Source organism: Simochromis diagramma, unplaced genomic scaffold (genome assembly GCF_900408965.1).
Source record: "Simochromis diagramma unplaced genomic scaffold, fSimDia1.1 OVJJ01000822.1, whole genome shotgun sequence".
NCBI classification, from domain to species: Eukaryota; Metazoa; Chordata; class Actinopteri; order Cichliformes; family Cichlidae; genus Simochromis; species Simochromis diagramma.
The window spans coordinates 8,564,487-8,708,665 of record NW_024387520.1 but is presented as its reverse complement, the minus strand read 5'-3'; the positions used below and the strand labels follow the sequence as shown (position 1 = coordinate 8,708,665).

The 144,179-nt window shown below is 41.3% G+C and overlaps 2 protein-coding genes across 5 annotated transcripts; one reads left to right on the top strand and one right to left on the bottom strand.

Moving 5' to 3' along the window:
• The first annotated feature begins 33,129 nt into the window (after positions 1-33,129).
• rflna (refilin A) lies at positions 33,130-41,461 on the top strand. The gene is made up of 4 exons (XM_040019430.1): positions 33,130-33,510; positions 33,622-33,968; positions 38,096-38,205; positions 38,309-41,461. Exons 2-4 carry the CDS (start codon positions 33,750-33,752, stop codon positions 38,640-38,642), a joined length of 663 nt encoding a protein of 220 aa, XP_039875364.1. The 5' UTR covers positions 33,130-33,510; positions 33,622-33,749; the 3' UTR covers positions 38,643-41,461.
• A 2,945-nt stretch (positions 41,462-44,406) lies between these two features.
• Positions 44,407-139,781, bottom strand: ncor2 (nuclear receptor corepressor 2). 4 transcript variants are annotated; one of them, XM_040019534.1, is made up of 46 exons: positions 139,518-139,781; positions 119,303-119,498; positions 118,480-118,595; positions 110,656-110,833; positions 104,337-104,519; positions 99,650-99,763; positions 93,845-93,901; positions 91,324-91,376; positions 87,441-87,507; positions 86,240-86,412; positions 85,947-86,040; positions 82,717-82,895; positions 81,995-82,049; positions 81,806-81,904; positions 80,022-80,167; positions 77,359-77,519; positions 76,057-76,119; positions 70,823-70,965; positions 70,554-70,692; positions 69,540-69,966; positions 66,763-66,883; positions 65,922-66,186; positions 64,704-64,868; positions 64,115-64,242; positions 63,888-63,987; positions 63,597-63,707; positions 63,049-63,152; positions 59,512-59,662; positions 59,226-59,375; positions 59,035-59,127; positions 58,295-58,500; positions 57,865-58,201; positions 57,497-57,688; positions 57,098-57,346; positions 56,305-56,439; positions 55,934-56,206; positions 55,662-55,842; positions 55,151-55,533; positions 53,178-53,296; positions 52,797-52,966; positions 52,529-52,663; positions 51,514-51,659; positions 51,358-51,411; positions 48,464-48,652; positions 47,550-47,729; positions 44,407-47,459 (listed from the first exon to the last, which is right to left on the bottom strand). In XM_040019534.1, exons 2-46 carry the CDS (start codon positions 119,405-119,407, stop codon positions 47,257-47,259), a joined length of 7,092 nt encoding a protein of 2,363 aa, XP_039875468.1. In that variant the 5' UTR covers positions 119,408-119,498; positions 139,518-139,781; the 3' UTR covers positions 44,407-47,256. The 4 variants fall into 4 exon arrangements, with proteins under 4 accessions (XP_039875468.1, XP_039875470.1, XP_039875471.1 ...); XM_040019536.1 differs by having other exon boundaries at positions 63,597-63,704; XM_040019537.1 differs by having other exon boundaries at positions 57,098-57,343; positions 63,597-63,704.
• Between the last annotated feature and the right edge of the window lie 4,398 nt (positions 139,782-144,179).

The window sequence follows — 144,179 nt, the reverse complement described above, 5'->3', positions numbered from 1 at the left end:
CATAAGAAATTAAGTGAGTTACAAATAAAAACCAGTGGGGTAATATAGAGGTAATGGGATAATAGATTTGTCACCTGTTTCCAAAGTAAGGTGGTTAATGAGGTGAGTTCAAAACACACAGCAGTGGTTTGGAGGCTCACTTGCGCCTGCTTCCATTCAGCCAGTTATGAAGGGAACGTGTAAGTAGATGAATTCTTTAGAGGTGATTGGGAAGTTGTCCTAATCAGATGTCACACAGAGTTTATGCCTGTGCCTTTGTCAGGAAGGGAAAAAAAATCACAGGGTGCGCCACATCACTCCAGTGTAATCAGACTCTAAGGAAATGAACGGACACAGTGTGACTTTGGGAGAGACTTGTTTTGGCAGGATTAAAGCTGCAGTTGTTTTGCTTCAGGTTAGGACCACAGCTCAGTCAGCCATGCATGACAAATCCTATAGATGTAGCTGATAGAAAGGATTTAGCCGCATGGGGACCGAAGGTCTGGTAGTTGGTTAAAGCAGGAAAGCCTTGGCGATTTCAGTCACCGTGCTCTCTGATGCTAATCAGGAAAATTTTGATTTATTTACACAGCACCACATCACAACAACAGTAGCCTCAAGGCACTTTATTGTAAGGGAAAGACCCTACAGTTTTCTGGAGGTAACCCCACCAATCAAGCAACACTCTGTGAGCAAGCAGTTTGAAGCAGTGGGAAAGAAAAATTCCTTTTTAACAGGAAGAAACCTCCAAAGAACCAGGCTCAGGGAAGGCCAGCCATTTGCCACGACTGGTTGAGTGTGAGGAGTAAGAGAAAAAAGAGTGCACACAGGGAGACTGGATAAAACCCACACTAATGGAGAGAGAAGACAAAAATGTAATGACATGCTGCAGTGGTATATAAACACATGTGGAGTGAAAAGAGGTGAGTGGAGAGCTCTCAGTGCATCACAAGTCCCGGAGCAGTCGGAGCCTATTGCAGCGCAACTGAGAGATAGTTCAGGGTCACCTGCTACAGCCACAGCTAGAAGTTTTATCAGGATGGAAAGTTTAATTTCTCCCCAAAGTAGAGAAATTAAGAAAAGAAAACACAAAATGTTTGAATGGCTTGACTCCACAGTGAGAGCTGCTGTAAGGTAAGATATGGCAAACTGCCCCGAGCTTAATCTTGAAAGCAGAAACGGTTATGAGGGAGTGCCTGAGATAAAGGCGCTGATTATTGTAAATATAGGCTCCGGTGTCTGATGAATCAGCCCGTCTGGCTTTCAAAACACATTTCTACGCCTGGGAAAAAGAAAAATCTGGTGGTGGAGGTGGTGGTGGAGAACAATAACTCAGGACCTTTAAGCATGTGTGGTTCTGTAACTTTTCCCTCAGCTCTCCTACCATTTTCAAATCCCTGGGAGTCCTGGCCTTTGGGTTGAACTGGCGAGAGCATGCTTTAAAACTGCAGCTTGGGAGCTTGAGTCGAGGCATTAAAACAATTCAAGGCATGATTCTAATTTATTTAAACTCATCTGTTTCCCATAAGGGAAAGCTAATTAATGAGCACGGCTGGTGGAAATGCTAGGCTGCACAAATGAGAGGCAGAGAGAGAAAGAGGGGAAAAGAAATGATTGTGTGGCTTGGGGAATTAGAGGACACGGAGATGCTATACATTACTCACTGTCCCATGTGTCAAATAGGATTACTTCTTAAGTTAGACAAGACGGCTGCATTCAAAAACCATTTGCACTTTCACAATGTTTTGATTTAGACCAATTTGGCGCCTTTGTTTGGCGACTGGGAAAGCAAGGTAAACAAAAAGAGGCCGAGCTTCACTTGTGTTTACTTTAACGTTGCGGCGAACAGCGTGTGTCTGCGTACCACTCATGACAGCAATTTTCTCAATCCCTGCAAGACGCATGGAAATGATTAAAGGAGAAATTTGCACTGTGGTGGAAACAGTTATTCTGGCAACAAGCACTTGGCGAAAGCCTCAGCTGGTTGTTCTTGACTTTTTTCTTGCACCTGCACGGATCCTGTTTAATAAAGAGACGCTGAAGATTTTCCCTTTCTTTGTTCTTATTTCAATAATCACATCCAAGTGGAAAGAAATGCAAAATCCATCAGCTTCACATGAAAGCATAGAGTACCTGGAGATTTCCCATTCAGACAACCATCAGCCTGTTCTCATATCATGACAGGAGGAAGTCTTCTTGATCCCATGTAAGATTAAATTTGCAGCTAAAGTCTGCAGAAGGACAGAGTCAGCAGTGCAAAGAAATTCAGGTAGTGAAAAAGACTCACACCCCACCTGCTGCAGGCTGCTCGAATTCTTGTTTGCACAGCTGCAGCTTTTAGACTTTCTCATACTAAACTATTTCATGCACTCCTATTGCATAAGAAGAGCATTACAGAAGCCTTCCCGCAAGTAACCGAGCTCCTGGATGACCATAGCCTGACCGACCCACCGGACGTCCGCTCTCACATTTGCACCGGACAGGCTGGTGTTGACAAAGAAATATGAGGACATCTTAACTGGAAATGTGGTTGTTTTTTTCCACCAATCTAATAAAAGGCTCAGATTCCTAGAAAAGCACTAAGTCTTGGTTGACTACACAGCTGTCAGCACTTGATTTCTTACCACCCACCAGCTGAAGCATTATATATATAAAACCTCTACAAATAGACAGTTTTTGGTAGATGTGATGTACTGCATGAGATAAGACAGGATTTTAAATAGAGAAGATTTTAAATAGAGAAGAAGTTAGTTAAGTAGAAATCCATTTAGATTAACCCGTGTTTGATTACCTGCCTGTGCAAGTCTCTGAGGATGAAGTTCTTTTAATTGAGTACCATGAGGTTTCAGTTTAAATATGCTGGACCCCATCCCAGCTGTCAGTTTTGGTCTCCATCCATTCATCCATTTCCTTCTCTTATCCAATTCAGGGTAGAGGCTAACAGCTAGGCTATCGTAGTGGTTAGTTTGGATCTGTCTATAGCTAATTTCCCAGTTAGATTATTTTTATAAGTCAAAATGTACAAAGGAATGAAGTTCGAGCATGTGTAGTGTGAATGACAGTTAGGCGTTTGTAATCATCAACTCGCTGAACTGGATCTTTCAACCTCATTTGCTGTGTCGGTGCTTTTTTAAAGCATTTGTATTGCAGTTATTTTTCCAAAAATCATGACTTTACGTGTGGAAGCTTACATCTACTAACAGCATATAGAAGAAGTCTGTTCTCTGCGGGTGAAGTTTGTTGACCATGAGGGTCTTTTTGATGTTAACATGTAATTATGTAAAAATCCAAACGCTGAGTTGGCTCAGACGCATCAAGTTGGAATCCTGTACACAAACACACTGGATAAGAGTGGGAGTGATCTGAACCCATTAAGATCATGCTTTTTCCATTAGATAGGTCATCTGCTGCAGGGTGAGATGGTAATGCCGAAGATAAGACATATTGACATAACATGTGCCAAATCTGATTTAAGGGTGTGTTTGTTGACTCTGGGTTTTTTTTAACACGGCTGTGCCACACCAGTTCAAGGTCATGGTGAGGTTAGGTTTCCTCTCAGTCAACACTGTTGATAAGCCTGGGATATATAAACACAGTTTCACTCCCACCCTCACTTTTGTCTTTCTCAAACAAAAGAACGCGGATGCTATTGCAACAGACACAAAGGGCAAATATACGAATACAAAAAACACAAAATGTGGCAGTGTTTTGTAGCGCTGTTGAAATCTATGTTTGATTTATCTGTGCGAGATTTCCACATTTTACCAGGAAAAAATAGTTTTGGCAGTTTTACTGAACCTGTTAATAAACTAGAAGTAATCACATACCCACCCAAACATCAGCCGCATATTGTGCACTATGTATTTTTGGACAGTGCCACTGTTCCTATAGTTGGTGGTGTCTCAGGATATTTTCAGGGCAAGTCCCTTTAAGTATTTTTTTCTATCTCATATTCACCGGGTGTGTCCCATTGCCTTTTTTTTTTTTTTTTTTTGCCTCACTAGCAGTCAGTTACAGTCTACAGTAAAAGGCGGCAACACTAGCTATTACAGCCGTAATAAAGGTCCAAACTTCAGAATTGGCAGTGAGCTAATTTTAGCCCACATGTGCTAGCAACAACCAGGGAGGCCCAGCAACAAACATATAGAGGGAAATGAATGTGACAGGGCGAGCCAGAAAATGTCTCTGTGTGAGAGTCAGAGACGTAGATTTGTCATCTAATCTGTCACCAGCCGACAGCAGTGCTGTGCCACACTATCACGTCTCAGTTTCTTTCTTTGCTGTTTAAAAGTGGTACATGTGACTAATATGCACTTCTGTCACTGTCTAGACACATTAGAGTACAATGTTCTGTGTCTGCGAGTGAAAACTGAGCCTGTGTTTTATTTTAGTTCAGTGCAAACACATTTCAAATGGCACAAGAGAGCGTGCAGCCTGTGAAGTATGGTTTCAGTTCAAGTACATGCAGTTCATATGTTATTCTGCCATTTCTAGCCCACTGTAGTTCACTCAGTCACTCTGTCTGTCAACCCACCACTAAGATATTATCTCAGCACTGTACTGTGTACTGTCTTACACAGCTAATCTAAGTTTGCACATTTTTATTTTTGCCAGTATTTAGTTGGATTGCTGCTTTGTTTGGGGCAGATATTTATAGAGCCTGGTGTCGGTAACATGTCTGAGATTATTTATGAAGCGCACGACTCTATGTCTTATACGTGTCCTCACTGTTCTTCTAGTGTAAAGTTGACATTTGTGGTTTTGACTGGTTATCACATACAGCACTCACATTCACACCTAAGACCAATTTAGATTCATCAATTAACCCAACCACATCTTACTCGGACAGAACCCACGCAAACGCATTGAGATGCAAACTCCACACAGAAAGACCCTGACAAGGTGGTGAAGTCAAAGTCAGGACCTTCTTGCTGTGAGGCAACAGTGCAACTGTGCTGTCCTCTCACCCTATCGGTCTTTAAGTGATGACGTGATAAACCCTGCTTCTAGGTCCAAAATACTCTGTGTTTATTGAGGCTGTTGTGTTTTTAACACGTTTTAATGCTTTGTAACTTGTTTTTTAAAATCTGAACAAGCCCCTAAAAAACAGTCAGTGGTCACTTTCGATCTCTCTCGGTTTTTATTACCACTGTCATTTTAAATCTCAGTTTTTAAAACCTTACAATGTAACTACAGCCCAGCCCATGCAGCAGTATATTAATGCCTAACCTCGTATCGTGGATAGATTATCTCAGGTGTTTTCCTGACTGAAGTTTGGTCCGTTTACAGCAACCTGCCATGCAACTACATGTTCTCCTAACCTTCAGGAACCCTCGGGTTAACTTTTATCAAGTGGAAAAAGGTTAGCATTCATCCTTGCGCTTTGTGTGTTTATATTATGCTAACCATAGCTGTGTAGCTAGCCACCACATAGCACATCATTATATACCAGCTAGCCCAACATCAGTAACCCTACAAACATCACTACTGTTTAGTTTTCTGTCTTTGTTTATGTCAGAAGCGATGGCAGAGCTGTACATTTCAATTTTTTCAGAAATCCCTCAGTCATAACATGCTATATTATGTTTAGGTGGAAACTAGCGAGCTAACTTCCTGCTAACTTCTAACTGTGTTAAATTTCATAAATTCTGTTTTCATGGATGCCTGGATGTTAAACTTAATTGTTACACCTGGTAGAGCAGCAGCACTGATCATCATTTTATTAAACATGAAAGAATTTAGACAGTTTTTAACTCTCAGTGATGCCACAGTGTTACTTTGAATTTGGGACCTGAAGCAGAGGTTGGAACCAGAAACGACTAATGACGTCAGACTTAAAGACAGTAACGGACAAGGTCTAGCACCCTCCCCTCCCCCCAGCCACCCTTGACCCTGATAAGGATAAGTGGAAGAGATTGGATGTATGGTAGGAACACATACAGTTTGCCATGATCCTTGTTCCAAACATTCATATCAGCCTTGTGATAACTTGGAATAATTTTCGTGATCCTCTAACAACTTTATCCTCGTGCCAATAGAGAAGTTTATCTGTGGTGGACTCATTTCATGTTTTTGTGTCAAACTTTTGCATCTGGCACCAGACAGTGTGTGTTCTACGCTGTAGGTTGGACTTCTATCCATCATCCACATTTTATTTGCACAGACCAACCATCTGGGATCCTGAGTCACATTTACAGCCTCAGTCAGAGAGATACCGGTGTTATGGAAAATATCCTGGACAGTTCCTGTACTGAATAAGTCGATGCCATCAGAGCTTAATGACTTAATGACCAGTTACCCTCACGTCACATGTGATGAGGTGCTGGAGAGAATAATTTCTTGACCATCTCATCCAATGTGTACATAAACCAAATCTGGAAGTGGATGATGCCATAACCTCGAGATTGCACATAGTTTGCTCCCATCTAGATAGCAACACCTTAACCATGAGGTCCATCCAAAGCAGAAAGTCAATACATTTCTTTAATAATGCAAAAGTAAGAAAATTCAAGCCTGAGTAGCACTAAACGACATTTTATCTGATTCTGGAGTCCTTCCTGGCCTGCACTGTTTTGTTAGGTATCCTCCTCAAAACATCCACCTCCTCCTCCGAGTTTGTCTTCAGTCTTTTCACCTTCTCCTCCTTGCCAAACTCAGACATGCCAGGAATAAAAGAAAGCATTTATCGAAGCAGCACTCAGAGCAATGGATGAATGAAAAATATCACACAGAAATAAATCACTGGCTCAAAAATGTGGAAAAGAATTAAAAACTTTGACTAATAGCCCAACTCTATCCTTACATGCAACTGTAATGAAAGTTTGTCAAGCTTTAAATGCATTAGTCATTAAAGATAAGAGTAAAAATGATTGTCTGTAACAAGACTATTTAGATGAAATGCTCATTTTGGTTGCTTTAACCCTTTCATGCATGGTGTTCCCTAAACTTCAAGTAAAACCACATTATTTAAAATAACGTCTCTAAATTAGCAGAAAATGTGATCCCAAAGGTTCTCTGAGATTTTTCTAAAGGGTGTTGTTTTACTCATTACATCATTTTCACAGATGTCTAATTTTAAAATAGGAAAACTTCACATAAATTAGTTCTTGAGAATCTCTAGTTTTACAACCAGGATCCAAAAACATTCCAGCTGTATCTTATCAGTTTGTGTTGTAAAAATGTTACTCACACCCAATAAGTGATTCACTAGAATTGTGCTGTCAGTGTTGGTGGGGACGGTGAGATGTTATGAAGGTGCGGTTTCTCTTTCTTAAATTTTCTATTTCAATCTCTTTGTCACTCTGCTTCTCTCCCTACATCCCGCTGTCTGGCCCGAGAGCAGCAGTGCATGGTCTCCGCTTCCAACTTTGCGGGTCGAATCTGAAACCCAACACTGGCACCAGGAGTCACCTTCCACATGGCTCAAACGCCCACCACCATCTTTGTGCCCCGCAGTCACAAGACTGAGGTGGAACAGGAGGTCACACACACACACACACCCAACCACCCCACCACCCTTGTGGCGCTTGCATAACTTTAGAACTTGTTGGAGGTCGCTGGATGGGGGACCACCTCAAGGCATATGATCAAAGTACACCACGTTTGCATGTGTGATCAGTGCTGGGCCCGACCGTTAGGTGAGATCTGCTGTGACCTTCCATAAACCTGCATGACCTCCCTCAAGCAGTCTGCTCAGTCTCCCACTCCCATTCTGAGGATTCAGTTTCAGCACAACCATGCTTCAGATTCCTGCTATCCACACAGGGGCAAACTGGAGAAGCAGTGGGTTTTAGAAAGGGAATGGATGCAGTGACGAAGTGACTGAGTAAGTCTGAGAGAGCAGAGGTAAAAAGGTGTAAATAGGCGGATGAAGTGGCAGCAAAGACATCACACGAGCTGGTGCTTTTCCTGGAAGTCAGTGCTCCCAATTAAGTTACTGGTGCTCACAAGGGGCTGTCTTTAGGTAATGTGGTGTCAGTGTGGGCAGAGGGTGTTGGGCTTGCTGACTTTGCAAGAGGACATTAGAACCTGAGCCTTGTCAGACCACCCACACTACCTCCAGCCTGTCAAAATGCTGGCCTTTAACAGAGTTGTGCTGCTACAGGTGGTCCCTTGAGCATTTCCAACCATGCCATACTTGCCCTAAAACGGTTTCTTTGTAACTGGGATTTATAATAAATTCCTTATTACCAATGTTTATGAGTGTACTTAACAAAATAGCTGCTGACATAAGAACTTGCTACAGTAAGGCCTGACCATGGAGGAAAAACAAATGTCACATTATCGGATAACTGCAAAAAGCAGTTTACTTTATATTACCTAAATAACCTAATTTGGAGGTCCACCTGCAACTACACCAAATTACTAAATGAGTAAGTAATTCTATCATCTTTATGCTTGAGTTTACACCAGAAAGTCTGATCCAAATATCAGCAGTTTTGATACGAACCCTGGTATTGGATTGATACTAGCACGATTTGTTGCTATCAGTATGCAACCCACTGAACTGTGTTATATATATATATATATATATATATATATATATATATATATATATATATATATATATATATATATATATATATATATATATATAACACAGTTCAGTGGGTTACATATATCTTATCTTATATATTTGTAAATGTAACAACCTAAATATTGCAGTATGAAAAATGTCTGAACCTTTTTGTGTCGAATGTCATATCTACTTTATATTTTTAGTCTTTACCACAAAGCTGACCCAAAGTGCTTTAAAGGTCAGGTCTCCAAAATTCCCAGCTACAAAATACATGAAAAATTAAAAGTTGTGTTGTAAAAGTTAAAAAAAATAAATAAATCACAGTGATGTAGTGGTCCTTAGAAGTGTTCAGAATTTGCAAATTGATAATGATTCATGTCATAAATCATGACACACTGCTCTCCCCTAAATAAGCTGCCTTTACAGGTTAAATGTATCTGTATCAGCACTGGGCCTGTATTTACCTGGTATTAGATAAACACCAAAATTTGCAGTATAAGCACAGCACTAATAATCATACGGTTCACTTTCCCTTTGAGTTTGGTTAGGCTTTCTTTAAAGTGTGTGTGCTCATCTAACTACTTGGCCTTCTTATCTGTTAGCTACATTTTGTCAAATTAGCCTTTAACATGGTGAAAGCTGTTCCAAATTGCAAAACACCTCAAAACAAATATGTATAAACTGGAAACTTGCCGTTATCATGTAGATGGTCACAAACACAAGTTACTGACCACACACAGCATACAGCTGAATAAATACCGTATTACACATTTAGAATGGAGCAAGTTGCTCTTTGTAATGTAAAAGTTATGATGTAATAAATTATCTTATTATAAATGTTATAATTTTATATACTACAGGAAACCAAAATACATTTACCACATCGACTCTTTATGTCACTTTATTGTGTGAACACCTCGCTGTGTCTACATCATGTTGCAAACCTCTATTTACACACTCCAGTCACACACAAGCAAACAGTAACAATATATTTTTTTAAACTAATTTCCTCTATAAACCTGACAGTAACTCACTTTTCATATATGGCTCACATAAACTGCTTTTATGCATGCACCCTAAACCTGCACCCTCTGTGACCTTGCAGCCAGTAAAGGTGACACACGCTGTCACAACATGAGATTGCACTCAGTCACAAACTCGAGCGAGTGGCCTCTGATGTAAGCTCGCGCACATTAAATTCTTGGTAACCAAATGCCTTGGGCAGCCATGTAGGAGTCAGCCTCCGTGAACCCGCAGAGAGTTATAAAAAGAGCAGAGTGCAAGCAACAGGGCACGCCCTCTTTGCTTTGTTTGTTTGTTTGTTTGTTTGTTTGTTTTCATTGTTTCATCTCATGTTTGTCTGTTTTGTTTTGTTGGGTGGGTGGGTGTGTTTGTGGGAGTGGGGGTACGTTTGTTTCTTTCCTGGGCACATCAGCTTCCTCCACTCAGTTAATTATGATAACTGCTTACACATCTGTTTAAATAAATGTGTCATATCACATTACAGTACATGTATGTTTGAAAAGTTATCATTAACACTGTATCGCCATGTGTGCAGGAATAATTCGCAACAAAAAATATAATTTTGGGTTCAAGCTATATTTTTAATCTAGCTGAATAAATAATTGGAGCCACCCATCTTTTGCCCTTGGATCATCTTCCTCTGGTACACTGTAACACCTCTTTTTGGTCCCTTTGTATACATGAACATGACGCTTATTGTCTCAGTTATAATGGTTATTTTCTGAGAGTGCACAGATTTAACCTGCACTCTTTGTAATGGCCAGCAGGGGAAGACACTGTAGTTTCAAAAAGAAGTCAGGTTGCATAGATGTCCAACAGAAAATAACCCTTTTTCTTACTTGATCCATGATCTGAGTGAACACTTTTCCGATATGTTTATGGTCTCAGTCGCTGGTTTCAAGGCTTGTATTATAGAGCAACTGTGTTTATGTGACATATGTGTATCCATCCCTCACCAAAACATTCAGCTGAAAGGTGAGAAAATGTTTAGGGTTTTTATGCAGTTTATAAAACATAGATTTACTATCTAAGCTTTTGGTTTCTTGACAACAAATTTCCTTTTTAAAAAACAACAACAACTATTTTCTTGTACTGAATGCACAAAATCATCATGTGTTACACTCAGCTTTTAACCAGACCTGATCAAACATAAACAGCTGTACTTCAAAACACAGGGTAAAAGAATGTATGCGCAGCTTTAGCGAGGTGTTAGCAGTCCTGTTGGGATAGAGTGTCGAGGTGCTGAAACGGCCCATTGAGCCAGAATGTCAGCTATACAGAGCCGATAGGATGGAGCACTAGTCTGTCAACAGCTTAGAGCTGCTGCACTGCTCTGCACCCCCTTCCACCCGCTGACAAATCAGGGTCAGTGGAAAATTTTGCAGTGCGCGTACGAAATGCACATACATGCAACAATTCTGCAAAGAGGAAGGAAACAGATAAGTATTTAGTTAAAAGCTTGTAAAGAAGATCAGTATACGTATACTGTTTAACTGAGTTTTGAGCATGTTATACCTTCGAAGGCCCATTTTGCAAACAACCCACACTTTGAAACACAAAAATCCACTGCCATTGTGACACATTCAAAGGAATCTGTTTCTCTGAAATGCCACGTCCCTAACAGAAAACTCATGGAAACCCTTCACAAAGCCAACATTGTTTCTCAGGCCTGTTAGAAATGCACATGGAGACAATGCTGAAGGAAAAGCACCCCCGATGCAGCGCTCTGGGTAAAAGTACGGGCCACTGACTGATCACTGGAAGTGGGTGCACAACGATCCACTTTTATGTATGAGTTATAGTATTAGCACATACTTTAACAAAGTGACACTGTTGTATGTTGTTTGTAAAATAAATACAAATAAACTACTAAATAAAAATTACCTGAATAATCACTGGCGTAATATAAAAACTTTGTAAGTTATAAAACAAACCAGTTGACAGAGGATTTAACAGGAAAAAAATTACTTAAGATAAGATGATAAGACAGAGCAGCACACACACACTGACACATTACTCAACCTAACACAAAGGGTTGTGTAACAAGTAAAGCCAGATATGAATGCTCTACTTAGCATTCCCCAATCATAGGTTGTGACATGATTTCTGGGTAAACAGAGATAACACGTAAAGACAAAAGAGCTATCTGAGAGCTATCAACAGAGCAGCTATCTCTCAATCAGTGAGTGAATGCATCACCTAAGCTCATCATTAGGTCCTGTGGGTCCCTTAAGGCAGCAAGAAAAAAACTTTGGGCAAAGCCTGGGTCCTGACTGTAAAGAAATGTAGCCAGTGCTTCAGAAAGACGATAACAGCTCCTCCCATGCTGGTTGTGTTTGTGGTGTGTCAGACCCCCACGGGTGTGAGCCCCCCACCCCCACCGGCACCATCCTCCCATCGGGAGACACGGACACGTCGACAGAGTTCACCTCCCTTTCAGTGCATTGGCAGAACAAACACAGGAACCATATCAAAGCAGCTGAGCCAGGCCACAGTGCCCCTGTGGACTGGTTTGTTATTCTCCTCCAAAGGTTAATTACAGTGGGGGATTCAAAGGCCTGGCTTGGCCATCTGTAAGGGATCTGAAAGTTAAAGTATGAAATTCCTGTCAGGCAAAATGAAAAAATAAACAGACCGATCAATCAGCACAGTGCTTACTCACACCCTCTTCCACTGTGGTCAGTGGTGGTGGTAATGATAAGTTAATGTCTTACTGAGAAAATAGCTTGCAACTATTAGGGGGAGCTCTGACACCTTTACCATCCAATCTGTAGAGAGGTTCACGTGTCAGAGTTACATAAGACCAAATCAGTGTGCACAAGCACCGGAAGAAGCAAAACACTGATGGAAAGCATCTTTGTCTAAGTGAAAACCCCTTTCTTATTCAGGTTGTGGCACTGATGGCCGGAGCAAAGTTTGTGTGAGGGGAAATTACAGGGTGGAGGAACAAAACAGAGTGTTTCTCTGTGCTTCTCTTTGTGAAAAGAGAAGCAAATACCTTTAAAAAAAAAAAGAAGAAGAGGAAGAAGAAGAAGAAGAAGAAGGGGAGACAAAAACTAAAACTCAATGGAAAGGAGAAGTTGTAAACAAATGCCTTTGTTTACCTAGCACTTCAGGCAGCCTCAGTTCCTACCCTGTCATAACTCCACAAGTGGCGATAGTGCATTTCAAGGCCCTCTGGTGTCCCTGGAAGCTCTCATTGGGGCTATGAATAGTCAGCTATTTGTGTTTATGCAACTGAATCCTGGGTTATTTTATGACTGTTTACCATGGAGGGAGTCATCCGCGCTGTTGGTTGTCACAAATAAATGATACCCGCTGCCAGGAATGAGTGAGACTGTTGTTCAAATAAGCGTTTGTTTTACCCCCTCTAAAGAAGACCACATTGGTGGGGTGGGGGTTGTTATTGTATTGGCACTTTTAAAATAGAGGCTGGTCAATCACAGGCGAGCAAACCAAAGTCAATTTAAAATGCACCAAACTTTCTCACGCTGATTGTACCGCCAGGCACACTCACACTGTACAAACTGCTCCTGTGGTCAGCTTAAACAACCCACGAGATGTATGTGAGCTCGCCTTCAACCCTTTGGTCTGTTTGCCACTCGTCAACTTTTTGCCAAACCTGCACGCCACTTCTGTTTATTCTAATAAGGTACGGAGGGCTAAAAGAGATGCATTAACTGGGTATAGTGGGGCAGTACCCCTCAGTCTGTATTTATTATTCCAACATGGAGAACAGGCGTGCCTAATTGCTTGAACAGCTATGTGTGTGTGTGTGTGTGTGTGTGTGTGTGTGTGTCCCTTTTTTGGGCTGGGAGCACACAGGCTGAATTGAGAAGTGGGTCCCTTGCAGAGCGAGCGAAGCCAGGCTCACATGGTTTTAATGCTTCCTGCTTGTTGTTTTATGTGTCTGCATTAAATGGAGCCACATGCTATCAATAAACTTATACACATGTGGAAGAAATATTCATCCTTAAAAAAAGAAGAAAAAAAAAGGTGGGCCCATTTATTTCAACACATTTCTCAGGGTAATCAATAGATGAATCAATGGAAACTTGCTGGTGCAGCCATAAAATTACATTTAAAAAAACAAAACAAAACTCGTAGGCCTACAAGGTCTTTCTGTGCCTCGAGGGGCGGACAGGCAGGATTCATTTTCATTCATTTTCATTTGCCTCGTTTGCGTCAGAAGCTGAGTTTTTTTTTGCGCAAGCAGGGTGTGTCTCGGTGACATGCGATGGCCCGGACAGTGCGGGTGTCATGTTCACGGTGTGAGTCACAGTCTGCATCCCTTACTGCACAGTCACTCTAACCCAGCGGCTCAGGTGTGTGTAGGTGTGTGCGCGTGTGTTTGTGTCTGTGTGGCTCAGCACCCGCTAATAATATCAGACCTGCTCGGCCCGCCACAGTCCCTCCGTGCCTGTGCGAGCACGTTCAAATACGCATACTCACACGCCATCAGTGAGCAACCACAAAAGATGACTGTTACACAGTGTTTGTGTGTTTTCCGTTGAATAATGTGTCATATTTTGAAATAACCAGACAACAAAAACGACTGTGCACATGCTGTGGTGTCAAAGGATCAAATTATATGTTATTACTTCCTGCTGGATAGAAGCCTGTGCCTGCTAAAACATACTGTATATGATCAGTTTTTCTTTATAGCCAGCAATGATTTGTTAACAAGACAAATGTCTCCTTGTAGTTAAGAAAGCACTGATAAATGTTCTATAAATGTTCGATCTGAGGAAGCAGAGATGTCACCTTCTTTTATAGACCTCCAAATACTAGTGACACCTATTTTTATAAGATAGAAAGAATGAAAGTATCCTATTTTTCTTCTGATCTCAACCTGATATATGTATATTTAACATGTGGATTCTCAGTGAAGGTGCAGAAAGAATCACACAAGGAATAGGTTGTAGCCAAGCTCTTATCAGCACAGCCTGTTCATACAGGTGAGTATGTAACGATGCCATTTACACATGAAGAGCCAGGAGTGATGGAGCCTCAGTATGAACAGGAACACCATATGTGCACACAGTGCTATACAGTAATATTTTGACTCACTATTTTCCCTTCTGCACGGCTTTGAAAATGGTTAAAGTGCTTTTGCAAAACATTATGATATCCAACTGAAAATGACCTTTGACCTTTCAGATGTAAAAATGCCTTCACTTCCTGCTTGAATCCTTTGAGACATTTGTGTGAAATTTTGCAATAATCATTGCATGGATTTGTGAGTTACAGCTAAAGATGTGTTTTGTGTGGTCATCCCAAGTTCCTCCCAATTTTTAAAAAAAAAGTTACCTCAGGGTGGATTTAAGAAACAAAAAGAAAAATAAACTGAATGGATAAAGGGCAATCTAAAAGCACGATGCCTCCAGCTACACCCGTCACCCGTGTGGCGTAAAATCCCTCTGCTCTCTGCTAGACTTCCTATCAGTTATCACATCATCAGCTGAGTTTAGATAAATCCCTGTATGACATCCAACCCAAACATCATGTCACTCAGCCCATGGAAGAACCTTCACGATGAGTTGGCAATGAAAGAGTGATGGTTTTAAATATATCTGTCAGCGGCGTTGGTGGCAAATCTTCTTCATCGTGGATTTTTGCCTCCCAGTGCTGAGAGAGTAAAGAAGGAGTGTTTTGGGGAAACTGTAACGTGACGGATCAGATGCAGAAGTTCATTCTGTAAAAACTAAAAACAACACATGTAGTCTGAGAGCCAACTGCCCCCAAAGCTATTTTTTACTTGACTATATAGGATATGTACAGCAATAAAGTTGTGGCAGTCAAAAATTTCAGCATTGTGGCAAATTTTATATATGTATAGCTCTAAGTGCAATATCTATGGCAAGGGTCCACATCAGGCAACAGTAATAATCGGCACACTCAGGGCAGTAACCACCAATATGGGATCCCAGGAACAACACCTGAGATCTCTGACCAGAAGATTGCAGTCCTAGGAACAGCAAAGATACTGCAGTGGACCCTCAAGCTCCCAGGCCTCCGGTCAAGCACCAGAGCCTAAATGATAAAGTAAAATAAGAGCAACAAGCTTTACAATACATATAAAGATCTGAGGTTGAGGTGGGACCACCTCTGATGATAAGTGGCACCACTTTCCTTACAGCTGTCCACAAAAATGTTCACAAAGACTCAAAATTACAAAGCGGATGCAAATGACGTGCTCCAAAAGTAAAAAAGGTGCCATTTTCAGTGAATAGTAAATAATTACATGCAGCAGGCAGGTTGAACCTTTCCAACCAGCAGCTCGGCTGTTAGTTGACTAACAGGACCAAGCTGCAGACTTTTAGACTCACATTAGCAGAAACGTGTGTTTAAATCTTCCTTCTTAGTCTTCATGTAACTCCCTTTGAACTTGATGCATTTTTTTAAGCTGAGGAACATTTCTCTAAAAGAAAACTGCCAAATAATTGGAAATAAAATGAACTCCACAGACCTCTCATCTTAAACCTTATGCACTATACAATGATAGCTCTCAGTCTATCAGCCTGAAATTACAACTGAAGAGCAATATTTCCCTACCAGCCCGTATGTAAAATGGTAAACACAGTCTGATGCAGTGGTGACGCAGACAAGGGAAACTAAAAAAGCGTAATAAGACGCCCGCAGGACCAAACAACCCAGAGTTCCCCTGCAGCTATAAATCACTCGTATGTTTTAATCAGCCAAAAAAGCAAAATGAACATCCTATGCCAAAAACTGCACATTAAATTCATTAGCGGAGTCCTTACAGTAGGGCAGCACATACAGAGTGGCATTTAAAAAGTCATTTCTAATTCGTCTCAACATAAAACTTTTGAGCTGTCGTTTGAATTCCGCCCCGTCCCATTTTCCTTGCGGTATTTGGGCTTTGTGAAGGATAAAAGCAGCCTGTGAAAGTGGATCGGGGAAAATGGACCAGTTGGCTCAGAGCTCAGAGCAACGAATAGAAACACATCTCTCCAAATCCCTCCTATCCAACGCAAATACTGCTCCTGGTTTAGAGGCAGGCAGAGCTGCACTTGCCCCACCACTCACTGCTCTTTATAGCTTACATATGCACAAATCGCAGATCCCTGTTTTGGATGCTCAGGGGCTAATGGATGCCGTCAATGTGAAAATAAACCATTGTGGAGGGAAATGGTCCGTGACTGTCTGACTGAACAAAAATAAATAAACCTTTGTCACGTTTGTCTGACCTGCTGTTCCTGCTTGACGGCCTTGCAGGTCAGCTTAGGGAAGCCCGAGAGGCAGCTGCATGCTGTGCTGCTGTTGGCTGCATGTTGGTCGGTTAGGGTGAACGTGGACTGGTGGGACAAGCGAGTCTTCAGTCCAGCCCCGCACAGCTGAACAAACTCACTGCCAAAACCAGGCTGAAGCTCAAGTTTGAACCATCGTATCCTGTGTAAAAATGGGTCACGTAAAAACAGAGAAGCATCTCCAAGTTTTAATCACTGCAGGTGGAGTTCTAGGAAACTAAATTGCAGCGGCCTGTCTAGACAGGACACCAGAATATTTTGGGCTTTTCTTAAATCGGTGTACCAAATGATTTGACATTGTTTGTGCACAATATACTGTACTACAGCAAAGGGCGTACATTTGCATGAATGCTTGTGTAGAATATGTCTGACACTTGTTGAAACCACCTGTTTCCAGCAGGTTAAAAAAATGCATTGTTTCTACACTGAATCACAGTATCAGGGGTTGTGCTTAGACCATATCAGAAACTTTGAGTGGCTCCTTTTAGGAAATAACATCGTGGAATGTGGCCCGCCTCTCTGACTGATCACGTCCTCCTGACAAAGTGTAGACACTTACAGGAAAGAAGCCGCCATGTTCTGTAATTGTATCAACCAGAACTGAGTGGAAAGTGATTACAGTGATAAAGGAAGATATTTTGAGGTGGCAGCATAGTGCTACATGTGTTCAGGAAACTTGTTCAGTTTTGCAGGGAGTTCCTTTCTTTGTTTTTTCTACTTCACCTACTGACTTCCATTGTGTTACCCTGTTTTTGCTGGAAATACATTGTGATGATGTACTGAATTATGTCTGGATGGACGCGGCAGTAGTTATAATTCCCTCGAAGCACAGGCAGACGCAAGTGGTTTTCTGTCACTGGTTTATTTGAAGACTTCATACAATATCATCATGCCAACAGTTACAGTAGTGGTGTGCGATACTACATATTTTGGTATCGATCCAATACCAAGTAAATAGGGGCCAGTATTGCCGATACCGATACTTTTCAATACATACGGTGGATGCCTCATTGAATTGCTAAATCTCAATTTTCATGACCTTAATTATTTTTTGTGATGTTTCCTTTTTTATTATTAAATAGCTGAAACTCAGGACACTAAATACAAAATGCATATAGAAAATGAATGTTATCAATATTTTTAGAAAAATCTTAAATAAAAAGTGCACGCAAACTAGTTAACAAATTAAAAACAAACAAGTACTGTTGAGAAACTATTATACAAAAATTACAATTAAAATTCTCAACAACAAAAACAACAACTGGTGAAAATATAAATAATATGTAAACATATTACATAAATAATATGTAAACAACTAAACACAAGAGGGGGGGGGGGGGGTAGCAAAGTATGGGATACACTCCAGGGACATCCTGAGCTAGATGAGTAGTTAAGAAGGTGGATGGATGTATTTTCACCTCCCCAATAATGAGTCAAAAAACAATATTTGCTCCAGTTTAAGTTTTTAATAGCTGCTTGTTAATCTTCAGTGTGATATCAGCCTATCATGTGAGTAATGACAGAGTCACTGACTGTGATTACAGCTGTCTGTAGGTAACATACTCAGTTGTGGTCTGTGAATATGATGGTCGATGTTAATATGTTACCATTTTAATTTGGTTTTAATTTTCCTTTAAAACACCTTGTTTTAAAGGAAAATTTTGATATTTTGATTTAATAGGAGGTCACTGTAAAGCTTTTTCAGATATGCTAATTATCTTTAATGCAATTATTTTTACAGACTGTTCTGCAATGGCACAGTTTCTGTAAAAGTATGAAACACACATTTCTTTTCCCCCTGTGTACAGTATTGCCTTTCAGTGAGTTATCCCCCACAAAAACGTCCTTAAATGATGTTTACCTTTTCCACTTTCTGACAATAAGCTCTTTTAGCGAAACCGGCTTCAGATTACATACCACTCAGGATTAAACGCTGTTACTTTCCCTGCTTAGAAGCCTTACATCTCTCTGCAGTGTGCAAAAGATGCGTGCATGTTATGCTCTATGGGTGTGCAAGAGTACAATTTCATTCAGTCTAACAAGTTGTGGCAAGAGTTTTTGGTGTGGCACTTCGAGCACACCCACTCTGTATCGGTTTGTGCGCCTCTGCGTCCTCGCGTGTCTACAGGTTGAGACACGGGCATCTAAACACAGCCTGTTTACCCACAGCTGTGTTAAGCAACAGCTCAGAGATGTACCCTCCCTGAGGCCAGAAGCCAGACAGGGGCTGCAGAAAAAAACAACCTCAGTCAGCATGTGTCACTATAGACAAGTCTGATTCCAGTCTACCATTAACCAGAGCCTTGAGGCACTTCCAGCTTTGATCAATTATCTAATAATTTTACAGCCTGCGTCTGGTTTTTCTAAAGAATTCCATTTAACGATGAAGCGTTGTTATTGGACTGGATGGTAAGTTGACCATTTGGCTCTTTGGCAGGGTAAATTCTCCCAGGTGTTCAAATGGTTTTTACTTTGGATCTCGGTGCTGAAAATGTAACGGGGGGGAAATATGAGGAATTTGCTTCTCTTTCATGTTGGCAAGGCTTTTCCAGATACCTCCAGCCCCGCATGCAACTGTAAACCATCTCCGCACTCTGCCACTGTCAGACAACAAAGGAGAATTTCAACACGTGCTGTAAACCACAGGCTGACATATGAACAGTAATTCACAAGACTATCTCCAAACACAGCCGCACACTTCTCAAGTCATGACCTGGCCAGGAAGGTGGAGAGGGAAGGAAGAGGCAGGCAGTGGAATGAAATCAGAGAGTTCAAAGGTCAGCGCTTTGTTGACGAGGTAATGCCAGACTGGAGAGGGGAAAACAAAAAAGATGTGAGGGAGTTCAAGCATGCCAGAAAGAAAGTGCATGAGTAAGTGAGTGATTAACTGAATGGGTGAAACTGGGTGACTTTGAGTGAAGGAGAAAGAATGTAAGCAAAGGTAAAAGAAACTGACAGAGACGAGTGAGTAAGAGCAACAGACGCAGATTCAACTCACCCCTCTGTGTACAAATAGTGGCACATTAACATCCGTGTATGTCAGCAGTATGATGGTAGGAGCTTTCTTAATTCTGACTAAAATTTTCATCTAAAAAGCCTATTTGGATTTTTTTTTGTGCTTTTCTTACTGAAAGGTTGTCATTACTTTGAGAAGCTCTCTGAGTTACCTCTGCTATTCACTGAATGTTTATGCCCGTTGCTTCCAGTCCTAAATTACCACTTAACCTTGTGTTTAGATTTGTGTTCAATACATCATCATCGCTTATTTCCTGTTTTTCATCTTCATATCCATTTTAGTGCCAGTTTACCTGCCCAGTATTAATGTGGTCCAAAGTCCAGATGAATGTTCTACCTGTCCAAGTCTTATAAGACTCACCAGCTTTGTCAGCTACATCTTACCAGGACTGGGTTGGACACCACGTTTGCCTTCAGAACTGCTTTAATTCTTTATGGCACCGATTCAACAAGGTGCTGGAAACATTCGATCTGCGTCCAGCAGACATTTGGGTACTCGCTGTGCTGCAGTGTAAAGCAATCTAAGAAGGGCAGAGAAGGTTTTTAAAACCATCGCTATTAAACTGACAAGTGAGCATGATCTGATATCCTGTGTTGGCAGTGTTCCTATATCATCATAACAATGTTTGTCCAGGATCAAATTTGGGACCTTTTCTGAGCATTCAATTAACATTAGCTGACAAGTTAGCGAATGCCATTAGAGCATGAGTAACATAAACTTGTCAGCAATGAGTTTAGCTTGATTATATATTTAGGTTATTATACAAATTAATATATAAAACACTTGAAATGCTTGTGATTGGTTCCAGAAGAAAGTATAGAAACAAAGGCAATTTTCTTCCCCACGCTCCAAAGTTGTGACATCACAACAACATTATTGGTCAGTTGTGATGTTAATTCTGGACAAGACAACCTCATTTCTACTAAGAAAGGGAAGGTTTACAAGGTTTGCAGATGGTGGCAGTGACAAAAAGAGAGTGGGTGGTGTTGGAAACTTTGAGACTTTCATTGGGAGTGACCAGAATGTATAAGATGAGTACAAGAGAGGGGCAGCTCATATTGAGCATTTTGAAGACAAAGTTAAAGAGGCAGGGTGGAGATGGTTTGGACATGTGCAGAGGACGGATAGGACAAAGGATGCTGAAGATTGTGCAGCCAGGCAGGAGGAAAAGAAGAAGACCACAGCGAAGGTTCATGGATGTAGTGAAGGAGGACATGTGGAGGGTTGGTGTGACAGTGAAGGAATCCAACGAGGGGGTGAGATGGAGGTGTATGATCTGCTGTGGTGATCCATAAAGGGAGCAGCCAAAAGAAGAAGAAGACAATGCATATTGCTACTGAAAAGATTACAGTGTTCCCTAATAATAAACCATAGGTGACAAGAGAACACAGCCAAACCTTCGAGAAGAAAAAGAGTTTTCTTCTCTGGTTTACAAGCTGATAAAAAAGGAGAACAGAGAGGCCAGGCGTGCTTTAAGAAATCTGCCAAACATAAATGCAGCGATAAAGTGGAACAAAAATTTAAGAGCAGAATTCTTCGCTCTGCCTGACTGGGTTTGAAGAATTTGGCAGCTGTGAATACAACCTAGTCCTCCCACGAGTTTATTCAGGTTGAAGGCAGTAGTCCAGCATCAATTCTTAATGACCTTTCACATCAGATTTGAGCAAGACAGTAATTGCCACTAAAATGTTACCATCTCCCCACCTGGAGACGCAGCCCTTGCAATAACTACAGAAGCACTCAAGAAGACCTAAGATAACTCAGCACCTGGGCCAGATAACAAGAACTGTTTAAAGATTGTGCTGAGCAGCTAGGAGGAGGCGTTCCTGCTCTTGTTCCTGAATTCTATCAATGGCTCCACTGTACCATCGATGTATCAGCTATGGCAGCAATCCCTGATTATTCCCATTCCAAAGAAGAGCGCTGTCAGGGTCCTGAATGAGCTCAGGCTGGATGAAGGCTATGGAGAAGCGTATTAAAAATCACATCACCAAGGAAGAAGATTCTCAGCTGGACCCACTAAACTTTGCATATCGAGCAGGCAGAGGGGCTGAAGATTCTTCTGGATGGACACCATTCACAAGTCCCTGGAAACCTCTAACACAACAACCAGGCTCCTGTTTGCAGATCTGTCTTTTTTTCATTTAACACATGTAGCCACATATTCTTCCCCAGAAAGTCTTCATTCTGTTTCATCTATGTAACCAACAACTCAGCTTGTTCCCCACAGACTTGTGTTCTCTCACCCTTTCTTTTTATTCTAGTTATTGTAGGGCCAAATTCCTTAATGTGAACAAAGAGATGGTCTTGATGTTTTAAAAAAAAAAAAAAAAAAAAAAAAAAAAAAGAGGCAAGTGGCTGATATAATCATAAACACCATCCAAGGGGAACAGGTAGAACTGGTAAATAAGTAAAAGTATTTGGGGCCAAACTTTGAAAAACAACTAAAATTCAACACCAACACAGAGAAGACTCAGGAAATGCCAGCAATGGGAGTGTATCCTGAGAAAACTCTTTAAACAACATCCTTGCAATGCTCTACTATTCCTTCATAGAGCGCTTTATGAAGTTCTCTCCTATTATTGGATTCCCAGTTAGAGTCCTCTCTTTGTGAGCAGTAGATCAAAATAAAGCTGTCAGAATCACGCATGACCTCTCCCATGTGCTGTGGCCCGTTCATTGGATACTTTTAGACGCCGGCTTCGCTGCCCAGCCTGCAGGTCTCAGGGGACACCTCCATGCCCAGCTTTTTAAAGCATAATCATTCCTCACCCAGTCCTTCTGTGTGTTCACTCTGTCTGTGAGAGTTATGCATTATGCTAACACGTGAGTCTAAATTGACTATATGTGAATGTGAGTATGAATTGATGTCTTTCTCTATGTGTGAGTTCAGTCACAGACTGCCACCTGTCAAAGGGGTACCCTGCCTCTAGATAGATGAATGGATACTTAATAATCCTTTATAATAACTGAGCTCCACAGCATGTGAAAAGCATGTCACTATAAATGAGATTTCTTTACCCTCTTTCCAGGATGCTTGAAGCTAGAAACCCCATGTGAGTCATTCAGCAGACAGATACACATGGAGAACAGTTTGTACCCCGACAATGAAGCCAAGTCAAGATGTGTGTTTTTTTTGTCACCAGAGAGCAGCAAACCGTTCTGCACAGCAGGTCCTCTGACCTCTGGAGAATGGGCAGCTCATGAATAACTCTCTGCCCGAACTTTACAGGGAAGTCCTGTTACTGGTGCTCGGTTCTGGCCCTCCTTAAGGCTCAGAGAGAAAAGGAGAGAAAGAGTAATGGTAATGTTGATTGCATTTGACAGAGGCAATGAGAAATATTATACATTACAATGCAGCACACAGTGTTAAGTAGGAAAAATCTGGCAAGGGTCTGTCAAATCATGCTGTCCGCTCCAAGCCACGTGTTCAAAAAAGGGAACATTTAACTGTCACTTACAAACAGGTTATTGTTAAACTCGAGCAGTGCCGCATCATTTAAGCGAGCATTTTGTTCTCAAAATGCTCGCTTAAATGATGCGGCACAAGTAAACCGATGAAGCCAAAAACGATTGCCTCTAACTTTCCCAGAACAACAGCGTATTTACACCACCTGTCAAATAAGTGTTTGCTTTATGTAATGAAAAAGAAAAGAGTCAATTATCAGTTATTACGGTGTGATCTCTTTAAGTCTTCATGTCAGCCTTTCAAAATAAAGGGTCATGATGCTGCCCAGGGTGCAAGCATGCAAACATAAACGAGGGATTATGGTTTCAAAGACACATGCGCGCACGCACAAACTCAAACTGGGGAACAGTAAGGCAAAAGCACACATGGGTGGTCCTCGCTTGTCATTTCACTCCTGCAGGCTAGAAGGCAAACACAAAGCACCATGGGAAGCGCGGCCATGCTCTGATGGCAGAGGGGCTGTCAGCCTGCAGGAGACGAGTCATGAGAAGTGACTGGAGCACAAATCACTCTGAGATGAGAGTTTAAACTATCCCCCAAGGCAGCAGAGGAAAAGAAGCTCTCTGGAGAAAATGAACTGTAGAGAATAAATCCCTGCGTCACTGAAGAGGAAGTCCCAGATTGTTTCTTCTTCCTACAACCTGGGCTAAATTGCTTTGTTCTAATTGTGTGGTAATAAATATCATGTTACTGTGGTGAGCTGCTTGTCATTGACATCAGTCTCAAATTGTTGCGTTTGATTCGTTACTTATGCACAGCTTACGCTCGAACCCAAACCGCAGCCCTGTGCAAACATGTTGAGCAAATAGGCAAGGCTCCTGTCACGGCCTGGGAGTGGGGCTTGTTTATGCCTCCAGAGCACAGAGCGCAGGGCCGGGTGTAGAGATGAATGGAGATGAATGGGACAGGAAATATAAACAGCTGTTATCGCTCTGTCCTTTACACATGCCGTGACCTTTTCTTGTCTTCTTTGGCTCACTCACTTGGCTGTGTTTGCTCCCCCGCTGAGCCCAGCTCTCCCTGTGACCACTGCACACCTTGTTCGGTCAATAAATACCACTGAAAATCAATAGAGTGTCACAAAGCTCAGATTGTATCTCTGTTCGCATTTCTTTTTTCTGAGGGTGGATACCACTGACACTCCTGCTCCCTGCTATTTGTCTTACAGAGTTTTGTGACTCACGTGGACCATGTGCATGTCATATCTATAAGCCAGAGACTGACTATCGACTGTCTGCACACAATGTCAATTTTTTATGACGTTACACGTGTTTAAATTGTCACTATGCAATTACCTCAGCAGAACATAGATCCGCATGTGTGCTGATAAAAGACAATGCTCTAAGTCTGCATCATGGAGCATATCGATAAACACAGATAGCCGCTGTAACTGACACGTTAAACAAAAGTCAGCGCGCGTGTTTACCTACTTACTGTTCACACAAAGCAAAGATGTCAGAGGAAGAAGAGTGCAGGTGAATCACTGATTACAGTTGAGAGTGGATGAGCTGCTAACATGCAAGGCCAACAGCTGTGGAGCCCCGGGGAAGTCCAAGTAAGGGGGTAGCAGAATGTGCAAGACTACACAGAGCAACACAAACACTAATCAGCTCAGTCCAAGATCAAGTCAAGACATATTTATGTAGCTTCCTCTAAAACAAGACTCTCCAATGGACAGAGCTCAAGGCACAGGGAGTGCAGAATTATTAGGCAAATGAGTATTTTGTCCACATCATCCTCTTCATGCATGTTGTCTTACTCCAAGCTGTATAGGCTCGAAAGCCTACTACCAATTAAGCATATTAGGTGATGTGCATCTCTGTAATGAGAAGGGGTGTGGTCTAATGACATCAACACCCTATATCAGGTGTGCATAATTATTAGGCAACGTCCTTTCCTTTGGCAAAATGGGTCAAAAGAAGGACTTGACAGGCTCAGAAAAGTCAAAAATAGTGAGATATCTTGCAGAGGGATGCAGCAGTCTCAAAATTGCAAAGCTTCTGAAGCGTGATCATCGAACAATCAAGTGTTTCATTCAAAATAGTCAACAGCGTCGCAAGAAGCGTGTGGAAAAAACCAAGGCGCAAAATAACTGCCCATGAACTGAGAAAAGTCAAGCGTGCAGCTGCCAAGATGCCACTTGCCACCAGTTTGGCCATATTTCAGAGCTGCAACATCACTGGAGTGCCCAAAAGCACAAGGTGTGCAATACTCAGAGACATGGCCAAGGTAAGAAAGGCTGAAAGACGACCACCACTGAACAAGACACACAAGCTGAAACGTCAAGACTGGGCCAAGAAATATCTCAAGACTGATTTTTCTAAGGTTTTATGGACTGATGAAATGAGAGTGAGTCTTGATGGGCCAGATGGATGGGCCCGTGGCTGGATTGGTAAAGGGCAGAGAGCTCCAGTCCGACTCAGACGCCAGCAAGGTGGAGGTGGAGTACTGGTTTGGGCTGGTATCATCAAAGATGAGCTTGTGGGGCCTTTTCGGGTTGAGGATGGAGTCAAGCTCAACTCCCAGTCCTACTGCCAGTTTCTGGAAGACACCTTCTTCAAGCAGTGGTACAGGAAGAAGTCTGCATCCTTCAAGAAAAACATGATTTTCATGCAGGACAATGCTCCATCACACGCGTCCAAGTACTCCACAGCGTGGCTGGCAAGAAAGGGTATAAAAGAAGAAAAACTAATGACATGGCCACCTTGTTCACCTGATCTTAACCCCATTGAGAACCTGTGGTCCATCATCAAATGTGAGATTTACAAGGAGGGAAAACAGTACACCTCTCTGAACAGTGTCTGGGAGGCTGTGGTTGCTGCTGCACGCAATGTTGATGGTGAACAGATCAAAACACTGACAGAATCCATGGATGGCAGGCTTTTGAGTGTCCTTGCAAAGAAAGGTGGCTATATTGGTCGCTGATTTGTTTTTGTTTTGTTTTTGAATGTCAGAAATGTATATTTGTGAATGTGGAGATGTTATATTGGTTTCACTGGTAAAAATAAATAATTGAAATGGGTATATATTTGTTTTTTGTTAAGTTACCTAATAATTATACACAGTAATAGTCACCTGCACACACAGATATCCCCCTAAAATAGCTAAAACTAAAAACAAACTAAAAACTACTTTCAAAAACATTCAGCTTTGATATTAATGAGTTTTTTGGGTTCATTGAGAACATGGTTGTTGTTCAATAATAAAATTATTCCTCAAAAATACAACTTGCCTAATAATTCTGCACTCCCTGTATATGTATATATGGATAGATCGATACAATACATCAGGGTATGATTTAGGGTCCTGCGTACATTCATCATTTGTACCGGCAGCAGATTGATGAAAGCATCCTTTAGATTGAGGATGTCATACTCATTTTGCATTGTGGGCCTTACAGCTCACTTTGATGTGGGGATGTGAAATGGGTTGGACTCATGAATCCGCCCTCTCTCTCAATGTGAAATTTAATTACAACCCGAATACCTCAGATATCTGAATATAAGGAGAAGTGCAATTTCAACAGTAAGTCTGTAGTACATGAGACATCTGTCAGCACGACTCTTTGTGCTTCAATAGTAAGAAAAGGAGCTGATTGGCCACACTGTCCTGGAATTATACACAAGAAAGCTTTTGTTAGCTCACAAAAAAACTACAGTGGAAAAACAAGCATTTTTATAGTAACTACTCTGGTGTCGTATGATTGACCATGGGGGAGGTCATTATCAATAGGGAAAATGGTAAAACCTATAAAACATACAGTAAAAAGTCCAAAATGTATGTAAGATCTTTACATTTACCAAAGCCACCCAGTGGGCTGAACTGAAGTTTTTGCCAGGCCAATTCTGGCCCCACTGGCCTTGTGTTTGACACCCATGCTTTAGCTCAGGGGTAGGCAACTCCAGGGCTCAAGGGCTGGTGTCCTCCAGGTTTTAGATGTGTCCTTGATCTAACGGCTAATTTAAATGGCTAAATTACCTCAAAGTTCTCCAGAGACCTGGTAATGAACTAATTATTTGATCCAGGTGTGTTGACACAGGGTGAGATCTAAAACCTGGAGGACACCGGACTTTGAGGCCTGGAGTTCCCCACCTCTGCTCTAGCTGTTAATACAGTGACTCATAACTGCGGAACTGATAGCTTGCTTCTACATATTGAGCCATTGTGTTGAACTTTTGCTTCCTCCTTTTAGAGTTGACAGGAATTTTACACTAAATGCTTTTGCTTTAGACATGTTCCCTGGGGGTCCAGACACCATTTAAAGGTTCCGGGAGAGACCATGAGAGTGTGGTGAATCTTTTTGTGCTTGGGTTTTTGGGTTTTTATAAAATTGGGTTTGATGTAAAATTAAAGTGTGAAATATTTATTAATATAAAAATGTGAAATGTATTTATGTATTTATTTATTCAAATTGGTATATTGTATACTGTGGTGGAAGGCTGGCATTTAAGAATTTACCTGAGAGTGGAATAATAGTTTAGTGTGTGACAGCTGAACATATTTAAGGCTGCTGGTTGTCATTAGAGAAGGTTGATTGTGCTGTGAAGAAGCTCGACGAGTGAATTGTTTGTAAGGAGAACTGTATGGCAAATAAATGCTTTCTGTTCCACTACATTTGCCTTGGTCCATCTCACTGTGTTTCCAGCCGCTAAGGGCCACCCTGTTACATCAAGTCAACATGAAATTGTGGGGAAAAAATCCACACAGAGCTAGACTGACGCTCCAGATTTGAACCTCTTGTTTACATTTTTCTGTAGCTTTATGAGGTATCTTTGAGTTGACCCCTAGTAAAGAAATATTCCAATTTCAGACTGTCTATATAGAAAAAGAGTTTAGAAAGAATGGAAGGAGAAGAGATTTAGTGGAGATAGAGGAAGTCTCTGTACATTAATAAAACCAGATGCAGCCAGGCTCCTGAGAAGTGCATTTCACATTGAACTCTGTGGTTTGGATGGCACACTGAAAGTCAGCCAGGCTCATCAATCATCATGTCAAAAGCTGTTTCTTTTCGAACGGGCGGGGGTAAGGCTATCAGAGGAGAGGTGCAGCGGGGCCACATGAGTCTGCTGAACGAGCAGCCGCCGTTTACGTCTATACTGTGTGAAAGGCAAACTGGAGAATGGTCACCTATCTGCAACATGGAGAAGATTCACAGCTGAGTCTGTGTGTGGAAACAACTCTGACGTCCCCGTCAGCTCAAAATATTCGTCCTGCTGGGAACGGCCCCTCTGTGCCTTGTTGACACTGAGGGCTGCGCCGAAGCAGGCACACACCCCGTCGCGAACAGTGAGCTGCACACATTCAAGACAATATGCGTCTCAAAGGTGTCACAGTGAAAACGTAAAAAATTGGTCACGGGGGCTAAATGCCTGTTGCTCTGTTGTTGCATGCAAACAAACTCACACAGACACACCTGCACCAACCCCCCTCCTCGTCCTGCTGTTACTCTGGTGCAGTTCGTACAGCTGGCTTGGCAGGGTTGTGTGACTGCGGAGAGAATGCCAGAGATTTCTGCAGATCAGGAATGTGTAAGAGAGCGAGCCTCTGAATCTATGCAAACATGTTTGTGTTCTCCCATGTATATGTGTGTGTGTGGGGCAGGATGTGAGGAATGATTGCCCTGTGAGGGGGAAGGATGATGGAGTACTTAAAAAAATGAATCATCAGCCGACAGCTTGACTTTCCTCCCCCACTGTGTCTGTCTCAACGCCTCCTGGGATCTCCAAGCACTCAGAAACTCAGGAAGAATATTGATTGCAGAACTCTTCAATCAGCTCCAACAGAATTGGGTCAAAATGGTAAAGGTGCCTGTTAAATAACATTTACTGAATAAATTGAAAGGATAAAACAGGTATGCAAATTGCCGTCCCCAAACATAATAATGGAGTTAATCATCTCCCTGAACATGTGATGAAGGACATGGAAAATACATTCAGTTTGGTCATAAAGTAACCTCCTTCTTGTCAGCTGAACTAACTTCCTCTTTGTAAAACCTGTAAAACCAAACAATGGGCACTGAAATATGCCGGGGAAATGAGCTCTGATGTTGTGTTTGCGTGTTAGAAATGAAGCTAAACTGTGTCAAACTGTCTCAGATTTATTTGTAACATAGATACACAAAACAACATTAATGTAATAGTCATAAAAGTCTATAAGAACCTAATCAATATGTTTCTAAAGAGGATGTTTAATAACTTTGCAATCAGTTCATCCAAATAACAACAAGGTTTTCTGGTTGCTATTTAGTTATACTATTATTATCTCACAGTTTATGCCTTTGCAACGACTTACAAACTTGAATTTGAACAAACCACAAGACTTCTGTCTGACCATAAAACACCTTGTTATGCCATGCACAGCAAATTAGCATAAACACTTTATATCAACTGTCAAGCACGGTGGTGGAGGGATGATGATTTGGGCTTGTTTGCAGCCACAGAACCTGGACACCTTGTAGTCATTGACTTTACAATGAATTCCTCTGAATACAAAAGTATTATAATCAAAGATAAGGTCATCTGTCTGACAGCTAAAGATTTGCCAAGACTGTCATGCAACCAGCACTGCAGCAAATTTACAGCATTTACCCAAAGTCCATACCTCAACCTGAGAACCCAGTTCTCATGAAACTATTCGATTCCACATTTCTATATGTAAGACAGCTTCAGATATTCACTTGCAGACTAGAATTAGATAGGCTGATTGCGGGTTTGAACTGATCTATCAATGCGTCCACGTGCAGCATGGAGAAACCGACCCATGTGTAAAATACCAAGATAAAATTCCACCATGCTCACTCCTGTTATTTTCACAGCTCTCTGGGTTATCCTTCGCTGAGGATGCAATTGAGCAACTCCTCCTTTCGGCATGCTCACAGACATGCCTGCACCCACGAAAGTGCTCATCATCTGGGTCCCAGTGTTTTACGGCTAATCTGTACCAGATCTCCACACTAATCCTTGGAATGTCTGAGGATCAGCATCACTGGGCTCTTAAGGATGGACACCGATGATACAAAAACACACCTGATGCGGGGAATGCTAGTAAAAACCTCTCTCCACGGTTTCCTGCTGCGGCTTCCAAACAGAATACATGGAGGAGGGAAAACAGTTCTCAGCAAACAAGATTACAGCTGTGCAGGCTTAACAGGCATGCCATTAAATATATCTTCCAGACAACAAAGGCAAACACAGAGTTATCTCAGTTTTTATGAGAACTGAAAAAACAAGGAGGGAAAAAACACCCATCATGCATGATTTCCTGGAAATCTGTGGTAATCACCATGAAGAGCTGCTGGACCATCAAAGATACAATCAGCCACTTAAGAGTCTGTGCAGTTCTGCACTGGCTGTTATTTATGCTCTGATTTCCCTTTTGGCAGAGCTGCTGTTTGTAAGAGTATGAACAGAGAGTGCAGACGTTATTCGAGGGAATGATCAACAAGGATTCAATTCAGTCTCCTCTGTCTGACACAGTGACTGCTGCCTGTTCACTCAGGTCTGCTTTGTTTGTGTCTGTGTGTGTGTGTGAGAGCAACTCATTTGGTTGCTGCTGGATGGAGAGTTACCACCCGTCTCCACCCAGTCCTGAAATATACCAGGAAGGATAGCTACAGACACGCAGACACACAGATCTCCTGAAAAATAATGAATCACTCTTTTCCTCACTAAATGCTTTCCAAACAAAAGCAAACTGCTTAAACAAAGCAGCTGACTGAGCATTTCTTCACTTAACTAAACACGACTGGCACAAGGATGCTTCTCGACGGGACAGGATTATCTTTGAATATATCTGGGGAACTTTTGAATAGCTTTGTGTGAAAAGCTTTCCATATTTGGAGGTTTCAGGTCTTATCAGAGCATGTTTTCAAAACAGATTGTGTCAAAAACGATGGTAGATAACTCTATTTTGTTTAGCTGTCCGACTTCTTTCTTCTTCCTTTTTGCAAATGCATGCCTACACATGTCTACATCCACAAAATACTTTGTTAGATACATCGCTTGGACCCCCTGTTGATTTCAGAACTGCTGAAATTCTTCATGGCATAGATGTAGTAAAGTGCTGGAAACATACCTCAGAGATTTTGGTCCATAGTGATATGGTAGAGTCTCACAGTTGATGCAGATTTGTCAGCTGCACACCCACAACACAACTCTCGTATTCCACCTCGTCTCAAAGGTGCTCTATTGGCCGTTTGAGTACAGGGAGCTCATTTTTATGTTCAAGAAACCAGTTTGAGAGGATCTGAGTTTTGTGACATGGACTGTCATCCTGCAGTAAGTAGGTGGATGGGTACACTATCCTCATAAAGAGATAGACATGGTCAGCAACAATACTCAGGTAGAGTGTGGCTTTTAAATGGTCCTCAGTTATTAGTAAGGTTCCAAAGAGTTGCAAAAAAATATCCCACATTCTGACCCCACCATCATTCCTCTCTCCAAGGTTGTCTTTAAGATTGCACTGATGTGTTTCACATGAAGAGGGTTTTATTCATCTTCAACCTAACTGGGACTTAAAATTCAGAGAGGTCTTTCTTTTCTAAAGCTATAAAGGATACTAAACATTACATGCAAGTCTCAAAGGCTAAAAGTCGGCGTTGTGGTTGGTTTAAAAAGTTTATAAAGCTTTAGCATGAAAGTATTTAGAAAGTTTCACAGTGAAAAACAAGATTATGGGGAAAAATATTGTAACAATACCGGCATTGTGTGTTTGAAAAGGGTTGGAGTGAAAAAAAAAAGACTTTTGAAGTTATCTAAAATACACTTGGAAAAATATCTTTTCATATTGGTGAAATTGCAAGAAAATGTCAGCAATACAAGTTTCAACCTGATGAATCACAGCAGTAACACAAAAAATGGATAACACCCAGTATACTAACATTGCTAACAGCAAACTAAACTACAGTGCTGACTGCTCAGTGCACAGACAGGACTTACACCAGTTACTGTTTATGGGCCCTGCAGAGGCCTGTGACAAAATAAGCTGGCAATGGTGCAGATGATGAAGGAGAATTTCTAAACGCATTTTTATTTAACTTCAGTCATAAATCAGTGAGTGATTTATTGATTTGCAAAATATGAGTAGCATGTATTAATTGTAAATGACCAATTCACAAGTACATATTATGCAAATACAACTTAATCTCCAAAAAAAGATCTAAAATAGTGTTGAAATTTTATATATTTGTTCGTTTTTAATGACACTTTTGAACTTTTTTCATGACATGAATGCCCAGAGACAGGAAGCGAGGCCTCGTGGGGAAATGAATGGGAAAGAATTTACTGTCAGAAATTCTTCCATTTTATTCTTATGCTTACATTTTTTTCACTCTCTCTTTGGTTAGGGTGAGGCAACAAAACTATTTGGGTGAGGTCTCCAAAAAATACAAACATGCTTCCAACCGAAAGAGTCCTGCTGAATATCCATGCATCCTCATAGACGCACAAAATCGCATTTTGTGACTACTTCATGAATTGCCACGAAACGGTGCTAATAATTAATAAAAGGGTTGCTTTGCTGAAGTCGTATATCATTAACTTACAATTAATTATTAGCTATAACCAAGTGCAAACGCTAAACAAGTGCCAGAACAATTTGCTTATTATACTTATTTGTTTTTATTTTTTTTCTTCTTCGCCAACATTATAAAACGACTCCATCACAGCATCTGTTCTCGTTACTAGCGGATGATTAATTACTTGTCCCTACCTGCTAATTATAATATATCTAAGCAGATCGGCGACTGCAGCAGTCAGGAAATTAGATAATTTGCTTAAATGCGCGTCAGCAGGTTCGCAAAACACACCAGCCAAACTGTACGGGAGGAGCAGGGAGGATGTGCTCGCCCCTGTCGGTTGTACATGGAAGTGATCCAGATCATGAGGGCTGGACTAGATCCAGGTACGAAGGGGGGGCCGAAAAAAGCCAGGCAGGATCATTAAGAGGGAGCTCTCCAGTGAAGAGAGCGCACACACAGGGCGCACACATACTGGTCAGAGCAGAGGAGCTCTCATGCAGCTCGGTGCCAGACGCGCTGTCGACTCTTTGTTTTTTTGCGCGAGTTTTACTACATAGTTGTTGTTTTTTTGTTTATTTGGTTGTTTATTTTTAATTATAAATCACATAATATTTCACGTTGGAGCTGAGTCCGTGGCTACCGTGTGTTTGTTTCGGACTTCTTCGCGCATATTTGGAATATCTTTCCGGATTAAAGTGGATACTTGACACCGAGCAGGTACAGTAAAGTTTGAAGCTGAGCTGATATCAATCTGAGGGTTTTGTCCAAAGCCTGTGGCCAGTGGTTAAATGTCATTCCCTGATTTTTTTTTCTTTTCCTCACTTGCAGAAGTCTTCTTGAGAGAGTTCGCACAGGATTGTTTCTGCTCGACTCAGGAGCGCTTCAAGGAAAGAAAAAAGTATTGTGAGTGCGACTGGGCTTCCTTTTTTTTTTTAAATAACTGAGCCGTCCCAGAAATGGTGGGGCACCTACATTTACAAGCGATGGATGACAGCCTCAAAGGAAAGAACCGGGAAGGTCTGCTCGACAGTCCAGATTCGGGTTTGCCCCCGAGTCCAAGTCCGCCCTTCTGCTCACTTTCTCCGGCTCTGATCGAGTCGCGCTCGGGCAGCTGCACGACGCCCGTCGAAAGCCATCATGGATATTATAAGAAGGAAAGCAGAGAAGGGAAACTGGTAAGAAACAAACTGTTGCACTTTATTGTTTTAATACCGCCGTGTGAGCGGAGAGCGGACACTTATTCCTGCTCTTTGTGCCCAATTTTGCACTCAGATGCTTCAGTGATACAATGAATTAAAGGACAAAGGAGTTCATCCTCAGTAATGACGCTGAAGGAAGAGAAACTGAAAACCTGAAAGTCATTTTAGCTTTTGGCCAGGAACAGATTTCACATCAGTCCCCCTCACACAACATCTGGAAGCGCTCTCTCGCTTTCTCTATGAGTGCGTGTGTGTGTTTCTGGAATTCAGTTGCAAACTTATGAATTTGCACTCTTGCTACTGGGCCCTCCACAATACAGTAAAACGTTTTTATTTTTTCAGCCTCGTGCATCAGCTGGGCCCTGAGTCTAACCCTCTTACGAAATTAGGGCCCAGGGACTCCCAGGGGTCCTTTCCAGAATTCCCTCAGAACGATGACACTTATTAACACCGTTACTTCATCAGCATGGATGAAGGTGGCAGGCTGACCAGATCAGTAAATAGTCAAATGTGATCAAAATGATAATGGTATTTGAGGATTTGCAAATGAAAAACCTTGGATCAGGCTTTTACTCAGAGTCTGCTGTTGCTACAGGATCGCGACTGTGAACTTGTAGACAGAAAACCAGACTTTTAATCCTGTAAATTAACCATCAGCAGCAGGTCAGTGCCCTCTTTTTGAAACCTGCTGGTTCAAATTAGTTGATTTTTAGGGCGGTACTTCAACCTGTTTTGCTTGTTATCCTAAAGCTATGTGCAGTATTAGCCTTCACAGTCTGTCATGTTGCATTCTCATGGGGGGTGGGGGATTTAGAAAAGTCAGTAGCACAAATATATACAGACAGTCCCCTACAGGTGCAAAACTGTCCATTTCAAACACTCATTTATTTGGCTATTTTACTCTGACTTTGATCTCTTGCTTAATATTAATATTTTTGTCCATATCTTGCTAGTCCTGCTCAATCTCTGAACACTCACAAGCCCAGCTCCTTAAAAAGAATAGAATTAGAAGCATCAAAATGAAGTTGCAGGGTATCCAAGAACCTCAAAAATCACCAAAAAGATCACTGAAGTCTAAAAAAAAAACATCTGGACATCTGGAAGCCAGCATCTTTCTGCATTAAATGCTGTTCACAATGAGTTTAAATGTGGAAGTAATAAAAACTCTGTCTTTATATAGCCTTTTTGATCTTTGCTGTTTCTTGTCTTATCTGAAAATCCTAAATAGCTTCCTGCATTAGCAGCAGTCTTCCTGCCTATATGATAAACAAATGTGCAAAATGAGTCAGACATTGCAGTTTAAGGCAATACTTTGTTTTTTGTTTTATTTTTTTTGCTGGGTAAGCAACATAACATGAGACATTGTCCCTTCTTTCAAGGCAAACACTTTTCATTGGCACGTCCTGCAGTGAATCACATGACGAGGCTGATTTGATTGAAAATCATTTCCAGGTCACTCCCAGTTCCAAAAGTCTTAAGAACATGTCTGCACAGGCTGAGGTGGCTTTTAAAGTGTTTCAAAAGAGGCCTCAGAAATGCAGCGCTGCATCCTGGGAGGTGCACGACACTGGTGTGTGCTGGGACGTGAAGCAAAAAAACCCGATCATCTAATCCTCTGGAGGTTTGGATTAGAGTGACTCCTCCGCTTTGTGGTTTTTCCTCTTCTTTTTCTTTTTTTAAAGAAAGGAGCTGCTCCCGCTTCTGTCTGTGGGCCTGTTTGAATTAAAAGAGTCAAATATTTCTATCTAAAAAACAGTTTCCCCAAGTTTACCGAGTATAAATCTGCTGGCAGGATGAAGGGAGGTGTAACTATGCGCCGATTTTTGTTTGTTTGTTGTCTTTTTACTCCTTCCAAATCTATTTCTGTGTTGTTTTTGTATGCTACCTAAGAATAATCCTCTGGTTCTATTTCGGAGGTGCAGGGGGGGCTCATTAAAGCGACCTCAGGCCATTGCATAAGTGTTTGATGACCTCTCACTTCTCAAATTAAACACAGATAAATGCTCAGCCAGCTTCGTCCGTTTTCAAACGTGGTTCAAATTCATGCAGATGCAGGATAATTATTCTTATATCTGCATCTTTTTATGTGTGAAGAGATTTACAGGAGCGACAGGATGCATGAAAAGCACATGCGTAGTCGTGTAATCGCGTGTATTTCAGAGGCTGTGGATGTGTCCAGTTCAAGGGGGTGGCTCCAGCTGCTGGCGGATTAGACAGGAAGGAGACAGATGACTTTTTCTTATATTTGGCTTGCTGTGGGACACTGATGAGCCTGGCTCTGCTCTAATGCCTCTACTGCTGTGCAATTCAGCAAATTTTGGTATCGATCAGATAGCAAGTGAATACAGGGTCAGTGTCGATACTAATACCAATACTTCAAATCTATAAAGGTAGCTTATGTAAAGGAGAGCAGCGTGTCATGATTTTAGGACAATGCAGTTATTTACGTTTCATAATAATTAGTTTAGACAACATGCATTTTGAAACTGGATGTTTTTGGAGACTACTCGGCTGTCAGCTCTCCAGCTGTCCGTGTCTGTGTCTGCAGCCAAGTAGAATCTGGGCTTCAGAAGGTAGAAACAAAGTATCGATCCTACCGGGCTAGTATCAGTCCGATACCAATACCAGCACTGGTATCAATACTATTGATATTTGGATAACATCCACACAAACACAGACTTTGCTGCAACAAACAGCCTACAGTTGGAAGTCTGTGTTTGGGTTGGCGTTTCTCTCCATAGCTCGGCATTGTGTGGGTTACTCAGTTGCACACTATTTCTTCTTACGTGGATATGTGCTTCCAGTGGGGTGGTGGTGGGGGGGTGCTGTGCTGTGTGTACATGCTTGGGGATACGGCGCCTGGAGGAGGCCTCCCCTCCATTCACGACTGTTTGCTTTGCAGACATTGCCAGAGCGCACCGTCTGCGGCGAAATACCTGGAATGCTCTCCACGCTGGAGCAGCGGTGGAAAGACAATCAGACCCTCGCGCGCTGTTTCCAGGTCACAGAGCAGAAAAACGAACCAGGCTGAAGTTCGGCTTTTTGTTCGCTGCTGCGTGGCAGCTGTTGAAGCGCAGCGCCCTCGTACAGATAGCCCCGCGCGGCAATGATGGTAGGCTGTAGGTAAGACGAGCTTCTCGCGGTGATCTGCAGCGCCCTTGGCCTTCTCTCGCTCGTCCCCTGTAGCGGCATGTGCAGTCCAAACCGCAGCATGTGACAGCTTCTCCTGTGTAATGTGAGAGGGAGCAGAGCTGCGGTTGTGGAGTGGTTTGATTCAGACGGGGTTAGAGTTTTAATCGCACGTGTACAGAAAAGGGTTCGTTGCATTGTTGCTGTACCAGCTTTTGTGTCCACTGAAGGCTCCAGAGGGGGCCAGTCTTGTAGGTCAGAGGTCAAGTCACAATCAGAGCTTCAACAGACAAATTATACAACAAAACCAAATAATGGGGGTGTGCTTAAAACAATACTTCAAATTTGTATTGCGTGATATTTGGAAGAGAAGTGTTGTAATCCACATGTCATAACAACGTGAACAACCCTGTGTAGTAACATATAGCCAATAAACTGTACAGGTATTGATTGGAGCGTTTTTGACTTCAGTAAGAAGTCAGCTTTAGCTTCAGGAGGATATGGGGACAAATTTGTTAATGGATTAAAAGAAAATGTCTTCAATCAACATAATTAATGCATGCAAGGTAGTGCAGCTAACCTTTTGTAATCTAAACTCATTTTTTAAAAAGCACATTGAGTAACACGCTGCATCTCTACCAGCAGTGGTGTGGGTGTGTTAACCTCCTTAGAGCTGGGATGTTGGAACATAAGGGCAGGAAAAGGAGGGCTACGTTTTTGAACTTTTAAATGTATTTTAACACGTTTTACAGCTTTTCCTGTTGATAAAGACAGGCTGGAGAGTGAAAGTGTTGTTGTCTTTCTGGTCTAATTGTTGTAGTACTGGCCTGTACCTTTAAAAAGGCGAGTTGTTGCCAGGTTGAGAAGAAACAGCATGGGGACTCCAGTGATTTGAACTGGCTCTTTTGGGATTTCTTAACTGGGATGATTGTTTGCTTATATGTGAGATTGTAACCCGTGTTTTCTCTGCACAGCTGCCCTACCTGCTGCTGAACTCCACGGGAACCGACCCCAAGACTCGCATGCACCCCGTGTTCTTTGGAGAAAGCATCGAGGTCAACCCCAAACCAGAGAAGGAAATCAAGTAAGGGCGCATGTAAAGATGTGGCACTGTTTTTGCATCCTCTTTCATCTCTTTATTGATCCACTTCGCGTGAGTTTCTTAACAGCCACTTTGTCGTTTTCAGGTGTAACTCTGAGGTCAAGTACGACTCCGACAAGCACTACCGCGACCGGGTGTTTTGCACCCCCGTTCCCACGGCTACGTCCTTCAGCGAGACGGTGGTGGCGGTGCGGAACTGCACCTGGAGGAGCTACAAAACCCAGGTGTACCTGGAGCCCCGGCAGAGGCCTGTCAGCTACCAGAGCACCACCATAATCTACCCGAAACATGCCAAGAACACTTACCGCACCACGCTCAACTACAACGCCACAGGCTCCCGCCGTTGGTATGTCTCCACAGTGAAACTGGAGTCAAGTGAGGATACTAGTCCCTGCATCATCTACACAGAGGACCTGTAGGGTCTGGACTGCATCAGCCTGCACAGGAACAAAAGCTATTTGGTGATCGTCCTGGTTCTTTTCTCTTTTTCTTCTTTTTTTATTTCAAGGACAAAAAAAACTCACAAAGGCCCACACTGAGAGGGAAATACTTCAAGCAATATCTGGACTCCATGAAAACCCTGCTCTGTTCACCTTTACTGGCCATGGAAGAAACTGCAGTGGCATTTAATAACCTGATTATATTTAGATTTTCTACTGTTGCAGTCTCTAAAAAGAAGGGCGCTGGGTTTCTGGCAGCTCAAAGCTGCGCTTCGGTGGTTAATGTCTTATTTAATTACAACGCTGACAAGTGGCCTTCGCACTACTTCGGGTTCCTTTGCAACCTCAGTGATGGCAATGATCAGAATGTAGATATCTGTGTATATAGAGAAAAATCAAGAATGACTCGTGTTTTGGATTTCAGCCGAGCCTTTGAAAAATCAGTCACACACAATGTAAAGCTTTCTAAATAATGGCTTTATTGCACTTGTTTTCTATATATCACAGTTCTCTCCGAGGGCTTTTGGCACAGCACGGGGGAATTTCAGGACTGCGTATGAAAATTTGGACCAAAGAGCATTTTGAGTGAGACTGCACACTGAGGCAGCGCACTCGCTTATCATTGGACACTTTCAACTCAAGCTTGTGCAGTTTGATCGAGAGAGCTAAGGCTTTTATCAAAACAACACAGTTAGAGAGGATATATGAGGAGACATGGGATCTCTGTAAAAACTCTCTGTAGCATTATATTTAACTGTGTCGGACCACGACAGCTGTTCATTTAAAACGAACGCGTTGGTGAGTGCAGTCAACGATGCAGTTTTGGTGACTGGTCCTTGTTTGCTCTCTAGGAGGTGCTGAAGGGCTGCAAAACAAAAATGAATAAATAAATTAGCAATAAATTAAGAGTTTAATGCTTAAAAAGTGAATTAAAGTGTGGGTAAAGGACCACATCATCTGTAGTTCCAGTATAACTGAGATCAGGACCTTCAACAGTGATTTCCTTTTTTTCCCTGTCTTTTTCAAACAGTTCACTTTTAACAATCAGATTGAAGTATGCAACACTCCCTCGTCATAATTCTCAGTACAGAACAAACTGTACAGTGGCGCTCACTCATCTGCTTCTCTGTTAGGCCTACAAAACAAACACAAAACAAGAAACTTTTCCAAATTCACTCTGTGCGGTGATCTTACATCTGTTTTAACTGTTCCTCATGTTATTGCCAACACTGCTCCACATTCAGTGGCAGCGGACACTATGAAAGACAACTCGTTAAGTGATTTCATTTAAAGATTGAGGAATACCTTAGCGAGTAAAACCGTCCATACTTTTAAGTAATAATAAGAATAATAATCGATTTAATCTTTGATGTCGAATCACAACTTGTAGCATACCTTCCAAAAAGCCAGTCTTACACAACAAGCTAAACTAGAGTCCTGCCAATACTGTCAGCTGATATTAGCAGACTTATCTGTGATAAACACATTTGAAAAGCAAGGAAGAAACGGGAGAAACACTCTTAAGTTGAACTCATGTTGTGGGTGTTGTTGCACAGTCTGTCCACCAGAGGGCAAATTATGTCTGCAACTTCCCTCCAGGCAGGGCACTGGATCAAACTCCACAACCAGCTGATGTGAGCAGTCAGCAGACAAGTAAATAAATAACTACACAGGAAAAATGTGAAAAGTTGGGGGGAAAGGAAATCTGCGAATTTTCAGAAAGTTCTGTGTCTGAGAAGAAAAAAAATATTGGCCGATAAATCGGGATATCTGATATTTAAATCACCCGATATTGGTATCAGTCTTAAAAATCCGGTATCAGTCGGGCTCTAAGCTAAAGTAACATTTAATTAAGAAAACAGAGCCCTGTTTCTGTTTATCAGATATTTAGTAAAAACTAGCCTGTGTAATCCAACCTCTGTCACCGATGTGCAGACTTTATTTAATAAAATCTAATTAACTAGGCGAGTCTAGAATAAACTGAGCATTTCCTTTTTTCAGATCCATGGTAGCACAAAAACTCACAAAAGTGAAGCAGTGAACCCACGCCACATTTCTCCATTGAGGGTTTCATCTATTTCTTTATGTGTGTCTAATATAAATATATGTACATGTTTTAATTATTGAACATGGCAAATATTGAGACTTCAGACTTTACCTCAAATTTTCTTAGGTATCAATTTTAAGTCATTGCCAGTGTGTGTTGTTGATTGTCAGTTTAGGTTTTCTTGTATTTTCACAGTTTGAAATAGCCTCCGGGTTAAGTGTCAAACGGAAAAGTAAGGCGCGCACGAAGCCGAGGCAGTGCATCAGTACTGTAAGATGGGGGTATTTTTAGAGAGGAAGAAACAAATATAAAGAGCGAGAAGAGACGAGACAAGCAGATCTGCTCTTTTCAAAGTAAAAAAATAGAGAGCGGCTGAGGAAATTGTTCAGGAGACGGGTTTTTTTCTACAAAACAAAGCTCCTCGGGAAGATGTTACGAGTTTTGCAACGTGCAGATGGTGCGAGAAATGTCAGAGACGGCCTGTGAAATGTCAGAGGATGATGAGAGACAGTCGACCAGTGTCGAGTGTAATACTTTGGTGGCTTTATGTGAGATCCTTTGTGTGTTTTCTAACACTTGATTTTTGTTACTGTAAAATATTTTCCTGTTGTATATGTGGTATCGAGGCACTTCGCAATTCTCTTTCTATTTTTGTACGCCAATCATTGTTGTTATTCTGATCGAAGAAAGTAATTTAAAACAAAAGATGATTATCCTGATGGAATAAAAGACAAGCAGTTCCCAAACCTTACTTCTGTTGTTTTTGTTGCTCATCTGTGATCACGGGAAACAGAAACAGGTGTTTCTATTTGACAGACTGTACCCCATTAAAATAGAGTCGAGGCCTGTCCATCAGGCAGAGTGTAATGTTAATGTTTTTAAAGCGTTGTCCAAGAGCAGAGACTGTAAATCAAGGTGGCGATCGTTCCGCATGTTCATCCTCGGCTGGTTTTAAATATCAGACTGCAGCAAAAATAACATAAGCTGCTGCTGCTGCCAGTGTTGGTGCGGGTTTTTGGATGGGAGTCTGCTGCAGCCCACATCATCATTCGGCGCCTCATCCGTCTCTCCCGTGGCGAGGCAGAAAACGGGGCCTGACCGCACTTTCACATTTAGGACCTCATCTATAAAAAGCTTTTTCTTTTAGTGTGTTAATCCAAACTGTACATTTATTATTTTTAAACAAACCACCAAAAGGGAAGGCTCACCCCAAAATTAATGTTAGAATACAGTTTTTCCTCTATTTGTTTCTAGCAGGGTTTTAATAGTTTTGCAATTTTCATTAGTTTTTATTTTTATTTAGTTTTGACTTCAGATTTTTTAATTTTATATCAGTTTTAATTAGTTTTTACCAATTGTTTGCTAGTTTAGTTTAGTTTTTAGTTTTTTGAAAATCCTTAGTTTCAGTTTAGTTTTGATTAGTTTCAGTTATAGTTTTAGTTGTGTTTGCAATAATTAAGTGCAACAAAATCCCAGTTTCATCATATCAGTCATTCTCTTCTGCTTATCCTTGGGTATGTTGCTATTCCAGCTACCATACCCTGCACCCTGGACAGGTCGCCTGTCTGTCGCAGGGCTAACACGCAGAGACAGACAACTCACATTCCCACCTATGGGTTCTTTAAATAAATAAATAAATAAAGGCAGATGAACAACCATTGATACCAGGCAACTATAAAATGTATATCTTGGCCCCAGTGAGACTATTAATTCTTGCAGCACCGGGTGTTCATAATTTTTGGTTCAAGTGAATTGATGAACTTTTTGAAGGCAATTGACTCACACAGTTATGTAGATATCCCAGTCCTGTTGTCTCGGGATGCATCACGCTGCCTTGCCTGGGGTTAGCGTCTGTTTCTGGGGATGAGGGTTGAGTGTGCTCCCTTACCTTCTCAAGGTAAGCTAGTTTAGCCTTCTTTTGTGAGCTTTTCAAGTGCACTTTAAGGTTTGTGGGATTTTTTTTTCCCTTTAGAAATGTCCCTCATAATTTGTCTCTTTGCACTACAAGACACTTGCTTTATCCAAAACACAGTCATATTCAAAGTAATCCCAAATTGGATTCTGGCGCTTTCTCCCGACTTTTCCTGACATGATTCTGCGCGTGGACGGAGCAGCAACACAGACGACTCGACTAACGTACTGCCACCTGCTGGCATAATGAGACAACAAGAAAAAAAATCTGGAAACTAAACTTCATTTTCACCCTCGACTATTGTATGACACGTACACATCAATGAAAACTAAACACATTTTTGCTATAAATTCAGTTAATTTTAGTTAGTTTTGTGAACACTCATTACAGTTTTCCTTTTTTTGTTTTTATTTTTATTTCCGTTAACGAAAATGTTTTTTCACTTCTAGTTTTCGTTAACGATAATAACCTTGGTTTCTAGTGTGTGTTCTACTTTGGTAGACATCAATAGTTGTGGAAATGTCTGCTTCCTCTTGAATACAATGTAAGTGTATTATCAGCTGGCTTCATGGTGCTTACAACGTCAGAGATGTGAAAAATGGCTTAGATAACCTTTTAGTGTCAGCTTCCTGTAGGAACTACTTTGTAGCTGCACCTCAGTAAAAGAAAAACTATCATTGTGACTAGAGGCTTGTTGTAGTGAGAGCATGCCCCACCATATCTGAGCCATTTTGGACAGTTGACAAAATAGGAAAACCACAAGCAGGTAAATATACTCTCACTTTATTGTGAAACTTCAAACTTCACCTCAAATTTGATATGTTATCAATTTTAAGTCCCCCAATGAGGTGCTGGAAACATTCCTCAGAGATTTAGTTCATTTTGACATGACGGCATCACACAGTTGGAGATTTGTCGGCTGCACATCCACGATGAGAATCCCCTGCCCCACCCACATCCCAAAGGTGGGTTGAAATCTGATTGGAGAGGCCATTTCAGTAAAGTGAGCTTGTTCTCACATTCAAGAAACCAGTTTGAGATGATGTGAGCTTTGACAAAAGAAGATGTGCACACTGTGGTCATAAAGGGATGGGAACGGCCAGCAATGCTCAGGATGGCTGTGCTGTGTGGTGTAAAAGAAGTGATTTATCGCATCTTAACACCACCAGCAGCAGCACCAGCCTGAGCTGCAGATGCAAGGCAGAACGGATCCAGCCTTCAGAGATGCTCTTCTGCATACATTCTGGGTCTAACAGTGGTTATCGGAGTTACCGGTGCCTTCCTATCAGCTCAAAGTAGTCTGCCAGTTCTAACCTCAGACACCAACGATGCATTTCTGACCACAGTCTCTTCTCTCAGTCCTAATAATTATATAGCAGATTGAACTGGAACTGTGCTGCTGATGCTTACTGACTCTCAAATCTTATATATCATATGATTACAAAGTGAAATTGCATTCTACTGGTCGGTTGATTTTAGGTTTTATCGGGGTTTGTTGAATTCGGCAAAATCTCCGCAGAGCACATGAAGCAGCTTTACTTTGTAGCTGCAACATTAAATTTAAAATGCAGCTCGACCCATTTTCTTCAATTCTTCTGTTTAAGAAAGAAGAAGAAAAAAAACAAAACTCTCACACAAGACATTCAACATGCAACTGAAATATTTGCTTGTACCGCCCCCTGCTGTAAATCAACCGCCATTACTTTAGGCTCCAGTAATAAGTACAAATGGAAAATGGCAGCCCCTCAAAGCCCCTGCCAATAAATAACAAGACTGAGACCATGAATGGCAATAAGCTTTTTATTTAAACATTAAGGCAGTGTCTCTCTTGTTTTTCATTTTTACACTGCTATCCACAAAGCTTGCTGGTGGGCATGTAGAATTTAACCATGTGAATATGTCTTCTTTCTTTTCTTGTAATACCAACCTCGAAGCAAGCCACATAAATATTTACATCTCTTCAGTTGTATATACAATCCTTGCTATTATACAGTGGGTTATAATAAAAAAAAAAAAAATGCACAAAATGGTTGAACAATGTGTTGTTTGTCAATCCCCCACCCCTCCCTCTCCCACCCCCCCACCACTGGACAGTCCAGGGAACACCATCAGCAATCACCTTTGTCCTTTTAGGTTTGAATGATTAATCTGGTTTCCAAATGAAACAGGCGTGCACTGAACAAACAGTGAGAACAAAAAACAAACTGGATACATGTTAAAATTCATTTTTAGTATACTTAAAAAAAACAAAAACGTATTAGTCAGGGAACAGCTGGATATGGCTTAGTCTGTTTAGCGTCACATTCTTAAATTTCATCAGTGGATAAGTGATATACACGCAGAAACTGTGTTTCTGCCGTGCCTGATGAAATAAACCATCCATCAGTCTTGACAGAAAAAACAACAACTTTAAAATAAAAACTAAAAGAAAGAAAAGAAAGAGACCTCAAACACAGCTGAGATGAGCTTTTTGCAGGTAAGGCCAGCTAGATGCTTCACCGTCAACAGGTAGGATGAGGGAGGGAGAGGAGGTAGTCCTATAACAGTCATGTTTGTGTTGCGAGTATCACGAGCTTACTGCTGCTGTTTCCCAGTCCCAGGCAGGGAAGGAAAAACCGAAGCTTTTCACATCAATTTACAGAGTTAGGGTGACCTTTAAAACGCTGCACGAAAATGTGCTAAAATTGTGAGATATCGTCGTGTAAAAACTACCAGAATGCTTCTGAACGCCTCGCCCCTCCACCTCCTCTGACTCGTACAAACTCAGGAGCTGCAATGAAGTACACTTGAATTAATTTGTCATAGGTCTCTGTTGTTTAAGAAAGCGTCTGATGCAGGCCCAGGTAAGCAGTCATTTGACACAGTTTTGTCTTGTTTAGTGTACAAATCGAATGAGTGAAACATTTAAAAGCTAAGGCAGTGATGGATTGGGAAGGGAGGAAAAAAAGATGTTTCATTTGTTTATTTTTTTGTTTGTTTCTTGTTTTACATTTCCCTGTGTGGACAGTATAAATCCCGGCATGTGGGGGCTAAAAAGAAAAATTGTGCGTCACTTGATAACTTCAGTACTGTATATTGTAAAATAAATGGCACTTAACACTAAGAATATCTCATAACTGTACAAAATCTGCCTGGATGAGGAGTTGAGTCTCAGCGCCTCTTTTGGGCAGCAAAAGGTCAGAGGTCAGATCGTCACGACAGCTTCGAGACGGGATTCTAGCAGGCCAGAGGAACCCGACGCTGCCATGGACCAAGAGTCATAGAAGGATGGCTTCTTTTTTAATTCTTTAAAGTCACCTTTTTTAATGCAAGGAAACTCGAGTGATGCTGTGGAATTCGCCTTTAAGCAGCTTTAAGTTTGGTCTGCAAACTGGCTCGAAGCGGCTTAAGTCATCGATCACCGAAATGTGATTGTCGCTTTGAGTGCGGGGGAGCTACACAATAGAGGTGGCAAGACCAAAGAACAAAATGAGCAGATGTTGAAGGAGACCTCCACAGTGGGATTTTCTACGCAGTTCTTGGGTCCATTATTTTTTCCCACCTGACACAGGAAACAATTTCTTAAATGCCATTGTGAACAGATTGACAACTAAGTGCTTAATATCCAAAAAACTGTTTCAACAAACACAGACATGGTTAATATATATAAAAAACAAAACAAAACAAAAAACAGTGAGAGTGTCACTTGTCTCAGTGCCATCCATCTGGCAAATCATCTCTCCGCACATGGATTCCTGAAGTCAAACTAGGGCTTTGCCTTTTCTCCAGGGCCCTCCCCACTATGTGACGACATCAGCAATGAACAGCATGTTTACCCTGTAAACCAATGATATGACCCACCCACATAACAATCTCTGCCTGCCCCCCCGCAAAAAAGATACATCCTTACAACAAAATGACACCATCAAAAGTTCACCATCAAAATGTACTAAAGGTCTCAGCTCACCAAACACAGGACTGGACTGACAGAATTTAAAGTAAAAAAAACAAAACCAACAAAAAAGAAAAAAACCCAAGGAAAAAACAAACACGTCGATTCTCCTCCTGTCCACCCTCGCCTGTGTTCTTGTAGTGGTAGCAGTGCTCAAGCCACGTACACCTGGAGTTCACCATGAAGAAATACGAGAGGGTCATCCGTGTGCATGCCGCTGCTCTCAGGTCAAATCATCTGTCACTAGAGCAGCAGTCATCGGCCTCCTGACCGGACCAACGACACAATCTCAGTCCCTTCCACACAAGTGTAAAAACATTAGACCAGGATACCCGCAAAGGGTGGAGGTCCATGTGTGTATATCGATAAGGCCAGTGAGGAAAAGTAGTAAATTAAGAAGAAAAAAGAAAAAAAAGAAAAAAAAAGAAAAAGTGATTTGTCCTTTGGAGCAGTCCTGGAGTGAATGCATAACATGTAAGCGCAAACATACATACACGTGCGTGCACACATGCATGCACGGGGGGTGCAGCAGTGCTCCACTTCGTCGCTGTTTGGCATATCAGGTGCATGAGAGGAGGACGCGATCCATTCTCGATGACCGATGGAGGAAATACGTGTTGGAATGGTGTGGGAAGGTCTGCGGATGCCGTGTTTGTGGAGGTGAGTGACCGTACGCAGGTCCTGTTAAATCTGCCGTTTCCAGTCACTCGCTGTCGGACAGGGTCTCGTATTGAGACACAAGCAGAGGTTTGTGCTCCTCCTCCCCCCAGGAGGGGCGACCCTGTCCGGGTCCGGACCCTGGTCCCTGGCTCCCTTGTTGGCCAGAGGAGGGTGAATGAGCAGGCATCGGTCCGCTGGGGTAACGCATGATCAGCGGGTTGCATGGAAACGGAGTTGGTGTTGAACCTGCAGAGAGCAAAACCAAAGAGTTGTTAGCAAGTGTTCACACTGCACCTACAGGATCTCATATGAAATCAGTGTCACAAAGGTTTATACCTGCAGACAAAGGCCGGTCCTCCCAGACACGGTTGGTGAGCGGGGTTCGCCTGTTGCAGTCTCCCTCTGAGTGGACGGAGGACACTGAGGAAGGTCTCTCACCTCCTGAAAGCCCTGGTCCTGGAGACTTTGCCTTGCGCCCATTAGAGCGTCCACTACCCTTCGAGGACTTTGCGCCTCCTGCAAACAAAGGAGATCAAGCGCCGATTTGAGTCTACAGTATACTCCGTTTAAAGATGCTTATTCTGAGCCACCTTTGGCCACATAAACTATAGCTTCCAACATTAATGTTTACGTGTATGGTTCTGTTTGTCACTGCAACACATCAGTAACGCCTAACGTACTCAGGAGCAGGTTTAATCAATGTAAACAAGATTACAGACAGAGCTAAACTGTGTCATTTCAGGAAAATTACCAAGCACCGCTGCTCTATTCTTGGGTTGCAATCAGTGTATTGATAATGACAAGAGCATCGACATGTGTGATGTGTATGCTGAATCAGCCAGTTGATTTCGTAACTTTTAGGCAACAAATAGAGAACTCCATAGTGCTTCCTTTATGACTTAAAACTTGCTTTAACCCAAAAATACACTTCGGTACAGTTGCACAACAGATCATATAATTCAGCTAACTGATAATATTTATTACTATAGATGAGAAGCATGTTAGACCAATTGTTAAAATGGAGACATCTGTTTAAGTAGAAACACCACTCCATAAATAGAAATGCTGGCCACAGAGATTTCCATATATATGCCAAACATTAGGTAACATGATACAAGGACAGTGCAAGGTGCCATTGATCAGATGGCACGGATGCAAATTCTATAAAAATATAGTGTAGGTGTAAAATTTGAACCTTTGGATTCAAATCCAAACCAGATAACGTATGAAGGTTTCTTAAGTGTTGGCACCTTGTGACAAAGAGTCTTCAACTCGCCCCTCTGCAGACAAACCGGAGCTCAGCGGGGTAGCAGCGTTGGATGGAGAGCGCTCCTCAGATTGATCATAATTGCCCATCAAAGCCTTTCTTATAATGGCCTCCAGGCCTATTGAGTTTCCAGGCGTTTCTGGGGCTGGGTTATGGCGGATGTTTACAGGTCCTGTGAAAGAAGAGATCATTATAAAGGTTAATAGTTGGCTGAAAATCACAACAGTGAGATGCAAAATGGTCAGAAAAGTAAAAAAATATGTAAAAACGCTGTTAGGGAGGACGAAGAGCATCAGCAGTGAATAGAGTAAGATATCAAAAAATACAGGATTTCTACTTGTTGGTATACACCAGCCTGAGTGTTTCACACTTGTACTTAAATTCAGTTACAGATGTAGCGTTGAGTGAATAAATTAAAAAAAAAAAAAAAAAAAAAAAAAAATTGTTGAGCTGCAGCCTCTTCTTCACACACACACACACACACACACACACACACACACACACACACACACACACACACACACACACACACACACACACACACACACACACACACACAAGCAGAGGCAGTGAAACCAGGTTAAGTTAAAAATAAATGTTCTGGCAACAAGAACCTTCGTTACTGAAAGAGCAATCAAAGCCTTGGTGTAGGCCACTATGCAAAACACCTGTTAAATTTAAAACCACTGAGCAGCTTCAGTTCACACTTGTTAGCACCTGTATTAGAGCACAGAGGACTGTGGAGAAACCAGAAAACTCCACTCAGCGTTTACTAAAGCCAATTTCCAACTCTGTCCTGGTTTTAGATTTCTAATGGACTTAATCAAACTTGTTCTTTATCTTCAAGATTAAAAGACAAAAAAAAAACCCTTAAAAATGTATTTAGGAAATGGAAGGAGATGCACTGTTTGGAACCAAACCGACTTAGAGAACAAAATTAGTGCAAAAAATTACTCCAGAATCAAAGCATCCTTTTAAATTCGTGATAGATTTGCAAAATCTAGAAGACTGGCTGAGAGAGCGAGGAATGCACACAGAGTATAAGCGCAGATTTCAAGCATGTGTTCCTCTTCAGTAACAGCACGGCAATTTAGATCAGAGATCGACAGCCGAAGAAATATTTGCCCTGATATAAAAGCGTGCTCTTCTGTCACAACCTGACAGGTACTGTTTGGAGTTCAGCAAAATCTGAATATCCTATGACTGATTACTAGAGAGGAGTATATATACATGAAGGTATGCTGACTAAAGGTTTTCTTTATGCACTGAATTCTGTAGAAATATGACAAAACCTGAACTCTGTTACTGCTAAAAGTACCTTTGCTGCCTGTAATACATCTCTGTCATGTATACTTCTTGTATCAGGTAATGTTTTCCTCCTAACAGCTCACTTCAAGCTTGGCTCAGTTGCATTAAGATACCAGCCTTTTTACACAGCAGAAATGTGTGAGGATCAGGTCTAAACGTTCTGCAGGACCGAGCCAAAGCAAAGGCAACACACTCTTGAACAATCCACCTGTGCCTACAATACTGCCAACATCTCCCACTTGCATTCCAAATAAATTAGCACTCCTAGTGTCATATATCACAGCTATGTCAGGCACAAACTAAGACATGCTTTCCTCCCCTGGCGTTAAAGATTGATGCAGTAAAGTGTTTTGTGTGGTTAGTTTAAATCATCTCCTTCCTAAATATTGCGCTCTGAAAGGGAAACTACGGCAAATACATATTCATTCAGTCCACTACTGTTTCAGTTGCAAACTGCAGCTATGGCAAAAACAAGCAAACAAAACAAACCTCAGGATTTTTTTTGTTTGTTTTGTTAAACACTTTCAGAAACAGTAAACAGAGTCATAATTGTCAGCCCAGTTATATGAAAACGATGTGTTTAAATTCAAATTTAAGCAACAGAGGAATTCACAGGCTAGCATAAAACTGCAGAAGATGATTGTCTCACAGAGAAATGGAGCCCACCACCACCCACAATGCTCTCAGACATGTGCCCATTCCAACCACACCCATCTTTGACTGATTCTAGCGGTGCATTAAACTGCACGTCTTCAAACTTTCGTGACTGCCTCTTGCACGGTTGTGATGTGCCAAAGTACACAAAACTGACTTTGCGTAACAGTACAAGTCTCCAAGAGCACAGTTTGCTGATACAGTCTTAAGTACTGTGGTTGGTAATCAGCCAAAGCTAGCATTCAAATCAGAGCTTTGTGTCTGCACACAGAAATGGATTGTTAGCTAACGCTTCCTCACCGATGGTGAGACTGTAGGAGGAATTTAAACTGTAAAGGTAACATGTATAGATGCTCTCATACATTTTCTCATATCTAACAAGTAGGAGACCAAGTCAAGCCTACACTGCACCTGCAGCACACTTGAGCAGAACTTGAAAACATGCAGCTAGCACTGTTCCCCAGTGAGCAGCTGATAGCTGTGATCCATGACAGATTAAAGTCTGCCAAGGTGGTGGACATCAATCTTCTTAAACCTAAATCAAATGTGGTGTAGTTGTGTAAGTACAAAGACCGGTTTTTCAAACAAAACAGAGCTAAAATGAAATTTCTGCACTTGGTCAACAATATCAACATGACTGATTTCTTTCTACATTTATTTTACTTCACACTCATGTGGCATCTGCCTCTTGCAGACCCTGTATTAACCACACAAAGGAAGATCAAGCGCAAGTTGCATTTTGAATGTTTGACTTTATGAAAATGCAAAGTTATTTTTGTTTGTAGATGATGCCAGTTATGCAATTCTTAGGTAAAGCTGCCGATCCATTATTATCAAGAAGGCACGGGTATCTCGGCCTAAACGTTCGCTCATTGTTCTGCTGTTTATTAATAGCAATGTGGCTTAAATGATTACCTGCAGTTGTAGATGCTGGCATATTGAAGATTTCTGTTCCAGGCTGACCAGCATCTGAAAGTGTAAACAGGGTTTCTTATTTACGCTCCATTTAAATTAGAATAACATTGTTTACTACTGAGCACTCGCCAAGACCAGTCCTAATGTCAGACTTACTGAAATCAGTTTCACTTCCCACTACTGAAATCATCTTCTTGATGATTTCCTGTTTCTTTGATTTCACAATAGCCGAGTTGCTCTCAGTCAGTTTGCTGAAGAAGGCAGGAGGCTGGGAGGCATTTGGAGGAGAGTGGGAACCCATCCTGTAGAAGAGAAAGTACTATGATGTCAACATGCACACAGACACAAACTAACCCGACTCCTGTGACAAGACTATTTAATAAGCACACATGTAAATATAAGGGCTTCATCATTTTAAAATTGCAAAAAAAATCCAAAACAACAAAAAAAAACCACAACACTCATTTATCCAACTATCTACTGGTGTGCACTGCTGTGACGACAAGCCCACATTTTTTGTACTCAGCTGTGGTACCTGCCTTCTATACTGAGAATTTCCTAAACAGTTAAGGTGCTACATTCAAGGCATCAGGTCATGCCACCTTATCAAGGAGCAGATGCTCTTTATTGACGTTAAAGCTCCTCCTTTCTCCTACCTCAGAGATGAAACACAGCACAATCAGTTGTTAATAAATGCTGAAACCTGGCAATCACAATTTATGGCCCAGAGGATTACGTGACAATCATGCCACCCACTTCGGTTGTAAAAACTTTTCCAGTGCAACAAGGCTGCCAAACAGATACGCAATCATTAAAGTTTCCTATTTCTCTGACTGAAGAAAATAAAAAGTAGGTTTATTAACCCAGAAGCAACTCTGTTATCTGGAGCAGAAACTCCGGAAACCACAATCCAATGTCAGAGTCTGTCACTGTCCTTTAAACATGACTAAACTACACATACACATGTGACAGGTACAGTATATATGCAAGCATAAAACAGTGGGCTACTATTTCATGACCAGGACCTAAATTTTGACATTGTGTTACAGAATTTGCTCAGTGAAATAATCTAATTAGTGGTGCTAAATGTAAATAAACTGTGCTCATAATGGACTTTTTGGAGCGGACTCTTGATTTTCATGCTGCTGCTCCAACCCAAATCCAAACTTACCCTTGCTCTCCCTGCTCGCTGGGGTAGGAGGCTCCTCTCTGGACTTCAGGTTCAGAGTTGGCTCCAGCAGGAGACACCGGTTCGATGCCGTCAATAGAAACACTGACAGGTGATGTTTTAGGCTGAGGTGGAGATCTGGAAAACAGCATGAATATCATAACTTTGATTATCCATTACATATATTCTATGACATAAAAATCTTTTTATCACTTATTTAAGATAAGACAAAAGGTTAGATGCACTAATTGTACCCAACAGAGATTCCTACCGGTCTCTGTTGCGTTCTCCACCAGGTCCCTCGGCATAGCGGGTCCCCTGAGCAGACTCCTGTGAAGTGGGAGGGGGCTGGGAGGCACTGGGTGGACGGGTCAAGTCCAGGACAGGAGAACCGTGGTAGCTTTGCTGCTGGCTCTGCCTGTAGTCTTTAGTTATCACCTCCTGTTTGGGTGAAGATTATCAACATCAGACATTACACAACACTGTCTGAGATAAACTCTATCAGGAGACCCGTGTGTAAGGATTTTATTTTACTCTAAAGAAAACTAAACACATTCGACATGCATGCATTTGCTTTAATACAAACGCCAACTTCTTTTATAAAGTACTTCTAATTATTAGATTATTTTATGCAGTAGTTGAGAGGGCTTACGCTGATGTGCTGTGCCAGAGTGACCACCCTTTGGCTGCCTTTGACACAAGGGGACTGGGGCTGCTGGCCTGGAGACAGTCTCTCTTCAGATGGAGAACGGTAAAGACCGTGTGTCATAGCTAAGAGTCGAATCCAGAAAACACACACACACACACACTTTAAAAATTAGTTTGGATTTTCAGGTTAAGGTGACATAATTCCAAACCTTTGGAATGTCCTAAAGAAAACGTGCATTTTTTTTTCCCTGAGATATCTCTACACTCATCCAGACTTTTGTAGGCTCAAGGTGCAAGCTTTGGAAAAAAAATAAAAGAAGAAGAAAAAGAAAATATATCTAAATATGAGTAAGTGTGAAGAGGTCTCAAGATATTTTCAGTGCACACTTTGCATACAGCCTTGGCAAACTCATCTTTGACCAGAAACGGTGCTAAAATTGACAGGTTTTGCATCAGTAACTGAAATGAAGAAGTTCAAAAAGACACTTTTACATCCTCCTTTATATCACTTGAGGGACTTAAAAAGTGTGTACTGCATGTTATGAATAGAAATAGGCTATTACTATCATACTAGAGTACAAAACCTAACTCCAGAAACTCCATTCAGTCGAGGGTCTAAAACATTCTCCCTGTAAGCTCTCGAGAGCACTACAGCACATGGATTTCAAGACTTTGTGTCCCTTGTGTGTCATATCTCGCTACGTGTTTTTCTTACACAACTCTTACACTACATTATTCATTTCAGAGGATGATGTAAGTTGAAAGAGGGGACCAGGATTGACTCTGTGAATCCCAGAGAGGGAATGAGTGATCCAGTGGGGACAGCAAGCTCTGCCTTTTGTTGTTAGCTAGAAAACACATGAGAGACTCTGGGTTCATTTCACCAGCAGCTTTATAAGCACCTGTATTTCTCTCTGTGGATCCATCTACTGTTTTGTGAACAACATCATCCTGGTGTTGTCATCTAGCTCAACCATCTCATCAGCTTTGACAAGCATGCTTCTCGAGTACATTAGCTCGCAACATCCAAAAAAAAGAAAACCTAAATAAATCAGCATATATTATAGTGAGCAGTAAAACAGGAACATGCACAGATTTGGAAGGCCAGAAGCTGTAGTACCCCCTCCCCCTGATTCGCTGAAAGTGTCTCCGGTCTTTGCCGTGTTACTTCCCCTTCCCACCTGCCTTCTCTGCAACACTGGTGCACTCTGGGACCCCAGGGAGTGAGTTTGGTGGATGGTAATGCTTTTCCTGTTTAATGAAACTATCAGACCAATTTTCTATTTCAATGTTCTTTTTCATCTGAGTTACATATGTTTGAATTACAGCAGTCTTACTAAAAATACTACTCTGATGATCTAACTGTCTGTGGTGAAATATTTTCTTAATGTAAGCAGCCGAATGACAGGGAGGAGGGTGCCACATGTTAAATTCAAGTCACATCCTCTTAGGAAATAAAATGAACATAAGCAGCAAAGGATGCTCAACCTAAATGTCCCACCAGCTTTAGCTACCTTAAAGGACACCTAGGATCTTCTTGGAAAAATCAAGTTTTCACAAAAACACTATCAAAACTCATTCAAGCTCACCAAATTCTTTTAAAAATGTAATCTAAACAAGTAATGTCCAATTTGGGAAAGCTAGAAGTAAGGCTTTCCAGAGGGCACCCTTGGTGGACTTTAAGTCTATAAAAGGGAGAAACTGGGAAAAAAGGCCAAAAAAACTACAGCATTGAAACAAAAAATGTAAATGAATTCTGCTGATCTGATAATGCCAACCACCACAGCGTGCAATAGGCCACAGACTGACGGGGGAGTGGGTCTGGGTGATGAGGGGGGACCCCTGGGATCCAGAGCGTCTTACCATTAGTGGCGCTGCTGGCAACAAGCGAGCCCATCTCTGGCATCCCCGTTTCACAAGAAATTTGACGCATAATAATCGCGTTTATGAAGTTGGCCGCAGTCATGGTGGTCTTACCGAGTGATCGGAGCTCTTGTTCCTGAATGGACATCGGTTTGTTTTGAGTCTTTTCCCTACTAGGTGTACCGCTTTCTCCACGGCCAGGAGGGTTGTCTGACTGCAGAGGCAGTAGGTGCTGGGGACGGCCTGAAGCAGAGGTATAAGACCCGGGGTATAATCCACCTGGGCTGGGGCTGGACAGCTTGGGGTCAGATTTACTGGATGGGCCATGCTGGTCCTGAAAATGTTTGGGTAGACCTCCCCTGTTTTTGCCTGCATCGCGACTCTGCTCTTTGGGTGCATTTAAATCCATGGCAGTTGGGTAGGCCTCAGAAAGCACACCTGTCCTTTGGAGATGGCTAGGGTAAGCTTGGTAGTGGGATGACCCTGAGGGCATGGACCTAACAAAGCAAACACATTTAAAAAAGCGAATTGTATTTATAAAAACAAACAAACAAACAAACAAACAAAAACAGCGTACAACTTTTTATCTGTTTATTCTAATTTTCTGTGTTAAAGTTCAGTTTACCGTAACACAGATGAGCCGGAGTGTTCGTTGACAGAAAGACTTTTCCCCCCAGTGTGCAGGACACTTGGCCTCTGCTGGACGTTTTCCTGGGTACGAGGCGACACTGGGGAGTGCTGGTGGCTGTGCGGCTGGGACGCAGGTCTTATGCTGCTGCTGCTGCTTGACAAGCTGTGCTCTGTACCTAAGTAGCAGAAACAGACTCGTATAACTTTGCAAATTCCAAACTAGATTCGTAACTTAAATAAAAATGAAGAACACCATATTCTCCACACCTGGTCGCCAGATGGGGGCATGCTCCACATTTCCAATAGAGCCGCCCTTGTCTCTCTCACGCTCTCGATCCCTCTCCCTCTGCCTTTCTCGGTCCCTCTCGCGCTCTCTTTCCTTTTCCCGATCTCTCTGACGGTCCCGTTCGCGCTCCCTCTCCTTTTCCCGTTCCCGCTCCCTCTCACTTTCACGCTCCCTCTCCCTGTCACGTTCACGGTCTCTTTCACGCTCTAAAGATGAGGCCGCGCCTTGCATTTTGCTCATGTGTGAGGAGCCAACTGCACATGCAAAAAAAAGGGAGAGAAAGAGAACTTTAGAAATAAAAAGAGTGCAACATATTTATTGTGTGAGTCTGCTTGAGTGAAATGAACTGTACCGGGTGAGATGGGAGAGGTGGTGTAAGGTCTGCCAGGGAAGCCGGTGCTCGTCCCAGGGATGTAAGGGATGCGATCCACTGTCCCTGGAGAGGGAGGGACCAGTATGTGTGATACCTGAGAAAGATCGATGATCCCTAGAGGACAGAGAAGGGTCAGCTGATTACAGGGCATAAAAATAATGAGAGGCTGTCAACAGTCATGCAAATGTTTTATGAGGGAATGTGATATTTATATTTATTAAATCTGAAATGATGGACTGACTATGTGAAATTCTATATTTCTGACAGATAAATGGGAAAGCAGAAGCAAATTACTAAAACATAAACCCTTAATAGATTCTGCTCTAGTGTTCTAAGACAAAGTAATAAATGAGTCAAGATGTGTTCCTTCAATGCGTTATATTGGAAAATAATCTGACTGGCAGCTCCCTCAATCATCCTACATGACAAATTTTCAGCAACCACTAATGCAGTTCAGTTTTTTTCTATTATATTTATTTGTTTTTGTAGGAAAATCGTGGAGAATGCCATAATAAAGGAAAATAAGACTCTCCCACAGAGTGTGATGACAAAATCAAATGCTGCTTTATTACTGTACACCAGCTGACTATAAATAAACTGTCCACCAAATTGATTTAAATAACTCAGAGCATGAACAGCACTAACATTAAATTTTGGCTTGCAGGTGCTTCTATTAATAACAACCACCCTGCTGTTGTTTCATACTCCTATTTGTATTCGTAGTGCAGGTGCAGCACACTTGACTGCACTTTCAGTTAGTGACTGCCCTTACCCCGAGGAGGGTAGGGCAGGGGGACAGCCTGGTCACGTGATGGAATGCCCCTCATGATGTCAGATGAGCGCTGTGCAGCCATGGCAGCAGCTGCGGGCCACTGATGCATCTGCTGAGAAGTGATATAGTCGTTGAGCAGCGTCTGCCGGTTCTCCAGGGCGGCGGTGTCAGGAAAGCCACGGATGATGTAGGGGTAGTGGGGAGAGTATGGAGCGCCGGAAGCGAGGGGCCTATGCAAGTAGTATGCTGCTGTGTATAAACAAGAAGATGATCTGTCAGGAAGTCACTCAACTTGGAGTAAAACTCTGATCACATTATCACACAAATGCCTTGCAGATGATTAAACTGTTCTCTAATGAGGATGGGGGCAACATGTACACACTATAACGGACACAGTACCTGAGTCGATTGGGATACTACGACCCAGTGCAGCAGGATCAAAAGCTAAGGAAATGTGACGGTACATTTCAGGTCCCAGACCCGGAAACAGGGTCTGCTGATCTGGAAGAGTGGAAAGTGGTGATTTGGTGGTAGTCATCTCCCTGGGGGTTGGTGTGGCTTTACGCTCCTGAGTCAGATTCTTACTGGAAACTGGTGGGGAAAAACCCCCCCAAAAAATACAAGGAAACAGAATAATTTTTAGTACAGAACAACTCTTTTACATGCCTGTCACACATATACACAACTTATGCATTTTCATGCACTTCTTGATTATTTTTTCGTTTAAATTACAAACTCTCAATCTTTTTAGCATGTGATATACTTACCCTCATGCTGCCTTTGACCTGCCTCCCTGGACAGTGGGGAGCTACGATGTGAGGATCCAGGGTAAGGTGTCCTTAAGGCTCCTTTATCATCGTAGCCCACTGGGCTGTGATGGGCTTTGCCACCCTGCTCTGACCCCAGCGTTAGTGGAGAAGAGCGCGATATGGGGCTAGCTGTACTGACCACTGCACTGGGGCGCCCTTTAGGTGCGTCTTCATATCGGCTTCTCTCAGTACGCATCTCCAGGTGTGACTGTGTACCGTGGTAGGGACTGCCCATGATGGAGCGGACATCATGACGTTTCCCTGAACTAGCCACCTCCTGCTTCATGGACGCTCCCTTCAGAGACCACAATGGGAATTAACTCAGTTATCAAGCATGAAGTGTTTGATTGTCTCTACATGTGTCATTAGCATTATCTTTAGTGTGTACCTGTACAATGATGCCCTCCTTTCCAGGCTGTCGGAGCTCTTCCCTGGGAATGAGGTGGATAGAGCGCCCAGCCTCCTTCACTATGGTCTCTCGGCCTTTCATAGAATCAGACAAAGAGCCAGGCCCACGAGGTGGGGGGCTCTCTCTTTTCATCTGTTTAGGTTCCCTCCTCATGTAGCTATCCTGATCTAGATGACGAGGTATACCTGAAATTTTAATATATGACTATTATTAATCTTCAAACAAGAGCAGGAAGCCTAGTGTTCTCATTTCTTTTCATAATTTAGCCATAAGTGAGCCGAAGGATAAAGAAACATGAGCGACAGACACAAAGGTTTTATTAGCTTAGCTGAATAATCTGGGGTTCGAGATCTGCTTAATTTGCTGCTCTTTAGGCAAATAACTTCAGGTCAGCTAACACTATCCATTTCTTGTAAAGGAAGAAACAACAGAAAAATTTGGCTTTCAGTTCACTGGAGGGAGCTCTGGGAGTGGAGTCAGATGAAATGAGAACACGGACTACATCAATCAATAACCTGTTACGCCTTTAACCATGCACCATCACAAAACCAATGGTGACTGGTAAAGCAGCATCAGTCTTTTCTGGGGTCGCCAAAAACACAGGCTACATTAACATTCTCCTTTAATGTATGTTCTGCTTGAGGACATTTTTTAAGTACTTCACCAGGATGACATCAGAATTCAAAATAAAATCTCGTTGGAAGTAAACCGCTTGCTACCTTGTGAAATGGAACCACGGATGTGATGAGAGTCCTTGTAGGAGGCATGGTGGGGACTGTCACTATCATGAGGCATGGCTCGTCCAATCAGTCCTGAGGTGGAGGGAGCAAGGAGGGAATGGTAAGGTGTAAGACTATGGTGAGTTATTTCATAAACAATCAAAATCAAACCTCTATATGTCATCTGTTACCTTCACAGTTGGCAGCAGACAACGATTCCCTCATAGCCAGTCCCCTCGAGATGCCTCCTTCCATTACATCATAAGGACGCTTGAGGCCCAGGATTTCCCCAGACTGCCCTCCACCTCGGCCCTCATCTTTAGGAGTCTGAGATGCTGAGCCTATAAATGACAAAGATCTCAGTAAATATACTGACAGTATTTCTTGAGGTATGTGCAATTTGAATCAATATTATTTCTAAGATTAACTAAAAGCAACACAGCAAAAAGTAGGACAATACGGCCAAGTGCTACTTACGATCATATGTAAGAATGTGCCCACTAATGCCCTCATAGAGCACATGTCCTTTAGACAGGGCCTCATCGCGCTCCCTCTCAACTCGGCTGGCACTGTCCTCAGTCATTAGTCGCGCTATGGTTCCCTTATACAGTGAATCAGCCGGCGTCCCCTGTGGAAAACAAAAAGAAGAAATGAGACCTGTACTTTGTACCATCAGTGTGTTGTAGCAGAGAATCAAAAAAAAAAAAAAAAAAAAAGTCTGATTAGGATTTTGATATGCAAATGACAGTGAAGCCTGACAGCAGACAACCTTGACTACAAGCAGACTTGGTTAACAATCCTCATTTCGGTAAAACTAAACAGTGCCAACGTCATAACAAAAAATGTTACGGAAATGACAGACTTTATATCACGAGTGTTAAACTGTTATTTACAATTACTCCACTAATTAAAACAAGAAAAACAAGTGAACAAACATCTATGGAAATTTAAGCTGACTGTTCTTGAGTCTAATCAGACTCAACTATGTCAAAGAAGGAAAACACTGAGTTAAAAATAAGCACAGCTTGAGGTTAAACATTTCAGAGGAATCATCAAGTGAACCCACTCACACAACTTGAGTCACGTCACTAAAGTGGACATGAAAAGTAGTAGCTTAGGGAACATTGTTACTGTGTTGCTTGCAGCTTTTCCAAGAAGACACTGAGGAAGGACGAGGCCAGACTAGCATGGTTTCTTATTATAGGATCAGATGGCGCTGACTAGGGCTGCACGATTTTGCATAAAATGAGAATCACGATTTTTTGGCTTAGAATTGAGATCACGATTCTCTCACGATTTTCTTTTCCAATATAAATATTTATTGCACTTATTAACTGCACATCAACTTCGTAACAGTTGAGACTGAACATAAACAATAAATAAACATAAAAACAACAAATGTCTCACATTTTGTCGTTGCCGCAAAATGTTGTACTGCTTGAAATTCCGTCTCCACCGTTGCTCGACACTGCGTGTATAGAGCAGGTAGTGCAACAATAGAAAAATAGTTGTGGGACGGCACTGTGTAGCGTTTGTCTAGGGTGTTGATCATTTTCCTAAATCCCCCGTTTTGCACAGTGTTGATGGGAGCCATATCTTTGGTCAGGTGATAAGTGATAGCCTCCGTAATTTCTTTGTGCCTGCGGGAGTTCGACGTGTATAGGGAAGCGCTGTATAAGGTTCCCATTATTGATGTTTGGGAGGTTGACCGGGACGGATTTTCTCCTGTCACTTTCTCGTCATCCCTGACGTGCTCTCCGTTGTTTTTTCCCTGCTAATTTTAGCATCACACGGCACAGCTTCTGTATCACGTGGTATAAGGCTCCGCCCTTGTCATTTGTTGCGCAGGAAGAGTGAGCGCTTGTTTTCATGCAGATTACGTCCCGGATCAAAATGCGTCGTCTTTTTTTTTTTTTTTTTTTTAAATCGTTGTCATTTGGAAATGAGATCGCACATAAGTATGAATCGAGATCGCGATTTTCTAATGATTAATCGTGCAGCCCTAGTGCTGACTTAAGTTACCCGCACCTACCCTTTAAGAAGAGGCATCAATGCTATATGGATTCGTGCACTGAACAGTAGCCTGCACACTAAAAAGGTATCCCTCTAACAATGGAGATGTTACACCTTCAGCTATCTCTCCTTTTACTAATCCACAACAGCAGAAGCCAGTATGGCAGCTGGATATGATATTACAGTGGGCATATCAATGACTGGTTTTGCCCGCGTCTAGAGTAAATAGATAAAGTAAAGAGGGAACAGATGCGGTACATTGTGTACCTGTTGCTAAGGTGACGGGGCCACCCAGAGCTGCAGTTATGTCACAGCACCACGGAAATCCACCAGCCTTATGACCTCTAACCAGCTCTGCTGCTCTCGTTTCCATCAAAAGGACAAAGCTCAGACGCATGAAGGCTGCTAAAATTGACTGTGGCAATTTTAAACAGGTATAAAGACATAAAGCCTTCAACTTTATGAGCAGAAACCAGTGACGGCATCAAAATGAACCAATGAAGTACTGCTAACAATGCGTGGCCCGTCAGTGTATGAGCTGTACATGCTGCTGTCACTATGAACCTTGACTTAATTTAACAGTGTTAGTTTCAGTTCAGTATTACAAGGGGAAATGGTGAGCTAGGGCTGGGCAATAAAACAATAAAGATAATTATTGCAAAAAAATTCTCCCCTACAGAAATATGAGACATGGTCAATATTAACCTCCTAAGACCCGAACTCTTCCACTACATGCTTTTTTAATTTCTCATTGATATTTGGACATATTGGGGCCCGATGAATGTAAAAACAAAGAATTACCAGATTTTATTTTTTTGCCTTATTTTTGTTTTTAAGAAAAATGAGAGCCACATATGAGCATATTCGTTTAAAATCTTGATAGAACAGTAGCAGTATAATGTCCTCATAAGTGGATAATCAGGCCCTTGTAGAGCAAAATTCAGTATTTTGGTCTAAATAACCCAAAATGTGATGTCCACATATGTGGACGCCAGATCCTAGGAGGTTAAAGTCAATAAAAGCCAATTCATGTTTTGAGATATAACACAAAAGGGTCAATGACATCAATCATGTGGTTAGAATAGAGTTGGAGCCAGCAAGCACCTTGCTAGGTGGAGGCAGTGTCAAAAATGTGTGATATAACAAGACCATGGACTGTTGTTGGCCCATCAGTCAGAAGGAAGAGCAAAGTTTTAACATACAAAGACTCCTGCAGAAGCCGTCTTTGCTTTTCATGTTGTATTTTTTTCCTATCTTTGATTTTCTCGAGATCTCTGCTGTGACTCCTTTCCTCTCCTTTCCCTTTCCCAGCCTGTTTATTAACAAATCGGCATTCAACCAATGCACAGTGTCATCTATGTCGAGCAATGTGCAATTGAGATTTTGGAGGACTGCACAGGAGTAGCGCCGCTTGAAAAGCACTCTCCTTATATCTTCACTTAGGAACAAAAATGAACTTTTAAGCTTGACTTAAGAAACTGATTTGATTTAGATCCTAGCCGTACGTGCTAGTTATGATGTCAAACAAAAGCAGGTCACTTCTAAACCTGCATACTGGGGAATTATTTATAAGCGTGTTCAGTGAATTTGAAAGGTTGCTCGGAGGTTCCTCGAAAAGGGGAAGAGAACCGTTTTCCAGTTGTGTTGTAATGCACAACTCAAACTAGAACAGAGTCAGCAGAATATTATTAACAAACACGACGATTGCCCCACCCAACAAACTGTACATATGGGAGACTGTTGCAATGAGAGTTGTAACAGTGGTCAGGGATTATCTGTAGGTTACATCATCAAACCAACAGCCTATGAGTATTTTCAGTGGAAACAACAAGGACCTTCACATGAGTAAAATTCTTTGGAAAATATAAATAAGCCTGTTGTTATTTTCTGAATAGAGTTTGTCTCTCTACTTTTGTACCAATTTTGAACTTTATACTGGAGCATTTTTAACTCCAGTATAGCAGCTTTATTACAAGGACTACTTCAGCGGTCAGCACTCACCTGAGTAATGGAGCCGCCTCGATAGGGAATTGGGGAATCAGGATGCAGTCTGGTCCCTGGGATGCCTTTAGTGATACTACCCCCCTGAACAGCTGAAATAGACGCTTTAAGGACAGTAAGAGAGAGACAGCTGTCACTATAATCCAACATGTAAAGTCACATTAAGAGTAAAAAAGAGGAATGCATTTAACTGGAAATAAATATTTGAAAATGTTTTGCAAGACCACCCGAAAAGAAAAAGTTGAAGCATCACCGAGTACAATCACTTCTGCACATACAGATTTGGGCAGTTTCTCCCAATCTTCACATTTTCCCAACATCAGTGAACTCAACTACCCACTGACTTTATAATAAACAGATAGATGAATGACCAGACAGAGAGAGATTGAAAGTCTAGCCTAGGTTACATTCAGTACATTTAGAAAAGTCACTCCAATTTGGTGTGTTGGAATAAAAAGCAAGTCATGATTTGACTTTGTTCAGAATCTGTGGCTTATTGCTTGTAATCAGTGTGGCAGTAAAACAGTGGGAAAAGACAGAGCACCCACCACGTCCAGCAGCACTATCATGAGATGGCCCTTGGGCTGACAGGTTATCAGCTTGGGAGGATGAGCTGTGAGGGGACAGCTGTTCCTGCTTTACTATTGGAAAACCACCTGCTATATATTAGATTACAGAGAGAAAAGAGAACGAAATGAATAGGGACAATTTTATTATCCTTTATTTATCCAGGTAAAAGTCTCATTGAAAGTAAAATCTCATTTTGAAGACAGACCTTGCTGAGAGGGGCAGGGCACAATAATGAGAGAGTATCAATCCCCTCAGCCAGATTTACTCACCCCCTTTCCTCTGATCCATCCAAGGCACCCCCATCGGTGCGGAGGGCATCTTCCCATGGTCCAACCCATGAGCTGCGCTGTGCAGCTGTACTGGTGTGCCCTGTTTATTTAATTTAAAAAAAATGTACATGGTCATAAGAACAATATGTAGGATCACTGATCAAAACAATTACATGATTTCTACTCTCAAACTATGTCTACCTAATGTTATTGGTGTGGTGCTGTACCTGTGTGATAGAGCCTCCTGGCTTGGAGGAGGAAATGAGAGGTGGAGGCTCTGGCATTGTGAGCGGTCTCACTGCTGCTAGCCTTCCGCTGTCCTGCGGCAGTGAGGGGTGGCCTGATGGCTGGAACGCTGGCAGATGGATGAGATTGTGAGAATGAGATTTGAGCAACTGATCTTTAGAAAAAGGAAGCAAGTTAAGTAGACACGGATTTGCTAAATGTTCTCACAGTACAGATAAAAGATTATGTAAAGCAGCGGTCCCCAACCTTTTTTGCACCACGGACCGGTTTATGCCGACAATATTTTCACGGACCGGCCTTTAAGGTGTCGCGGATAAATACAACAAAATAAAACTAGTACCGGTACCGAAAAAAAGAAGATTTATTCATAACACACGTGAAAAGACCCAGAAAAACCGAGTTAACGATAAAAACAATAACAAAATGATGCTGAAAACCGATAAAAACCCTGAAAACCATACATTTCAGACCTGAGCCTCAACTCTCGCGGCCCGGTACCAAACGACTCACGGACCGGTACCGGTCCGAGGCCCGGGGGTTGGGGACCACTGATGTAAAGAGAATACTCACAGTTGAAGTGGAGCAGGTGCTGGTCATGAGTGCTCTTGGCCATGTCTCGTGGGGACACAGGGTACGGGGATAGAACTGAGCGCCCCAAGTTAGAGGTCCTCGGGTCATCAGGGCCCAGCGCCTGCTTCTTAGCTTCACTGTGTGGAGAGAATGCTGGGGGCTTTTCTGCAACAGTGACACACAAGGAGAGTCAGGACCAGGTAACAACACACAAATGGTTATCCACTAATCCAAGAAGTTGTCCTTTGGCCATTACCAACACACTACTGTCCACAGCTTCATCAATGTCGTCATAAGAATTACAAAGAATATCTCATGCTACTTCCCAGACAGAGTGACACGCCACTGAATTAATACCCTTACTTAATACAACCACACCATCCCAGTGCTAATATTTAAAGTGAAATCCAGCTGAGGAGAAGTTAAAAGGCAATGGATGAACCTACTTAATCCCTGCAGGAGGAGCAGCAACTGCTTCTCATTGCTCTGAATGGACATAAGCACACCACAGATCATTAAATCCTCACAGCATTTTTACAATCATCAAATCCTCAATTTTTTAAATCCCCACAAGCGCTTACTTGTAACTATTACTTCCCCCACACGGTGATTAAATGCTGAAAAATATCAATAAATATAAGCTGGAATACATGTTTATATCTGTCCTTATGTTAGCATAAATGAATGAAAAAGGACTTTGGAGTTCACAGCTGCCGTGCACATGCTGGTTATAAAAGACCTCTCTTTGTGTGGACCTTTAAAAGTCCATTCAACAAGCTTACAGTAACTGCACTGAACCAGACTGTATTCCCTTTTGGGTCAATAGCAATACCAGATCATTTATCAGTTCCCTCTCCCTGAGTGTCCCAGAAACACTTCAATGCCCTAAACACTAGAGTACACAGATTCAAGGTTACAGGATGTAGCAAGGACCAACAAAGTAAAACTAGATCAAATGCAACTAGAACAGCATGTTGTACTGCATTTTCATTAACCTCATTTTAAAAAAATAATTTCATTAATCCTCTAATCTTGTTTTCATAAAACACCAAGCTGTACACCCTGCAGTGGAGTGACACTAAGGTCATACAGAACAGTGATAAAAAGGATCCAAGCTGAAAACCTAAAACTGTGAAGAACTTGTGTTTGCAACTTCAGCAGGTAAATATAGTTTCTAGGCAATAAGAGAAGTTTCTGTTGTGATGGAGGTGTGCATACCATCCTTTTCGCCGGCAGAGGGGCTGCGCGGGCGAACACGTGGGCTGTTGCTGTGCAGAGCCTCCCTGTCTCTGTCTGCCTGTGGGGTATAAGGCTGCTGTTTGCCTGGCTGGCCTGGAAACTGCTGCTGCTGTTGTTGCAGCTTGACCTCCTGGGAGGACTCCCCATGAGCCATGGTGATCTGTTGCTGGTACAGTGCCAAAGCGTGGGGAGGCAGTAATGCCTTCCCACTCTGCTGACCCCCCTGCACCGAGGCTTCTTGCATCTGCACACAGGGCGACAAGAAAATAACAGAGTTACATATGTGCCACACATATAACACAAGCCCACTCCTATCCAGGAGCTGACATATGGTTAGCCACATAAAATATCTGATAAGCATGTCAGCTAAGGCGCATCTCTTATTTCTTGACAAGCTAAAGTTTCCCTAATGGTCATTATCTCATTTCTCGTTATCCTCCATCTGGTTGGCTTATCTTATACGGTTATGACTTAACAATTTCACCTACTATGGTGTTAGCCTTGTAAGCAGAGAGACTTTGATAGGATTCACAACTGCAATGAAAGATTGTGAGTGTGTGAGTACATCAGTTTTATGTGGCGAAGACACTTTCAAAGGCTGGGAAAGCCAAGATGCTCTTCACTTAAAAAGGGACATAAAGGTTTATAGGGACACAATAACAATGCTCATTATCAAGTCCATATGTGTATTCTTGGATTCTAGCAAAGTAGTTCTGCATGAGTCATATTAAATAAAAAATAAATAAATAAATACATAAAAAAGATCTGTAACTGTTTGAAACAAGAACTAAAGCTAGCAACTTTAAAATTAGCAACTCACAATAGGTGGTATAGCAGCTGCTCTCTGTTTCAGCTGTTTCAGATCCATGGGCTTCTGTAGTGGGGATGATATGACCCCATCATGAGTGTAGTTCAGTAGGCTTGGCCGTGGAGACATCATTCTACACAGACGGACAGAAATAAGTTAGTGGGAGTAAAGAAGAGGTTGAAAAGAAGAGCATACAAAATCACTTGTTTAGTTTTTCCACCCACTAATGTAGTAGGATGTGTGCTGACATAGCCTGAGACCATGGAAAAAAAGTAAAGATTCATATTGATGTATTACACATCTGTCAAAAAACACAACAGACTCTGAATTACAGTTAAGCACACAAATCGATGCACAGAACCACGCATGCACCCCCCCAACCCTCCCCCATTTGTTTGCCTTGGCAGAGGGCAGCATTTCCCTGAGCTCTGCCAGTACATGCAGTCTGCTGTCATGGAAAAAACTGAACAAGTACCGTGCAAACACGACTAATCAGTTCTCCTACGCACTCTGACACCAATTTCTAACGGCCTCATTCACAGACACATACGACATGTTTTATTAATATTAATTTATATTTATATATAAAAAATATATGCACACACACACACACACACACACACACATAAATATATACATATATACATACACACACACACCTATTTTCATACTGATGTGCAAATAAAATCCTTGGCTAATAGAAAAGTGCAACCTGTGGTACATGAACACACAAACACAGCTTGCCAAATATGGCTTCAATGCTGTACAGTGTAGCTAGGCAACTACTACCACTTCAAAGCCCTCACTGCTTTGTGTTCTTATGTCTGCTGTGTCAGAACAGAGATGTAAGATACCCAAGAAAACTCAAAAACCAGAAGATTTTTTACAACAAAGCTCTCAAACTGGTATAACGATGTAAACAGGGGAAATAAAGCAGGGAAGGGATACACTGATCAGCACTCAATCTGCCTAATACTGTGTAGGTCCCTATTATGCCAGAACAGCTCTGAGGCCTTTGGAGCTTGAACATGGCATCATTGTGGGTATCTTATGACTGCATGGCTTTGGTGATATTGGAGTATTAGGCCGCTGCTGTGGTATTAGGCCACTGTGCCTCATACTTTTATATGCAACAGATGTTTGATAGCATCATTGTCTGTAGAGTTTGGAGACAGGCTCACTGTCCAGAGGTATTTCTTATATTCTCAAGATGGTTTTCTGATATGTTTTTTGCTTTCTATTGGAGGACATTAAGGTACAGCCATTTTTGTTGATCTGCAACAATGTTAGGTGGGTGGTAAATAGCAGTAAAAGTAATAACCACATAAATACCAGGGAAAAGATGTCCCTGTAAAACTCAGGGTTATGGCTATAAGCCTGGTCCTCTGATTAGTGCTGATGGTTCTCACTATGGGCCTCCTGCATGACCTCATCAGAACCTCAAATGTCCCTATTCTTGAGAACAGCTGCAGTCTGAGGGGCTGGTACTTTGGGAATCCTGAAAATGCAATGCTGGGGGAGACGCTGCCTGTGCTGCAACCAAGAGGCCTTGGCAGATGACAGAGGTGTCAAGGAAATCCTTTTTCCTTTGTCATCAGGGTGGGGAGCCCAAGCCAGCATGCCCCACAAGAACCATTAGCCCCATGGCTTTCCCAGTAGCCTATATTCCCACTTTCTGGAACTGGAGGACATTGTCGGATGTAACAAATATTTCTTCCCACATAGTGGTATCTGGTTTAGCTATCTTACCCTCTTCTGAAGGGATGTTGATCTTAGCAGCTGTGTGCTTGCACATGTCCTGTATGTTGCGCTATAAGGTAGACAGCGATGGAGGTTTAGTTGGTAGTGAGGGAGTTGGAAATTATAGTTAGAAGACAGGAGTTCTGAATCAGCTGACTCATCTCCATCATTGTTAGCGTCGCTTCCCAGGATAGCTCTAATAGAGAAAAGCCCTCACATCGTCAGTCTGCAACCAGTGATGGGAAAGAATTAGCTACTGGCTCAGAGTGTGCTACTGCATAAAAGTCCTTAGGTATTAGCACTTTTCCCTGTGGCAAAGCTGCCTCACACACCAAAGGGACACTGCCCTGCAGGTTAGCCTGGTGAGCGAGCCTGCAGTGGCACAATTTGTGTCATAAAGGAATACAATGGATACAGATTGGGGGGGAGGTCAAGGCAGCCTCAGCAGTCTACACATGCCACACAAACTGGGTGTGTATCCCAGAGAGAGCTCTTGTTGCTGCAGAGAGACAGATTTCCAAATTCACTCAGGTTGTTAGCCATAGCCATGCTGGTGGGCCTGACAATCGGCTAAACAGCCACCAAACTAATGTGCAGGGAAGAATACTGCTGTTCTTTGGGTAGCGCAGACTAAAAAGTAGTGCTACTTATTTTATACAGTATTGCTACCTAATAGGGTACGGCTAGAGCCGTTAGCTTAGTACCCAAAGGACAGCTGCCAACAGGCTTCCGTGAGAAGAGAGAAGAGGTTTTTGAATGACATCTCACGTTATGTCACACCCCATTATGTGGGTGTCACTGAGAAAGCCTATAGCAGGTGGCGTAATAGTATTTCAGCTTCTGATGAGGTCAGGGAGGAGGCATTACCCCATAGTCATGAAACAAATGCGATGAAACAGAATACTGCATTGTAGAGAGAGGATCCATCATATTCACTTCACGGGTCACAGTTTTAATGTTGTGCCTGTATAAAATTGTTGCTTTAATTTAAACAAATGGGAAATTACCATTTACCATTATCCACTATATCCATTGCTACGAACCCTCACCTGTTCTTATCTGTGTTGTCCGCCTCCTCCACCTCATCAGCACTGCAAGTGGCACTAGAGTCACTGTCTCCATGGGAGCAAGTTTTGGCCGCATGGTCCTTCTTTGAGTTCTTGTTGGAGCTCTTGACTTCCTCCGTGCCTGCAGTGGGAGGTTTTGTATCTGTGGCATCACTGGGCGGTGTTGGCTGCAGCTGGTCTCTGTTGGGCTCCCCTGTTTCAGTCTTAATCTCCTGTTTAATGGAATCTGCATCTTCCTTGACTGGAGGTTTCTCATCCCCTGCCTGACTTGTGTCTGCAAGGTCCTCCTTCTTGTCACCAGTGTTTGAGCTGCCCTTTGCCTTGCTTGAGGCTTCCTCCTTAGCCTTGCTGTCCTCAGACGAGTGCGGCGAGGGCAGGCTCTCCGTGTCAGAGCTGTTATTGGCTCCACCTGGCAGGGACACAGGGTTCGAAAGGAAACAAATTAGAGGTTTGTACTATAAATGTTTTATCTCCTTCACCTTTTTCCTTCCATTTTTCCTCTTATCTCTTTCTGCTAAAGAAGATTCTTCGCAGTGCCAGTCTTCTGCCTAATCAGGTTTCACTGTACAATAAGGGGAAAACAAAACCAATTGGAATGATGGATGAAAGCCCCCAGGACTTCAGTGCTCTATTGAGGAAGTACAGTCTACGCAGTACACTTCTGTCAACAAACTACAGCAACGTTTCATGATCATTTTCCCATTTGTAAACCATGATTCTTTAAGCCAACGTGAGCTGCTCAAACACTTTTTTCTGTCATATGAAACGATGCCACTTTATAAAGTTTGTGTAGAATAAAATGCAATTTAAAAAAACAACTCTGGCATCAATTCTACACTTACAACCATTAATAACTAAACTGTAAGAGAGTTATTAAGTCTATGTATGCAATCTAGTTTGTAGTTTGGTTGTAGTTGTCCTGAACATTCAATGCAATACAAACAACTTTGTAGACAAAATAGAAGGCTTAAAATCAAGGCATAAGGATTGATATACCTTCTCCATCCTCGGGGGCTTCTTCTTCATTGCAGCTGGCTCCTGAACCCTCCATCTCCTCCTCCTCTGCTGGATATGGGGCATTAGTTTCCTCATTCTGTGAGGCTTTGCCTCTACGACGGGCCTTTCGTTCCTTCTCCTGGGTGAAAATAAGCAAAAAAAAAAAAAAAAAACCTCAACAGAAGCAATCTTACAGTATAACATTACACAAAGTATAAAATTCTTTTTATTTTATTTTTTTAAAGGCTTGCGGATGTCATTTTGATTACCGATTTCATTTTATGCTGCTGCAGAATTTCATCCAGTTTCTGCCTCTTCTTGTAGTTGAAGTAGAAGTTCTTGCACTGTGACACGGTCTTTGATCCCACCATCTTGGCGATGGCGGACCAATTCCTACCATACTGGAGTAGGCCTAGAATTAACAGATGGACAGGCAGAGGGATTAGGATAGACATACAGAGACAGACGTGTGGATGTGGCCCTTGATGATCTGCTATTCTCTCTGCAGTTGTAAAAGATGTAAGCTGTGCAAAGTGCACTGCTTGTGACGATTGTAAATTTAATGGTTATTTTGGCTTATATACTATCAACGCCATCTCTAATCTCTTCAAGTGTACAGCGTTGCCATTGTAAATCAATAGCCAGGAACATCTGTCTCTATACAGCTGTCTAAACTGCGGCACAGCCTGGGAGTTTTACCCACAGTGTAACATAGACACTGTTCCACTCTGCCAGGAGCACCATGGCTTGTTAACATAGATTTCCAAAGTACAGACAGAGAGTGAAAGAAAGAGAGAGACTGATAAAGCAAAAAGGAGAGGGAAGTGCTAGTGGTAGGTAAACCGCCAGTCAAACCAATGACATCACTAACTCACTCCACTGGGGTCACTGTGTGTCATATTCTAACTGACTTTGATGTGACCCACTTCCAAGAAACCCAAGTCCTTTACTCAGTCAAGCACATGATTGGGCCTTACACAAGAGTCTACAGGCACCCGCTGGGCCAGAGCTGTGATAGATCAACCTGTCATGAAACACACAAGAATGTAGGGACGCACACATAAAGTGTGTATATGTGCTATAGTAAGATATGCAGAGAGCATTCAGTGCGTAAAGACAAGTAAATGAGAAATACAGATAGCACAGAATCTGCTCCAGCGCCCCCCTCCCAGAGTCTGCTGTTAGCTAAAAGGCAGCTCATTAACAGTGTGTTGTAAGAGGCTTAGCTTACACCACCCACTTGTTTCCTGTGCCAGCCTGACAGGTCCTGGCAACAGGACAGCTCTCAAAAGGTTGCTGGGGGCTGGTGGGTGGGAGGGGTGTTATTAACAGGCACAGAGCCAACACGTCTTGGGATAACCTTGGCCATGGGTTCAGAGGTCTCTGCATCTCATCGCTTAATGGAGGTAGTAGGACGACACGCAGAGCTGCGAGCCAAAGGAGAGGAAAGGACAGCTGTTTACAGCCCTGTCAGTTCAGCTCTCATAATAATCTGAAAGCCTGAATCTGATACCAACACTGGATTGAGTAGTTAGTGATAAGACTATTACTAAGTAATATCTGCAATAAAAACTGATCTATTAGTTGTTTACAAGTCTCATTTCCTGGAAATGTTTCATAAGACTTTGTGTACAGAGATACTTATAACACTGATATTACGACACAAAATGCCACCTAAATATGAAAAAGTTTTTTTTAAAAACTGCACAGTCGTGTTTCACTCGCACAATAGTTGCAATTGTATTAACATTAGCACCTACATAAGTGCTGTGTCACACATACAGTGTGCAAATGTAATTTTTTTTAAAAAGATCTCTAGCTAAAATGGCTAGCAAAGCTATGAATCATGCAGAAAAAGTGCAAAGACCTATAATATTCACTGTTCGGCTGAGAATTTATTAATACTATTATAAAAAGAGCTGCCATAACAAGCTTGGGTGATCTTCATGTCTGAGCTTCTGGAGTCTAAAAGTGGCAGCGCACCTTGAAACTGTTAAAGTGGAAGAGGTTTTTCAGATGAAATATTCATTGCTGCCACCAAAGGTATTGCTAGAAAAGCTTCTCCCAGGAAGAAAAGACTGGTTGGCCTGACTCGCTCCATGAGGACTGAGACACGTGACTGCTGATACCTAATAACCTTTTAAAGTCGGTGGGTGGGAGGGGGTGGACTGCCCTACAAGTCATACACCCTCGAAACCGATAAGAGTACACACAAAAATATATGCCTTCACACCAACCATGAAACAACGGTGGCATAAGAATAAGCACATTTATAGAAGTTAGATTAACTCTTCACAGCATGCAGTGAAGCTGAAGTGCTAAAGAGTTCAATTTATTTACTGAAGGTCAAAGGTCACTTTGTGATGACCTCTAGCTATATCCAGTTTGATCCGCCACACGCAAGCACACAAAGCACAATCCCAATAAGTTATAGTTGGCTCAGGGCCTCAGTTGCTCAGAGCAACACACATGTAGCATACATCCAATCAGCTGTAAGAATACTGAAACAGGTGGTAGCCTCACACCCAATCAGGACATCGTATTTTCTTTAGCTCCTCCCAGATAAAGTCCAATCAACACCTGGTGCGGCCAGAAAGTGGTTATTCCTGTCTGTCACATGCCTGTCGCTCTGGTCGTCGTCTCGTGCCCCTGCTCTGGATAACGCTATCAGACGGTCTGATCTCTCGAGGGCCAGCAGGGAAGCTGTTCAGGGCTGGGCCTTCCGGATCCAGAGCAGAGGAGATGAAAACAGCTCAGTCTCGGTGTTCTTCTTGCCAGCTGGCTCGATACATGAGCCGGTGTCAGGTTGACATACTCTAAACCAGCACATGCTCCTGGCCTCTCCCCTCCTTTTCCCTCTCCCTCTGTCCTCCCTGTGCTTCGGTGAGTGCTGCTCTGTTCTTCTCAGTCGCTCCTCTCCCCAATGGCGGTCGTCTGGGAAGACTTCCACAGGAAAGTGGGACTGTGGGGCGGTTCTATGTGCTCAGCCTCTCTCTCCTCATCTGATCTCTCCTCTATCTCTCTTTTTTTCCCTCCCTCCCTCTTTCCGTCGGTCTGTCCCTCCCCCTACCTCACTCTGCCAGCAGGCACCACGGCATGCACATACACACACACACACAACCGCATGAGTGAGTACAAACTCTCTCTCTCTCTCTCTCGTTAATACTCTAGCACACAGACACAAACATACACTCGGGCAGTCCAAGAGTAAACAGAGAGAGAGAGAGAGAGAGAGAGAGAGAGAGAGAGAGAGAGACAGAGACAGAGAGAGAGAGAGAGAGAGAGACAGAGAGAGACAGAGAGAGAGAGAGCCTGGAGAAAGCAGAGCCACTGAGCCAGAGAGACAATGGAGAAAGGGAAAGGATATAGAAGTGGAGAGTAAGCACAGAGAGAAGAGTGGGGGCAGCAGGGGTGAGAGAGGGAGTTGATGTTGATACCATGAGAAAGCATAAAGGCTTTCACATTTTTCCTGACTGACCTGCTTTTCATCTTGAATGTGACCTCTCTAGTTTATAACAACACACAGTGAGAGGAGAGAGAAAGTGAGTGGGGGAAAGAGGCGCTTGCCAAATCTTCCACAGCTCTTGCCAATCTGGGCTGTTGCCATCTTCCCAACCGAGAGACAGAACGAGAGAGTTGGAGCAACGGCGGAGGAGAAAGGGAGAAAAGATAATATGGCATTCTCTACCTGCTGCTCCTTTAAATGGGTTCTTCCAGCATGCAGAGCTGGGCCTATTATCCAGCTGCCTGGCTGCCCGCACCCAAGCGAAGCCTGGCAGATTAGCACACTTACATAAATGCTGGCCAAGACTGGTACGCACTCCAGCACACACAGGCATAGCCTTTGCTACACATTACTTGCATGTGCCCACATTCACGTAGGTGTAGGGTGGTGGGTTTAAGACAGAGTTACAAAGCCTGCTCATCCCTTGTTTGAGGTGCCAATCTTTGACTGGGGAAGACAAGGGTGATCCATCTCCAAGTGTGGCCATGCCATCCTCGAAAGCACTGCTGGCTGGCACTGCCACGCAGGAATGGTGAGGCCCAGCCAGACACTATAAATGCCATTATTCAGATCTGGTTAGCTCAAAGGGATAAACACATTAGCATCGGGACACCTAAACCTCTTTAAGACATATACATGTCAAGCACCTGCTGCAGAAAAGCACCTTGACAAGCTTATTCAAAACTAAAGCGCAACTGAGGAAATGGGAGGACGGAGGTTGTGATCTTGGAATGTCTGAATTCTTGGAAAGGGAATCCCTTTTGACAGGTGTGGGGGTTGTTGCTAGAACTGATGATAAAACGACCTCCTCCTCAGCCCTTGGTACTGTAGCTGGGGTTCTGTGGTTGTGGTTACATAAGCCCTTCACAGAAGCCCCGCTCCCACAGAGCTGCCAGGCTAATCCTCTTGGATGGAGTGCCCCACTAATCCTACAGCAGGAGAATGGAACTGAAGACATTAACCAGGATTACTACACAGGACCGTGTTCGAGCCAGGCTAGTGCCAGTTATCACAAAATAACCTCTTAACACACAAACCTGCACAAACACCCAAGTACCAATTTGCAGGAGACGGGACACAAAGCACAAAGCAGGTGCAGACTAAATGGGATTTTAATATCACACTGGAGCTTCTGATAGTTGTTTGCAAGGCACCTCATCTGCTGTTCAAAACATTCAAAAACAGGCCTGCCAGTCGCACAAAGCACAATGACACATCACCTATAAATTACCACAAAGCAGCCGCCTTGTGAAACCCAGTGAATCATGTGCAGAAGACCTAGCACTACAAAGAGGTAGTTGATCAACTTTGCCCACTATTTTAGAAGTTATCAAAAAAGGACACATTTATTGTGAAGAGTAAAGAAAGATCTTTATATGCAATGTCACTGCCAACACACACACTCACCTTTTCTTGCAATATGTAAACGTGTCTTTAAAGCATAGTAAACATTACTGCAGGTAAAGAGCTCATTGAATCAGCAAATGAGGGTAATGTGCTGCATATTAAAAAAAATGAAACCAAAAAAAAAAAAAAAAAAAAAAAAAAAAAAACTTTAAAAGCATACTCAGAGAGTGCAGGTGCAAGGAAAACTGACAGAATGTCAGTGACCTTTATGAATCAGCCAGTAATCTTCAGTGAGAGACAATAAACAGCCGCATTCGTTAATGACTGCCGCATTCGCAGGGGTTGGTTGATAAGGGGCAGACTTTACAGCCTCCTTGATAAAAGACAGGCTTGCCTTGACCCAGAGACACAGGGAAACGGCTCCAAAAAGCAGCAGACTCCGTTCAGGCAGACTGACATACACATGCATAGACATAACCTAGCAGCACGTGGTGGTTGCTACCACACCAACAGGAAGTCACAGCCACATCACTTGTCTATGCTTTCGAACAGTGCTTGAAGCTGATAAGTATTCTTTGCGTTGATGAGTTTATTATAATACATAAAACATGCAATAAAGCTACTTCACATGAGAAAAGAAAGGTGTCTTACCTTTTTTGGCAGTTTCCATCTCTTCTTCAGTCCAGCGAGAGCTCTCATTCATTTCAAGATTGGCTGTTAAAAAAAATTAAAAAAAAAAAAGAAAAAAAAAAAGAAAAAAAAGGAGAACCACCAAGTTAGAGAAGGCGGGAGGAGGTGGAGGGGGAGTGGGGAGTTGTCACTATGTCTGTTAGGGAGTGACTGACGAGAAGAAAGAGAGAGAAATTAAAGAAGAAGAAAAAAGAATAAGAGGGGGAGGGTGGCTTGAACTGCTTGCTAGTGAAGCACTGCAGCATGGGTCGCTGGGGACTGTTTGTTTTAGATGGTGGAAGCAGGAAATCCAAGGAGAGAAGTCAGTTAATGATTATAGACATAACAACTGGCTTCTTTCGCTGCACAGGCCATAAGCCAGGCTGTCCCTGGCCTTCCATGACAGGACAGCGCAGCAGGAGTCTGTGCTCACGTGTCCTCTATATGGACCTGTGAAGGGCACATTGGGCCAGCTAGCACTTCTGCTAGCAAGGGAGCAAACAGTGACAGGGGTGTGGCCGCTGACTGAGAGCCCCTACAGCCCAAGTCACCAGGGGATTCTTTGTGACTACACCTGCAGCATGTATGCACAAATGCTGAAACATCAAAAATGCCATCCTAGCCTGAAGCTAGTTTGTCTGTGTGTGCACAGCTTACACACCATCTGTTAGAACATGAAACGGAGCTAAGCAGGGGGACAGTGCTGACACACAGTCCTTTATTAATAGTTCATCTTTTGCCAATAGGATTTTGTGTGCGTACCTAATGCTGCCACATTTTACACCCATTACGATTTCTTTTTTTTTTTAATGGTGTTTGAGTGACAGTCAGGCAAAAGTAATGAGTTTAAGACTGAATAAGACAACACGAATAACAGACAAAGGATCAACAGTGCACTCTTGTGGTACGGGACCAAAGGCCACAACTAGATCAAAGGTGACCAAACTCAGTGCTGAGTGATGATGGCAAATATTTATCTGTAAAGATTCTCTCTTGTCCAATTGCTGTTAACAAATGCACACAATTTATTCCTGCATGCCATCTTCATCTTTTACATCCAGTTAAAAATTATAGGGTTAATTTAGAATGATTTTGTAATAAAGTATGTCTTTACATCTGTATATAAGTCCAATAGCAATTTTTTCATGCCGTTTACCTACATTGTTTTCTAAGGCTACAGAGTTCAGCGTGGCTTAAGACATATGATAATTTGGTTTTTTTTAACACTGAAAGAAAAGAGAGGAGAAATCTGCACCAATTTGCTGCAATGCAAGAGATACTGACCGAGCTCATTGTTGAGTGGCGGTGCTGAGGTCTCCTCTGCTTCGCTGGTCATAGAGCGGGTTATACGGCCCTTGCGGCGTCCCTGGCTATTGGCTGTTCGTCGACCCTTGATAGCCACGGGAGGCTCTTTGTCCTCTGCATCTTCTCCAGAGGTGTCGTCCCTGTATTTGGAAAATGTCAACAGAGTCAGCAAGAGAATGCACCGGGTTGCTGAATGGTCAGGTCTATTAAACGGGACATTAATTTCTGGGCAGCACTGTGAGGCACTGATAATAGTCTTTTAAAGAAAAAAACAAAACAAAACAAAGGTAGGGTGGGGGTATGATTCAACAGCATAATGGCTTCAGTCTGAAACTGAAATCAAGTGTTTTATTGCAGAAGAACAGACTACAAGCAAGATCTGTGGTGAGTTTTGTGCAGGCAAAGTTCATCACAAAATGATGACTCAAGATTTTAAAAAAAAAAAAAAAAAAAAAAAAAAAAAAAAAAATGGTTCCAAATATTCATCAGGGATATAAATTTTATTTAATATTTATTGGGACTATAATAATTTCTGAAAAAACAAAAAATAATGCAAATGATAGGATGCAAATATTGAACAAACAGGAGCTGTGACACATTTCAATACTACAACGCTAAAAAACAGCAGGACCAAGAAAAAGCATCTCACTGAAGTAACACTGGGAAATTGTGGTACATTATTCAATATGTGGACAGAGAAGCAGGTAAATGAAACTAATGGACTGTTTTCTGATATGCAAAAATAATGACCTTATATGCCTGATGCAATTACTTGCGTGGGTATACTGTCCCAATCCTGGACACGGACATGTTTGTCCAAATGAGGATGGGCTAGGGCTGTTCAATATAACGATACATATCGGATGACGATATAAAAACGTCTATCGTTTCATTTTACGCTATCGTTTGTTTCGTGGGTCGCAAAATAAACTGTTTACAATAATATTTTTTCATCGTTTTGATGGTCACTGTAGTGGCTATATTCATTTCTTAAAGTTCTCTCTTTCTCTTATATTTTATATAACCACACTACGGACGGACAAGCGCCTGTTTTTATGCGTTGTCGTTAGCAACAACGACGGTAACACCATCGCGTGTCCGCTTGTTTATGTTCCACATAAACCTTTCACAATAAAGCTCAAGATCCTGTTGAGACTTTTCAAAATAAACTGAATCAAGTGAAAGAGCAGATTATTTACGGATGAGAAATAAAAATAAATAAATTTAAATAAATTTAAAAAAAAAAAAAAAAAAAAGAGTCGCCAGGTGCTAAAAAATAAACCTTAGACTCAAACGTTAGAACAGGCTTTTCCCCACACCACGCCGTTTAATAAATACTCAAAGTAAATAACAAAGAAAACGGCGGCCATTACAACTTATGTCTAAAAATGTATAGTTCCATGCATCTGTTAGAACACTTGACTACAGCTACATGACGCGCAGCTGGAAACACTTCCCGCAAGTCGAGCTGCCCAAGATTCACAGAATTTACAGAAAATATTACATTTTTGTGATTTATATCGTTATCGGACGATAGATGTCTTATATCGGGATATGAGATTTTGGTCATATCACACAGCCCTAGGATGGGCAAAAATACCTCAGAATGAAACAAACTTCAAATCAAAAATTTGAACGTGTATGCAGACGCTGCTTTTTCCATTCTTTTTATTTCCAGGATAATTTATTGAGTGTCTGCACAATGGCATGCCAGGAGACAGCCACTGAATTTGAACCTTCTGCTCCTCCATTCATCTTCCCCCAGCTCCATTAATCTTGCTGAGGGGAGCTGGTGGCACACTAAATATAGGCAAGCCAGCTGTGCCAGGGGTGACAGGCAGGCAGCGGGGTGTGCTGGGAGTCACGGAGTCCCCTGGCCTCGCCTCAGAGCAGGCAGGCACTCGGCAACGCTTCATCATCATCATCCTCCTGCAGTCTGACACATCTGCAAATATGACCTACCATTGCTTGAAACTGCTAGTGTGTACACTCTCAGCTGACAACATAATATAGTGCCTAAACACACACGCAGAGGGATGGATTTATCTAATAATTTTCAGGCAACAGAATGCAATGAAATTCCTACCGTTTCTGCCTCATTCAGTGGCACAGTGCCTAAAAACACCCCCTCCTTCAACACTGCACCCAGCTAGGTTAATTACACGGCTTATTTTCCTCACCAAAAACAACTCAGACTAACAAAATAAGCACAGAGTTTTAAAAATGAGACTTTGTGCTATTTGCAAAGGGATGAACGTAAACAGGAAAACAGCTGCTCTACTAGGGAGAGCAAATGGAAGCTCAAAATTGCTGTAGGTGGAAAGTCTGGCTGGAGGTGAGGGAGAAAGAGCTCAAGGGTTACAGAATGATTGCATTTCCAGATCAACTCCCAATAGCCAAAAATTACCCCAACTCCATTTTCCTGCATCCTGACATGGAACAATTCGAAAAATTGCGACTTGGAGAAAAAGATCAAGTAAGAAAAATTACTCCAGCTTTATGGGTTCACCCACTCAACTTCATCTTTTCTTTGAGCTGTCAGTGTGCTCTCAAATTTAAAGCTCCCAGAGCTAAAGCTTGCTTGGATAGTTTTGACTTTTTTTTTTTTTTTTTTTTTTTTTTTTAAATTAATGGCAACTCACTTCATTCCATCTTCCTTGTCTTCAGTGTCATTTTTCTCTTCATCCCGCTCTGCCTCCTTCTCTTTCTCCTCCTTCTCCTTGTCTTCCTGGCTGTTCCGGTTCACTTGTTGTTGCTGCTGCTGCTGCTGCTGCTGCTGCTGACCGTGCTGTGAGGAAAAAACACAACAATGAGGTGCCGTATTACAAAGATAATCCCAAGTAGTTTGGCAAAGACAAACAACCCAAAAATCTCCTGCAATTTGCACATCTTTGACGCACACGCTTCAGTGTGCAAACGCAGAGGCATTCAGATTTTGTCAAAATCCTGTGCATCCTGCCCATCAGATTAATATAAAAAGAAGCAGTCGGTGGTTTACAGCTTTACTTGAGTAGGTTACTCCAGTATCTTTCTAGCATTACTAACCACAATTTATCTTCTCCGATTTCATGCACGTTCTGCTTGCTTCCAAACAGCGAATGACTTAGCAATTTTGGTGGCAGAACCCAAGTCTGAGACTTTCTAGCCGACGGTGTCAGGCTGGCTTTTGTGGTGGTGTTTTTTTCTTGTTTTTTTAAACATAGAATATGAAACCAAAAAAAAAAAAAGAAATTCCACTCTTCCTCATTTCTAAAACCTTGCTTTCTTTTATTGTTTTTTTAAATGCATCTCACTTTACCTAAATGAAGATTTACGCAGCTTCAATTTTAGCATAGGCAAAACCAAAGAGGATGCGAAAGTTCCGAAATTACAGTAGCACATTTCTTGCTCCTGAAGCACCCAGAACCACTTCCTCAGCAGTTTCCTGCCTGTCTGGGCTTTTATGGTTAGAGTTCACAGCACTGACACGCAGCTCGACCTAAAACCATAAATACTGCTTAACAATGATCAGTCGGCTCTTCATCAAGAATTAAGATCTCATATTCTCTTTCTGAGGTATTTGCAGTATCATTCTGAGCAAATGCTCACCCAAACCATGTAAACAATGTGTATCTCTGTAATAGACATATTTTCAGTAGCTCCTGACAACCAAACAACAATTGGCAAAATCTTACTTAGCATTTGTTGTTAGGGAGGGAGAAGAGTAAATTTAAAAATGCACCTTTCACACAGAGAAGCTAATTCTTTTTTCTCCATTTGCACAGCATCCCTAATGTCCTCTCCCGCTCTGTGAAATTAATAATGATCTCAACACAACACTACAATACTTAGAAAAATATTGGACTCTGTGAAGCTGGAAAGACATTAACATTTATATTAAGTCGTTTCCTATTATATTTTCTCCTCTCCCCAAAAATAATCTGTTACCATTTGGAGCAATCCTGATGTATAGCAATGCACTTTCTGTTCCTCCTCTGCAGACACCTCCCTCTGTGACTGTGAGCTGTAAATGCTAGCTGCTAATCAAGAGATATGGTCGCAAAGTGCCTGGTAATGAGCAGTTTCTTCAGGAAAGATGACATAGTTTGCTCATAAACATACGAAAAGGTCGCCCTACATGTGCCATTTCATTAGTGCCACCATGAAGTTAGCACCTGAGGTTAGATACATTATAACAGAGTTCATTTGGAGCAGGAATAACGTCACCCTACTACAGAAAAATGGTTTAACACGGTGAGATTATGATTGTGTTTACAACAGACATTATCAGCCTCATTCTGAGTTGATTTTAAAGGGACTTAAGTCTTTCAGTGTGCCATATTTACACATAAAGTACCCCATGTCCTCTACACAAAAACAATCTTATCTCAACTCAATCACAATGCAGAGAATCTATCAGAAGTGTAAGCCTCAAAGATGAAAATACCTGGCTTCTTCCTCTGCGTCGGTAGTTCCTTCGCACAATGTTCTTGTAGTTCTCATTCTTTTTGGTCAGGTAGTAAAAGAGCACACACTCTGCCACCGTCTGAAACATGAAACAAATGTCATTTCTTATGCCTTGAAAAAAGAGAATGACACAAAAACAAAGGAGTGAAGAGGGAGAAAAAAAGTATACCTTTCTCTCTAGAAAAGACGCAATCAGACCAAAGTTTTTGGGGTGCTGGATGAACCTGTGGAAGCACAACAAAGGCAACAGAATGAATCCAAAATAATGGTAATTTCTGGAAAGTCACAAAATACCACGAAGAGAGTGCCTGGGGGTGGGATGACATCAGCGATCACACAGAAAGAAAATGAGAATTTATGACTCAGCTTACCTAAAAAAAATAAAGCAAAAAGAACAGAAAAAAGGAGAAAAACAAAAACACTGCTTTAAATCTAAAATCTATTACATAAATAAATATTTCAATAAATGAATAAAAACGGTTACTTAGTATTTCTTTTAGATCAGAATTGTTAGAAGAAGAAGCTGAAGTTTATGTGGGGCCAAACTTTAAAGTTGACGATTTTACAGCACGGGTTTGATTTGGCTGCCTGAACCGCCTCTTCTCAATTCTCACGAAAGAGGAAGATTCACTTCCTTACTAACAACTCCCGGACCCTTTCTCAGTCACACGTTTCACAGGGAGTAAAAGACGCAGTTCGCCATGTTATATAAAAAGCAAATCTCAGGAAATTTTATGAAAGTAAGAGCTGAACTGAAAGTTAATACAGCATCTGAAAACAGAATAAACCTGTAAAGATGAAGGAAAACCAACAGTTTGGTCATATGCTGTGCTGTGGGTGTCCAACAGCTTCTGTTTCTAGATGTGTTATTATCAAAGGAAAGGAGCTTACTTCTCTCTGAACGTGTCCTTCTCTTGATCGCTCCACATATTCATAACCTGCCGGTCCTTGTACACCTTCATGGGGTCACCCATCAACCCATTCATGTTGATGAACTTGATGCGTTGCTGCTCAGCGTCAAACAGCATAGGAGGGATGACTGCCAGCTGTCGCATTTGCTTCTCTGTGTTCTAGTGTCCACGCGTGCCACAAACCCACACAAAACAGAGAAATCAACATCCTGGAGTGAGGGGGCTGGTCTCCAGAGAGACATACAGCCTAGTGCTAATACAGACATGGACTCTTAAAAAGTTGTGTGGTAGCACATGATGTTTGAAGCATTTGGAAAACAAGCACAGAATTTCAGTGTGATTTGGTGACTCAGCAGGCTCTGTTATGCTAGGTCTAATAGCAGCTCTCCTTCACAGACTTATTTCCCATCACTCAATTATTTGCAACGTAACAAAGAACCAAAACCTCAGGACTGGTTTGTAAATGAAAAGCACTGTCTTGTTGTCAGCTTTCCAAAGACTGAAGGTTTGCAGTCTAATCGACTGACAATAAGTAATCATGACACTGTCAGGAATAAGTACGAGTTTTTGTGCATATTTTTGTGTGTTAGAGTCCAGACTTCAGTTTAGTAGATGAAGCTTGTGATGAGGAGGAGGATGACGTTTTATCTATATGCCAGTCACGTTGTGTCTTTCCTTTGTGTTTTCACTTCTTTGGTGAGGGGGACCCTGTCTCAGATGATAAAACATAGGCGTGATCCTTCATATCGTGAGTCTGAAGGTGCAGACATTAATTAAAATTTGCATTCTTGGCACTTTTCTCCTCTACCTTTGGTGTACTTTGTATGTGACTGGTCTGTGATATTTTCAGTGACTATATTTTCAATTTGAAAACACACTTTGAGAACTGAATTTCATTTCAACTGGAGTAATTATTAGCTTTTGTACTATAAATGCCCCACAACACTTGAATGTCAAAATATTTTTAATACTAAAACTCTTTCCAAAACCTGTAAATCCCAGTTACTTAGCTGTGATTTTGAAGTCCATGCTAAAGTTCCCCATTCTCTGCCTGGAGGTTTAGATTCATCGCAGAACAATTACACAGAGTGTAACGGGCAAGAACTATGATTACTGAAGCTAAGGCTATGGGTCAACTGTACAGATTACACAGTACATAAAGCAAAGAGAAACGAGGTAAGACTACCAGTGAGAGAGCCAGTAGAAACTGCCAGAAACTCCTAAAGCCTTTGAGAGGATTCCAGCTGAAAGCAGCTGTGCTAGCTTCTGGGTTGTGGTGGCCTCAAAAGTATAGTTGGTCATTTTTTTAACCACTTAAGCCCCACGCCCCCGGTACCGGGGCAAAAAGGAGGAGATCACATTTAATTGGTTATAACAATTAAATGTGAGAAATGTAAGTCCAGACATGTGTGGTATCCACAGAAACCTCTGAATCTCAGCAAAAATATCATATAAACCATTTCTATAACCACCAAACACACCGAAAACAAGCCATGATTAAACGAGCAGTTACGTAAATGCGCAGAAGTCTGCTAAACAAACAAAACCAAAGAAGAATTTCTTCAGACTTCATGTATCAGGCTAAAGAAAGGCTGGTTATCTTCTAGATTGGTTGAAGTGATGTCAACGTGACATTGTTACTGTGATCCTGTTGGCTCAAACGATTAAAAAGAGGGGCCAATCATGCAAATTGACCAAAGGAAACCAAAGTTACAGCCCCAGAAGCCAATCAAACGCTCTATGCGCATTGCAGAAAAGGGCCATTACCATGTAAATGTGTGGTTAATTCTTCAAAAATATATTTTAAAAAAAGCATTTTTAGGCCTGTTAATAAAATTAATTAATTTCTGCTCTTTAATACATAAAAAAAAAAAAATTCCAATGGTATGATGTCCAATTGTGTGCCGAAATTGGACATTTTTGTACAGCGTCTGGATATTCATGTATTGACAGTGCTGTAATTTTTCCACTGTTTCACTTTAGAAACATAAATGTTTGCACAGAGGATGTTTATATGTTGGTTACTGAATTTCTGGAATGAAATGTGAACTGAGGCATATTTTTGAAAGGGTTATATGCTAAGAAATGTAAAAAAAAAGAAGAAGAAAAGAAATAGGCGAGGATAAAATCTACATTGTCATTCTGCTTAACTGCATTTATCCATGTGGCTAGAGACTGGTCACATACAAAGTACACCAAAGGTAGAGGAGAAAAGCGCCATGAAGGCAAATTTTTATTCATGCCTGCCAAAAAAGTGAAAATACAAAGAAAGACAGCGCGCCTGGCATCTGGATAAAGCGTCATCCTCTTCCTCACCACAAGCTTCATCTCCTGAACCGAAGTCAGGACTCTAAAGATGTATTTATTCCTGACAATGTTGCGATTATTTATTGTCAGTCGATTAGACATGCAACCCTCCAGTCACTGGAAAGCTGATGACAAGACTATCATAGCCGAAGCAAACCAAACATTTCCCACTGTAGCATTTTCACATTTAAATTCACCTAACAAAACATAAGTTGACTTATATTGAAGTCAGAGCAAATGCATTGTTTATGTCAGCAGCTCCGGCACTGCTCTGTCAGTGAATCAGTTTGAATTATGACAGAGAGTAAGGAAACAAGGAGGAACTGCTAGTGATCTGTTCAGATGAAGTGCTGCAGGCAACAGCACACCTCTGACTTCTTAGCAAGGTAACCAGCTTTCACTTTTACAGCAAGTTTTTGTTCAAAGACTCACGTCGTGTGTTTCAAAAAACAAACAAAACCAAAAAAAAAGATGATTGTTCAGCATGATGATGGGAAAGGCCAATTACTGACAGATTTTCTGGTCCTTTTTTCTCTTTGTACACCTATAACTGTGTGAGGTGCAGCATTAAAACTGGTATCAGTACTGCCACCAGTAACTGCAGGTGTCACCAAAAAAAAGAGCAATAAAAAACATCCAAAGTGCAGTGAAGCTAAAATGCTACACATCAATATTTGGCCTGAGCTGCACTTACCTTTAAACCAGCAGCAATTAACATATAGACAATTTTTAAGCTCACAAACTTCACATATTTAATACGAAATAGGTGAACGCTCACATATACAGATTTACATATTAAGGCATAATCACATTTCTCCCAACTTGAGTGGGAAGAACTTACAAATACAAGATGCACATGAAGACCAAGTCTAGGGGCTAAGCCACTTTAAGAGAAGAGCTTACCTCATGCTCTGATATTCCATCAATGATTTCAGAGACTTCATGTTCACTGCGAGCTGCAGATGAGGTCAGCCCACCCCCTCGCTGCCCAACACGGCTACAAAAAGAAAAAAAGAAGACCCGTTCATTCAAATCTACCCACACACTGCTGGCAGTGAGCTACCTACATCACATGATGAAACAAATCCACGTTAACGCTTTACAAGAGCAGCAGTAATAAGGCAACAAATCAAACTGATTGAGTCTGTTACATTAACAGTGTCTGTTGTGCCGGTAGGGAAAACAAATCATCCCACCTCTGCATTCGCTCCTGCAGCTCTCTTTGCTTGCGGATCTCTGGGAACTGTTTCTCGTAGTACTCCCGCACCTTGCTTTCCTTGGCTCTGCGCCGTGGGTTGTTTTCAATGCGCTCCACCTTCTTCTCCCAAGCCTCCATTAGCTGGTCATAGCGCTGGCAAAACTTCTGTTCCTGAAGGATCACAGAAACAAAACGAGCTCAGTCTAATGTGGATCTATTTAAATATGATCCTTATGCCATATTGGATTTGAACTAGGAGGAGTATTACGTTTGAGAAGATGCATTTCCTGAAGATTTGACAGGAAACCTTAAAACACACGGCAACCCTCAAAGAACAAAATGATTTTTCATATTACGTCTCCTGGGTGTATCCTACCATGCACCCCTGTGTGTTCAGAGGGGGCAAAGTGACGTGTTGGTATTCTACGAGGAGTCTAGCCTCGAGTCAAATCTCCGACAGACGGCAGCCAACTGTTTTCCCAGCATCCTCACAGGCAGGCTGTAAAGCAGGCCATTAACCCTGGTGGAGACACGACCCTCGGCGGGCTCATAAATTACAATGCAACGTCTCCCTTCACTTTGCCCACAAGGAGCTCCTCACTCTGAGAAGAGTGGACACCGTGACACTGATGTGCTGCATTTGAACCTTTTTTTTTTTTTTTCTTACATCAACTTACAATACAGAATATGCTGTGACAGAGTTCCTCTGGCACCGACTGAGAGATTAGATGCTACTTTCTCATCATATATTTTTTACTTTTGGATACACGCAAATGTCAGTAAAAAATAATGATTTCCTGTCAAGTCAGTTGATTTTACAATGGCTGCCTGGCTCTAGCATCAGAACTCACCCCATTGATCTCAGCTTTATTTATAGTCGTGCTCTTTAGCTCAGTCTTACTCAGGCCCTGGCAGGCTGGAGCATTGGGTAACCCTGTACACTGCTCATTACAGTGTACAGTGAATTCAAAATTATACTTTCAGATGACAACATGGGTTATTTTTTTGGTTGGTTTTGAGAGCAATTGTTTACCAGGAGCACAGTGCAAGTACCAACAGCAGATCATACCCACAGCCCTTTTTTTTGGTATGCCTAAAATGGCCACGCACTTCAAGGAGCAGCTGGCCCACTTTCATACTAGTCATCCGTCACGGGCTAAGGCCAGCAGAGAGTCAAAAATGTGAAGTTCTATACTTACCCACTGCTTACGAGCATGATTTCTCCTTTTGAAGTATAAGATGAGCTTCTTCCTCATCGCCTGGTTTCTAAGAGGAGAAAACAGAGGGCAGAAGGATGGGAATAAAAGAATAAGGTGAGAACATGTGAGGGGGATCCAATCATTGTCAGACACTGCTCTGGCTTTCATCATATTTCTCTCACATAATGGAGCCAAGCCTATGATGTCCTCAAGATCCTCAGGTACATTTTCTATTATTTCAGGAGCTTCTGTGTGGCACTTCTTTTCTCAATACATAAATAACCACATAAACACACACTCTCTCTCAGACTCTCACACACTCACATAAACACAAACAATGCCTGTCCTTGTATGCCACCGCTCGATAAACTCAAACTTGCTTCTGGGTGGAAAGGACAGCGAGGGGAGCCAAACTTATAAAACTTGTCTGTGCTGGGAACAGTCAGCCACAGAGCTTCAAATAAAGGTCAGGGCCAGTAATCTCCTTAGGCAGCCACTCAGTTTGTCTCTTTCTTTGCTGCAAGACAGAGTTTTATTCCTGACACTTAATCTGTCACTTGTAAGGTCACGTTCCCCACTGATTAATGTAATCTTATTCTACATTAGTCACTTCAGCTGAGCCGCAGGGTCCTTCAGGTCATGGACAAGGACGGAAAACTAGGAAGTGGGCTAACAGGGGTGTATGACTCTTGTGAAAATTTAAAGATAGCACGATAGCATTCAGTAAGCAGAGATATAAATGCTGACGATGGCCCTGCTCGCATTCCCAACTTTTTATCTGTAGTACCAAAACCAAGTCAGATCTACAGAGCCTCAACCCCCAACCTACAAAAACACTCCCACGCACACACACATACAAACACAGACACATGTTGAGCTGTGGCATTGCAGCAGGGTTGAGGAAAGATAAAAGCTGCCAAATCCAGCTAGATAGTGTAGATGTCCACACAGTGTGGCCTATAATGGATGAGAACTAACTCGCTATGGCAAAAACAGGACTGATAGATTAAGCTCTTTAAGGACAGAGATGGCTTTGTCCTCTAGACACCAGATGGCAAAGGGAAAGATTAGCAGCCCTGAACACTTACAAAAGGTTTCCTTTGTCCTGCTGTAAGCCGGTGCCATTTCTGAGATATTGGAGAACACTGTAATTTGGCATTATACCTCTAAAACATGACGGCTGAAAGACGCATTATATGCAAACTTGTGACAGATGTTCTACAGTGGTGCCACCACACTAAGAAAAAAAAAAACAAAAAAACTTTTCAAACCTCATAATTAGAATTTGCCGTTACAGTAAACTGCATACAAAAAGGATATCTGTAAATGTCCTTTGTGACACTACTACTACTACTGTGTGATGATACACTGAGATGATGAACTAGGATGGAGACAGAGCTCCACAGAGATACTACTAGTCGACTATGCCAACATAAATACCAAGGTTATCAAACCAGTTAACAAAACAAAGGAGTCAATTGTGCAGGCTCAAAGCAACACTGGTATTTAATAACATAAACACGAAGAGAGTGAAGACAGTTTTCAGTTAATTGCTTTGAGGCAATAATACTGATCAAACGATGAAGGGATCAAAAGGGGTGAAGACAGCAGTGTGCGGGTAAGAGGTCAGACACATCTTGTGGTGCGCCACTGCCCAAACTACAGTGCCAACGGTGCAGGCGAGCCACTACACCCTCCCAGAGTCGTTTGATGTGCCTCACTGTGAATTACAGTCCTTAAAAGATTACAGATGGACATAAGCTATATTGACAGACATGGCAGTGCCACACAGGATTGTATACTTTCTGCTCCTCTCTTATTCCAGTAGGCATTTTTTTGTGTTTGCTTGTCTTTTTAACCCCTTAGCCTCCCTATTGTTACACACATTAATTCCATCAAGTCTCACTACTTAGCTTATCTCACATCCCCCTCTGAAATGCCATTGTTTGTGGTCTGCCAGTGGGTAAAGGATAGTTGAAATATGGGATGTGGTGGAAAGCAGCTAGTTTCTCACACTGAGGCAATATAAAACCAATGCAGGGATTAATGGCTGCTAAGGTTACCAAGTTTCAATCGCTGGAATTATAATAAAAACAAAAACAAAGGCTAAGTTAACAGAATATAACAGGAATTGCCTTGTGTGGACCTCATTTGCATTATGTAGGTGTTGTTGCTCTTAACGTTTTACTATCATGGTTTCAAATTCCTTGTATTCATGGATTCCACATCAATCAGTCGCAACATTAAAACTAGCTCCTGAGTCTTCTGCACCTCTTCCTTGTGCTGCTGAAGCAGTTCTGACCTGCCAAGGGGGGTGACTCCCCAGGACTTTAGCAGCAGATCCTTAATATCCGATAAGTTGCAAAGGAGACCCTTTGCAGTGAGATCAGCAGGGTGAAATATTAACCAGTTAGCAGCTGGTAAGGCAACAACTACAACAACAAGACAGAGAACACTATGATTTGAGTTGTGTGTTATGTTTCATAATAATATATCTGGAAAGGAGAAGTATGAATTGACACTACATCCATGGTTTAAAGCACTCAATTTGAACATAATTTGAACAACAAAAAAAAAAACTATTTTCTTTATATGTTACCAAGTATAAAGGGAGTCATTAACCCTTAACAGATGTCTCTACCAGCAAACTGCAGGTCCTGGTGCCACTGATGATGGTTTCCAAAAGCTTGAATAACAAATCCTTTGTGCCTACATTACCAGTATATGCCAGTCGACACCAAAAGACAGGAACCAGTCAACCATAGCAACTTATATTCCTCCGCTTTGGTCTCTGTGGCCTTTTGACTTTCTTGTAATCCGGATTCAGCTTTATAATTTTTCTCAGTACATTGTGTCGCTGTGTGTGGTTACCACAGGCTGCAAGCTGACAGGAAATGCAAGCAAATGTTTTTACATCTCTCTTGACAAGTGAATTTGCACTGCATTTCCTCCATACCATAAAACTGACTTTTGTTCTTTGTTTTTGTTTTTTGTTTTTTTAAACACGGGTTTCTGCCAGAGGGCTGTGTATGGTTAGTTTTGATTCAAGAAGATCAACTTCTTGAATCAAAACCAACCATACACTTAGGTAGGTCAAAGGTTTGTGCTGTGCTAGAAGCAAGACTATCGTCCCTGTTTCTTAAAGTGCAGACACACAGAGACACAAAAAAGGGATATTAGGTAATTAGAACAATGTATATATTTTTCTGGTCTGAAAGCATCTAATGTTTTGGTAGGTTAAAGCAAAATCCAGTTTTCCCAGATGAACACTGTTTTCACCAGATCTTCTTCCAATCTCTTCGCTAATTTAGGGAAAAAGTGGCCCTAAACATCCACATGATGTAAAAGAAATCATTATTTAGAAGAGAACACCCTGCACTGTTGAAGGATCCAGTTCTGACACCGATGTTCACCATTTAGGACAGAGGTCAACAGCAGCAGTTCTTCAATCCCATGTGCATCAACACACACTGACTACCAATGACCTTATCGCTAATTCACCAGTTTTTGAACCACTTTCAGTGGTCTTGGATCTTTAAAGCTGCCTTTTTCTCCTCCCTCTTTGTGTTCACTCGCAGCTTAATTTATTCTATTGCTTGACAGGTGCGATTGTAAAAAAAGACACAAAAACCACAACACTGACACAAAAAACGTAATCTGTCAGTGGGTTTAGCGCTTTGGCTAATCGGTGTACATCTTTAAATACATCCATTTGTAATTAATTTATATAAAAACATGTCCATCAAGAGCTCTAAAGTGACATTTATCCCACAGGAGGTCCCATGTCAGTTAACATATTCAATACGTTACACCTGTATTTCAGTGTTTGTGTATAAAAGACTTAGTGATGAGAGTGTGTAGGCATATATAATGACAAACTCACATTTTGATGTTTTCATGGTACTGCTTGGTATCAGATGGCTGGTTGTACAGAGGCTGGATTGGAGGGAAAAAAAGCTGATGAACAGAAAGCCTTTTTTTTTTTTTCAACTGTATAACAGATAAAACAAAGGTCATATGTCACTTTTTCTTCCAACATGTCATGAATATGACTCTCACCTTGCAGCAAAAAAAATAAAATAAAATAAAATATGACCAAGAGTTAACCTCTTAAACCACAGGGTTTTTCCTGAGGTTACTGCTCAAAAATAAAATGTCCAAAATAAATATAGTATTTCTCTGCATACACTCTGGATAAACAATATTATTATCAAAACAAAGCTAAAATTTGTGAGACCTTATCAGAAGTGTAAATACAGGTGTCAAAGTAACTGAGGATGGAAGAAAAAATATATATATATTTTTAAGAAAATATGAAAAAAAAAAAGACCTTTGAAAATATGCTGCAGTATACAAAACTCCAGAAAATCATGAATCACCATATGTATATTATGTGTGCAATAGTTGCAATGCTGCGGGGTGAAACTGAGAAAAGTTGCAGAGGTTTTAGTGAAGACATAGCCAGGCGTATTGCAATTTGGCACAGTGAGTGAAAATTGAAATTTCTTAGGTATTAACAGCATTAACTTTCTTTACATGCCTAAAGATTTCTTGTATTTGAATATTTTCTGAAGAATTGCCCACATACACGTGCATAATGGGCCTTCCATGAATGTAATGGATAATCTGTGGGCCTGAAAATTCTGAGGGGCAGTAACTTTGGCTTCTATTTGCCCATTTGCATATCTGACCCCTCCTTTTAATCATTTGAGCCAGTAGGATCACAGTAACTTTCACAACGTTTACATCAACCCCACCAATCAGAAATTGCAGGGCGAGAAATACAAGTGAATGCAAAAAGCACAACACTTACCATTGTTAAATTCAATCGCTGTAACTGTCGGAAAATGGCAACGTTTTGGCAGGAAAGGGTCTGAGGCATTGTGGGAGATTTTCAGGAAATGAGACAAAGGCTGTATCCCAATTCAGGGTCTGCAGCCTTAAAGTACGCATTTTAAGGCCGATTACGTCACCGCGACGCGCCGAAGGCTGTCCCAATTCAAAGGCTGCTCGAAATGCGGCCCTCAAATGCGTCCTTCATTTCCCTGAATTTTAAGGCTGTGGCAGTGTAGACTTCGTGGCCCAACATATCCCAGAATGCATAGCGCGGCGGTGGGTGTGGATAATTTTGCCATAAAAAAAAAAAAAAAAAAAAAAAACGATGGATGAGGGGCGGCTGAAGAGTAAACTTTAAGTACTGAATATTGTGTCACTTATTTATGTGCAAATGTTTAATAACGAAGAACATTAAAACATTACTGTTGGCCACATGTCGGCATAGTTATGTGACATTAGTGACGTTTGTACTAACTTGGTTTTAAAGCCTTTACTTTAAAATATACGCCGTTCAATAGCTGAGCTTAATCCTACAGAGAATGATCAAAGCTCATGTAGAAAGAAACAAACAAATGAGCAAAACAAAGCTGTATGACACGTTTCCAGCTGTTAGTATCATGGTTGCTAGGCAACCTGGGCAGCGCAACGGAGGCTAGACCATCCCATTTCACAAGCCTCGCACTTCCGGCCTTAGCGGTCTTCGAGTACGCGGCCCTTGAGGATCGTTGAGGCTGCGTACTTTAAGGCTGCAGACCCTGAATTGGGATACAGACATAGCCACGATTTTTAAAGTTTTGGTATAAAAAAAAAAGCAAAGGTAAGGCTGAATTCATGTTACAGTTTTTAAAAGTGAAATATAATTTCGGTCTTCTTTTGTTGCTGGTTCAGTGAATTTTGCTCAGCGCGTGATGAAAGTTGCAGTTTTGGGATCTATGCAATATCAGCTTTTAGAAATTTATTATTTAAGGGGTTCAAGAGGTTAGCAAGACTGATACAAAACTGTGACTGACAGAAGACTAATAACATGATATAATTCAATCCAGCGAACTCACTCATAAAACAAATAAACTAGGGATAGTATTTTGCGTGGGCTCTTGAATAGGCTCATTTAAAAAAAAAAAAAAAAAAAAAAAAAACACACACACAACTTAAAAAGCCAAGTGGACACACTCAGTCTGCTACTATGCATGTGGGAGTAAGATGTATGGACAGCCAGATGGACACACATAGTATATCAGGATGTAGATGAAGAAAAACACAGTAGTCTGGAAATGTATAAAGGAGCAGAAGTACTCATTTCAATACGACTGCTAGAACAAGCAACATGCGAGTCATTTTATTTAAAATTAAATATTGAACATACCACCTAATGGAGCTTTAAGATAGCACACAAATGTTTTCACTTCATTATTTTTAACCTAAGAACTGAGGTCATGATGTGATCAGGCTTGTTCCTCTCCCCTGAGCATCCTTTGTCCCTCTAATGTGACCTTGTGAAAAAACACGGGGGGTGGAGGAAAGGGAAATGCAAAAACTGACTTGTGAGATAAAGTAAAGTCTCTACTCACCAGCTCTACCCTGGGTCCCAGTCCCTCCAGTATCCTGTGAGCTTCTTCTGCCTTTTTCTAGTGAGCAAAGATAAACACAAGTAGAACATTAGCCGGCCGCCTGCACCTCTGCCATCACCACGGCAACGCAATGAACATGCTAACTTGATCACTAAGGCTACACCACTGCTTGCCGGCTGGATGGATGGAGAGATGGATGCGTTGACTATTATTAGAGCTTTTAACTGAAGCTGGGCCGCAGCTCCTTGCCTCAGCACCCTCTCCCCTTTCTCTCTCTCTCGCTCAGATAAAAAAATAAAAGATTACTCACCACCCCTTAGCAGAGAGGTAAGAGAGGAAGAGCAGGCAGGCAGGAAAGCAAGTGGGAGTGGAACAAAAAATGAGTGGGAGAGAAAGAGCAGAAAAAAAGAAGAGAAAAAAACACAAGGAACAAGGAGGGGTGGGGGCTACAAGGCTTTGGTACTTATCTAATAAGAGACATCTGATGAAAGACAGAAAGCTCTCACCCCGAGCTACCTACAGCCATCAACCCCTTAAAAAACAAAATTCCTGGTCCAGGGACCATAAAACAAGAGAGGAGGGGTTTTGGGGCATGAAGCTGGGCAGTTAAAAAAAAAGGGGAAAAAAGGAGAGGGGGGGGGCAAAAAAACAAACAAACAAAAAAAAACAACCCACACACCCCCATCTCGGGGTGACCTCTCTGCTGCTCTGCTCCTCCATACATTTATATTTAGCTCCCTCCACTAGACAAATGTTGAAAGCAGTGGCCCAGACTGCTCCTCTCAGTGCTTTTTCATGCTTTTCTTTATTCCACTATGTAAGCTTAATCAAACAGACCCTCCTTGGTGGCACGCTGCACACTCCGTTTCACATCTCAGTTCATATTCCTCAATGATCAATCTAAACTGCTTGGGCTTCAGCTCTTTTTCCATTAGTACTACCTCAACGCGACTTGAAGTGGTACGACCCGTCTCAACTTGTTTTCCATTACAATCGAGTACCGCCTAAGGTGGCGTGGGGTCTTTATAGCAACGCATCCGAATGTCCCGTGACGTCATTTGTATGCGACAAGAACACGACAACTAGGGCGGCCTGCGGCATTTTTCAGACTCGTGTCCACCGTGTTGTTTCCGTGTAGCCATTTCCCTTGTCGCCTGGTTTTAAAAATGGCGGTTTCAATTTTTGTGAAGCAGAAGCTCTAATGACTCATTGTGTGATGCCTCTGACTAGCCAATTGGTGGCACACAGTTTTTCGATGTCATATTTTCCAGTCGCCCTGGATCGCTTGGAACCGCGGTCGAGTAGGTACCCAAAAAAAGCATATATGGTATCAGGTGTTATCACGTAATGGAAAACCCTAAGTAGGTACTAATGGGAAAGGGCTATTACAGACAGGATGGCAGTATAAAACAAAGAAGGGTGGTGGATGGAGAGGAGCATGTGGGAGAAGTGGGTGGGTGTGTGATGAAGCCTACACGCTTCACCTCCCACCATGTTTCTTCACTGTAGAGGTAGCAAAGGAGGTGTTTGGGGACCTTCTCCTAAGTTTATACAAGACTCATGCAAACAGACTTGAAAGTGAGACCCCAGAGAAGCTCAGCACAGCTCAGCTTCAGTCAACACAGGCTGACAAGTAGGTCACCTGAGAGGGAATCCAAATGACACAGCTCCTACCTTTAAAACTACCGTGCATTTCCCCCTACTATGAATGCAAGCAGAAGCACTGATGCTTTACATATGCACAGCATACATATCTTTCAAATGCAAATACTGTATCGGGATGTTATTATTCTTCCTTCAGTCTGATTAGAGTTTTTCCTCATTCCTGTTGCTCGTCACCAGTGAGTAGGTGTAACAGGCTGCAGAGTGTTGCCTCAGAGAGCTTGCTCACTACAGAAGCAGTTAATGAGCAGCAATTATTAAAAGCAGCCTTTCATCCTCAGGGGAATTGGGAGACTCAAGGATTTATATTCATTTCCTGGCTGTGACACTTTAAGCGAATTTGAGAACAAGACTGCATGATTTCTGACCTCAAACCACTTGAAACACACATTCAGATGAAAATACCTGAAATGGCATGTTCAGAGATAAAGAGTGAGGAGGGGGAGCAGACAAGACTATTCTGCTTATTTCATGAGGGAGGGACGATGCTTTTAATAACTGCTCTCTCGATCCATGTCTACCACAGATAGCCCATCACACAACCGAAGCGGAGAAGCTGGTTCCATTATTTCAATCACGCTCCCCTGTGGTAGCACACTGGACTTAAGGGCTGCGCAGTTGTAAATCAACTATTTTCTCCAGCAGGTCATAAGCTCAAACTAAAACTACAACAGTGTGTTTTTTTGTTTTGGGGGGGGGGGGGGGGGGGGTTTGTTATGTGACTACAATCACAAAACCTGTGAAACTCCCATTAGGGGGGAAAAAAAGAAAAGAAATAAAAAACAGGTACGAAAAGATAAAGCCTAGAGGGCAAACTTAACACAGAATAATGAAAGAATTTAGCATAGCTCAATGCAATTTTCATAAGCCAGTGTAACACAGGATCTTTTTTCCTGTTGTGTTTTGTGTCCGTGTTCTAAATATCAGAAGAGTGAAACTGAGCTGAGCCTTCCCCAGAGTTTGATAAAGGGCTGTCAGCATAAATGAGGCTGTAACCCTGAATGAGAAAGCTTGTGATGCAGAGTGTAGCAGGAACAAATGACAACACAAAGACATGAGCTCAAAAGGGTACACGGAGGCTGAAGTAATAATAGACAGATGCTTAAATACACACACCTGTGTGTGGCGACATGTTAAAATACATACTCAAGGTGGTGTTCAGCACACACCTACCAGTGATTATTTTTGTTTGAAATTGGGTATAGCACCAAAGCTGAGGGACATAAAGGATGCAAGTTATTTTGCAACCTCTAAAAACAAGCAAACATTTGAGCATATATCATTTGCTTTTTAAAAAAAAAAAAAAATTAGGGTGCACAAGCTCTAACTTCCACACAACAATAGGTCTCCACAGCTCAGTGTGCCACACACACGCTCCAGGAGCCGTTGAGTCAGATGTTGCCAGGCGTAAATGATTTCTATCTAGAACAGGCCATTTACTGTTAACTGTTGTCTGCAAAAAAAGATGGGGCTGTACAAGTTATTCTAAGATTTCCTGGCGTTTCTAGAAGCTACCGTACACCTTCAAGTGTATTATCACCTCTGGGCTGAGTAGAGTTTACACTCATTCACATGTAGTATTTAAAACCAAGCTAGAAAAAACTGTTTTCTCTCAGCATGATATCTTTACTGCCTCAGATCACAATACCTGGATTCATTTAATATCTTACTGTATTATGTTAAATTTCAGTTTTCTAAGATCATCATCTTTATATTTTAATTATTATCTTGAATAAAAGTGAAATTCTCTTTTGAGAAAAAAGTTGAAATGTGGAGATTCCAGTTTCAAGACCCTCTAAACAATGCCTTGTGTAGTTGAGTTCGTGAAATCTTACATCATTTTCCGTTTTAGTTGCAAGGAAATTTCTCTTTTAGCACATAAACACAGTATAAAGACACTGAAAAGATGGTGCAGAAAGCTGCACCTGGCCAGACGGGAAATAAGCCAGAAATAAAAATTTGGCTTGATTTGTAAAATATGAAATAGCAAGAATATCAATGGTCACACCCTTGTGCAATAAAAAGGATGCGTGTTGTATCACAAGATAAGACAGCCGTCCAATCTGTTTTACTAAATCATCAACACCAGGCATTTTGTAGAGGGTATAGAAGCTGTCTGGAATCTCTACATTTCTACTTTTTAGCTAAAATAGTATTTTGACTTCAATCGCAAAATTTTGACTTTATTCTCAAAACATAGAATAATTTCTTAATATGGCCCTAAGACTCCTTCATAGAGAAGGAGAACAAATAGAAATAAATTTAAAAAGAAAAAAAAAAAAAAAAGCTCTTTTTTTTTTTTTTTTTTTTAGAAAGGGAGGGTGAAGCAAAAGCAAGTTGGAGGGTCGGCAGTAGGCCAAAGTACATCAAGTCAGTGAGAGGGAAGTGGAAAGTGTTACAGAGGTAACGCTACAAGTCAGCGATTTGTACACATCCAGATAACTCTTAAGCAATGTCCTGCTATTTCACAGAAATGCTTTGAGTCGGCTGTGCCTGATGACAGTAATAGTTGTGAAGGACAACCCCAGCTCTCCTAAAAGGGCTTTTAATGCCATTTGTGGCCATGAACTAGCAGAAAATGATTGTTCTCTAAAAACCAAGCTTCTGCACAAAAACAAAACCTGAAGGCAAACAAATGATGCAAAAATGTTCTGCTCTGCAGTCAGATCCAGGACACACAATACCAAGATTTGTCGGTTTGTTTTTTGTGTAACGGTCCGACATACTGCCTTTAGCTAAAGGCAAGGACATAAAACGTAGCTGTAAAAGACGTAGGCTATGACCAACACATCACTTTGTGCTACTGGAGCCTCCATACACGGACTCTGAATAACACAGAGAATGGATGACCCTACACTGACATGCCCATGATGATTCAAAACAAGCAAAGATTAGGGGGGGGGGGGGGGGGGGGGGAGTGTCCCTGAAGTGGGTTTTTTGTTTTGTTTTGGTTTGGGGTTTTTTTTTGAATGACATTTAATCAGGGTTAAAACTTTACACCTTTACAATCAATTCTTCATTTTTGGTGCCTTGAATGTGCCAGAAATGTTGACAATATTGAAATTTGCTTTGTTAGCAAACAATTAGTTGTTTACCTGTTCCTAAATCCAGCTTCTTTTCCTGAATCTGGGGGCACAGTGAAATGAAAGGAGGACTTCCCTTCTTAAAAGGCCACTTTATTGAAAAATAAATAAATAATAATTTTTTTTTTAAAAATGGAGGTGCAAACCTCCTTCCAACCACTAGAGGGACCGAGAGCACAGAGAATCACTTCAAATATAGACTTCTGTACACAACATTCTCTGCAGCACATAATTATTGCCTTGATTTGGACTTTTTAAATAAATAAATAAATAAATAAATAAATAAGACTGGCCACATTTTCTAATGAATTTTTTTATTTTTGCTTCATTTTTCTTTTTGGAAAGAATTGAGAATTTGCATAAACAGACCTGCGTAAAAGACACAAGTGCATTTGTATCATTTTCTGATATGTGTATGTTTTTTGTTTGTTTGGGGGTTTTTGCATGCGTACACCTGTGATTCATCATACTTGCTATGCTGACCTTTAGGAAGTCGTTCTGCCTTGCCTGACATTAAAGACTAGAGAACGGGTATGAGACGCATCTGTGACACTCACCGTCTCTGTTACACAATTTAGGGTTGGGCTTTTTTTTCAAGAATTTAATCAAATAAGGTATTTAAAAACGACAGATCACAATGAAAAGAAAAAGAAACATTCTTGCAGACTGTATAAACCCACCATGAGCAACACACACTTTGATTATGGTGTAAGTGTATTAATGAAAATCACAAAAGTACTATAGACTACTTGTATGTTATGCGGTTTCTTTAAAGCTACACCTGCTGTGCAATTTAGATTAGCTTACAGAAACTATTTTCAAGCTCTGAGCAGCTTCTCATCTCAAAATTAGCATACATCACACATCAGAGAATGTTCAGAGGACAGCACAACTTAATTTAGGGGCTTATTGTGCACCAGCCAAAAACCACCCAAACATGAGGAAACGGTTTCCCGACTCCACTATTATTTACTTGTGCTGATAAATATAGTCAAAATGAAGTGAAACTATTTCAAATGCAAGGTGCGCGTGTGTGCGTGTGCGAGTGTATTCCACTGACCCTGTTCTCATCGTAGATGATCTGCACCAGGCTGCGGTGCTTGGCCTCACTTGGTGGTGGCGAGATGGGTCGCTCTGGCTCATGGGGCTTTGCGGCCTCCTCCTCCAGCTGTTGCTGTAACGTGCGTGTAAACAAAGATGCCAGTTAATGCTTAAAATAGGACCCTGGACTTCAAGGAAGACCTGCAGCTCACAGGTTTCTGCTGTGAGGTTAGACAGTGTGCATTAGATCAGCTGTCCTTCTCTAGCTCTCCAACAGGGACAGCATTAACTGTCCTATTTACTGTAATAGACATTAGCACCCCAGGGTCTAGTTAATCAAAGAGTTACCAAAACAGCTTGTAAACAGAGCCAATGCCTGGTGTGTAGCTTGAACATCCACTGACTAAAAAAAGAGAGAGACAGAGACAGACAGAAAAGAGAGAAATAATGACATGAACATGTGGAAAAACAACACCAGACAAATACTGGAACAGAGGAAGTTCTTTAACCTACTAGTCATCTTGGCAGGTGACCAAGCTTTACTTATGATTACACTACAGAACCAGAGGACTTAAGGAAACTACTGTGGAGCATTTTGGCATTCAGAAAGAAGCTAACCAGTTTATAGAAAGAAAAGCAGAAATCATAAATGGAAAAGCAAAGTGTAAATGCAACCAAAGGGGGACTGCTATTCAAACTGTGCATTCTACCCATATGTGGAAGAGGCTAAATGTACCAGTCAGGATAATTAATCCGCCCACACTTTATGACACTAATATGCAGCATGTGGACACAGCCACTTCCTTCTGACTTTGAAAACGGAAGACGACGATGAGCTTAAACCTATTAAAACACTTTTAGACACTTAAAACACGACACAGAAAGCTGGAGCTTAACACATTCACATGCTGCATATGTAGAATCGACCTATGAACAACCGTTTTCCTTCTTATTATTCAGCAGTGCCAGTCATCCAAGTCTGTGTCTAACAGTGATTTGCTAGTTAGCAAGAAATTAACCGTTAGCCTGTTCTTAAACTCCAAATACTTAAAATTACCTGATTAAATTATCCAATCACAATTTAGTTTTCTATCCTCCTTCTGAGATATGTTAGGTAGTGCTTAAACTCTGAACTACTAAACCATAAGAACAAGTATCCAAATTAAACTTGTATCAACAGATGAGATGCAAGGTGGAGAAAAATCTGATTACAAGGACTGTTGCATTTAATTTACTGCTTCTTTTCAATCGCTACATTGAAAGAGTCAGACAGACTTTCAGTAAAAGCTTGACAAAAATCTAATTCAGCAGCAAGTATAGTCTGACACTTATAAGAAACTCAACTTAAAAAGCATCATAAGTCTTAATCAGGTAAATGTAAGACCCAACTACCCCCCCCCCACCCCCGTGTTTACAGTAATAATAGAGCTATCCACCTCTAGCTAAAAAGGAAATGTGCATTTCAAACACTGCGCATGAAGTACATTGACAAATATCACAAAACTATCAGCACAAATCTAACAGAATTAAGTACGTACTAAAAGGAAAAACATGTTTCTCTCTTATTACAGCAGGCAGGAAACTAACATTTCTGACACCCTCCCAAAGAGGTGACAAGTCTATAAAAGACACAAAAGAGAGCTGAGATCTTACTTCCTGTTTACCTTATTTCAATAAGATTCAGTCTATGGGTCTGAAAGATGGAGACAGAAACTGGAGAAGTGTACTCAGCTATAACTAGTTATCTGGAAGAATAGACCAAGTGCTGCTGACCATACAACGTATCTACCAGTTAAGTCAGCCACGTTCCCCTCCCCACTCCTCCTCCTGATCTCCTGACAGGGGCTTCAGAAAGGGGGGAAAGGCAGCCTCCAGAGGATCTACTTGAGAGGAGTATAAGACTGATCATCTTTTGCCATTATAGCCCTGGATAAGAATCTGGTGAGGCAAACAGACATCCCCACAGAGAGCCTCCTTCCCTGTTCAAACCCACCATGAAGTAAAATAAAATAAAACAGCCATCCTGAGCTTGGCTGACATGAATCATGCTGGCTGCAACCTAAACCTTAACCACCACCCATTCACCAACTCTGCCAAAACCGTTTAATAAAGTTTTAGCATGCCACCTAATTAGTCCAGATGTTTTAATGCTCGAAGAGAGCCGGACTGTAAAAATATCCATAAAAAATACTGTGTGTATTAAGCGACGATGATGAGGGGAGGGATCTTGATTTATGCTGGTGAGCAGCTGAGTTTAGATTCTCCATCATTTAAAAAGGTTCGACACCAAGGTTTAAATCCAATAGCTGGCTTCATTTTGGTTCTTGTGGTAATTTGAGAAAAAAAAAAAAAAAAAAAAGAGAGAGAGAGAGAGAAAGGAGGCAGTTCTCAGTTTCAGCAGTCGTGTTGTTCATGCCAGCAAATTTTACAGCAATAGTTGATTTATGTTAGTGTGGCAAAAACAGGACAAACTAAAGGACATGTTGTGATGAGATTACATCAGCGGTGACACCAATGAGGTCTGAGACCACCCTCATCTCTGATGTCACAGGGCCATCATTTTACTGTCAGCTTGACTGCGTTACTGCGCTGTGCAAAAGTTTTGAGCCACTCTCTTCTGTATTTTTTCCTTCCAACCCAGACTTTCTTGTATTTCTTTTTATTAAAGTACTGTTGAGCAATAGCTCTCCAGACTTTCTGAGGGTCTTTCAATTTGCTGCTTTTTTACTCCTGCTACTTAGCACAGACCTATGAATCACTCAAGCATAAACCAGGAACTTAACTCAATGGATGAACCAGTATTGTGTCATACCTACAACTTTGCAAAGAACCAATTTTAAGAACATATTTAGTCAGTTTGTTACCAGCATCCAGTTTGTCAAACATAAAATTGTATTTTTTGCACAAAAAACTTAAGTAAAAGTTCGGCATATCCCAGCAGTGTCCCTTTTAAAAATTGGAGGAAACCGGAGAGCAATGCAAAATCATTTTAACACAACAGAAGAGCTTTTACTGTCCTTCAAGAAGCCTAGAGAACTATTGCTGAAGACTACTTAAAGTAGAAAGCCTGCCTAAAAGAGTTCAGGCTATGTTGAAGAATAAATGTGGTCATACCACTTGTACCTCAAGCTTGTTCGAGTTGTACAAACTCTTTGCGTCATATACTTTCCACGCATATTTTCATGTTTCAATAAATCCTACACATCTTTCCTATTTTCAAAACAAAATATGAAAAAGTGAGCGGTGAATAAAGGCTTTTACATGCTACTATAAACAGAAACCACAGACACGTAAACATATAAACATCTGGCAAAGTACTCAAACCTATTTTGTGGTAGCTCTCGTTACAGCAGGTGTCTCCGGGAGTACATGTGACACACTTTCACAGGGTTAAAACCGTACCCCACACAAACTATCACATGTAAGCTGACGGAACAATTTCAGTAAAAAGAACAAGCTTGGCCATACAATTTCATCACTGATCATGGAAGGAAGCCAAAGGGGAAGTGGTGTGGTCAGCATACAAGTGGTGCAGACAAACACAAAACCTCACCATAGTCTCACTCCTCCCCCAGAGAAGCTGTTATATATAGCTCCATATACATTTTCAACTTACTTTTGTCCCAAATTAAATAGTGAAGAGAACTACGCCTGGTGTAGTTTGTGTATATAATCACTGCACACCAAGCAAAAAACAGCTACAAGCTCAAACGTGGTGATTACAACACAGCAAAGACTATTTAAGACTTTATTGCTTTGATGCCAACTGAAGCCTGGCAGGGAAAGTCACACTGGAAAACCAATTATTTCAAACAAACACGACAGTACACTAAGAAAACTCAACACAGGCGTATGCAAGTGCTGGCAACGTCTTCTACAAGCACGACAAACAGTTCAGTACTTTTTTTTTAACCCAATTTCAGTGTGATTTATTAGCATGAATGCAGGATGACTGCACATGAATGACATCACAGCAGTTTCTACTGAACTTCTACGCACAAAATATCTCACCCACACAACTGATTATGTGTGGAATGTTTAACTTAACTCACATGGATACTGAAAAAAATTTAAAGACTCAAAATTAGTTTTCCCAAAATCTTTAAATGGTTATAGAATTTTCTTTAAATGAAAGCAGAAATGTCTGCCCCATGTGATTATCATGTACCATAATGTGCTTAAAATATTTCCAGGGTTGCTGTGGCAGCAGAAGCAGCAAAGGAAAGAGATAGCCAATGAAGAAAGAAGTAGGTTATGAGAAGGAGGAAAAGGAAGAGGGCAGCAGCCAATATGCTGTTTTGGGAGCTAGAAGAGCAGGTAAAAGCGACATGCACACGGCAACCCACCACGCAGTTACCCATCACAAACAGAATCCACTTTTGTGGGAAACCCTGCATAATTATTTACAGTCTAATTTTAAGTTTAATGAAACTATATTTTGTAATCTAGGAAGGTAACAATGATTGCAATATGAGACGTAAATGTGTCATACTGACTGAAAAGGAAAGAATGTGAAGCTTTTTCTTCATTGCTGTACAAGATAAACTATTTTGCAACCTAGCTGGCAAAGACATTCTTGGAACACGCGTTCCCACTGATTAAAATCAGCTTACAACACTTTTGTGACGCTAGTACATTCATAAGATGGCAACATTCTGTAACCAGTATATCCTCAAAGTTAAGAGCAGAACTGTACGTATACACACCTGTTTTTTGCGAAGCTTGCAAATCTGCTGCTCCACCATGCTGATCTCCCTGTCCACACGGTCCATGTTCTGAATCAATTCTTCCTTGGAGAATCGAGCTGGAACCAGCTCCAAGTCAGGATCCATATGGACAGGACTTACAGGGGAGATGGGCTCCAGCTTCCCAATGGCGCTTCCACGATCCTACAGAAGCACAACAGAAAGCGCAGTGTCATGATTAGATGTAAAACATATAAAAGATGTAAGAATGAAGCAAATGGGGTTTTTGTAGTGTGACACGTGTATACAATGTTAAAGCCAGAAGGTCAGAAAAAAAGAGCCCTCACAAACAACAAGCATAAAAGCTGTTGCTAGAAGCTCTTTATAGAGAACGACCTTGTAGGTTTCCTCCCACGCCTTCCATTTCTCAAGGCCACTCTATAAGAAACATCATCCAAACAGTGCGTGTACCCTTTACATCAATAGCACATGCCAGTGAATAAATGCCAGCACATTGGCTCCGTGAACACACAGATTCTCTCACCAGATTTAGGCACAATAGAGACTGTTTAAAAATACAAACTCACTCCATTTTTGTTGCTGTGACGACACTTTGGGAGATATCAGATTGGTAGTGGATGTGCGGGAGGTTTAAATTTTGGTAATACTCATTAACCAGCAAAGTAGAAATGATGTGAGTCAGTCCAAAAAGAAAAAAAAGAAAAAATACAGAGGTATCTCCATTAACTGGGCAGCGTTTGTGGCCCTGCATTGGTATCCATTTCTGTAGCTCTTTGGCTACACAAAGAGAGGGACTGCGGGAATTCAACTCAGCAGCAGCTACAGAATTGCAACAGTGTGTAGCCGCCCACCAGCACTTAAGAAGAAAATAATCAAAAATAAAAAGCATGGATGACAAGCAGAGAAACAATAACAATGTTGTCACACATTTTATACCGGTATCCAAAATCGTTTTTATGAATTCAACATATCAGGAAAAATTCACTTTTACTATTTTATGCATTCATATTTTCTTTAAAAGCTGGCCTGCTGTTTCCAGATCTGCTAACGCCCTCCTACATTTTCGACAATGCCCCCGCACAACTTTGTTTATATTAGACTAACGGCTGAAGCTACAGTGGGAGGTTTACATGATCACTCATGGTCTCACTGTTTTCTTTTTTTAGACCACAGATTGGCTTTCAAACAGCACAAGCAGCTAATATTAGCACCCCACAGCGCTGAGTGCAGCGAGCTACTGTGAAAGCTCGTCTGAAGTCACTGCACTAGAAAACCACTTGACACTGAACTGACAGAGTTAAGTGTGTTACATTAATGATATTAGTTTATTGCTATATAGAGAGACAGTATGTCAAGCCTCCGTACTGTTACTCCTCTGGCTTTCTGCCGTAATGGAAATACCAGTCCTTAATGCGTGCCTCATACAAGTATTCACGGCATTTTTTGCAGCCAAAGGAAAAGAGAGAAGCAGGGAGGGAAAAAAAGAAAATCTCTATAGTACTTTTATTCTCTGTGCACACAAACACAAAAAAAATTGTGTGATCTCTACACCAAAGTTTTGGCTATGTGGACAAACACCCTTGTACACTCAAACTATTATAACTGCCTGAACAAGAGTAATGCATTTTTTTTACTGTCTAAAATACATCAACAATTATTAGAGGAAGAAAAAAAAAAAAAACAGCTGGCTGTTAGGGCTGGGCGATATATCGAGTTTTTAAAAAAAAAAAAAATATCGATATATTTTCATCCGAGATATAAGATGTGACAATATCCTTTATATCGATATAGTCTATGTTACGTTATAATTATACTTGTGGAGCCACAAGTTTGCCTCTCTTTCGTCCACTTTTGTCTCTACGAAACGTTACTCGGCCTCGCCTGTCCTTCACTGAACACAACCCCCCCCTCCCCCCCCATAGCTTCACCTGCAGGCAGCGACAAGATGGACACGGCAAATCTCCGTTAGCGAGTTGTGGGGCTGGACGGCGTTAACGTGTTAGCGAGCTAACCACGCTAACGACATGCAGCCCACAGGGGCTGCACGGCCTAAAATCCTTTCATTTTCTCAAAAGTTGACAGGGCGCCTTATTCTGGTTGTGCTTACTGACCGCGAGCCGATTTTATGTGGTACACGGCGCTCAGCAATCTGTCAAAAAAAATCTTTTAGTACGACTTCGGTAAGCTACGGAGCTGCAGCGCTTGATGGATTGTCGGAGCATTATGGCTACTGTAGTCTGGAGCCTCGCGGAGTGATACGTACTGTGCTTCAACGTAATATTACCGTATTGTGTGTGTATAAGGACCATAAATGGCACCTGTTAAGAGACATGGTTACGAAGAGGATTTCAAACTCAAGGCTATCAGTCAGGCAGTAGAAGTTGGGAACAGAGCAGCTGTGAAATCTGTCTTTGTTATTATGCTCAGCGTCTTTTAGTTTACATTTTGACTGCACAATTATGAGCTTTTTGTTATGCACAAAAACAACATTGTTTTCTTTTATTTATGGAGCATGATTATTTAATAAATGCTGATAATTTATTTTTGAGTAATTTCTTCATGTAAATCTATGCTGTATGTAAATAAAAGTGCCTGTGTGACATCTGGGACACAGCTTTGACTAAGAACTCTTTTTGTTCTTACCTTATGGCTTTAAAAAAAAATATCGAGATATATATCTTCTATCGCCACCCAGCTAAAAAAATATCGAGATATGAATTTTGGGTCATATCGCCCAGCCCTACTGGCTGTCATTTCTCAATAACAATTGGGCCAAAGATCTGGGTGCTTGTGAATGTTCCTACTTTTTGAATATATGCACACATTTTAGTGTTTATCCAGCTTGGGTTTTGTATTGTGTTATTTTTAAACGTTTGAAATGAAGGTTACGTAAGTAGGCTAATCTGGACCAGGCAGGTGGCATTACAGCCCTGCAGATCTGCTGTGACTGAAAATGTCAGTGCCAGAGGATGCTGAGGCGCTGTCCTTAATGATGAAATCCAAGGATAGCCCTAACAAAGCACTCACCATATATAGCAGTAAACTACAGGACATACTCATGTTGTCCAAAAAACATCTCTCAACTACAATAACTTTCAACAGCTGCAAACTACATAGTTGAGTTAGAAACCTTGTTTATCCAGATGGGATTTGATGATATGACAAAACTATGAAGTTTAAACCACTACACATTTTTCAAATCAACTTCTCCCTCTGATTTTGCTCCCTACGCTATCCTTTCTTTGGTTAAGCGGTACGTCAAGAGTTCCTAGACCTTTGACATTGTGTGAAAAGGTCACAGTTCAATCGCTAAGCCCAGTCCAGTATAGCTTATAGCTTAACCGTTTCACACTCTTCAGCATGATGTGAAGCCTTAGACATCCTGTTCTCGTGCCAAGTTCAGGGTTCACTTTCTCAATTCTAGATTGAGAAAGTGCTAGAGTCAACCTACTGAAACTGATGTGACTGAAACATGACTTTCACATATGTCAAAGGTGAATGTCATTATAATACTTTGCACCTAATATAACACCAATGCCAAACAGCACTTGGTTTAATTGGATGCCCTAACAACTAACCACTCTATTCATTCACAGATGCTAGCAAGGCTTAGAGTATGGTACAGCCCACAAACACAGTCCTACTAATGCCACCACGTGTGCAAAAGCCAAATCATATCATTCCCTCCTCCTTCAAAGCAATCCCGGTTATCAAAGGTGCGTCAAGCTAACCAACATATTACTGCTTTCTATGATAAACCTCAGAATAAAAGGATTGCACACACGCAATACCCAGTATGCCTTTGAAAAATATCATGTGGAGCAATGACACTGTTTTTCCTTCCCATGTACTGTCGAGACCTCAAGTAAAGTCACTGAATGCTCTCAATGGGAAAACCACAGCACACGCAGTGCACTTCTGTATTATACACAACTTTGGCACCAACGGGAGACCGGCATTAATCTGCCAGGAGAGAATGGCTGTCATTCAGATTTTTTTAAAGACGGGAGAGAGAGCGAGCGAGAGAGGGGAAAGTGCATTAGTCAGCTTTGTCACATGTGAATTCCTTCAGTGCCATAAATATTTCATAACATCAACAGCAATGCTCATTTTTAAGCCATATAAGGCCAGTGAACTCTGAGATCATCCCTGTAAAGATGATTTCTCCTAATGTCTCACTCTTATGCTCCCCTATTAGGGCTGCACGATTAATCGTTAGAAAATCGCGATCTCGATTTATACTTATGTGCGATCTCATTTCCAAATGACAACAATTTAAAAAAAAAAAAAAAAAAAAAAAAAAAAAATAAAAAAAGACGACGACGACGACGACTGTACCACATTTTGATCCGGGACGTACTCTGCATGAAAACAAGCGCTCACTCTTCCTGCTCAACAAATGACAAGGGCGGAGCCTTATACCACGTGACACAGAAGCTGTGCCGTGTGATGCTAAAATTAGCAGGGGAAAAAAAACCAATGGACAGCACGTCAGGGATGACGAGAAAGTGACAGGAGAAAATCCGTTCCGGTCAACCACCCAAACATCAATAACCGGAACCTTATACAGCGCTTCCCTATACACGTCAAACTCAAAAAAAATTACGGAGGCTATCACTTATCACCTGACCAAAGATATGGCTCCCATCAACACTGTGCAAAACGAGGGATTTAGGAAAATGATCAACACCCTAGACCATAGGTGTCAAACTCTGGCCCGCGGGCCAAATTTGGCCCGCAGCCTAATTACATTTGGCCTGCGAAGCCATACCAAATTATTATTAGAGCTGGCCTACTGGTATTATACAGCTAATATATATATTGTTTAGTATTAAGCTTTGCTTGTTCCATATTCAGTTTTTCAGAAAAACTTGTTTGAGTCCATAAGAAGAGATTCATTCTTAAATCTGGAGGAAGATTTTTTTTTTCAGTAAATATTAATGTTAGCCCGCGACCTTGTTCCAGTTTTGAATTTTGGCCCACTGTGTATTTGAGTTTGACACCCCTGCCCTAGACAAACGCTACACAGTGCCGTCCCGCAACTATTTTTCTATTGTTGCACTACCTGCTCTATACACGCAGTGTCGAGCAACGGTGGAGACGGAATTTCAAGCAGTACAACATTTTGCAGCAACAACAAAATGTGAGACATTTGTTTTTTTATGTTTATTTATTGTTTTTATGTTCAGTCTCAACTGTTACGAAGTTGATGTGCAGTTAATAAGTGCAATAAATATTTATACTGGAAAAGAAAATCGTGATCTCAATTCTAAGCCAAAAAAAATCGTGATTCTCATTTTATGCAAAATCGTGCAGCCCTATCCCTTATATTTCATTTTCTTTCCAAAAACCACAAATTCAGGATGATTGAACAATGGTTTACTGTAACATGCTGCCTTTGTCTCTCTGATTCTCAGTCCATGTGAGTCATGCTGCAACCATCAGCTTTGTCTGATACTACTGGCCTACTCCCTTTTTACTGTTAGTCTTTTAGTCTTATTTTCCTCTATTACCCTTTATCTGCATCTCCCTACATCTGCCCTTTGCCTCATTTCAGCCACATCTCCCTTTCTAACTCAGTATCATTAGGTGCACTTGTTCCACACAGTGACTGCATCTGACATCACTTACATAATGGGTTTCCAGCCCTTGCCGCTCTAAGGGGGAATTGCTGGCATTCCTGAATGTTTCCCTGCTAGCCTAAGAGTCTATGTCTTTTTTCCCCTGCGCCGTCTGTTATTGTTGTATCTATTTACCATTCCTTGGCTGGCTGCCTCCCCTGGCAGTTCGAAGCACTCTGTGTAAAATCAGGAACACCTCCTCATCAGCAGCTCTACACACAAGCAAGTCGTTTTGATCTGTAGTTCACACAGTTTCGTGCTCAGTCTTTTGAAATCTAGGTCAGCTCTATTATTTATTAATTGCTGTTTCACAACTACCTTAGTCTTCCTACTGCTGCTCACAGAGAGCCAGCTTAGCTACAATGCTGAATCTCTCTCTACAACCTCGGCTGTGTGTCTAATAACATCCTCTGGGGCTCTGAAGGAGTCAAATAAAAAACAGATTTCTAGGATGATTTTTTTGTGTGTGTGTGTTATTTTTCAAGGAAAATCATAATTGTTGAATATCATTTTGGTAATACAGCAAACTCCCAAAATACTGATTGTGTTAATTGAAAAACTTTGTTTTACATCTAGCCCTGTATTTTGCATTTAGCATGGCTTTCTTCTATTGTTATTAGCAGCAAAGTCAAGGACGAATGTTTTTTGTTTTCATTCGCTTGCTGGCACTTTTACTGTACTTCATACCAACTACTGACCTTTGTCATGTCCTCAGGCCCTCCCAGAGGCAATGGCGGGCGGTGGGATGAAGGCCTCATCACAGACTCTGGTCCCATCTCTAAACGAGGCCTTTTGATATCTGCATACTCCACCTCTGATTGGCCAGTGGGCTCTGTTAGGTAGATGTGCTCATAGCGGATATGCTGCTCCTGTCCTCTGCAAAAGACAAAAAAAAAAAAAAACAAATGCAGCAGATAAGAAAAAGTACAAAATGTTATAGAAGGAAAAAACAGATACTGATGAAAAGCAACATTTTCCTTGATATCTTGTTCTTGCACAGACATAGTGACTCCATCTTGAAACGCACAGGACCAATGATACTGTTAAAGTCCAGGTGCCACATACGAAAGGGCACTTAAAGATGTCTTGGTGACTTAGTGCCTTGTTGGTTTTGTGTTAAGTGAGTACAGCTTATTTATAAGGGTAATTTGCACAGACATGAAGTCAAAGTGCTCTACAACAGAACAGTATAAAAATAAATACAACTACTGGAGAGAGACAGAATAAAACCTGCTCTATACCAGATAATTAAAATATAGTAGCAAGACAAAACCACGGAATGAAATAGAACTACAGTAAACAATTAAAGGCAGTTAATATCAAACAATCTCTTGCTCTCCTTTTAGAAAAAAAACTTACAAAGTTGGCAGTCATAAAACCAGAGCGAAAGACTACTCCATAACTGCCACTGAGTGAAGGCTCTGTCCCGCTACTCTTCAGTTTTAAAACCTCATAATTCCCACATCCACTTGGGTTCAACTGATGTATATTTTATAAATAGACTGTGAGGGTAGATGTTGAACAATCCAGAAGCTTGCCCATGTTTTGTGATCATGCAGACTCCGCAGAGAATTTACATTAAATGGCACCAACTACACATCGGCCCAAAGCTGGAGCTCGACCATTTAGTGGTCTGTATACAAGCGTTTTGAAATAAATTCTAAAATCCACTGAGACCAATGTAAAGTATGTATAAAATAAGGGTAATATGAGCTTGCTCCCTAGAACATGTTAGTCTGCCTGCGCCATTTTCTCTTGAATATGAGAAAGATGGGTCATCTAACCCAGTAAACAATGTCCACAATCTGTGCAACAATACTCATGATACCCACTAAAGAAGAAAATAAAGAAAATTCAATTAAATTTTTAAGACACCAAATCCTAACAACTGTTGCCTTAAGGCACTTCATATTGCAATGTAAAGCGCCCACAATAACACATAACACAAGAAAACAGAAAACAAAACGAAATAACAGACCCAGCACTGAACCCCGCATGTTAGTAAGCCATGGAAGAAGAGAACTTCAAGCTTCAGTTACAGTCCAAACTGGACTGACTGAAACTCTCTGAGAGTAACTGCAAAGGTATGAAAATAATTGCCATCTAATTTATAAATGCAGAATGCAAACATGTTACCATCAGTCTGAATGAGTCTTTATCAATAAGCACAACTTATTCTCCACTGGCTGCCAGCTGGTTGTGTTCTGTATTCAAGTTCTTATATAAAAGGAAGGTTGCTAACCGCAAATGTAATAGAAGTAAATTCACATTTTAACTATGTAAACAGCAACACATGTGATTTTCACTGATTTGTCACAGTTAATTGCTGTATAATCAGAAATAGATTGCATGGAAATGCCAGTTTGACCCCATATAATTGCAGAATGAAAGCAGACCATCTTATGGCAACATTATAGGCAGGTTTTCGAGCCAGTGTTGGAATGCTTAACAATCTCATTTTGCATTGTTACAACTGTTGTCTTTGTTTTAGTTTCCGAACAACGCACTGCATTATGGAAACTGTTAACATTGCAGATGTATGGCAATTCGACTGCAGGTGCTCATCTGTGATTGGTGTGCTGATGTACAGCTCCTGGGTGACCAGTTCCAGCCTGTGAACCCACCCTATACACAGAGCCCACAGAACCAATGGCGAGAGAGGCTCACTTGCTTCCTTGAACTCCTAAGTAGGAGTATTGAGAATGAAGTGGTGTTTTCTTTTCTTTTTCTGTGAGTTAATGTACAAGGCATCGGAGCTTAGCTTAGTTTTTGTTTATTATTTTAGCCTCAGATCACCCTGAAGCGTTGACACTCCTGTTTTGTTGTTTTCCCCTTCACGTTTTTGGAAATAAAAATGACATTTAAGAGAGATGTGGTCCGTGGTCAAAAATTACGCCATCAGTTAACGAATTTGAGAGGACAACACTAATCCTGTGGGCTAGAGACAAGACTCAGAGCAGGCTTGTTTTATCATGATGACCTAATTAAATCCCATTTATACAGACCACAACAAAAAAGTCACGTGTAAACAAGTTGACAGTTACAGCCTGAGATCAGGCTGTCCTAAATCCTTGTGTTCAAGGCTGACACAAGCGTCAGCGGGCTTGGCTTGGTTCAAACCGAATCATCATCAAATAATCACTGACTGCCTTTTTTGTTGTTGTAATATGGCAGCATGCAATTGGTTACCCAGGACTGGAAAGTGGAAAAAATAAGGAAGGAAGAAAATTGGAAATGGTGACTCACTGTAACACTAACATTTACAGCAGCATATACCGAAGGTCTTTGTGGGGTTTTGTATGCAGTGGCCACACACAAAGTCATAAAAGGCTTTGTTTCAAGCTTCGAGGAAACTATGACACTCCCTATACTGCACACCAACAGTACAATGGCTCTGGATGTTTGAGCCTTATTTACACTAAGAGACAATGTGGCGCAATCTAATCATGATATGCTGCATGTGCAGTGGCAGTATAAATCACACTTTTCGCATTCATTAAATTCATTAGTACACTGGGGAAACCAGTAAAAAGGGGGCCTTGGTGTGCAGTCAAATGACAGTTTCCATATGTTAACTGCACTCGCTACTTAGATGTGGGAAGTTTTATTAGCCCGGTTGTAAATGGATCTCTGTTCTTACTAGGGGAGCAGTTTTCTCAAATCTGCCCCTGAAGGTAGATGCCAGAATGTCAGTGACTTTGCTGCCAGTGTCAAAATGGAAGTAGCTTCTGAAGAGAAGAGGGAAAACACAACCATAATTGCTGGTCCAGACCCACAATGGCCTAGTGTGAGATTTCTTTATGTGCCAAAGAACATGTAGCCCATCACTGTCTGAAGGGGTGGTGTAACAATCAAGACATTAACATAATCAAAAAATGTGGACATGCATGTTGGACGACATGTGTTATGCTTTAAAAAAAAAAAAAAAAAAAAAATTATATATATATATATATATATATATATATATATAAAAATAAAATACACACACACCGTAATTGTCGGGCTGTAAGCCGCTACTTTTTGCACAAGCTTTCAACCCTGCGGCTTTTAGTCAGGTGCGGCTTTTCTATGGATTGTCCATGATTTTTGTGATATCGTAAGACGATTTGTTTTGTTTGTTCCGCTGTTGTACGGCACTACGTTGCCTGGCGGAAGGATCGGGGTTCAAGAGTGGTATGTTGGTCACATGTCCATCCGCCAGGCAACATAGTGCCGTACAAGTAGCGCGAAAAACAAACTTCAAAGTAGCGCTACGCGTTCAGCGGGAGTCGTGGATGACCAGCGGCGATAAACTTGCGAAAAGCAAGTTATGCTCAACTCCACCGGTGGATTCTGACAGCGTGGAAAAGTGTGAAAACATCCACGATCACCAACGGATTTCGAAGGGCTGGACTGCTGCATGATGAAGAGGAGGACACCGCCACGGCCCTTCAGAGGGTGTTCGACTCTGACACTGACAACGAGGACTTCTTTTGTTTTGAAAGTGACAACGAAGGAAAGAAGCTGAGAGTGGATGACGAAGCCATCCTGAGCCTGCTCGTTTCCGACACTGGAGAAGAGGACTTTGGTGGTTTTAGTGCGCAGGAAGATGGTGGTGAATGACTGACTTTTCTTCTTGTTAAAGCTGTGTCACTGCACCTGAGCCTAAAAGGTAGTCCGAATCTATTTTTCTGGTGTGCTGTAGGTTACTGTTATGTACTACATTTGTTACTCATTTATGAAGCACAGCACATGTGCAAATATGTACCCATAACTTGTTTTTCAAAATATTAATAAAAGGGGTGTGTCTCCAAACAGCCATCTCTTTCCTGACAATTCGCTTTGTGCATATTCTCTTACATATGATAAGTCAACATTGAAACACCTGCGGCTTTTGGTCAGGTGCGGCTAATGTATGTACAAAACACGATTTTCCCCTGATTTTAGCTTGTGCGGCTAATATTCAGGTGCGCTTTGTAGTCCGGGAAATACGAGATATATATATATATATCAGATTCCATTTAAAGACAACTCTCAAAGACTATGGACTGCAAACGGTAAAAAATAGACATACATATATAACAAAAACAACCAGAGGGCAAAAATATTACCCAGATGGTGTGCGATTTCTCCCCCGGACACAATTTTCTCACTCATTCAGTCGAATACTTCCTCATCTCCATAGAGGACTGGCACTTACATAATCACATCAAACTCTCCAGCCCACCCCCTTCTCTCTCCGTCTCTCCCCCTGTCCTTTTCTTCTCTTCTCTTTCTTTCTCCCTCTCTCCCATGTGAGCGTGCAGAATAATCTGTTCACTAGGGAGGATTTGTCTGGAGGATAGGAGAAAGATGTGCATGGAGGTGAGAGCTGAGAGTGTATGGCAGAGACAGGGAAGGGGCAACACAACACCACACTACTTTCTTACTGGCTTGGGCCCCATTATGCCAAGAACAGAGATCGTGTATGCTGATTGCTGCCTGTTGTTGTGAAAGCACTACAGCGTTTGTGTGGCTGCCAATCTCTTCGTTGCTCCCCAGAGGAGCAGCTACGCAGCTGTGCACGGTGCAGGAAAGGCTAACACAGAGAGAGAGAGACAGAGAGAGAGAGAGAGAGAGAGAGAGACAGACAGACAGAGAGAGAGAGAGACAGACAGACAGAGAGAGAGACAGACAGACAGAGAGAGAGAGAGAGACAGACAGAGAGAGAGAGAGAGACAGACAGACAGAGAGAGAGACAGAGAGAGAGAGAGAGAGACAGACAGAGAGAGAGAGAGAGACAGACTCCTGGCTAAATGCACCACAGCTGGGATGAATGAAAGTGAGATAATGCACAGTAGAGTGGGGACGGCGGGTGGAGCTCAAAAACTTCATGCAAAATGTGCAAGCCATCTACTTTTCTGTTCACATTACGGAATAAAGTTGCCCAGTGGCCAAAAATACTGGAGAATATTTACAAAATATCGTAGCAACCACATTTATTCAAATACTTAAAAGATCTGTTTCTAGGAAATCAATGTGTGAAATGCAGGTAGAGGCAGAACAATCAAATGAAATAATGTATGTAAAGTAATTCAGCACATTAAAGGCCTTAATCAAAAAAGACTGCATTGCAATTACAAATGCAACACATTTGAATGAAAGAAAGACTGGGATGTCTAGGCATTCAAAGAGCAGCAATACAAAGGATTCATTTAAAAAGACTACGAACACTGCCAAACTGCACCTACCCATATGCCCAAATGACTCCGATTACTTTCACAGAATAATTCAACAATAATGCAGGCTATGGTGCAAACTAATTTTCCATTCTTGCACCAGACACGTTTAGACACTGTGTTCTGTCCAGAAAATAAAGTGTTAAGTGGTTTCAGTATCTTGTTATGCTTGCTAGAAAATGTATTCGCTCCCTTTCTCAAGAAGCTGGGATGATCTCACACAGACGGGAAGAGGGGGAGTGAGTGAGATACTGCAAGGAGTAAAAAAGGAAGGTGAAACAAACAACTACCATAGTGGTTCACAAGTGATTACACACTGCAACGGTTTTCTGACCTGTAATTAGGTTAAAATAGCACATTTCCTCCTGCCTTCAGTCCAGATTATTAAAGAGAAAACATTGATCTGTCAAACTGTTTCTCAGTATGACAGATCTCTGGAGAATGGCACAGTTTCTAAAGGCCATATTAGTGCTCACATTTTCTCCCCGAGTTTGCTACAAATGGAAACATGGCGTGCAGAATTACCGAGACTTGTGAAAAGACAAGCACACAGAAGAGAATAGACTGAAGGATTCCAAAGGCCAGAATTACACTATTCACACTCTGAATGAGCTTCAGTCTGAATTCTGAGATCTCTAAAGGAATGCTGAAGCTCTGAAATATTCAGCTGAAAGCTTCCCCACCCCGAGACGCCTGCCAGCAAGACCACCGGTTTATTTCAGCTTCTACAAAGAAATGTGGGCTACCTGTCTGTAATCTCTCCTTCTCATATGAAGGTTATTTTTATGTGCTTAAAAACATAATTCATTGCCACTGTAAAAGCTGCAGAAGGCACAAGTGAGTCAACTCAGAGAGACTGCCAAGTGATTGAATGAAGAGTCAGAAAATCAGAAGCTAGTGGGAAGCATTCAAACTGTGCAGTGTTTATCTGTTTATCAAACCATGACCCAATGTTCCCGCACTGCGGGCTAAGCTAATAACTGTTAAATGGGGCCAGTGCACAGCTCTCTGTTATACAGTGAAGACCATAATGCTAGCAGACTGACATTTAAATAAGCCAAAAAATAAAAATAAAAAATATGCCACAGCCCCACAGTGCTACAGAATCATTTTGCCATCTGCTGTCTGCCATGTCAGACACACAAGATGATTTATATACTGAAAGACAGACCCCAGCCTACTCCTGACTTACTGTGCATGTAATATCTGTCAGCTGATTTCTAGTAAAGTCTGCCTACATTTTGTATTCCATGCATGTTTTAATACATGCAAGAAAATCTGCCAAACAACTGAAGGAGGGAAAAAATTCTTGTGACCTCCTCTGTGCGTCATGCAAAATTCATATCATGCACATCAATTATTTATAAGTACTCATCAAGTTTCATCATCAAAAAGAGATTATATTATATAAATAAAGACCATTAGCAGGTACAAGACCTGCATCTGCCTTGACAAGGTACTACTCATACAATTCTTTGGCTGATTTACTGTTTGGTCGATTGGAAAAGCTTTTTTTTTCCTTTTTTTTTTTTTTTTTAAAAAAAAAAAAAAAAAAAACCAAAACACCTCTGCAAGCTTCATTGCCCAGCAGAGCAGTTTAACACAACATTACAGAAGAACGGCTGCAGATGCCAATTACATAAGGATTAAACTGGGGGAGGGTTAACAGGTACAGGCTTTAACAGAATAATACTGCATAAAAAATGCTGTCTGCAAGAAGCCTCTATGTGGCTGTGGCTAGCAATCAACAAGAACAAATTCATCAAATTTGGCAATGCCACATAAGCATCATCCATCCAATATCCAGAGCTGGCGGCCCAAAAGGCCGCTCCCTTGATGTGTGACACCTTCCCCATTCACCACAAAGTCTCTGACTTTCATCTACTACTACAGCTCAGTCCCACATTTCTAAAATTACACTATTAAGGATGAATTACTTTTCTTTCTTTCTTTTTTAATTGAAATGTGCATCTAGTATAAAAATATGGTGTCACCAATAAAACTAAAGCAGTGGCAGATGCTGAAATGATCTGTAACAATACATCAATAGCATTTTTTTTGTTCAGCAAAAGCTATAATTATGTTAACCTAAAATATTTTTTGTAGTAGACACTGTTGGGCATTCACTGACACCAATTTTATATCTACACATACATTCAATTGCAATCAGTGACCTCACGCAATTTAAAAGAAAAAAAAAAAAGAAAGAAAAAAAAAAAGAAGAAAAAAAAAGACCAAGAGAAATCTTCTCTGGTAAGTTTCAAAATTAGAGAAATGTGTTCCTCGTGAGGGGATAGACCATATTCATGAAGAAGGCACCCTTACCTTTCACTTCCAGGCTGGAACTCTGAAAGCAAAGAAGGTCGACGACGATGGGGCTGGGTGAGGTGGGGACTGTATTCCCTGCTATGATGAGAGGGGTAGTCAACCAGTCCGACGTCCTACAACAGAGACAACAAATCTTATAGAAACTCCATCCTCATTAGAACACCACGTAGTGTTAGTGTTAGAAAACCACAAATACCTCCCCCCAAAAAAATCTCCTGCCTTGGTTCTCCTGTAATGTCTTATCTTTTATCTTAAGCTCTCTGTCAGTTGGCGATATGTCACACATTCCATCAACTTTCATCGTCCAATGAATATGATGACATAAAGGAGCAGCAGGGTTAAACTAATGGTGGCCTAAGGTCTTGGATCTTCCTGTCATTCAAGTGAAAAAAAAAAAGCCTTGCAAACACTAAAGGTCAGTGAATGAACTTTTACGTCAGCCAGAGGCCTCTTCTTTCAAGCACAGACAGCTTTGTCGACGATGCGTGGAAGAACATAATCTTGATAATTAGGAGATGTGGGTGGAAATCATGCGGAAGGCCTTGATGCCGACTCCACAACAAAAACATGAACTTTCAACTCAAACATCTAATGAGGGGACCATTTTCAGGTTACGGCAGTGTAATCTGGAAAAACACCTATGGGGGTCTTTGGGCTTAAGCCCTTTCCAGTAGATCTGACTAAAATCCTGTTTACCAAATATCCAAGTAGGAACAGCCAAGCCACAACTACAGTTTTCATCTTTCAAATGTTTTTCCCTACAAAACAAAAATGCAACACAAGTGATTCCATTAAAATCATTGTGTGTAAGGCCCCTTACCGTGTGTGCCCGTTGCAGCTGCAGTGGTAGAGTGGCAGGGTTTGGCAGGTGCCGTGTGTCCACAGTCCTCCGGCCCTGCGGCACAGTCTGGGGATGAGAGGACATGCTGGCACAGCCGCTTCCTCTACAGGCAGGAAGTGGGTGTTGCTGTAGAGCAGATGCTGCACATTATCGGCAGTTTCTTTTAGCCTGCAACCTATGAGAAAAGAAAAGAAAAAAGATTAGATGTTTTGAAAGTTAGGCCAGTGGAATTGCTCTCAACAACAGAATAATCACAAAACTGGCTGTAAGCACAGCTCTTTGATGCTTTCTGGCTAGTACATCCAAAAAAACTAGAGATCTTAGAATGTCATCACATCCCTACCACAGCTGCTCCACCCTTAGTAAAGAAGTGAGAATCCTTGCACCTGCTAGACCCAACCTCTCATTCACAGCCTACTGAATGGCCCACTGTCCACACACGGAGGACTTGCAGACAACACCGGCCAAGACAAGCAACCAGCCAGTAAAAATACTCCGAGCGCGATGGGGTTTTAGGACCAACATAAATAACTCATTTCCAGATAGAGATGTAGGTCTCAGGAGTCAGGCCACTAGATTTTAACTGCAGATGACATTATGTAAACCAGAGTGGTCACATCCACAAGGAGTATGGCATATATGGACCAAAAAAAATGGACATATAAGTAAAAACAGCCCTGAGTGTAACACATCTCTACCTACAGAATGAGGTATAGGTAGGTCTGTCACATAGGCCTGAGACAACTTTAATTATTAATATATTATATATGTTATCATTATGAACATATATGTGGACCTCAGGCACCTCCTGCAACAAGGAAGGAAGTAAAGAGAATTTGTTACTTAAAAAGGTAACAGGTGTTAATCACAAGGACAGACATACAGAAGAATAAGTTAAAATTACTTTGCAAGGTAAAGGAAAAAAAGAATCATCTAATGACATGCTAACTGCAATGCAAATGCTCAGAAATGGTGGCAGCATGCAGTACTTGCGATGTACTGGCCGCAACCCTGTTGGGTTTAAAACCCCATAAAAAAAAGAGGGAATAACTGCCCTGTCCTCATTACAGCAACCATGCAAATTATAGCAGATGTTGGAAACATATTTGCAATATAAAAATTAAAGAAAATATATATATATGAAATTTGTTTCTCAATGGAATGGATGGATGGATACATTTATAGTCTTATTTGTGAGATTTCACTCTCCACATGATGTTCACCGCCATTCTCAGGCACACTTACAAGCCTGCTTTGCTAGTAGTAGTAGTAGTGGATGGACTAGTGCCTGCGACATGTGTCCCTGTGACTTCTGCCAGCAGAGAAATTAGGCCTCCTGCCATTTCTGCAGGGCTTTGGCTAATGACGCCTCCCTCTCATAGCTCATGTTTCAGTGCTGTGTGTGGCACACAACAAGAGGCATGGTGAAATATGGGCACTCAACAGGGGCACTGATCGAAATCTTGACAAGATAGCAAAGTGCTTTAAGTGCACTGCAATTTTGTAAACTGAATGGGAAAGCCACTGTCACTGAGCCAAACGCTCAAAACAAGTCCAAATGCATTTCACTGCTCGACGACAAGATAGGACACAGAGTAGTTTCTTACTTTAGTCTAAAAAACGCTATGCAAAAACACTTAACAACAAACGTAAGTAGTTATTAAACATATGAAATAAGCAATACCAACTATGTATTCATACTTTAATATGCAACAATGTTTAGTGATTTGATAAATTAATGAATATTAGAACAGAAACTACAAACACATTCTCTTGTTTCATTTGGTTACTTCCCAATTTTATTGATGACACACATATGAAAGACATGCCCTATATCCTATGTGGAACCCTCTATTTCCAATACTGCATTAACAGATCGAGCCTTAACTACTGCTACTGGCTGTTAACTGAGCAGCAGTACTTAATTTCTTTAGTGCTGGAATATTAATTTGAGTAATAGAAAGAGAAGCACTTTGCCTACACTGAGATTAGACTAATTTTAGATTTAAATTATTAAAGAATAGATAATAAGGAAAATTAATATGCTGTTTGGCTCTACAACGAAAAATTAATGTTCACTATTTTACAGAAAGTGGCAATGATATTGTGCTGGGCTGCTCCAGAAAAGCTGGCAGGTTAGCAAGTAATGGCAGACAAACATTAAAAACTACAGTCAACCACTGCAATCTGCAAGCAACCAAATGAATCACTTGGTGCAGCAATAGATTTAATCCAGCAACAGTCGGGGAATACATGTTGTTCCCTAGCAGCCGGTGGTTGTATCACATCCAATATGGCGAACAACTCTTGAGTATTGTAGCCGTGACATCACATGACAAACCGCAACTACTGGCTATAGTTCCTCATAGTGAGCTCCTTTCAAGTCTCTCAGCTGGGACAGGCTGAGTAATAATCTTTGCAACTGGTAATAAAGTAGAACTTTTTATAGCACAATGAACCAGAGACCAAATCACAGCACTACTTTGGGCAGAGTACTATTGTGCCAGTCTCCATTGTCTGACTATGATTTTGAGTCTTTTTTCCCTAGCACAAAGAGGGGCACTATCTACCCTTCCTTCCTGTTCAACTGTCACAAACACAAAGTGTCACTTGATTTCAGTTACGCAAAGGGCTCTATTACGAAAGGCTGAACATGGCTCTGACTGTAAGAAACAGAGGAGCTCTGTAAACATAGGCTCATAGAGGCCACAAGATGGGAAAACACTGCTCAGAGTCTCACACCAACTAGAGACTGTGCCTTTGTGTCTCGCAGTCTAAACTGTGGCTTCAAATATTTTCACAAAACTAGTGCACACTCATTGTTTGGTCAGACAGACTTGAGTAAACAGACCACAGAGGGAAAGTCCTTTAGCAGAAACCCTTAAATAATTTAAGACACTATTGCTGTATTGACATAATGTGTACTACTCAAAATAAAAGGTCAAAAAAAGAGGCCAGAAAGACTTAAACGGGGTGAGATGAACCTACCCACGCAGAAACCTCTTTGATGACTGTCGTGTTCAGAGAGATTCCCCTGAGAAGTGAGAAAACAAGTCTGCAGGCAGTCACAAGATCGGCAGAGAACAAAAAACCTCAATCAAGATGAGAGAACCAACACAATGAGTGATCTTTGACATCCACTCTGAAGCGAAAGGGGCCTTCCAGGCAACGGGCTAAACACATGCACTGGCACTGCTACAGACACCCACAGGCAAGTCGTTGGCTTGCTTCCAATGCTGCAAATGAACTCAGTCACCTCACACTCTCGCTCTAGCGTGCCTTCCTTCCCCACTCTCTTTTTACTCTCTTCTTTTCCACATAGTAGAGTGGGCCTCAACCTTCAGCAGTGCAAGCCAATATTTCATCCTCTTACCCCCACACACCCCACCCTCCCTCTCCATTTTAGGAATGGCTGTGGAAATACTAGCACAGAGCACACAGACGGCTTGCAGTCTTCAAGTGGAGCAGAAGGCAGACTTCAAACAAGTTTCATTCTACTGATATAAACAGTTATTCAAATCTCGGTGTGCTCAGACTTTGTAGCTTGAGCACAATTGATTGTCCTCATTCCTGAGAAAATTAAAGGATTTTTTTATACACATGAGTGTGAATACTAAAATAGAAGCAAACAACTATTTGCCATGTAAAGATACAGCGCTGTAATTGTATCCTTAGCAGAGACCTAGTAAGCTCACTACCAGCTCCATATGTTTATTCTGAACTGAAGTAGCTTTGCATGATTTACAGTTCAAGGTAATCTGTGTTTATCCTAAACTGGGTCTTAGTGTATCCCCTCAGTTCATCCACCATCTCAAACAGGCCATTTTAGCTCCCTTACCCCTTCCTTTATGCCAACTTTCTTGTGATTGGCTGCCACTTGTAAACAACAAGTAGGTGAGGCTGTTATACTCACTACCCGGCTCAGACACCCAGAGAGTGCCTCTCTGGGACCTTCCTGTATTTTAAAGAGATGCAAGTGAAAGCAGCATTCATCTAAGTGACAGGAAAAATGTGGCCACTAGGGCTGTGCGATATGACCAAAATCTCATATCCCGATAGAAGACATCTATTGTTCCGATAACTAAATAAATCACAAAAATTTTACATTTTCTGAAAATTCTGTGAATCTCGGGCAGCTCGACTTGCGTGAAGTGTTTCCAGCTGGGCATCGTGTACCTGGAGTCGAGTGTTTTAACCGCATGAAACTATACAATTTTAGACATAAGTTGTAACGGCTACCATTTTCTTTGTGAGTATTTATTACACAGCGTGCTGCGGGGAAAAGCCTGTTCTAACGTTTAAGGTAAGTGTAAGGTTTATTTTTTAGCACCTGACGGCTCTTTTTTGCTTCTCATCCGTAAACACTCTGCATACTCTTTCACGTGGTTCAGTTTATTTTGAAAAAGTCTCAACAGGATCTTGAACTTTATTGTGAAAGGTTTATGTGGAAAACAAACAAGCGGACAGGCGATGGTTTTACCGACGTTATTGCTAACGACAACGCATAAAAACAGGCGCTTGTCCGTCCGTAGTGTGGTTATATTAAATATAAGAGAAAGAGAGAACTTTAAGAAATGAATATAGCCACTGCAGTGACCATCAAAACGGTGAAAAAAAAATATTGCCGTAAACAGTTTATTTTGTGACACCACAAAAACAATAGCGTAAAATGAAACAATAGATGTTTTTATATCGTCATCCGATATATATATCGTTATATTGAACAGCCCTGGCGGCCACTGCATCAATTACTTTTTGTCTTTGATTCTGGTGATCTGAAAAGTTGCTTGGTCATCCAAATTAGATACTGTACTGTCATTTTTGTTAATTTTAAACCAATTCGATTACCATTACACAGTAGATTCTCTTACACATTAACCTTAAAAAAAAAAAAAAAAAAAAAAAAAAAAAACCTTGTGCTTCCCTGACGTCCTGCTTAGACGCTTCAAAACCATTTTATCTACATGGCAGAAGATTTCTTACAGGTACTGAAAGCACACTCTCCTACAGTCTTGGTAAACTCCTGTATTAACATTTACAAGTGGTGTAAGCTTGTGTTTCAACGGGACTTTAACCTGAGTGTGTCCATGTATTTTTTCGGTCTTTACCAGTCTGCAGCTGATCCAGTGAGAGGAGAAAAACCAGTCTGTTCACACATCTTTGCACTTCCTGTTCCTTTATATAGCACCAAATGGTTATTGGCAAAAATAAATTTCAGATGTACGAACTGCCCAGACATATCAGGTGATCTGAGACCGGTCTGGTTAATGTCACTGGACACCCTTAACATCTTGTGGTAGTCATAACATGATTTCATATTTTTCAACTCTGGTGCTCCTTTTTTTTTTTTTTTGGCGGGGGGGACCTGCAGTCTTATAGCTAAATCTGGAGAAACTTTAGCATAGTCTTGCACATTCATGCAGCTCTACTCCAACATTTTTCCTCATTCCCCATCCACTGAAATTTAACACAGAAACAGAGCCCTTGCAATTAATCCACTGAAGCCTAACAGTTAGGCCCAAATAGATCTTTTAAGGTCAAAAGACATAAAGAAGGTCAATGCCCATCCTAAGATGATACAGTGGAAATCATTACACTATTTCCAAGTGAGCTCACCAACTTCGTTTTATATTTAAAGACAAAAAGAGGTTTCTCTTGACACTGATGTTTCCCAGACATGACTTTGCCTAGTTTCACTGTTTAAATAATTCATTCTGATCGGCCCGTGTCATGAACAGAAACGCCAAGAAGAAGACGTACTACAAAAAGTAAAATGAAAAAGAAGAAAAAGAGAGAAGGTGATTGTAAATACCTTTCAGTTAATCTCAGAACAAGAACACTTAAAGATCCAAACCAAAGTGCACCAGCATTTCTACTGCCAGGCTGAAATATCAAAACAATGACGACAAGGCAGACTGCTGCCATTAAAAAGTAGGATGACGACATAAAAATCAATGCTGTAAAGAGGTCATGATGCAAGAAATACCTTATTGTAAGTACATATTTAATATAAGACACAGCCATAAAAAAAAAAATTTTTTTAAAAAGAACACAGGCACAATTTGTGCCAACAGACAACCCGTGTGATATGCGATCATCAGCGGCATCTGGCCAATGAAGAGGGTATTTGCCTGGTGTGCTAATGCATTAATTAAATATGAGAGCTGGAGACTCAGGCTGGTGCGGTTCTCATTAGTTAGACAATCACTGGTGTTGCTTTCATAAGGTGACAAGTACTACATCAGTAGCCTTTCAATTATTTTTAGGCAGCACGAGGAACAGCGCGCCTGTGAAAAATATTCCCTTTTTTCCGCAACAGTGGACTCACCCAAACTTATTAATAACTGATAGGTTTTTATTAGGAATTTTACATTTACTTAACTACTGCTCCAAACTATTAGACACCACGTCAAAGCAGTCACCAGTGTGGCTTAAATTGTCAAAAACAGATTTCTTGTGTGTTCAGCATTTAGGCTTTGAAATGTGCATCAGAATTGGCATATCTCAATATGTTTGGACTAGTAATAAATATGGGGATATGAAGATATATCCATCTATCACTAACACCCAGACCACCACGTATGTGAAGCCCTCCTATGTCATCAAAACAGAAAGACTGCTCAGAGTTTTCAGCTTGAAATAAGGTTAAACTTACACTAATGTTGGCTTTCTGTGTCTATTTTAAAAAGCGCTGGGACCAAAAAGGCTAAGAGGTGAAGTATACTTCGCACACTGTGGCAAATTTGGTTAATCTAGAGATAACATACAAAGATGTCAACATTCAAATATCTGAAAATCAGGCCAGAATCTGTGTTTTATTTTTAAATGTACTCGATCTTAATCTGGCAATAGGTGCAAGGATGCTAGAAGCTTTCCTAATGATAACACTGCTAGCTGCCACATAGGAAAGCAGTTACCCTAGTTACCCAAACACTGCAGCCTACCCCTGCTTGACTTTCAAAAAGGAAATCTGCGGTCACAACACACAGTCAGCAACTGAAGACATTGTGCAAAAAGTGTGAACACCCACAGTCAACTTTGACACAGCTGTAATTTGCCTGATAGAAAGAGGTACAATGACCCTTAACCACAGCCTGTCAGACCTTTCATTTTAAATCTGACGGAACAGCACTGCCTATCACACTAACAGCAGCATGATTAGAAACAAAGACACCTGCAGCCCTGAGACACGAGTAAAAAAGAAAAAAAAACAACAACAAAGCTATTTCAGACACCGTGACTGAAAATGAAAGTGGAAGTATTCAAGTATAAACAGCACAGGAAGCTTCACTGGTTTGACTCTTATTAGGTAAAATAACCAATGTAATGCTACCCAAATAAGGTCCTTTAAAACACAAACCTACTGTGCCATTTAGTTTGACAAGAAAAATAGAAAAATAATGCTTGCCATACAATGCAATACGATGCTTAAAAGCCTTTATATTCTGTGCACTGAAAAGAAATGTGTCAAAAGTAGGTCACCTAATTTGTTGCATATGCATCACATATATTTTACACTTATTAACATTAATGCTGCTTAGATGTCTATTTCAGGCTGTAGTTCCCAGATGTGAACCAGTACTGTGTTCTCATAAGAAAAGCCAATTACAGAACTCTCATAAATCTTAAAACATTTAGATTTGGTGGGTATTAGGGTTCAGTATTGCTGCCAATTTAGGGTTGGACCCTAGCCCAAAAGCTAAGTGAAGCACTAGATTTGCTAGGTTTGCTACAGAGAACCATCAGGGAAGTCATCCCTGAGAGCTGTTTGGAAAAGGGGTACGTACTTTCAAAAATATCTTGGCCATGTCTACCACAGGCTTTAGCCAATCAGATCAACAGACCGCAGGCCACAGAGGAAAAACAAGGCAGTTTCAGAAGCTCTAAAAGATAGACAGCAGAAATTAAATTAATGACACATCACAGTTTATCTACCTTTGTAAGATGAGTCAGCTGACTGCATGACTCATCTTTTAACTTTTTTACCTTACACGCAGATAAAACTTAGGTTTGAAACCATGTTAGTAGTTTAGCTTTGGGAGATGCTCTGCTACACACCTTTAAGGGAAACCTCTATGAGACTGGTATGCTGAAGCTATTAGTATAAATGTGTAGTTTAAAAAAAAAAAAAAAAGCAAAAAAAAAAAAAAAACTATGATTCACCTACTGTTATACCCACAGTAAACAACCAAAAGAAAAATATATAACTACTCTGAATAATCCACTAGGATAGCTGTACCAGACATAAGGTAAAAAGAATGTGAAGAAGAAAAAATGCATTTGTATTTTGCAATAGACTACACGCATCATTGTCACCATTTCAACACAGACTTTAAAATGGACTAATCTGACAGGAAAGGACTAGCCAGGAGGTGGTGAGAGACTAACAGAACCAGCGATTGGCTGTCCTGAACCTCCAGATGTGGTCATCCAGCTGTGTCTATGGTGTACAGTAGAGCCATTATTGGATTTCCTGCCTGTTCCCTCGCTACTGGCCGCTTCAGCGACATTGTGTGAAATTACATAAGGCTCGCCCTGCCCCCTCCCTGCTGCCCAGTGTAGAACACAGGCCTTCACACACTGCCAACTATGACTCCCTGTAATCATGCAAGCAAAGCCACTCAACCAAAACACTCTTGAGGATCTAAAAGATACTCCCCTCCTGCTCACTCACACATGCTGACGCCAGGGAAGCAAAATTTACGTAATTTCTCTGGTAACTCCATTATGAAGAATCAACAAAAATCTTAATAAGCGCCAAAGAATGAGTTTACAGGAATACGCCTACATACAAAACAAATGAAACCACAAAGTGAGAATGCAAAGTATTGAGGAAACTGGTTAGAAAGTAAACATTGATACACACTGAACTCAATACAGTCTAAAAGATTTAGAGAACATTTTTCGAGCTTCTAATCCAACATATTAGATTAGAAGCTGTTCCTACAACCTGTAACACCATATACACGACCAACAAACGAATCAAATCCTTCGCTAATATATATATATATATATATATATATATATATATATATATATATATATATATATATATTAGGGGTGCAACGATACACAAAATTCACGGTTCGGTTCGATACTTTGGTGTCACGGTTCGATATTTTTTCGATACAAAAAAAATGTTCATGCCTTTTTAATTTGTCATTTGCCTTCCTACAATAGCCCGACGGGCAGGGCAGAGATAGATTTTGGTAGCCCGACTGAAAAAAATCGCTAGCTCCAGGACGTCGGGCTAGCGATATTGCAAGCCCTGTATCTGATTGAGGAATCACTCATCTTTGGAAAAGAGAGTTTATTACAGAGAAATGTCTCTTTCCAAAATAAAAGCTATACTATCCGCTTCTTCTAGGCTATATTCTCAGCAGCATAAGGAGAATCATGTGCTAACAGCTGTCTAAATGACTCGGCTAAAGTTAGTAGCATGCTTGTTATTTTGGTCTTTGCACTAGGATGATGTCGGTGTAAATGTGCAGTCATATTCGTTGTGTTCCCACTAGTGCTTTCAGGTTAATCTCGTTGAAATGACCTTAACGCCACAACACGGCAAATCTCCGTTAACGAGCTACCGCCGATCGCCCCGTGTGTGGGGCTAGACGGCCAACACGTTAACGAGCTAACTGCGCTAACACACTAGTTCCCACCCATGTAATTGAGCATTGCATGGCACATCCAACATACTGTTTTACTTTAGTCCATGACTCGCTTACCTTCAGGGTCATACGTCACATGAAAACCAAAATAATTCCAAACGCCAGATCTGAATGAGGGTGGGGGAGGTCCATGTGTCTTGCTAGCTTGCCCTGTGCTCTTCCTTCTGACTATGCTGTCTGTGTTGAGCGCTCAGTGGATCTGCGCTCGACAGTGCAGCCTAGGCGGAGTAGTCGAACGCAGATTCACTGAGCGCTCAACACAGACAGCATCGTCGGAAGGAAAGTTGATAAAATAAATTACAAATGTTGTATTGTTCGATACATATGCGTACCGAAAGCACTGTATCGAACGGTTCAATATCGATACGAATATCGTTGCACCCCTAAAAACTAAATATATATATATATATATATATATTAGGGGTGCAACGATACACAAAATTCACGGTTCGGTTCGGTTCGATACTTTGGTGTCACGGTTCGATATTTTTTCGATACAAAAAAAATGTTCATGCCTTTTTAATTTGTCATTTATTAAAATTATAAATACATATTTTAACTCAAAAGTACAGTTTTTAAATTTAACCCTAACCCTTGTGCGCGTTTTTTATTTTGACAGCGAATGCGCACCTGCGGACCACTTATGTGCAGCCCTGGTTATTTAGCTCGTCATATTGCAGCCACAGAAATTCTTTTGTCCATGAAACCATAAAGCTGCACTTTCTTTTTGCCTTATAGTCTGATTTGTCATAACCTTTCCGTTTTGTGGTAAGCTTTTCTTTGGCTGTCACTTCTTCACCCTGACCTGTCTTATTTGGTTCAGCAGAACTAAAATATATATCCTGCTGCTTTTACACACGCACTCACATAACGCTCAGCGATTCTCTGCGCGATCAACCTCTCACATGTTTAAGCTTGCTGCGGGAGATTTCCCTTGTCATGTTTGCATAGTAAGCTAACGATTGATAAGACGATGTCAGAGGAATTGGTGCGCAAATTATCATCAGTCACCAATCAGTACTGTCGCTCTCTATACACAGTTCGCGCGATTGCAAAGTGAAAGCAAAAAACAAGCGCAAATTCAAACGCGATTTCAATATGTCACATATTGACAGTGGCTCACCGATGCCAATGACATAATTACCCAGCTACATTTCCGAAAGAATGCAAAAGCATTGACATATATTTTTCCTTCCTACGATAGCCCGACGGGCAGGGCAGAAATAGATTTTGGTAGCCCGACTGGAAAAATCGCTAGCCCCGGGACGTCGGGCTAGCGATTTTGCGAGCCCTGTATCTGATTGAGGAATCACTCATCTTTGGAAAAGAGAGTTTATTACAGAGAAATGTCTCTTTCCAAAATAAAAGCTATACTATACGCTTCTTCTGGGCTATATTCTCAGCAGCATATTAAACATATCAGGTCCCCATAAGGAGAATCATGTGCTAACGGCTGTCTAAATGACTCGGGTAAAGTTTGTAGCATGCATGCTTGTTGTTTTTGTCTGCTTCCACTTGTCTTTGCACTAGGATGATGTCGGCGTAAATGTGCAGTCATATTCATTGTGTTCCCACTAGTGCTGTCAGCGTAAATCTCGTTGAAATGACCGTTAACGCCACAACACGGCAAATCTCCGTTAACGAGCTACCGCAGATCGCCCCGTGCATGGGGCTGGACGGCCAACACGTTAACGAGCTAACTGCGCTAACACACTAGCTCCCACCCATGTAATTGAGCATTGTGTGACACATCAAACATACTGTTTTACTTTAGCCCATGACACGCTTACCTTTAGGGTCATACGTCACATGAAAACCAAAATAGTTCCAAACGCCAGATCTGAATGAGGGTGGGGGAGGTTCAATTTGCCATGTTGCAAGGAGAGCTTAACTTCTGTCTCGCTAGCTTGCCCTGCACTCAGTGAATCTGCATTCGACTACTCCGCCTAGGCTGCACTGTCGAGCGCAGATCCACTGATCGCTCAACACAGACAGCATCATCAGAAGGAAAGTTGATAAAATAAATTAAAATTTTTGTATTGTTCGATACATATGCGTACCAAACCGAAAGCACTGTATTGAACGGTTCAATATCGATATGTTTAGAGTCCAGTACAAAAGCAACTTGGGTCTCTATGACTATTTCTCCCCTTGTAAAGCAACTAAATACATGGTAGCTGGATATCTGTACGGCTTCTTTGACTGACAGGTGTGCCAGGAAAGGCCACGAAAACCAATGTCTGTCCCAAGGCCTCACCTCTGACAATTCAAGCTACTGCACTGGACTGCTCCCCTGCATGTGTAGCATTTTAATAGTCTTGTAGCACTAATTAGCAGCTTTTGTATCTTTAAAAGTGAAGCTCACTAACCAAGCTAAAGTCTAGTTTTGAACCCTCAAGATTGGCATTTCTGCTGTCGCCATCTTGGTTTCAAAATTCAGATGTGACAGGCAGGGGAGGGTTTGATTGTGAAACCACTTGCTGGCTGGTTGACGGCTTGTGAAGCAGAAGTCATGACCCAATAAGTAAACCACAAATAATTCTACTCTTCAAAACAGTGTGACCAAGATTTACAAAATAAACCCAATTTTTAGCACGACCCCAAATGAGAGACTGAGACCATAAACTCAGCAGGAGATCGTTTACTAAGTCAAATACGAAAGCTTTTCCTCGTATACTTCCATAGAAACACACGTCTTTTTGCAACCACAGCTATCACCATCTGGTGGCATTCAGATAGAAAATAGGCCAAAGGCACTTCAAATTTGGCTTGACGTTTCCTACCTGGAAGCTATGTAAAGCCATGTTTTAGTTTGTATATTGACAAAGCTAGATGATTACATCTTCTGCTAAGTGTTTGCATTATGTCCGAGATATAAAGGTACTTTCTTTCGCTTCCGACTGTTGTATTATCACATACATTCTGGATTTTATTAGCCAAAACTGGCCTATCGAGGATATTCAATGGTAAGTAAAACCACTGGAAACAACTCAAGTTCTCTATCACAGTGCTAAATTATATTGTTCATTTATTCTTTGAGCATACTTGTAAAATTAACAGTTACGCAAATGCACTACAAGTCAGGCAAATACAAAAATATGAACTAAATAATATAAATTCAAGTTGTCTAGATAAACCTTATTCATTCAGGTCAGAAATGTCAGAAAATGCACTACAATACTCCAATTCCGCCTTCATAACTTGTCTGGTAAAGTTCACAAAGTAAAGATAAGGAATTGTTCATGTAACAGTTTACATTTTATGCAGAAATTGTTGTATGGCCATTACTGTTAGAGTACAAAATATCATTTATCTGTTACTGACACACAAAGTTATTTCTCAGCTGTGTGGGACATGATAACATGAAGCTTTAACTTATGAATCTCCCTTTATTCTCCATTGGCTCTTTAAAGTCCACCTGACATTCAGCTCTCAATTCTAAGCAGCAGGAAATAAAACTGAGGAGTGCACTTGTCTGCTGAGCTGACCTACGTCCCCTGCACTGCTGCTTAATTATTCAAGAACTTTGAGATGTTCTTCAGTATGGCAGCATGCAACCCGAGTGCCTTTTTGCCCCTCATGATAGCAGCTTGATAGAACTTCCAGTTGTGCATGACAAGGTGTCTATGCATGTACACTGACATCGTGCATGTATTGCCAAATACTAAAGTCCATACATGCCTCCAGTATTGACACAGATGGCACAAACAATACACCGCTCCCAAATATGACACACAAGCTTGAATTAATTACAGTCAGGGAACCATTTAAGCAGGGAATAAATCCAAACATTACAAAGCAAAGACCAGATGTCATATCAACAGCTTGATGTACAGGCAAATTCAAAAGCACTAATTTGTTCCAAACTGCACTGTCATGGATCCAAGGTACATGTCAAGACAGGAGTTCAGTCCTCTCACACAAGCACACGCAACCAGTAATTACACTTTCATACCTCTCACTTCTACAGTGGAATACAGTTGATATGTGTTCACCAACTCTCAGCTTGGCTAACTAACATCCTTTAATGGGGGGAAAAAAAAACAAATAACAATGCTGTAACACACTCCTAGTAGAAAACTTGGGCTAATCAGAGAGGCAAATGCAACACTACCCACACTGGTAGCCTACACACAAACAAGAGTAATGCCCTTTACCATGCTGTCATCTGTGTTGCGTAAGTGAGTCAAGTGAATCACTTACCACAGAGCCATTTCTAATCTTTGCTAATCCGCTGTCTGGCTCTCTTTTATAGCGTTTAAATATGGGTGACTGGTTTTAATAGCAAGAATATTTCATAGCTAGGGAAATCAAAACAGAACACCTTATGAATAATAAATGACTACCTTCTAATAACAGCATCCAAACACAGGTGTATCACAAGAGGTTTTGAGATGGTGTTTTAATACACAATAAGAAGTGCTAAGTATCTTTTCTGACCATTTAATTATCTTCGTAATTGTATCGATGAAACAAAGAGTAAATTAAGTAGCTCAACATTAAACATTTGATCATATTCTCTCGTATTTAAAACGCAGTCACGTCTAATCTTCAAAGTCACCGACTAAAAGAGAAACTCATGACATTTAATAAAAAGGAGCAAGCTAACCTAAAAAGGAAAAGATACAACGATTCCTGTAATAGATCATTGTAACAAAAGGAAGTGAAGTTTGGTGCTCAAACAAAAAAAAAAAAAATTCTTGTTACTAACCTAAGATTCAAGTGTTTTATGATAAAGCGTGGGCTTATAAAACGTGTTTTTCCACATACCAAAAAACCCCACTAGAAATGCATACTGCCACAACATGAATACAAACAATAGTAGCAGTTTAGACTGCTGTTTATACAGTTTTTGTAATTGACAGGAACAGGTAGTGCATTAACGCAGTGATAGAGCGCCATATCAACTGTCAACATCATCTACAGCCTATATACCACAAACTTATTCTGGAAGTACTTTGTATGCAACACAAACACACAAAAGCCAAACAGCCAAAAAATAAGGTATTGTTTAAAACCCTGATAGACTACTTTACAATAAAAGTCAACATGAACACCCTAAAGAGTGTTAAAAATAAATAAATAAATAAATAAATTTAAAAAAAAAAGTCTACTATAACAAGATAGGCAATCAGTTTTCAAGGTTTATACACATGAGGAATTTTACAGGTTACTTCTCAAGCAACACAAATTCCTGATTGAAGAATAGATCTCCCTTTTTTAAACTTTGCAAGGTGATGGACACAGAATCGGTCTGACCTCCATACCCTTTCAACCCCTAGGCCAGCAGACCGAACATGCCCAACCTCCTCCTCTCTATAACTGCCTAAATGTTAAAATTAGATTACTTAGAGGATTAGGGCAAAAATCTGAAGCTGCAAGATAACCAATATCAGAGACATTTTCTTTGAACAACACGTCACAACAAGTTTTTCCATTTGCAAGCACAAAAAAATAAAAAAATAAAAATAAAAATAAAAAAATAGCACAGCTGCCTAACTTCGGCCCCCCCCCATGTAGCCACTAGAGCTGGGGTGGTACCATTGTCCAGTTCAATAGCACTTAGATTGTAATCTGAAGCAGAGCAACAGACCAGCTGTGCTTGATCATAATATTCTATCACACTGAGTCATGCATAACATTCTCCACACACAAAACCTACCAGGTGCAGTCCACTAGTGAGCAAGAAATGCTAGACAGCTGCACTTACTCATCCAGTGAGAAGGAAACTGGGTTGGAGGAGGGAAAGAGCCTGTGAGGCAGTTTTACAGAGACTGCCTCATATTTCTCTCTTAGGTTTCCACATGTAAACTTGAGGGTTCATGAAGTGCACCACGTACTAAACTTGTGTCGTTTCCCTATAATCACTCTGTTTGTGCAGCAGTTAGAGTAAATAAACATTTAATTTGCTGTGTCAAGTGCTAAGTGTTGGAAAAGTCACATCTGCTTGGATTTGCTGCATTATGAGGGTAAGAAACCATGTGAACTTGTGATTTAATTCCCCATCCAACTGGCCTGTATAGCCAAGATTCGGGTAGAGATTTGAACCAAGGCTTTAGCTGATATAAAACAATGGCTTACAGCCCTGACACACCAAGCAGACAGATGAGTTGGATTGCATGTGGACAAATGTCACCAGATCTAGTAAGCTGTTAACATCTGATTAAGAATGTATATGCATGGTTTGACACTGGCCAACAAAAAGCAAGTACAAGGCAAGTGTTGTTCCCATACCACAAATACCATTTCTAAAATCCAAATAAAATCCTTATAGAGCACTAAGGACACTCAACTGAGTCCGAATCAAGAAAAATTACATTTGCCTACCTACATACATTCATACATGTCCATGAATACATATCTGTACATTTCTTCATTTTTACAAGGATTGGTCAAGTCTGAAGACATACAGCATATAAAGCTAGCAGTTAGGATGTATATAGACAGACGTTGTTTTGCCTAATATGCATGCTGTGCTAAATCCACTATCAGAATGTGAAGAAACAACCGCTATGACTTCAGTTCAAAACTTGTGTGCACTGTGCTATAGAAATATCAACTAAAATTGGACTATAACCAGGCCGTACATAATTCAAATATGTACCACGAGAAGGAACAGTGAGCCAGTGTAGCATATATTTAACCAGCAAGCCATTAAAAACATTCTTATTTATGATGATAGTATATAGGAAAAGGCAAAGCCTTGTAATGAAACGTGGTTAGGACTGTAAATCTTTTAAACACGCCTCATGATTTGAGTTACAAAAAGGTATTCTGCATAGCTTCACTTGGGTTCACCATCTCCACCATGGTGTTGCCTATTTGCCAAAACACCCAGTTGAGGTGTTTTGGCAAATATTTAATATTTCTTTCCCCAAATTAAAAACATGCTTAGGCACTACACCCAAGTCTCAAGCATTCATTATATAGTTTCTACATCCACAAGTCCACTCAGGTTTAGAATTTGATTGCAAAGATCCATGTGGATGTTCATGTTTTTTGTTTGTTTATTTAGGGGGGTAACCATGCAAAATCTATAGAAAATTTACAGTACATTGCAACATCTACGCATGAACAAGTTGACTTCAAAGTAGTATAACAGAACATTAGTTTGTTATCGGGTGTCCAGCTGCCCATGTATGTGTCTGGAGTGTATTCAAGACTGATCTGACAGTTCAAATGTAACAAATGCAAAAAAAGAAAAAAAAAAAAATGTAATCAAATTTGAGGCAGTCTTTTACTATGCATGTACTGCAAATGCTCACATTACTCTGACTATAACACCATTTTTAACTCATCTAGAATATGATTTTAGTTACAAGAGTTAGATGTGTTGCACATGCTCTTCCTGTATATGGTATATTTTGTTGTTTGTGGAAGATTACCTGCTATATCAGAGGCAGCTTATGGTGACATAAATAAAAAATAAAGAACTTGTGACATTTATTATTATGAAAGAAAGACATTTGGAATTTTAATGGAAATCTTTGATTTATGACGATGCAATGTGCTTTGTCTTCCCACAAGAATTTACTGTAAGGATTCATCTTTCACAATGAAATAAAATGAAATGAGCAAGAACTTCCCCTTTCCGGTTTCATAACTCTGTTGTGTTTCTTAATAAGAGAAGAAATTGAACTAGCGGTGTAACGGTCTCCCTGAGGCTCCATGCAGAGCACGGGATTATCTCCTGCCCCCATTACCCTTCTGGAAAAGGGGGAGATATCGCCTCACTCAGATTTAACTCTTTACAATCCTGACACTATGCAATACAGACTCCAATTGAGGATTCACATCAGAATTAGATTTTTGATTTTGAGTGCATTATGGATTATTAGGAGGTTTAAAAGCTTTTCAGCCTGCCTGATCACACACCAAGTGTCTACAAGTACTATAACTGCTTGTAATATCGAGTGATTTTACATTAATGTACTAAATAAGCTAAACAACCTGCGCAATCCAACATCACACAGAATTTGTACTACAGGACATTTAATGTCCAGTCCAACCGATTTTAATATGCAGCTGTACAGAAAAATTGATGACTGAAGCTTAGGAAAATGATATTTGTTTCTAATAATACTTAGCTTGAAGCCCCCGGAATAACATATTACGGTGTCATGACGCAGTACCGGCGCAATATTTCCCCCCACCCGACCTGCTGCCACAGCCATTACTGTCATTACTTTAACAACAGCGTGGGCTTCAATCCAATACATGAATGTAAATGCAGACAAATAAGGATGACTACATGAATGAGACAATCACAAGATTACATAAAAGCTATGGCGGAGAAACTGAGGGATTGCTTCATCATTACTGGTAACTGCAGGAACATTATTTGTACATTAGCCAACGTTGGTGGTGAAAATGGCATTAAACGAAACAGCTGATTAGCCATTTTCAGTAACAAAACACCCTCCTTGTTGCTATAAAGAGCATGTGTATAAAAATAGCTTCAGTAACACACACACATACATCATAATATCCTAACTACCCATGTGCTCATGTTGCTTATGCTAATTAGCAATGTGGAGCAGTAGGTGGTTAATGGGTGGTTAAACCATGTTGTCAGAGGGGTGGGATCTGATGTATAAATATCAGAGTGAAAAAGAAATAAATCAGAGGGTTTTTCCCTTTATTTATCTTCCAACTATCTTTAGATATTATGGAAATTTTTCCCAATTTGACTTGTGCACTGTACCAGATGTTTAACGGGAAAACTTCCTGCTGATAAAGTTAGATGTTTCAGTTGACAGGAAGTAATCTAAAACAATCAGTTGTTTAGCATAACCTATCACACAAGTGTTATAAAGCACTGGAATAGCTATAAGACATGCAAAATAAATACATGGATTGCATTTAATACTGATTGATTTTGAGTGAAACACATTTCATTCATTTGTGATAAGGCATTGCCTGCTTTACACAAACACACTCATCATATTGTTGTCAAACTCCTTTTTGTTGTTGTTTTTTTTTAGCTCTGCTACAAACCTATGGTCTTACCACAGATCACTATTTTTATCATTGGTGACGTGCATAATCTATGTACTAATGGAAACAGGAAAATGCATTGACTCTTTGGTCATCCGTGATAAAATGCATCAAAGTGGCTTACCAACTTGGTCAAACTATATCCAGGGGAAAACCCTGTTTTATAACCAGAGAGAACAGATCAGTAAATACATCATTTAATCCCAGATATCTAGACAGTTACAGTTTAAGGTTTGCAAGTTTTTAAATATACATTACCATACCACTATGTATGTTCGCAATTGTGTGTTCCCATACGTTTCAAACGTAGGCACATAAAAGATATGAGACAAAATATGAGTTTGTGTTTCTTAAGGAACAATCACAGAAACACAAATTTCACAAGACAAGTGACTATTATTTGATTGCTGATACTCGGCTTTTATCTACAGTACGTGTTACAAGAGTTGAAGATATACACTATAGAACAAATAACTTTAGACAACAAGGACACCATCAAGCTGAACGTCCTCCCTAGCATTCAATATTAGGAAAACGTCTTAAACTATTTGTAACTCACTACCTTAGGTATCCAACCAAAGTGTTTTCAGTCTTTACAGAATTAACAGATGTGTCTCAATAGCGATTAACTACTTAGAACCACCAAAATTAGAATGTTTTTATGACGGACTATCATTACATAGACTGACTGTAGAGACAGGAATGCAGTTTACCGGAAAATACACAGAGGTCCAAAAACCCCAGTCCAATTCCAGCAAATATACTCACTCAGCAGCAATGTTGAGAAGCCAAACACTAACGCAAACTCCCTACAGTCCCTCTTTACTTTTGTTTTTAGAGACTTGACATCAAGCTGCTTACAAAACTACTGCACGCCAAATATAGCTTATCAGCCATCTGACAACAAACCAATGCGTCCCCGCTAAAGCCGATTCAGCGCATTACGTTCACTTCATGTACAACCAGTGTTTACAAATGCAAACCGGGCGCTATTGTGCATAGCCAAGTTAGCAGGCTAAATGACTTAGCTTGAACCCATTTTCTGGTACCGTATAGTAAAAAGTTGACAATCACTAATATTGTCGGATATTGGTCGTGTTGTGTGTGGAATAGCGTCAGTAACGAGTCACCACCAGTGTATGATTAATTCAGTTGAATAAAACTGGCGCTGGCTACTCGGTCATTCTGACAGCTAGCTCGGGAAGCTAGCCCTGGTTAGCCATTAGCCAGCCTAGCCTAGCCTAGCCATGTAGCACGTGTTCCGGATTTATAAAAATAATTAACTAGCTGGGAATAACCAGCCAACTAGCACTACTGTGGCAAGATGGGTAACCAGCTAGCCGAACACCGCTAAAACATTTAATTTCATACAGGTCTGACGGGTCATGTAACTATAGCACAGCATAGAGACTCGAAAAGGTCAATACTGCTGTTTCTCCTCCAAAGAATAGCCGGACCCCGTCATCCAACAGCAGAACAGACCCCCCCCCCCAAAACCAATGGACAGCGAGCAATGAAAGCTAACTAACCTTAGCGGCGGGGCAAAAGAAATCATTCGGTGGTGTTATCGCACTGTGACTAACGTCCCAATCCTCGTCACTCGGTCCAATTTCGCTTAAAGGTCTTCTCGCTTCGACTAAACGTCTCTCCCCGGGATTAATCCACATGAAAGAGTAGTTTTCGTTTTCATTTAATCCGCTAGCCGTTTTCGGATACGTCGTGCCTGTTTCTGCACAACACAGTGGTCTAGTACTACTCCCTGAGCTGCTGCTGCTGAGACCATAGCAGGGCTGAACCGCCTCTGTCTTTCTCAATAGGTCCATAAGCTCTCTCGCTCCTCCTCTTTACTCAAAGCAGTGCACATTTCCCATGCCCACAGCATATTCAAAATTATAGTAATTTGGCATGACTCATTTTCATTGGTAAATAAAATGTTATGATTAATTTTCCAAATAGATTTGTAGGTGTGCTATTTAGGTGATTAACAAATATATGTGTATAAAGCATACACGGTACAGCTGCTTAAATTTCCATCATAATCTAACACACTACAAACAGTCCACAAGAATTTCCATCTTATCCTGGACTTATTGGTACACATTAGACTCAAACGCACTGGCCCTCTCCAGTTACACCCCTCCCTGCTCCTTTATGAACCCAGAGCCTCCAAAAAAAAGGGGGGGTCAACCCAAGCATTAAAACTCCAGGAAGTCTACATCTGTGCTGCTTGATTCCCATGGAGAAGTACAAGCTGTGAATACACTGACTTAACATTGAAGGATAGTATTCAGGAGATCACAACATGCCATGCTGTGAACTGAGTTGATGACTCTGCTGAAGCCGGTGCCTTGCAAATGATCTGAAACTGCTTTCTCTACTTCACACTGGCTTCTAAAGTCACCACCCATGCTGCATCTACTTGAGTCACAGAGAGGATTTTGTGGAAAATGTCTGGCTGCCTTGTGGTGTTTTTTTTGTTGTTGTTGTTGTTTTTCAATCAGCAGGGCTCATTAAAAAAAAAATCTGCTGAAACATAATCCTGGTTTTTACAGTCTATGGTAGTAAGTTTCAGTTAATTTTATGATTATTTATTGTGTTATTCCACTTGGACAAGTCCTTGGCAACCTGTATTTGCCATATAACTATCTGGCACACTCCAGCCAGGCTTTATCTCGCCCTAAATTTAAGCAGCAGCCTTTCCTATGATGTCAGTTGGGATTGTTTTTTTCTTCCTTTCTTCTTTCTTCCCTGTGTTTTTCTTTCTGCTCTGCGGTTTGGGAGACCCCCTCTAACCATCAGTATAACCACCATCTCTTCATTCAGCCATCACAGAGCAGGAGAGATAACTGTTTATTTCAGCTGGGTTTTCTGGACCCAGCCGTTTGTCTGAACAATCTCTCCCAGATCTGCAATGCCCAATTTATCAGCTTGTTGATAAAGTGCAAATGTTTCTCACTTGCCAGTTTTGATGTCAACAGCTGTGTTTTATCTGCAGCCAGACTCCTCATAATGTTAAACAAAGCTCCAGACAAAGGCCAAATGGACACAACACTTTCTTTGCCTTTCTTTCCAAATTCTCACAACTGATAAATCTGGACAGGGCGCGCTTTTTCCTGAATGCAAAGCAAATTCGGCAGCTCACTTTTGGATCCTCTGGGGTATCTTTTCTACAAGTTATTCGTGCAACTAAAGGATTGCTTCAGTAGATCCAGAGCCCACATGAAAGGCACCACCAGGGGTGAGAGCATGAACTAAGCAGACTTTGGAGATTTTAAAGGCAATCAGTTGGCAGATGCACTGCAGACATCCATAATGGCTAGGAAATAAAACATCAACTAAGCACCATCGTGTGATGGCATTACAACAGCCACAACTCCATTGAGTTCTCAGCCCACATCTTTCTATCACCAGATAAATTTCTGCAAATAAGGAGTTACACATATAACAAATGAATGAACTGTAATGTGCAGTTCTCCTTTCTTTTAGATCAGACCATCAGCAGTATGAGCTGACCTGCTTTTTAATCTCAACCGCACACCTGTAAAGTTGTGTATCTTGCACTTGTGTGACATTGTCACGGTGACATCATTTGTACACAGACTGCTTCAGTTGGTGTATCCAGAAGCACATTTTGCATCGCAGGCACACAGAGACACACAAGGTGAAAACAGCAGCAGCGTAGAAAGCCTTTTCGAAGTGAGAGGAGGCTGGAGGGAAAATCCTCATCAAAACAGCACTTCTTAAAAGATGGGCCGCCATCCGGAGTCTGCCAGATTAATGGAGCTCCCCTTTCTGAATGATCAGCTTTGATTACAAATTCAAATACTCTCATGCCGCATGGTCCCATCCTTCAAAAACCCGTGGCCGATTAGAAACACATTATTAGACTCTGGCATTTGTATTTTTTTAGTGCATTCATGGGTAGTATTTAAGGAATGTTCACTTAGGCTTAAACTAATTGGATTCAAATACAGTTAATCCGGGAAATGTGTCCATTCTAATAAATAGAAATAAAAAAAAAATACAAAAAAAACATCTCTAATTGAAATCGAGTGTACCATTTCTAATGTGATTTCTAGATGAAGGTGATGGATACTTTGAGGCATGTGTCGCTATTTATATCTCCGGTGTAATTACATGCCAGTTTCTTCCTATTGCTGTGATGTACATTTTTAGCTGAGGCATAATTCATCCTGTCACTGCCGGCATTTATTATTGTCACGACTGGGCTCGAGTCAAACAGCCTGGGAAAATTATCTTTCCCCCCTGGACGCAGGCGCGAGAGAGGAGCCTGATTTTGATGCCACTGTTTGCTTTGTATCATTCACACGTCACTCGCGGTTTTTACAATTCAGAGCGAGGGCTGAAATGTATTCACAGCCACAGCATTTCACCTAACTGCCTCCTCGCCGCCACAACAAAGACAGCACTGAGAGCAGAAATGGCAGCACCTTCGCTGAAGACTCTAACGACTGCCTGCATTGTTGGAATTCCGGCTTAACTTCCTGAGTCTGTCCACACCTGGCCGACAGCCAGCAAACGCTTTTTTCTCTCTCTCTTTTTTTTCTTTTCCTGCCTTTTATCAAGATCATGTGTAGACTAAATCTCACTGCTGAGACATAATATGAATCTTTCCAGCCTCGCCCACATGTAATACAAAGTTGGATAGTGCTCTGTGTCTTTGTTACATCATGCATCCATGTAATTTAGCAGCTTTAAAAAAACGAAATCACAGATATTGGTTTGGAGTACAAGTTTAAATTTGTGCAAGGCAGAAATGTGATTTCAACCCTTGACTGAAATAACCAGCACACGAGAGATAGATAGATAGATAGATAGATAGATAGATAGATAGATAGAGATATATGTATAAACACATCTATATGATGCACACTCTGCTTTCATGTGACAAATCATGCTTGAATTTCCTCTGGCTGGTGTGGGCGTGACAGGCATATTCACACTTGTCCAATGTCCAAGTCAACCGATGGAACTGGGCTCGAGTCAAAAATTGCAGGAGCTTAGCTCAGTCAACCATCTGTCAGGTTGCATGGATTCATGTGGAGTACACTAAAGTGGACCTTGTATGGACATGTTCCAGCAGGACTGTCATGAGATCAGTGTTCACCATGAAAGGAAGTTAAAAAAAAATTCTTTTCAATGGAAAACTGATGTGAGGAGGATGTGTGATGATTCACTGCATTTGCCACTTTCAGTACATAGGTAGATAGACACATGGTTTAGCATATATTATACATTTGCATATGGATGGAGGTTTGGCATTTGTAAAGCTCGTCAGAAATATCAGTCAGCATAGATAGCTGCCCTCTGATTGGATGCATTACAATCAACAGATAGGACGAACAGCAATAACACTGATGCTTTGTACAGATGCAATCGGCTCCTGATGCTGTGGACTTTCCTAAGCGTGCTATCAAAGTTGTGATATAAACCTTGGCAGTTAAGAAGCAATAGGGATGAAAAAGCTACAAAGAATCAGTGTCATATTCTGCTGGCATGGGCGTAGAAGTGAGCTTGTTCAGCTCGAGCAGTGAATTGTGCCTGCTTTCCAATTTTGGACACATTTTCTGAAAGAAAAAAACATAATATTACATTTGATCTGTGATGGTGATATGAGTTCAACTAGTCCTTTCCAGCAAAAAATGAATTTCTTTTCTTACTCAAGTGGCTGCTTTTTTTGTTGTTGTTGTTGTTACATGGAGAGCTGTAAGCCCAGAGGTGAATTGCTGCTGATCAGCCAACTCAAATACAGCTCTGCAGGAAATGCTGAGCTCTATAGACTTGGATCTAATGTAAAAAGCCCAGGATGTCCTTCACTTTCCATTCCAGCCCTTTGTCCACTGTGAGATAACAGGCTGTAGGCTGACTTTTACATAAACTAGACTGAGGCTAGCACTAGTTCCAGGAAAAATGTGTGGGAGGTCGAATACTACCATTTTGATGGAAAAAAAAAAGAAGAAGAGGAAGAATGGGGTGGGGGTGTATATAGGTTGCCATAGCACTAAAGGACGAAGAGAAATAGCAGCATTTTCAGTGGGAGGACAGAGAGGGGAGGGCTTCAGAAGAGTGCAAAACCCCCATAAATAAAGCTAATGAAATGGCAGTTCAGTGTGGAGATAGGTGGAATGGCTGGTTGGGTCTTACCCACTGTCTGATTTATCTTCAGTGGC

Excerpts from the sequence above, each read along its gene's own strand:
- rflna (XM_040019430.1), top strand. The coding sequence starts at position 33,750 with ATGGTGGGGCACCTACATTTACAAGCGATGGATGACAGCCTCAAAGGA. Across the intron at positions 33,969-38,095 it reads AAAGCAGAGAAGGGAAACTG|CTGCCCTACCTGCTGCTGAA; the intron begins GTAAGAAACAAA and ends TTCTCTGCACAG. Across the intron at positions 38,206-38,308 it reads AAACCAGAGAAGGAAATCAA|GTGTAACTCTGAGGTCAAGT; the intron begins GTAAGGGCGCAT and ends TGTCGTTTTCAG.
- ncor2 (XM_040019534.1), bottom strand. The coding sequence starts at position 119,407 with ATGTCCTCTCATCCCCAGACTGTGCCGCAGGGCCGGAGGACTGTGGAC. Across the intron at positions 87,508-91,323 it reads TACCATGAAAACATCAAAAT|AAACCAGGCGATGAGGAAGA; the intron begins GTGAGTTTGTCA and ends TTCTCCTCTTAG. Across the intron at positions 81,905-81,994 it reads CGTCTTTTCTAGAGAGAAAG|ACGGTGGCAGAGTGTGTGCT; the intron begins GTATACTTTTTT and ends TTCATGTTTCAG.